Here is a 144,179-nt window from a genome sequence, read left to right as displayed (position 1 = left end):
TTCCATCTTCAAGAAACAGAATCAGCTTTTCTTTGACATTACTCTTATCATGAGCATCCAGTACCACTTGAACAGATATAACCTTGTCAAGGTGTTTCTGTGTAACTTCCTCAAGAGGTTTGTCAGTTAATAAGAATGGACCTCTAGTAAGTACTTCAACTCATGTTTTGATCTTGACTTCTTCAGAACCTAATCCAGCTCTGTCTCTTGCTTCTCTGGCTTTCAATCCAACAGTCATAAAATCAGATAGCAGTTGACTTTTCTTAGGATATGATGGATTAACATTTTTCCATAGGAGTTTTCTCTTATTAGTAACTGTCATTTTGTTTAAATTAACTTGAGCTTTGTCAGAGGTTGATGTCTTGATGATTTGATCAGGATTTGCTATTTCTTCTGTAGCTTGTTGTTCTTCACTCTGAACAACTTGAGCTATGTTAGAGGTTGTCTTAGATTCTTTTGTTATCTTCCTTCTTTTCAGAGTTTCAACAGTTTCATCTTCAGCAGCTGTATCTTTAAAAACTTGAACCATTTTGCACACTGGTTTCATCAGGATTTGAGGAATCTTCATCTCTTATGTCTTTGTTGGTTCATCAATCTTTCCTTTCCCTTTTGCCTTGGGATCAATTTCAACTTGTGATCTTGTCTTGGGCTTTGAAGCCTCAGAAGTTTCCTTGATCACAATGCCTTTTGCCTTAGACCTTGGAGGTCACTTTGCATTAGAAGCTTTAGACTTAAGATTTGTCTTCTCAGCTGCAAATCTAGCTTCTTCCTCTTTGAGAGTCTCTAAATCCATTCCAGGATTATGCTTGAGAAATAATCTTCTAGCAATCTCTTCATCAAGTGTCTGAATCTTGGGATCCTTATAATAGAAAGTAGTCTCCCTTCCCTTAAGTTTCAGAGTTTGTAAAAACTTCTGAGAGTCTTGCCTTTCAGCTTAAATCAGAACATCAGAACTTGATATCAGACTTTGATCATCAGAACTTGCTTTCAGAACTTGAGCATTCACAGCTTCAGAACTTGTATTCTTCTGTGTAAAAGATTTTCTAGAATCAGAAATTAGTTTATGTGAAGAAACTTTGCTGCCATGCTTGCCATGACCTTGACCATTTCCCTTGCTAGGATTTCCCTGGTCATCTCCTTTATCATCCTTCTTCTTCAGTGTTTGAATAGTACAGCATTTGGACTTAACTATTTTCTCCCCATTTTTGGCATCATCAGGCAGGAGTAGAGAGAGAAGAAGTTCTACTGGAGATTGGATTTCATTGAGTTGTGCTTGTTGAGAGGCTTGATTCTGCAGGACCTCATTCAGTTGGCCCTGTTATTTTTCTTGAACTTTCTCAGTAGCTTCAACCTTTTCATGAATAGGTCTGATAAACCTGTTCTTGTCTAGCTTGAGCATCAGGTCCAGCTTATCAGCATTTTCCTGTAGTTTATCAACCTTGGTATGAGAAATGGAGTGTTGACCTTGAAGACTATTAGTACTGAGAGCTGTGACTTTAAGTTGAGCTTTAAAGTCAGAATTTGTCAACAACTCATCAGCTTTTGCAATATTATCTGACAGCACTTTTGAGATGGGAATGAAGTCAGATTCATTCCACTTCTAGGTCCATTCAACTCCTCTGTGAGTTTATTCTCATGGAACAGGAGCATCTTGTTCAACAAACTTTTTAAGCAGTGCCTCATTTCCAAGAATTTGAGTTGGAGTGTTTACCGGAGCTGACTCTCCAGAACTTGCAAGAAACTCATCATCTTCTGACAACACAAGTGTGTGTGTAGCTGTAGGAGATTCTGGTCAACTTCATCTGTTTCCACATCCAGAATCGGAGTGGTAGGAACTTCAGCATTTAGTGGAGGAACAGGTGGAGTTGTCACTTGTCCTTGTGGTGCTTCCAGAAACAAGACAGGTGGAATGTTCAGCCTATGAATGTCAATTTTAGGACTTAATCCTGAATCTTCAACTGGAACATTTTCTTTGATAGGAGAGACAGGAGATGTGATCACTGTGTCATGAACAGTGTTTCCAGGTGCTGGAAGGGCTTCAATTACCATAGGTTATGATGAGATCAGAGATTCCTGATCCCCTTCCTCAGTTTCTGTAGCATCCTCGGATTGAGGTTGTGTCATATGCCTTCCTGCTCTCATCTTCTTGGATCTGGACTTTGGTTGTGAAGGTGTTGCTTGAGCAGCATCAGAACTTGAAGTTCTTTTCCTTTTAAAATACCAGAGCCCTCGGCTTCATTCTCCTTCTGAGGAGTTACCTCTTCAGCTGCTACCTCCTTCTGAAAAATTACATTTTCAGCTTCTATTATCATAGGTTCTGATGCATGAACCTGGACTTGCTCATCTTCATCTGATTCATCCCTTAGAATCATCCTTCTTCTCTTTGGTGGAGATTTAGGAACAGATTTTGCTCTTGAAGGTTTGGGTCTAGATGTTGTAGCAGATTTTACAACAGGCACTTTTTGTGAAGTACCAGAGGTTGGTTGAGAGGATTGTGCTGGTTGGAAATAGGTTCTGATGGTAGGCTGTGGTTGTGGTTGAGAAGTTTGAGGTGGTTGAGTATTGGTTGTGGGTGCTGATGGAGGTTGAGAGGGTGCAACTTCAGGAAATTTGGGTGTGTATGTGTTGGGGTCAGAGTTTACTAAGAATTGTTTTACTGATGTAGGAATTTGAAGGGGTCTTAGTGCCTCTTTCTTATTATCAGTAGATAACAAGTCTGTGAAGGCCCTTTTTGCAAGTTTAAAAGGTTAAATTGTCTCAATAAAGTTTTGGGACTTATCAGGACAACAAAAATTGTAAATAAGTTGACAAAATCTAGCAAAGTAAACAGTATTTGGGTCCTCATTCATCCTATCCCCAATAAAACCTAAAATAGAAGTGGCATAATCAAAGTGAGTTTGATTTAGAAGTGCATACCCTATTTGCTGACTCAGAATGGGAATGACATCAAAGTTGGAGCATTTGTTGGCAAAAGCTCTAGTGATGCAGTCAAAGAAGTAGCTCCACTCCTTTCTGATGTATGGCCTCTTCAGTTGTCCCAGCTTGGACAGACTTTTCTCATAGACAAGATTGGCCATCATATCCTGTAGAAGTGGCTCCTCAATCTGAGCATTAAAAGTACAATTTTCTGGCAAGTGCAGAGCTTGTTGAACAATTGACAAGTTAACCAGATGCTAATCTTCCCCTGTTGTGAAGATAATACTTAGGGACCCAGCTTCACCACCATCATCATAAACTCCACTCCTCCAAAACTCCAGTATCTGTGTTCCTGAAAGTAATTGTGGTTGGGTCAAAGCATACCCAATCTCACTGTTAGCAAGAAAGACTTGAATAAAATGAACATCTGATGGAGCATCATCCTTGCTGAGAATAGCCATGTAGTTGTTGGGGACGAACTTGGCTCCATTAAAGATGATGTCCTTGGGTGCCATTTCTGTAAGAAATTAAGTGAAATGTTGTGTGTACGAAAGGTGTTTTATAAAATGCCTGTAAGAAATAGCTTCAGAGAATATTAGAGAGTGAGAGAGAGAATAAGAGAGATTAGAAAATAAGAATAGTAGGTAAAATATTGTAAAATCTTTTAACTCTCTTATTTATACACTCCACGTGACAACGACTAATTTTGTGAAGCAGAACAGACTTTTTACACCTGGCAGCATGGAAACAGTCAAAAAAAGTAATGAGTGGGCACGGCAAACGTGCAGTAATTATTGCTCACATGTTACCAAAACAAACACGCAACCCATTAACTAAATGATTATCACTATTTTTATCTCACTTAATTATTTTCTGACAAAATATAACCGTTACAGTAAATACTAAAAATAAGCCAAGTAAATAAATAATGCCACGTAAGCATCAGAGTTTCCATCAGGATTTGCATCAGAACTTGAATATTATTAGAATTTAACGGTCATCAGAATATGGCTTATGTGCTCAAAAAGTGAATGTCTGTTTCTGTGATTCTTCACACAAATACTGACTGGTTTCTTCAGAGTTTAATCATCAAAACTTGTCCTCAGAATTTATGCAAATAATACTTAACTGTTTGTCAGAAACAACTTAATCACCACAGTAATTTTCATCATTCATATGGAGTGAGAGTGTGTGCATTTGCAAATGATCAAATAAATATTAAAGTCTGATACACTTCAAATATCTTAGAAATAAGGCATAACTAAGAAAAATGCTTAAAATCTGTCTTTAATTTGAAGTCTACTATAGAACAAATTTATGCAAGAGTCCACCTCAACTGTTTGTGCTCATTTTATGCATCTTTTGACATTCTTTTTACAGTGGCTTCTCAGTGTAAATGAGTCACAACTACTATCAGAATTTATGCTATTATCAGAGTATTTCTCCAGTAATCAGAGAATATGAAAAGTCACCAAGAAAAATTTATTTGCTTTTCTAATGTATATAACTTAATACCAGCAATGCACTTGGGTCTTCCCTTTCACATATTTACTCTAGATCTCAAAGGAGTACCTGACTTCAATTTTTCTTTTCTTTTGCTTTCTTCAGATAAGTGAGGCTTATCAAGCATGTAATTCATCCTTAAGATTTACTGACATCAGAATTTGACAGATAAGAAGCAATAATCTAGTTTGTGACTTAGTAATAAGATACACAAAGTAAATTTGACTGAGATCAAAATTAGAGTTTTCTTGTGTTATGGATTTCCACATAAATAACTAATTCAAACATGGGATACACAGTTTGTTAAAGACTACTAAGTCAGCATCTAACAAATAATCCTCATTGGATTGAATAGTCACTGAACATTAAAAACACTATCAGAGTATATAGAATTATATCAGATAATAATCAGTATTTAATATATTACAGTTTAAGCACAGATTACAAGAAGATAAGACAATCTGTAAACACTGATCATAAAGTCTGATGCATGAGAACAAAAATTAAGTAGATTTTGAGAAAGAACCTGAAACCATTCCAAGTTCATCTACCAGTCTTGTAAAAGTAGCTTCACATAGTGGTTTTGTGAAGATATCTGCTAGTTGTTGATTTGTTGGAACAAAATGCAATTCCACTGTACCTTCCATCACATGTTCCCTTATGAAATGGTACCTAATGCTGATGTGCTTTGTCAATGAGTGTTGAACTGGATTTCCTGTCATAGCAATAGCACTTTGATTATCACAGTAAATGGGTAATTTACAAAATTCTAACCCATAGTCCAGTTGTGACGCCCTCCAAACCCGGGGTCTAGATTTGGGGGTCACTAGCCACTAAACTAAAATAAAATAATCACAGCGGAATAATATAATAAATATGACCCTTTTACCTGCACTGGATCGATCACAGGTTATAGTATGGAAAAGGCACTAATACAAACCAAATGTTATTACAAACCATAAGTCTAATTAGTTTTACAAATATTCAAAATTTATTACAAACCTCTAGACTATCCAAGCGTCCCAAAACAGTCTACCTGGAATACCCACCAACTATTTACAAGCACTCGACTTCTGATCAAACCTGGAACTCATGTCTGCTCTGGCTTAGCTGAAAGATTAGATTGATAAACAAGTATGAGCGAAAGAAATGCTCAGCAAGCAGTATAAAATATGCTTGAAATGATAAACCACATTCTTACAATAATTGAACAACAGGATAAAATCAGTAATATTTGATCAATAATAAAAGCTTCACAAGCTATCAGCAATAAACGATAATTTTTAGATTGGAATCTAACTCCGACGGAAGTACTATCACATGCTGATCAGCCCGTGTGATAGCACTGGTTCATGATTAGTAGAAACATGCCCCCAAAACACGAGTACTCAAATAAAAAGGCATAACCTGCCTGTGGCAAAAATGGTGTCATAATATTTCATATAACACATAGAAATAGCCCTCCGCTGGACCGTCCGTCCCGGTCACTTACGCATTCATCCAATCCAAAAAATATTTTGATCAAAGGAGCCGAATCAAAGGACATCCTTAACCATATAACTCCCCATTTCTCATGGTCCAGAGCTATCTCAACAATCGATGGTGAAATAACTAGAACAATTAGTTATTCGCTAATCTCAATTCAATGTTCCACCGTATAGAGTAATTTATAGCGAAATATAAAACGTTTAACTATTCTGAACTTAGAATAGTATGGAAATTGAAATAATATAGTTCAAAGTCAATATCAATTGAATGATAAATGAAGATATATCCGGTTCCGGTTACCTTTACTTCTATTTCCATTTTCTCAAAATCCCTTATCAATTCTTCCGAAGTCGTTATCATTCGGAGTCTTTCCTTTCTACTAAGGGCATCAGCCACCACATTGGCTTTCCCTGGATGATAGAGAATCTTACAATCATAGTCCTTGATTAGTTCTAACCATCTCCTCTGGCGCATGTTGAGCTCTTTCTGCGTAAATATGTACTTGAGGCTCTTATGGTCTGTGAAAATCTCGCACTTCTCTCCATACAAGTAGTGCCTCCAAATTTTTAAGGCAAATACTATTGCCGCGAGCTCAAGGTCATGAGTAGGATATCTAACCTCGTATTCCTTCAATTGTCTCGACGCATACGCAATCACTTTACCGTGTTGCATAAGCACACATCCTAATCCTTTGTGCGACGCGTCACTATATATCACAAAATCTCCTTTTCCGTCTGGCAATGCCAACACCGGAGCCGTTATCAACCTTTTCTTTAATTCCTGAAAACTGTTCTCGCATTTCTCCGTCCATTCAAACTTCTCTATCTTACGAGTAAGTCGTGTCAAAGGGGCTGCGATCTTTGCAAAGTCCTGTACAAATCTACGATAGTAGCCGGCCAATCCTATGAAACTCCTTACCTCTGTGGGTGTGGTTGGCCTTTCCCAATTTGAGACCGCCTCTATCTTGGAGGGGTCGACCAATACTCCTTCTTTATTGATCACATGTCCTAAAAACTGTACTTCATTCCGCCAGAATTCACACTTCGAGAATTTGGCAAATAACTGTTCCTCTCTGAGTATTCCTAGAGCTATCCTCAAATGCTCTGCATGTTCTGTCTCAGTCCTTGAGTAGATCAAAATATCATCGATAAAAACTATCACACACTTGTCCAAGTACTTCTTAAATACTCTATTCATTAAATCCATGAAAGCCGCTGGGGCGTTGGTTAATCCAAAGGACATTACCAAGAACTCATAATGCCCATACCTGGTACGGAACGCTGTCTTGGAAATATCTTCGGGTTTAATCTTCAGTTGGTGATATCCAGTTCTCAGGTCGATCTTGGAAAAATAAACAGCATCCTTTAGCTGGTCGAACAGATCGTCTATTCTAGGTAATGGGTACCTGTTCTTTATGGTTAGCTTGTTCAACTCTCGATAGTCGATGCACAACCTCATGTTCCCATCTTTCTTCTTAACAAATAAAACCGGTGCTCCCCACAGAGACACACTGGGTCTTATCATACCCTTATCCAAGAGTTCCTGCAATTGGATAGCTAATTCCTTCATTTCTAATGGGGCTAACCGGTAAGGTGCTTTTGAAACTGGCGCCGTCCCTGGGGCCAACTCAATAGCAAATTCAACCACTCTATCGGGTGGTAATCCCGGAAGGTCTTGTGGGAATACATCTTTAAATTCGTTGACTACTGGAATATCTTGTAAGTTGGGCACCTCCTTTTGCGCATCCACCACATAGGCTAGGTAAGCCTCGCTTCCTTTTCGTAGCATCCTTTTGGCCTGGGCCATGATCAAAAATCTCTGCGTCTGCCTCTTTCCTCTAAATATAACTTCCTTCTTCCCTGGGATATTTAGCTTAACCTTCTTCCCTTTACAGTCTATCTGAGCATCATTGCTAGATAGCCAGTCCATTCCCAAAATTACATCAAACTCCCCTAATTTAAAAGGGATCAGATCAACACTAAAAGATTGCTCCCCTATGCCTATCTCACAGGTGGGGTGAATCTGGTTAACAGGAATAATTTCATGATTGGCTATTTCTACTTATAAGGGTTCTATCAAGGGTTCATCCTTAAGTCTTAACTTACGTGCAAAGTCCCTTGATATAAAAGATTTAGTTGCTCCCGAATCAAATAAAACGTTTGCACTGACTGAATTTAGAGAAAGGGTACCTGCTATCACATCTGAATCTTTCATTGCATCCTGGACTGTCATGTTGATAGTACTTGCAGTAGGTGGCTTATTAGAAGCAGCCCTGCTTGCTCCCGAAGCTGCTGGTTTGTTCATTGGGCATTCCCTCTTCCAATGACCCGGGCGTCCACACTGATGACAAGTGGTGGTTGGAATGACGGCAGGGGTTGATGATGGGTACTTAGTTGAATAGTGGCCTTCCCGACCGCACTTAAAGCAGGTTACTAGCTTTCCTTTACACTCCCCAGTGTGATTACTTCCACATATGTTACAGGCTGGCAATGGGGGTCAAGACTGGTTGGAATAGGACATTCTTGACTTCTGGCCGCCCTGGCTCACGCTCACACTCATTGGCCGCTTAAACCCAGTGTTCCTTCCTGGTAGGGACACTGCTTCTCGATTAAATCTAGTTGGGAAGCTCCTTCCTGCGGAACCTCCACCCATGCTCATATTTTTCCTCTTTATTCCTTTCTTCTCTCTTTCCTTCTGCATCTGTTCACTTCCGACTTCTACAATCGTTGCCTTTTGCACCAGAGTGGCATAATCCGTAAGCTCAAGGATTGCCACCCTATTCTGAATCCACGGTTTCAGTCCCTGCTGAAACCTCCTAGCTTTCTTTTCCTCGGTGCTCACAAACTCCGGCACAAACCTTGATAACTCAGTAAATTTCGCTTCATACTCTGCTACAGACAAGTTATTCTGCTTTAGCTCCAAGAACTTGAGCTCCATCTGGTTTTCCATAAACCTCGGGAAATACTTTCCCAGAAACAACTGACTAAATCTCTCCCAGGTTATAATAGCATCTGTCTCCATGTTTTTCTTGGCCTCCCGCCAGTAGTTAGCTTCTCCTTTCAGAAGGTAGGTAGCAAATACAGTCTTCTGTGCCTCATCGGTACTCAAAATCTCAAAAGATTTCTCCATTTCCTTTAACCATGCCCTTGCCTCAACTGGGTCGGCTGATCCGTGGAACTCAGGGGGCTTAAGGGACTTAAAAGCCCTGAAAGAGTTTGCCACAGCATTGTTATTTCCTTGAGGGGGTGGGTTGGGTTGAGGTTCCAAATTCTGCCTTAGGAGTTGCATGAACTGGCCCATGGGATCCATGCCTGGGTTTGGTACTGGTTGCTTAACCTCAGTTTCTCCTTCTTCAGCCTCTATCTCAAATCCCTCAACATCATATGTTTCCTCTTCCTCTTCATACAGGGAGTCATCCTGTTCCACATAATCCTCATCTTCCTCTTCACTGTGTTCCTGGTTCCTATCATCCTGGTTATGGCTTCCCTGGTCCTCAGATCCAGGGTTCGCCCTAGTTCCAATCTTTCTTGGCGGCATGATTCTAATAATATAAAAAAAAATTATTGGGAAATCCAACGTTAGGTCACAATCATATACAACATTGTGCCTTGCACAGATCTTATAATGGGGAGAACGTATATCGCAATTCTATTATTTTATGACAGTTCTAATACGAAGTGCAGTAATAATAATGATAAAAACAGTGATCTCGTCACTAAGGAACTGAACCGAAAGGAAACAAATATATACATAATGCGGGAAATACATAGTTTGATCTGGTCAAAAGTACAACAGTGCTACCGCCATCTGTCCCAAAAGTGATACACAAGAGTCTATCTGTCTAGTCAGAAAAAGGGATGCTATATACAAATTAACTATCCCGGAAAATTGGCTCTTACTAAGGCCTCGGCTAACTAGACAACTAGACTATTCCATCGTCAATCCTGAATCATACACCGGAGCGGGTCAGCTCCCATACCCTTTCCATCGCACGACGGAAGATATAGTCGGCCTGCCGCCTGGAGATCCTTCCATGCATGTCCCCCTGGAGAGATCTGAGTCTCGCTCGGGACGTGAGCTCTATCCCCGTAAGCTCCCTCCTCAAGGATCGGGGTATAGAAGCCCTAGTCTCATAAGCTCGGGTACGCCTACCCGCCCTCTCTGCATCCAACTCCCTCCTGGCCTCATCCAGTCGGGCCTCGGCAACAGCCACTCGGGTCCTCAGAACATCCTGAACATATCAATGAGCTAACGAAGACTGCCTGTGGGCAGGGTCAAGAGGTGGTGAATCCGGAGCCGCTGAGGGTGCCTCCTCGGTCTGCCTAGGCTCGGAAGTATGGGTCTCTGAGCTGTCATCATCGGGAATCCAAGATAGTGGTGGAGGGGTAGGGGCTCTTACCACCGGAAGTGTGGGTAAAGGGGTACCAGCATACACTACCATAGGTCCAACACGCTCCTCAGCTACTGGGACCTCATCCGGGTCCTCCTCATCTGGAATAGCAATAACCTCTGTCTCTGACTCCTCTTAGGGGTCCTCCTCATCTGAAATAGCAATGACCTCCGTCTCTGACTCCTCTGAGGGGTCCTCCTCATCCTCCTCCATCTCAGGCTCCTCCTGATCCTCAACATCTAGCAGTGCCTCATCATGCTCACGCTCGAACATCTCAGGGTCCTCTATCTCAGGCGCCTACACATTAAATGAGCTAAGTTACTATCATGATACTTATAAGGGTTCCCGTAAGGGTTTTAACTGTCAGCACTACTTTAAGTAGTCCGACCATGAACTTGGCAAGAGTTCTTATTATCTTTGTGAGTTTATTATTATATCGTCGCATCATCTCTGAGGTTTATAACGCTTAGCTCTGATACCATTTCTGTAACACCCCCAGATCCGGGGTCGGGGATCCAGGTCGTCACGGTCTTTCTTTCCACAATATCACTTCACTTAATTAATAATAATAACCTTATGCTGTGACCCCACACTAACACACACCACAACCCGTTATAGTCTCAGAGATGAAATTGAAATAAGAACAAGTCTTTGAATCCACAATTTAAAAGTTATTACAACCCAAAATGATTACTTGATAAATTTACAGTTAATTGCCATTATCTGCCACAAGTTATAATTATACATAATTGATTCTCAAAAGTAGATGGTCTGATCTACAATAGATCTACCTCTGCAGCTATAGCAGCTACAACATCATCGGGAAGACGCGGGACGCTTCCCACGCGCTTGCGCTGGGTCTGCTGGAGTCTGGCCATCTTTCCTAACTGTTGTTGTGTGATGAAGAAATAAAGCAAGAGTGAGCCTTACAGCTCGCAAGATAATATATAGTGATAACAATGATATAAGTATCTAAATGGATACTTACTAGAATCTTTTTTCAAACGTAAGATAATTACTTACTAGATATAAGTAAAAACAAAGGATGAAGTTACCAAATACTTCACTACACTTATATCATTTATAAAGCTACTTGAACTACCACTGTTCAAAGTATAATGAGCTTTCAACAGTTCATCACATAGATGAGACTACAAGATAAGATTTGAATAGATTAAATCTTTGAAATATTATTAAAGGAAATGAAGTCATGATATACTTCATTAAGTTCTGATATATATATATATATATCCACATATACATCTTCTTTATACAATTTCCTGAAAACCACTGTCATGTAAAGTATGAACAGAATTGCAATATCCAATAAATTTGGAAAGGAAAAGAATTTTGGCATAAACCAGATATCTTGTTGATCAGGCAAAGATACCCATAAGTAACTTTTTCTACTAGTAGATGGACGAATTCCCCACTGGTCATCACCCTGGTCGTAATAGGACCTTATGCTGGACTGCCACTCAGCCACTTATGCATTTGATGGACTCCCACTGAGCCACTTACACTATCATGGACGCCCACTGAGCCCATGTTGCTTATGCCGACTCAATAGATGGACTTACTTCCCGAACGTTGGGTAAGTAATCAATTCATTTACCAAAACTGCAACCGCGTTGCGAATATAAAATACACCACAGAGCCGGATTCCCCAGGTTTTGAGCGAGTATTTAAATCCCCTTAAAAAGGAAGATCTTAAATATAAAAATGAGTTTTGGGATCCGCTCTAACTTTTAAAAATCATTTTGAAGACTCGAAAACACTTTAAAGAGTGTTTGGAGTAAAGCTGATTTAATGAAGTAAATCAGTCCCCATTATATTTAGAAAATGTCTGAATATTATTATTTAAATAATATTCCCATAAAGAATAATCTTTATAAAAATAATCGAAGTAGAAGTATTAAAACTTATACTTGAAATGGATATCAAATAACCAAAGATATACTTATATGAAAGTACTATCTTTATTTGAATAATCGAAAATAAGTTTGATTATTGACACCTTATTCTTTAATAAAATAAAGAATATTATTAAGTGATAAGCGGAGTCATAATACCTCGAATGAATATTATAATAATATTCAAATAATAACATGAAAGGAGTCGTAAGTCCTCGAATGAATATCCAAGTGATATTCAATAATAATATAAAGGAGTCATAAGCCCTCGAATAATATTCGAAATAATATTCAATAATTAATATAAAGTTATCGAATAACCCTTATTCGATTAATAGTTTTGAAAACTATGATCATATATATATATACACATATACAAAATCTACTCGGGATCCTCGACTCCCGGTTTAGAAAATGTTTTCACCTTTGGGTCCCTATACTAAGGGTATATGCAAATTACCGCTATCCTCTAGCATAGGTATTATCAACTGAATCAACAATTATATATGGAAAGAATATGAAACAGGCATACATATATATATACCATAGCAGCATGCTTCAATATATTGCAACATTTGCTAATTAACCAACATGCATCTATCACAAAATAATGCATATACATATATACATCACAACAACAGTTATAGCGGGTAGAAAACTTGCCTGAGCGACTTGGGGTGATAAAAGGCTCGGGACGAGTCTGGTAACCTATAAACAACAAGTAAGTTGGAATTAAACCAAAGTCACTTGTAAATCTATACTTTAACTAACTTAGACTCTAACGCTTGTTTTGCGCTGACTGATTTGCTTAAGTCACTCGGGTACCCTCGGCTCCACCATTTTTAATAATTTAACCTTTACGAGTTTTAAGGCGATTCCTTCGCGAGTGTCTTACCAACTGTCTAACACACTTACCATAAATGTTTCATACATTAATTAACCCATTTTGGTCTTTAACCTATGTTTCAAAGTAAAGCGAGGGGAAAAGTTTCGTTCGCGAAACGCCGTTACTTGAAACGGTCGTTTCTCCTAAATCGTGCATCGGAATCAAACGAACTACATATCAAAACGAAGCTCGTAACATGAGCTATCTAAACATGGAAATGGTCATAATCTAGCAGGGGGTTCTCGGGTCCTAATGTTATGCACAATAAACAGTCTAAAGAAAATCGGACGTTACGACGGCTATGTTTACGCGATTTCCCAATTTAAAACCATTCAAAACCAACCCAATTCAACCTCAAATCCAACATACAACCAACATCCATCCTTATCACATCATAACAACCCCAACCAATTCAATTTTAACATTCATACTTATGCCTAAGCTTGAATTTAACTAAACTACCTTCTTTTAACCAAAACAACAAGATTTACCAATCCGATTCAATACCATTTCAATCCCAAACTCTAAATCACAAACATCAAGCTACAATATCACCCTACTAATCAAAATCATCTTATAATACATAGGAATCTAGGTTTTGGAGATGATATACCTTCCTTGAAGTGGTGGGAGGAGCTAGGAAGCCTTAAGAAGCTTTGAGAAGTCTTAGGAATGCTTGGATCTTCAAGGAAAACAAGAAAAATTTCAAGTTAAAAACTTGAAAACACTATTTATAGTCTTCTTCTTTGATTAAATGAAGAAGATTGAGAAGGAATTGATGGCTTAAACTCATGATATAGCCCTAACTAAGGATGAAGATGATTAGGGAATTAACTCACCAATTTAGGAAGCTTGGATCTTGAATTTTTGAAATTTCTTGCCTTTGGAATAGTAAAAAGCCGAGAGCTCTCAAGAACAAAGCCTTGGTTTCTTTTTGATTTTGATGAAGAATGAATTTGCTTGGCTTGGTTGATTTGTTTTTATGTTTGATTTAGTTAATTACCTTGTTGCCCTTGAATTTGTGTGGTTCTCATTCAACCACACCTCCTTCCTTCCCATGTCATGCCTATGTCATGTTGTGATGTCATCCTTCCCTCTTTGTCCTCTTCTCATTGGTTGGGTGACATCACTCCCTCTAATCCCTTGGCTTAACTTCCTAATTATTTGCCTAATGATCGCTGATCTGTTATACGGTTCGCTTAACTTTCGTTTTCGTTTATCGTTTGAAGGATCATACCCGGGATCTTATTACTTAGGTTCCCTTAACCTTTCTCAATACATTATATTCCTTTTTATGATCCTCTATTATAATCCTTTAATTTAAATCCTTTTTATCTTGTTACCTTATACTCAATTCTCTCCGTATCCAGTGGATTTCCGGGAAAAATCCAAGTGTTCGGAATTGGATTCTGACGATCTTTACATACACTTATATACCACATAGAGTACTAATAATATCCCAGAAGATCAATAACAGAACCCCTACATAGTGTGGCATGAAAAATTTTCTCATTCAGCTAAAACACTATTCATAAGGGTTACAAAAAGTTGAAAATTTTGGGGGTTATTACAACCACACTTCTTGCTACTTGGTTCTATAAACAAAAGGACTATCTTAATTGACAGAACCAAACTCAATCGACGTAAATATACGTCTTGACATCTACCCGGTCGTTTATAATTAATCATAGAATTTTAAAACTATAAACAGATAGCATGCAAATCACGTAACAAGTAATCATGGCATTCGTATCACACGTAATCACATAAGTCAGATCATTAAAAGTTATGTCTCAGTGCGTTCAGAATGAAAATCAGGTCATTAATAATATTTATCGATCAGATATCGAGTCAAGCTGATACACAAATCAAATATCATTGCAATACAAAATAAATTAGGTCTCAAAAGTATTTTTATTGGAAGCGCAATATTTTTCTGAGTATGTACGCGTTCGTTTCGTATTAAACGGACGAACGGTTTAGTTATTATGAATAAAATAAGAAATAAATGGAAATAAATCAATTAATAATAATATTAATTGATTTTTAAATACCAAAATATAATTTTTAAAAGTCTAAAAATAATTTTTAGGAATTATTTGAATTAATTATAAATAATTTACATTTATTTAACTATTTATAAATAAAATTAATTAATTAATTTTTAATCAATTAATCAAATTCATAAATAATTAACTAAAATGAATTATAAATAATTAAATCAAATTATATTTTTGAAAATAATTAAAGAAAATAATTTTAGGAATTTAAAATAATTAAGAAAATAATTTTTAGCATTTAAAATAATTATTAAATGAATTTTGAAGTTAAAATATTCGATTTTTAGAATTTAGAAATGAATTTTGATTTAAATTTAAAACAGAAAATCAGAAACATGTCAAGGATCTCCAGTCTCCTTCCTCGCTGGATCAAAGGATTGTGGACAAAAACTGGTGGCCGGAGTTCGTGAAGAACTCGGCCGAAAACTGGGAAATTACCCAGAAACCGGCGAGCCCGCCCCCCGGTATTCCGGCGACCCATAGCAGTGGCTAAATCAAGCTGTTTCTGCTCGTTTATTACCTCAATTCGTTCCTAACGTCCTCAGCAACCCAGAAACCTGATTCATTACAGCAAACACACCGCCGAACTCATTGCCCGGCCAGAATCAAGCGATTTTCCGGAAACATCACCGGAAAATCGTTCTCGTTAATTTCTCAACCAAAAATCAATATTTATATACCAAAATGAAGCCCGGATTAACTACAAACTATCCCCATCTTTAACAATAATCAATAACATCCCAATAATCAAGAAAATCAATTTGAAAGAACTAAAAAAACTCAGAACTCGACTTAAACACTCCGGGAATCAAACAGCACATATTTATAATCAAATCGACTGTAAATCATCATCTAAAGCTATTTGTAACATCAGAATCAATAAAAAATCAACACAATTCAAAAACGATTTCAAGAACAAAACTAAAAAAAATCGATTTTACAGAATACTCACCCTCGATTCGTGATTTTGATATCAATAGAACGGGCTCGTTACGGGGATCAATTTGATATGTGGAACGTCCGATTTGGTTTCCTGGTTAGCTCAAAATCATCAATTCTTTGTGATGAACAAGATTATACCCCCAAGAATGTTCTTGGTTTTTATGAATTTTCTGATTTTTAATAGAATAAAAAATAAATAATTAAATCCAGTCCTGCTATTTATATTTTACAAAAATTATACCCCAAAATAAATTAAGGGTGTTTTTATCCCCTAATTATAATAATTAGGGCCCTAAAATAATAATGTCAAAATTCCCCGAAAATTGCGAATAATTCGAAAATATAAAAATAATGGGTATTTGTAATACGAATAATTTTTTAAAAATGAAAGAACGGATTTTGTGGGGTTTGTCGTCCCGGTAGGGTCCCGGTTCGTTGATTTTTGAAAAACAGAAACGATCCCTAAATTACCAGAAAAACCCAAAAACACCTAAAATGCATTGAAACACGCGTAAAATGAAATAAAACGAGTACCTTAATAAAGACACTAATAAATACGCGTCCCGATTGCAGATAAATTCACATAATTGTAGTTTAAACATATATTAATCAATCGAAAAATTTTCTGGCCCGCACAGAAACACACATAACAGCTATACCCTCTAATATCATGGAAATAATCACTTTAAATCTATCAAACACATAATACTTATTTATTTAACTTATAATATTCACATAATTTTTCCTGGATATTACACCAGTAACTGATTCTTCATCCAAATAACCTGTGCACAACAGCTTTCTGCAGCAATATATTCTGCTTCTACAGTTGATGTGGAAATTGATTTATGTTTCTCGCTAAACCAAGAAACCAATCTACCTCCAAGAAATTGGCAGCTTCCACTAGTGTTTTTCCTGTCTATTTTGCATCCTGCAAAATCTGCATCTGAGTAACCTATTAGCTTAAAATCTGATTCCCTAGGATACCACAATCCTAAATCAGATGTACCCTTGAGGTACTTGAAAATTCTTTTCACAGCTATTAGATGAGGTTCTCTTGGATAAGCCTGAAATCTTGCACAAAGACAGGTAGCATACATGATATCAGGTCTACTTGCAGTTAAATAGAGTAAAGAGCCAATCATACCTCTGTAGTTAGTAATATCTACTGATGCTCCAGTATCTTTATCTAAATTGGTTGCAGTGGCCATGGGAGTGGATGTAGTTGAACTGTCTTGCATTCCAAATTTCTTGAGTAAATTTCTGGTGTACTTGGATTGATATATGAAAGTATCTTCTTCATTTTGCTTGACTTGAAGTCCCAGAAAATAACTAAGTTCTCCCATCATACTAATTTGATATCTTGATTGCATTAGCTTTGCAAACCTTTCACAGAGTTTGGCATTTGTAGAACCAAAGATGATATCATCAACATATATCTGTACCAAAAGTAAATCCTTTCCATGGTTAAGGTAGAACAGGGTTTTATCAATTGTGCCTCTGGTAAATCCACTTTCCAGAAGGAATTGAGCTAAAGTCTCATACCATGCTCTAGGAGCTTACTTAAGGCCATAAAGTGCTTTATCAAGTCTGTAGACATGATTAGGAAATTTTTGATCTACAAATCCTAGAGGTTGTTTAACATATACCTCTTCTTCCAATTCTCCATTGAGAAAAGCACTTATCACATCCATTTGAAAGACTTTAAACTTCTTGTGAGCAGCATAAGCCAAAAAGATTCTTATGGCTTCCAATCTAGCAACTGGAGCAAATGTTTCATCATAGTCAATACCCTCCTGTTGAGAGTAACCTTTAGTAACCAGCCTTGCTTTGTTTCTTGTAATTATGTCATCACTGTCAGTTTTATTTCTAAACACCCATTTTGTGCCAACAATGGATCTGTTCTTTGGTCTTGGCACTAGGGTCCAGACTTTATTTCTTTCAAATTCATTTAACTCTTCCTGCATTGCTTGCACCCAATCAGCATCTTGAAGAGCTTCTTCCACTTTCTTTGGTTCACTCTGAGATAGAAATGATAGAGACATTCATTTGATGTTGCTGTTCTAGTTCTGCACCTGCTTCAGGATCTCCAATTATTAAGTCAGGTGTGTGTGATTTAGTCAACTTCCTTGCAGATGGAAGTTGATCTCTAGAACTGGATCCTCCCCCATGATCCATGTTGTCTCCATCAGCATTTTCTGATGCTCCCCCTGAAGTTATGCTCTCTGAAATTTCAGAATTTGGGTTGGATCCTTCAGGAATTGAAGAATCAGAGTTTCCAGAATTATCAGAATTTGGCTCATCAGAACTTGATGAATCAGAACTTGAAGAGCTAGTGACTAGTTATGATGCTTCTTGAGAGACATGAGATGTGGTATGTTCATCAGCTTGCTCCCCCTGAATAGGTGCATTTTCCCTTGGAGTAGTTACCACAGTTTCAATAACATCAGAATTTAACCCGTCAGAACTTACAGGATTTAGGTCATCAGAATTTATAGTATCATAATTTATATCTTCATTTTTAAATCTCAGCTGATCATGATCATTGAAATCTTCAAGTCCAGTAATCTTTTTATCATCAAAAGATACATTGATAGATTCCATGACAACCCTTGTTCTTAAATTGTAGACTCTGAAGGCTTTTGTGGAAAGTGGATATCCAATAAAAATTCCTTCATCCGCTTTTAGATCAAATTTTGACAGCTGTTCAGGATGAGTCTTAATAACAAAACACTCGCATCCAAATACATGAAAGTATTTTATATTTGGCTTCTTTTTCTTCACCATCTCATATGGTGTTTTTCCATGCTTGTTTATGAGTGTAGCATTCTGTGTAAAACAAGCAGTTTGCACAAATTCATCCCAAAAATAGGTTGGTAGCTTTGCTTCATCAAGCATAGTTCGTGCAGCTTCAATAAGAGTCATGTTCTTTCTTTCTACAACTCCATTCTGTTGTGGAGTTCCTGGTGCAGAAAATTCATGCTTTATTCCATGCTCTTTGCAGAACTCTTCCATGATTGAATTCTTGAACTCAGTGCCATTATCACTTCTTATGATTTTAACAGAATCTTTGACTAATTTATCCAGCTGTCTGACATGATCAGTTAGAGTAGATAAAGTTTCATTCTTCTTGTGCAAGAAATACACCCAAGTTTATCTTGTGAACTCATCCACTATAACCATAGCATATTTCTTCTTTGCAATGGACATGACATTGACTGGACCAAATAGATCAACATGCAGTAAATGATAAGGCTCAAGAATTGAGGATTCAGTTTTGCTCTTGAATGAAGATTTTCTTTGTTTTTCCTTTTGACAAGAGTCACAAAGACCATCAGGAGCAAATACTGATTTTGGCAATCCTCTCAGAAGATCTTTCTTTACTAGCTCATTTATGTTGTTGAAATTTAAATGAGAGAGTCTTTTGTGCCAATTCCAGCTTTCTTCAATTGATGCTCTGCTTAATAGACAGATTGCAGAACCATCAGAGTTTGTTGAAAGTCTGGCTTCATATATGTTACCATGTCTGTAACCTTTCAGAACAACTTTTCCTGTAGAATTACTTACAACTTCATAGTGTTCTTCGAAGAAATCCACATGATAACCTCTATCACGGATTTGACTCACACTTAGCAGATTGTATTTAAGTCCTGAGACAAGAGCTACTGATTCAATTATGACATTCCCAAGATTGATATTTCCATATCCCATAGTATTTCCCATGTTGCCATCTCCATAAGAAACTCCTGGGTCAGCTTTCTCCACAAAGTCTGATAGCAGGGCTTTACTTCCAGTCATATGTCCTGAACATCCACTGTCCAGAACTAGGATGTTTTTCCTGTTGCCCTGCAATCACAAAGACCACTATTGGTTAGTTTTAAGGACCCAGACTTGCTTGGATCCTTTGGCCTTTTTAAGTTTGTTAGCATTTGCAACGGATTTTGTTTCAGAGTTTATGCTAACATGCTTTTTATCAGACTTTATATCAGACTTTGCATCAGAATTTACACTAGAAGGAATTACACTAACTTTCTTCAAAGAAGGTTTTATTTGATAATAATCATAGTACAAACTATGATATTCCTTATAAGTATAAATAGAATGCCATAAACTACCATAATGAAAACAAGGATTTTGTGATTTAAACCTAACATATTGACTCTTAACTCCTGATCTAGGAGGTAAAGAGTTTATATCTTTATTTTTCCTGCAAAAAGAAGCAAGATAGTTCGAGTTTCCATAATTATAGCATTTCTTTCTAGGAGCATTAGGAACAGGCATATAATTATTGCTTTTATTCACACCTTCCTTTCCATTCCTATTTTTCCTAACTTCCTTGACCTTGTTTACATTTTTAATCTCTTTCAGCTTATGCTTAAGCTGCTTCTTTGTCATTAAACCTATGTTTATTGAAGTTGGTTTGTCCTGTTTTAATTTGTCAGAAGTTGACTTTTCTTTGACTTCTGTTTTAGAATCATTCATCTTTTCATATTTTGACACATCAGAATTTGACACAAACTTGACAGGATTAACTTTAGGCTTTTCAGCTTTCTTGGTAAAGTTTGGTTTAGATGACGCAGTTTCCTTTTCTTCTTTATCATCTAGGTAACCTAGACCTTCTTTCCAATTTCCATTTTCTAAGATTTTCTGAGTTGTTCTTCCAGAGCTAGTCCAAGTTTTGATTATCTCCTTTCCCTTTTCCAGTTCAGATTTAAGAGATTTATTCAATTTTAGCACTTCATCTCTAACATACAAAGCCTCATCTCTTTCTTTCTGAGTTTGATGGAAGATAACTAACTTTTTTTCTAAGTAGTCATTTCTGTTTCTAAGAGCAAGACTTTCAGATGTTAATCTTTCATTTGTTAAAGTCTGATCTCTAAAACTAATGAACATGGTTTTAAGATATAATCTTAGCTCAGAAATATCATCAGAATGAAAAGCAAGAGTTGATTGAGGTACCTTCAATTCAGCAGTTTCAGAACTGCTATCAGCATTTGCCATCAAAGCATAATTCACCTCTTCTTCAGAATCTGAAGTGTCTGCCCAGTTTTTCTTCTTTGTGATAAGTGCCTGGCCTTTATCACCTTTTCCTTTCTTGCAGTCAGGAGAGATGTGGCATCTTTCACCACAATTGTAGCATTTGACATTTGAGTTGTCTCCTCTGTCAGACTTTCCTCCTTTGCCTTCAGACTTTCTGAACCTTTTCTTTTCAGAACTTCCACCTTTTCTTGAAAACTTCTTGCCCTTTCTGAATTTCTTGTAGGCTATCTTTGTGATACCCTTCACCATAAGAGCACACGGTTGCATCATCTCTGCATCAACATCCACTTCAGATAAATTTTCAGATTCTGAATTATCATCATTAGAATATGATGACTCTAAATCAGACTGTATGATCAGAGCCTTTCATTTGCCTCTTTTTGAGACAACTACTTTAGGAGATTCCTCCTCAGCTTTAAGAGCAATTGTCTTTGACTTTCTTCCATGCCTTTTGCTCCTTTGATCCATCTCAAGTTCATGAGTCTTGAGCATACCATAAATTTCATCAAGAGTGGTTTCAGCAAGGTCATAGTTGTCTCTTATGGTAGTAGACTTCAAATCCCAATTTTTAGGAAGAGCTAAAAGGAATTTTAGATTTGAATCTTCAAGATCATATTCCTTGTCCACCAGTGATAGATCATTCAAGAGTTTGGCAAACCTGTCATATAAATCAGTTAATGATTCATCAGCTTTTGAATCAAAGTGCTCATACTCTTGTGTTATTATAGTCTTCCTGTTCTTTTTTATTGCATCAGTTCCCTGGCATCTTGTCTCCAAAGCATCCCATATTTCCTTTGCAGTCTTGCATCCAATTACCCTGTTTGACATGACATTTTCAGTTGTACTATGAAGAAGATGCCTTACCCTTGCATCATTGGCAATAGATGAGATGTCTTCAGCTGTGTAATCACCTTTCTCCTTTGGTATCATCTTTGCTGGTTGATCAGCAACTGCAACAGAAAGCTTGGTAGGCTTATATGGTCCATCATTAATTCTATCAAGGTATTCTGGATCTGTGGCTTCCAGAAACATAGCCATCTTTACCTTCCATATAGGATACTCAGATGCTCTCAGTATGGGAACCCTAATACTCTCATATTGACTGTGAGTTTGATTGTTTTGAGTATCTTGAGTTTTGGTGGGCTTAGTTGGATTTTGTGTTTCTTCATACATGATTGTAAACTAGATCTCACTATTTATATATCAATAGAGATGCTTTGATACCACTTGTTAGGTCAAACAACACTATAGAAGGGGGTTGAATATAGTGTTTATACAATCAAATTGATTTTGAACACAAGAATGTAAAAGTAATCAAGTTTATTCAATATAATAAGCTCTGTTACAAAGTAGGTTAAACTACTCTCTCAGTGATGAACAATATCACTAAGAGCTGCTAGGTTACGATTAATAATGTTCTCGTGAATGATAACACTTATAGTGTAAACCCTAAGTTGTGTTTATATAGTACACAGTTACAAGATATCTTCTAATTGATATGGAATATAATTATGTCTCCTAAAATATATCAATCAAATATTATCTTCTACAAGTCTTCTAGTTGTCCAACTCTTCATGCATATCTTCTATTGTTTTAGTCATGATCCTCTCCTGTAAATCAGTTGCATTCCTTAACTGAAGTACCCGCACTTAAGTCCTGATATAAATCCTGACGGCCTTAAGTTCTGATATAAGTTCTGACTTCAGTAAGTTCTGATTTCCAGTAAGTCCTGATATTAAGTTCTGAAACTAAACACAACAGATTAGACATGACATCTCAAATATATCTAACACCTCATCACTAATTATTACCTTTGGAGTACCGAAACGTGTGAATATGTGCTTATGAAGAAAATGTATCACCACCTTAGCATAGTTGGTTGGAAAAGCTTTAACCTCAACCCATTTAGACACATAATACACTGCCAAAAGAATATATTGATTGTTGCACGATGAGATAAATGGTCCCATGAAGTCTATTCCCCACACATCGAAAATCTCAACTTCCAGAAGCACATTAAAAGGCATCTCGTCTCTCTTGGACATATTTCCAACCCGTTGACAACGATCACATCTCAACACGAACTGATGAGCATCTTTAAATAATGTTGGCCAGAAAAATCCCGCCTGAAGGATACGGACAGCTGTCTTCTCTCCACCATAATGACCACCATATGCAGTGGCATGATAATCTCGCAAAATACCCTTCATTTTACTATACGTAATGCACCTCATGATAATCTGATATGCCCCCTGTCTGAACAAGAACGGCTCATCCCATCGATACCACTTCACTTCATGTAAAAACTTATTCCTTTGAGCATAAGAAAATTTTGAGGGAATAACATTACTCATAAGATAGTTCACAATATCTGCAAACCATGGTTCTTCTTCTTGCACTCCAAGAAGTTGCTCATCAGGAAAAGTTTCATTGATTAATGTGTTATCTTGTGAAGCTTTACCTTGATCTTCCAAACATAATAGATGATCCGCTACTTGGTTTTCTGTACCTTTCTTGTCTTTGATTTCCAACTCAAATTCCTGAAGCAAGAGAATCCATCGAATCAATCGAGGTTTTGAATCTTTCTTCGAGACCAGATATCTAATAGAAGCATGATCAGTGTAAACCGTCACTTTTGTTCCAAGCAAGTAAGATCTGAATTTCTCGAACCCGTAGACAATTGCCAAAAGCTCCTTCTCTGTAGTAGTGTAATTCAGCTGAGCACCATTAAGGGTTTTACTAGCATAGTAAACCACATGGAAAATGTTCTTCTTTCTCTAACCAAGAACAGCTCCAACTGCAATGTCGCTAGCATCACACATCATCTCGAATGGCTCACCCCAATCAGGTGCAGTAATAACAGGTGTTGTAGTCAAACTCTTTTTCAAAGTCTTGAAAGCATCTAAACATTCTTCATCAAATTTGAAGGGGATATCCTTCTCCAACAAATTGCACAAGGGTTTAGAGATTTTGGAGAAGTCTTTAATGAAACGCCGATAAAAACCCACATGACCAAGAAAACTGCGGATTCCTTTTACTGATATTGGTGGAGGAAGATTTTCAATAACCCCCACTTTCGCCTTATCCACTTCCAACCCTTTCTAGATACCTTATACCCAAGAATGATACCCTGTTGCACCATAAAGTGACATTTTTCCCAATTCATCACCAGATCACACCTTTTTAGCAACAAGCCCAGATTATGCAAACACGCATCATAAGAAGACCCGAAAACAGAAAAGTCATCCATGAACACCTCCACATTAATACCAATCATGTCAGAGAATATGGCAATCATGCATCTCTGGAAAGTAGCAAGTGCTCCATAGAGCCCGAAAGAAACTCGACGGAAAGAGAAAGTGCCAAAAGGACAAGTAAAAGTGGTCTTCTCCTGATCTTCTGGGGCAATGCAAATCTGATTATAGTCTGAGTACCCATCCAGAAGGCAATAATACTCATGACCAGCCAACTTGTCAAGTGATCGATGAATGGAAGCAGAAAATGATCCTTCTTTGTGGCTTTATTCAGCTTATGATAATCCATGCATACTCTCCACCATGTGATTGTCTGAGTAGGGATGAGCTCATTCTTCTCATTTGCCACAACTGTAATGCCTCATTTCTTGGGCATAAACTGCACCGGGTTCACCCGTGAACTGTCGGAAATAGGATATATGATCCCTGCATCCATCCATTTAAGAATTTCTTTCTTCATCACCTCTTTCATTATAGGGTTGATTCTTCTCTAATGTTCAATGGAAGGTTTACTTCCTCCCTCAAGCAGAATTTTATGCTGGAAATAGGAAGGGCTGATTCCCTTGATATCTGCTATAGTCCACCCGATTGCTGATTTAAACTCTCTCAGAATGCACAAGAGCTTGTCTTCATCACTACCTAAAAGGTCAGATGCAATAATAATAGGTAAAGTAGATGTATCACCTAAAAAAGCATACCTCAAATGATCAGGCAGTGGTTTGAGCTCAAGTGTGGGAGCTTCTTCAATAGATTGTTTAAGACGCTCCTGAGAATTTTTCAACTCTACTAATCCAAGAGACTCGAATGGAAAATCCAACTTCCTCTTTCACGGAGATGCATTCAAAAACTGAAGTTGATCTGCCCTTCTTCGTCTTCACTATCAGATTCCCCTATTAAGGCTCTCTCTAAGGTATCTGACCTTAGCAATTGATCAAGCTCTGTATTCACTACAGAGTCAGCCAACTATACTTTATAGCACTCCTCTTCATCAGTGGGTAATTTCATTGTGTTGAAGACATTAAAAGTGACATCCTGATCCTGAACCCTCATTGTAAGTTATCCCTTTCGCACATCGATCAAAGTTCGGCCTTTAGCTAAGAATGGTCTTCCCAAGATAATAGGAATCTTCTTATCCTCCTCAAAGTCTAGGATGACAAAATCAGCAGGGAAGATGAGTTTATCCACCTTAACCAAGACATCCTCCACTATACCTCGCGGATAAGTGATGAAACGATCAGCTAGTTGTAAGGACATGTTTGTAGGTTTTGGATCAGGTAGACCAAGTTTCCTGAAGACAGATAATGACATCAGATTGATGTTAGCTCCCAAGTCACACAAACACTTGTTGAAAGATAACTCGCCAATGGTGCATGGTATCGTGAAGCTTCCTGGATCTTTAAGTTTAGGAGGCAGTTTCTGTTGCAGCACCGCACTACACTCTTCCGTTAGAGAAACGGTTTCCAACTTCTCAAGCTTCAACTTCCGAGATAGAATACCCTTCATGAACTTAGCATAGCTCGGCATCTGCTCCAGAGCTTCCGCTAAAGGTATGTTAATATGCAATTTCTTGAAAACCTCCAGAAACTTGGCAAATTGTTTTTCGAACTTCTGCTTTTGAAGTCTTTTAGGATATTGAGGAGGCGGATAGACCTGATTGTCTCCTGTATTCTGCTCAAGAATAGTATGTTCAGCAGAATTTTTCTTCGTTTTCGCTTCGCCATCCTTCTGATCAGCTGTATCATCAAAAATTATAGTTTCTGGTACAGGGGCAGGCGCGGGCGCGCCTGTATGGAGCACGGGCATGCTTGACTTCTGCCAAAAAATTTTAGATTCTGATTTTTTATGGTTAGCGACCTTTTCAGACCTCAAAGTGATTGCTTTCAACTGTTCTTTAACTTCCCTCTTGCCTGGGTTAGCTTCCGTATCACTAGAAAGAGTTCCTTGTGGTCGATTTAGCAGCGCATTAGCAATTTATCATATTTGATTCTCCAAAATTTTGATCAAAACCGCTTAGCTTTTACACATTAGCCTCAATTCCTCAAATTCAGATTTTTCATAGCGGATTGACCGGCACTTCCATGAGATTGTTGTTGCATTACCGGTGGCTAAAATTGTTGCCTTGGTGCATACTGTTGTTGAAAACCAGGAGGGTTGAATGGCTTGGCTCCAAACTGCTGATAAGGTTGTTGTGGATGTTGCATACCACTCTAATTATTGCTCCAGCTAAAATTAGGATGGTTTCGGTTGTTAGGATGATAAGTGGCAGGAACTGGTTGTTGTGGTCTCTAAAAATTGCTCACAAACTGTGCTTACTCACTAGATATAGCACATTGATCCATCGCATGTGTAACAAAGCTCACAAACACTTGATATCTGATGAACTCCATAGTTAGCCAGAGAATCCACTTTCATAGTAAACGCTTTTAGCTGAACAGCTATAGCCGTAGTTATATCCACCTCCAGAATTCCTGCTACCTTTCCTTATGGTAGTCTCTAAGTTGGGTTTTGATATTCATTAGCAGCCATCATTTTAATTAGCTCATAAGCTTCCTCGTAGCTCTTGGCCCATAAGGCTCCACCTGATGCTCCATCTAGCATGGGTCTTGACTGTGCTCCCAACCCGTTATAGAAGCAATTGATTACCATCCAATCAGGCATTCCATGATGAGAACACTTTCTAAGCATCTCCTTGTAGCGCTCTCAAGCTTCACATAAAGATTCTCCCGATTGCTGTGCAAATTGAGTAAGAGCATTCCTGATTGTAGCTGTTTTTGCCATAGGGAAGAATTTAGTAAGAAATTTATGAGCAAGATCCTCCCATATTGCAATAGGACCTGCTGGTAGAGAGTGCAACCAGCTCTTAGCTTTATCCCTCAGATAAAATGGGAAAAGTCTTAGTTTCACAGCATCTTTCGAAACACCGTTGAACTTGAAGGTGTCGCAGATCTCGATGAAATCCCTAATGTGTATATTAGGATCTTCCGTTGGAGCACCCCCAAACTGGACTGAATTATGTACCATTAGAATCGTGTCAGGCTTGATTTCAAAGGTAATTAGCTACAATAGATGGTCTGACAATGCTAAACTGAATGTCATTGATTTTCGAATGAGAATACTCCTTCAATGCTTTCATTTTTGCTGATGGTTCTCCCATTGCAATGATCACTTCCGTTTCTACTTCTTCTAACGTGTCCTTACGAGATTGAGAACGTGTTCGTATACACGCTCGCTCGAATACCTGAAACACACAAGCAAAGTAAAATTGGTCAAATAAATAATTCGAGTCAGTGAACTTTAACGACCACTGATGACTAGCACATAAACTAGATTTAACACCGATCCCTGGTAGCGGCGCCAAAAACTTGTTCGCACAAAAACACGCAAGCATACGCGGTCACAAGTAGTATAAGATTAAGTTAAGTTCGTTCCCACAGAGATTGATTTAATTCAGAATGTGCACTTATGCAATAATGTATGATTATTATTCACTGCTAAGACAAGTATCAATCTGAATTAATTTAACTAATTAAAAGTACTTATGCAAGAATGAATTAACTAAGAGATTAAAACCAAGTTAGTTATATGAAATAAAACATGGGATTCTAACTTCATTAAATACTTCATTCAGATTTTATGCCTTTAATCATAGTATGTGACGGTTATTATAACTAATCAGATAACACGAAATTAGTTTACGCTATCTTTCAATATACGTGTACCCTACTACTCAACATCCACAATTAAGATAGAAGCTGGGCAGACACCAATTATGTTTAGACCCTATATGTCTATAAGATTTGAAACATAACGGTTTAAGAGCAAGTCATCTATTGAGATCATATATGGCAGCGTAAGATGGTTAAAATTACACTACGAATTATGCATGTTAAAACATCCATAAACCTATGCTAGCATGGCAAGTTCTAAACCCCTATATCCACTTTCTCATTCAATAGAGATTAACAATACAACTCAGATGTTAGCTACGCATCCAAGAAGATTAAGCACAACCATAATAGGAAATCAATAATTCATCACACACTAAAAACTTTAGGCAATCAACTACTAAACTCCATAAATAAATTTGTTAGAATCCCACGATAACGATTAGTTCAAAATCGAACGGCTCGTCATCATGGGTTCCAATGAAACCATGATAGTAAAAAGGTTCTGAATGCTACAATAGAATATTAAAGTTTTAAGGTTTAGAAAACAAATTCGAAACAAGCATACAAAGTATCGCCTAATTATAAGAATATAAAAGAATGATATAGAACTAAATCTTCTTCTTTTTAGCCGTCTTGTGTGCTTTAGGTTTCCAGAGTTCTCCCCTTGTTCCTTGTTGTTTAATTCGTCTCCTTTTCTTTATATATATGCTCTAGGTTGACTTGGCCGCTCAGAATATCCAAAATATACTAAAATCAAGATTCTGCCTGCCCGATCTAGCGCGGGCGCGCTCTGCTCCTGGAAACTTGGGCGCAGGCGCGCTCATGTCAAGCGCGGGCACGCTCATGTCAAGAGCGGGCGCGCTTGGCTTCTGAAAAATTTCTGCAGATTTCTCGTTTCTCATTCTGATCTTCTCGCAAGCGCTCACACTTCAATTCCTGATCTCTTATCAACATAAAAGCATACAGAAGTCCATTCCTGCCTCCAACTAAAGCCCTGCACATACTCAACATAAAATGCATCAAAACACCACATACTTGAGGTCAAAACATCAACTTAAGCCGATATGAAGCATTCTAAATGGATATAAAATCCACTTATCACCTACCATAGTCATGAATAAATACATAGAAATTATAAAGAGTTAAGAATACAATACAAAGTAAAGATGTAGAAGAGAAATCCCTATGTCGAAATTCTCAAGTACACAATCTTCTCCTTGAAGTCTTCTTTTTTCTCTTGGTGGCTACCACGATGAATATATGTCTATCCCTATCTCTAATAGTATACATCTAATATAAAAAGTATTTTTTATTATTTCTAGGAATAAACAAGAGATTCCCCAAACCGAAAAGGTTTTCAAGGCCAAAATTCGTAATTGACTTTTCTCTGCTGTTACTGGGTTGATTCAACTGGATTTTAAAATCTTAACCATTCTCAAATTAAATAGAATTTCATTATCTTCGCGTGGGTTGTTGAATCGCCCAAATCTGATAAGCAGAACTCAAGATACGGCCCAAACAATATGTCTTGCGCGTGTAGCCCAATAAATCTGAATGTTCTCCTAATTTAGCTCAAATCCTTTTCAATTTTGAATTTCTTACTTCCTACAATAAAACATTACAAACTAATTAATAAAGATCCAATTAAATGCAAAATATAATTAATATGGGAACATTAATCATCTAAAATATACACACGCTACAAGAAAATGCTTAATAGACTTCACTTCATATACATCGTTGTCAATAATAACTGATGTTAAAGATATCTTTAACATCGGTAAATTAGAAAATGATGTTAAAGGGGGTTTAATACATCAGTTATAAACAAAACTGGTGTCTAAAGTACAGTTTAAAAAAACTAAAAAATACGAACATCTCTTCTCCTTTACGTTAAAAACATTCCCCCGTACAATTATTTTCATTTCCCCTTCTTCCCAAATTTCATCCCCCCTCTATTACTCACTTTCTCTCTTGCTAACTCAACCATGTCACTCACTCTCCCCCCATCTTTCCCTCAACCTATAACCCTAAATCAAAACCTAATTTTCTAAACCTCTAATTCGAAAAGAAGCTCTCAACGCCTAATTCAAACCCTAGTTAGCCTTTAATTACTCATAACTAGTTTTAGCTTTCAATTAATCGGTTTATTTGTGTTAATTAGGTGCAGAGGAAGGTCGAGATTGGTCGATTGTGTAATTACCTTGCTCAAATTCGCTGAAATTAGTAAGTGGCTTCTATGTTTATTTTCAAAATTCAAATTTTTGGTTTTTAATTGACCTTTTTAACAGATTTGATGGTATTTCAGTTTGGGCCATTTACAAAGTAAATGATTCTTCAATTTTAATGTTATATGTGTATGTATGTCTATTTTGTGTATTTTTTGTTTATATATATTGAATTTATGTTTTATCTTTATGTTCGAGAATCAAGTTCTATGGAGACCCCATAATTTTTGGAAACTTGGAAACCATGATCTACACCGTTCATCTTAATCTAATCTAACTGTCTCTTATTTTTATTCATTGTAGTGACACATTATTTCTAATTAGAAAAATAGGTAGTTATCAACTATTACATACATTACAGAACTTTAGGGCTTAGTCACGTGTATTATCAATATGTATTCTTTGTGTTGTTCATACCCTACTTTATCAACAGTTTAAAATCCTGCATTGCAAATTAACAATAAAAAACATCATGCATTGCATTCATTTATTTTTCCGTGGACAAGGCTACAAGGCTGCAAATTAGCAACTACAATAATTATTTTTTGAATTTATTTTTATAAATTGCCTACTTATGTAGCAGATTATTTGCATTAATTTATTTACAAAATGCAGAATCTAGACTGCAGTATTTCTGTTGAGAAACTCACTAACAAGTATAGCAACATAGAGGCAAGTGTATAAAGAATTTAACAAGTTTAGGCCAAGACCACAGTTAATAAAATAAAACATGCAGGTAAACAAAATCAGTAACTGAAATAACGAAGAGAGAAAGAAAGATGTACCCGAAACCATAGCTTTCAACAGTGACTGAAATAAAGGTTTACAGATACAAAATGCCAAGAAAATAATCACAGCTGAGTCACCAGGCCTTGCTCGAAGTCCTGGCTGCTCTTGAAGAGATTATTGCCCCCTACCTGCTGCGTTTGGGATGTGCGCAATATCTCCACCAGGATAAAACAGCTCGGAGTTTATGTTAACAGCAGCAACAAAACCTCCACTTCGACCAGCACCTCAGTCGCCGGAAAATATCAGCACTTCAGGACTTATGGGAAAGAAATGCAGAGAGGTTGAAGAGAAGAGAAGAGAATGTAGTCTGTTGTATCTATTCAGTTTAGCCTCTATTTATAGTAGAGGAAAAAATGAAACTGTTCACACACTTAATGTCTGAATTAAACTGCTCCATTAATGAAAAAATCAAAACTGATCAGATTTTGAATTCATAAATGAAAAAATCAAAACTGAACAGCTTTTGAATTTAAATTATTTGTAACAGCTTTTCACATTAACACCCATATTATTATCAGAACTTAAGTTAAGTTCTGATTCGACTCATCAGTACTTAAGTTCTGATTCGACTCATCAGTACTTAAGTTCTGATTCTGATATCAGAACTTGTTAAGTTCTGATTTTATTCATCAGTTCTTAAGTTCTGATTCTTATATCAGAACTTGTTACAGATCAGATTATTTGCAGGTTCAATATATTTAGACTACTTAGCCTATTTCAGAACCCAGCCCAATAATCCAATCACCGATAAATAAATTCGAATTAAAATAATTCTCAAATAAATAAAATCCTCGCCCAGGTCGCCTCGCGTACGCGAGATGCCGAGACATTCGCCCAAATCGCCCTTCGACCCGACCCGACCCGGTCCGGCCCGGTCCGGTGCGTGGCGTGGCGGGGCGGGCGCGCGCGTGTGTGCGCGTGAAGCACACAACAACACAATGGACCATCACACACCTTAGTAGTTGTATACTACTCATGTGGGTAATACCATATAAAGCACACAACCCCCTTTATTTATTTCAATGTGGGACAAACATTCTCAAATTTTCCAAGCTTTTCCAAGCTACTTTCAACTCTCATTTCATATGGATTTCATTAAGAAAATTCTTAAAACCATACATGAAAATTTAAGTTCAAATATCATTGAACAATTTCCAATCATTAGATTTTAGGATTAACATCAAGAACATAATTAAATTAAGCTCTAAAATCCTAATTTTCTAACAATCCCCCACAAATCCATACAGAAATGTGATCAATTTCCCATCATGACTTGTTTTTCAGAGTCGGTACCCTTCCGGGTTTGAACCCTCCTAATTCCTCTACTTCAATGGCTATCGGACTCAGATGGAATGTTTCACCTTGAATCTTAATCCGTTTAGTATAACCACATTCCATAGACGACGACAAGTCAAAGGTTATGGTGCCAATCTACGGCTTTGAGACATTAATGGTCATGTCTCGATCCTGTTCGTCGAATGCTTCAAGGATTAACCCTATCCTCTAATTGCGACCACACAATTACATTCGCTTAGCTGGGCATCTCCAGAGATATACTGCCTCTATCTCGTCAAATGACTTGATCCCATTCAGAGTTTTAACACTCTTGCTTTTCTGGCAGTGTCAGTACCTTCTAGGTTTACAGGGGATAGATTCAGATACTATAGTATCATCTATGTAGCAAAGGTACTACCAACTCATCCTTACAGCTTGTTATTACCCATTGAATACACTTCAAGGGATCTCCTCTCATGTGTATTGGGTTCCCACTGTTGATGAATTATGATGGGTTGACAATCCCATCCCCAACCTTGACTTAAGGACCACTGCAGGTTCCAGTCCTTTAGTAAGAGGATCAGCTATATTATTCTGAGTTCCTATGAACTCTATAGCTATGATCCTATCAGTCACTAAACCCCTTATAGACTTGAGTCTAACTTGGATGTGTCTCTTAGTTTTAGCATTATGCTTTTTACTGCTAATCTTGTCGATAGTTGTTCGACTATCACAGTGAATAGCAATAGCAGGAAGCGGTCTGCTTACTACAGGTATTGCAGACAAAAGTCCGTGTAACCGTTCAGCCTCCGTCCCTGTGGCATCAAGTGCACACAACTCAGCCTCAAAAGTAGACCGAGTAACAATAGTCTGTCTGCTTGACTTCCAGGATATTGCTCCACCAGCCAAGGTGAACACGTATCCAGTCACTCCATTGGAACCAGACTTCTTAGCTATCCAACTTGCATCACTGTACCCTTCAAGCACACCAGGAAATCTCCTGTAGTGTAAACTAAGGTACATTGTGCCTTTTAGATATCTAAGTACTCTATCAAGAGCATCCCAATGAGTTCTGTTTGGACAGCTTGTATATCTCGCCAATTTAGACACAGAATATGAAATATCTGGTCTAGTACAGTTAGCAAGATACTGCAAGCTCCCAATAATCTGAGAATACCTTAACTGAGACACAGGCACTCCTGAAGTATTCTTGACAAGGGCAACTTTCGAATCATAAGGTGTACTAGCGATTCTACACTGTGAATAACCATATTTCTCAAGTATAGATTTCTCTATATAATGAGATTGAGTCAAGGTTATTCCTTCAGTGGACTGAATCAATTTGATTCCAAGAATCACACTTGCCTCACCCATATCTTTCATTTCAAAATGCCTTTTCAAGAATTCTTTAGTCTCGTTAATAATCTCAATATTGGTTCCAAACAATAAAATATCATCCACATATAGGCACAAGATAACACACTCATTACCTTTAACTTTAGTGTAGACACACTTATCACTTTCATTAATCTTATAACTGAAAGGCAATATAGTTTCATCAAACTTTTTATGCCAATCTCTGGGAGCTTGTTTCAAGCCATAGATGGACTTGATCAACTTACATACTTTCCTTTCATTGCCTGATGCAACAAATCCATCAGGCTGATCCATATAAATCTCTTCCTCAAGTTCACCATGAAGAAAAGCCGTCTTTACATCCATCTGATGCATGATAAGACCATGGACTGAAGCCAATGCTATAAGCATTCGGATTGTTACCATTCTTGCAACTGGAGAGTATATATCAAAATAATCAATTCCTTCCTTTTGCTTAAAACCCTTAGCTACCAGTCTAGCTTTATACTTATCTATTGAGCCGTCAGGGTTCAACTTCCTTTTAAAGACCCATTTGCACCCAATAGTAGAACACCCAGGAGGGAGATCAACCAACTCCCATATTCCATTGGAAACAATAGAGTCAATTTCACTCTTGACAGCGCCCTTCCAGTGCCTTGACTCAGAAGAATCCATAGCTTGCCGGAAAGTTAAAGGTTCGTCCTCGATATTGTAAGTGATGAAATCACCTCCAAAATCCTTGACTATTTTTGTACGCTTACTTCTCCTTGGTTCCTCTAATTCCTTAGGAATAGAGCTACTACTAGGTTCCGCCCCCACATTTGTCATCTTTTCCACATGATCAGGAATAGAACTTGATGTGTGAGTAGGATCTTCCTCAGAAGTCGTTTCAGGTATTCCAGTCTTCATAGGGTAGACATCCTCAAAGAATATCGCATCTCGAAATTCAACTATCGTGTTTGCCACTATACCATCTATGTCAGATTTTAACACTAAAAATCTCATAGCTGTAGTGGTTTCAAGATAGCCCAGAAAGATACAGTCAACAGTCTTTGGACCCAGTTTCTTTCTCTTGTGTTCAGGAACAAGCACCTTAGCAAGGCACCCCCACACACGAAGATACTTAAGACTAGTCATCCTGCCTTTCCATAACTCCAAGGGTGTTTTATCCATGTGTTTCAGAGGGACTCTATTCAAAATATGGCAAGCCGTATTTAGAGCCTCTCCCCACATGTATTTAGGCAACCCAGAGTTAATAAGCATACTATTAATCATATCTTTAAATGTTCTGTTCTTTCGCTCAGCAACCCCATTAGACTCAGGTGTGTATGGTGGAGTAACTTCATGAACTATACCATTGTTTGCACAAAATTCATTAAAAGCATTACTCGTATACTCACCACCTCTATCAGATCTCAACCTTTTAAGTAACTTACTAGTTTGTTTTTCTACTTCAGTTTTATATATAATGAATTTACTAAGTGCTTCATCCTTATGTCTAAGTAAATAAACATAACAATATCTACTACTATCATCTATAAAAGTAATAAAGTATCTAAACTGGTCCTTGGTCAACACACCACCAAATTCACAAATATCAGTGTGTACTAAATCTAACAAGTCTGAATCCCTAACAACGTTATGAAAAGGTTTCCTTATCTGTTTAGCAGACACACATACTTGACATTTAGAATTCTTTTCTATGGTATATTTTGGAATCAACTCTAAGTTCATCATGTTCTTAAGAGCACCAAAGTTTAAATGACCTAGTCTAGCATGCCATATATTTGAGGATTCAATACAATTAACAGTAGGAATAACATTATTATTCAAACTTCCCAAAACGGGATCCGCATTAATAACAAATAAACCATTTGACAAGTAACCCTTGCCAAAGAATGTACCAGTGTGAATAAGAACTACTTTATTACACTTAAACGAAATTTCAAAACCACTAGAAACTAAACAGCTTCCACTTATTATATTTCTACGCATGTTGGGAACATGATGCACTCTCGTCAGAGATAGAATACGTCCTGAAGGGAACTTCAGATCCACGTTTCCAACTCCATGTACTTGAGCAACACTAGCATTCCCCATCTTCACAGTCAGGCTATGACTCTGTTGATAAGATACAAATAAACTAATATCAGCACAAATATGTACATTAGCTCCAGTATCTATCAACCATTCATTTGACAGATAGGTAGAAAATATCACAGGGTTGTAGGATACATACCGGTCAACGTTGGTTTCAGAAGCCGTAGCCTCACCAACAACCATGTTCACTACAGGCCCACTTGCGGTTCCAAGCACAACATTTGCTTGTGCTACCTCGGTTTTCTTCGCTTTCTTCGTAGGGCAGTCCTTACTCCAGTGCCCAACCTGCCCACAAGACCAGCATGGTTTGTTTGCCTTGGATTTCTTGGCCTTGTCCTTGTCACTCTTAGGTTTATAACTATTAGCTTTCTTAGCAAAAGCCTTCCTCTTTTGTCCTACAGTTGCTATGTTTACCTTCGAGGTACCGTGTTCAGTTGGCATCACATGTCCCTGTTTGGACTTGTGTTGTTCTTGTACCGAGATGTCCAGCATAAGGTTGGTCCAGGTGATCTCTCCTTTCTGTCTTTTAAGGGAGAGAGAGAACTCTTCCCAAGACTTCGGGAGTTTTTCAATCACACTCATCACCTTGAACTTCTCCGGGAGATTCATTCCAGACTCCTTCAAAGCATGCACTATCATCTCGAACTCATGCACCTGCTCAGTCATGGACTTATTGTCCACCAGCTTGAACTCGAGGAACCTTGCCACAGAATACTTTTCTAGACCTTGTGAGTCAGTATTATGTGTCTGGTCCAGCTTCTCCCATAAGAGTTTTGCAGAGTAGGCATCAGAAGAATAGACATCAAACAAAGTGTTTGTTAGTGCCGCAAGAATGGCCGCTCTAGCCACTCCATCCTTCTCAGCCCACTTCGCAAAAGCCTTAACTGTGTCAGCCTTCTCTTGATCCACTACTGGTTTCTCATATTCCACAACCGGCCACAGACCCTTTATAGTCAACCACAGCTTCATCCTTTTCTGCCAGCGAGAAAAGCCAATGCCACCATTGAATTTCTCCGGTAAACCGGTTAGTTCAACAGCCTGTGGGAAACTATAGGTGGTCCAATCAATGGCCCCAGCAGTTACACCCGAACTGCTACCACCACCAACGATAACCTCACTTTCGTTAACCATTATGCTAAATTCTAAATAACCAATAATCTCTTCAAGAATGTTGAGAAACTCACTAACAAGTATAACAACATAGAGGCAAGTGTATAAAGAATTTAACAAGTTTAGGCCAAGACCACAGTTAACAAAATAAAACATGCAGGTAAACAAAATCAGTAACTGAAATAACGAAGAGAGAAAGAAAGATGTACCCGAAACCATAGCTTTCAACAGTGACTGAAATAAAGGTTTACAGATACAAAATGCCAAGAAAATAATCACAGCTGAGTCACCAGGCCTTGCTCGAAGTCCTGGCTGCTCTTGAAGAGATTATTGCCCCCTACCTGCTGCGTTTGGGATGTGCGCAATATCTCCACCAGGATAAAACAGCTCGGAGTTTATGTTAACAGCAGCAACAAAACCTCCACTTCGACCAGCACCTCAGTCGCCGGAAAATATCAGCACTTCAGGACTTATGGGAAAGAAATGCAGAGAGGTTGAAGAGAAGAGAAGAGAATGTAGTCTGTTGTATCTATTCAGTTTAGCCTCTATTTATAGTAGAGGAAAAAATGAAACTGTTCACACACTTAATGTCTGAATTAAACTGCTCCATTAATGAAAAAATCAAAACTGATCAGATTTTGAATTCATAAATGAAAAAATCAAAACTGAACAGCTTTTGAATTTAAATTATTTGTAACAGCTTTTCACATTAACACCCATATTATTATCAGAACTTAAGTTAAGTTCTGATTCGACTCATCAGTACTTAAGTTCTGATTCGACTCATCAGTACTTAAGTTCTGATTCTGATATCAGAACTTGTTAAGTTCTGATTTTATTCATCAGTTCTTAAGTTCTGATTCTTATATCAGAACTTGTTACAGATCAGATTATTTGCAGGTTCAATATATTTAGACTACTTAGCCTATTTCAGAACCCAGCCCAATAATCCAATCACCGATAAATAAATTCGAATTAAAATAATTCTCAAATAAATAAAATCCTCGCCCAGGTCGCCTCGCGTACGCGAGACGCCGAGACATTCGCCCAAATAGCCCTTCGACCCGACCCGACCCGGTCCGGTCCGGTCCGGTGCGGTGCGTGGCGTGGCGGGGCGGGCGCGCGCGTGTGTGCGCGTGAAGCACACAACAACACAATGGACCATCACACACCTTAGTAGTTGTATACTACTCATGTGGGTAATACCATATAAAGCACACAACCCCCTTTATTTATTTCAATGTGGGACAAACATTCTCAAATTTTCCAAGCTTTTCCAAGCTACTTTCAACTCTCATTTCATATGGATTTCATTAAGAAAATTCTTAAAACCATACATGAAAATTTAAGTTCAAATATCATTGAACAATTTCCAATCATTAGATTTTAGGATTAACATCAAGAACATAATTAAATTAAGCTCTAAAATCCTAATTTTCTAACAATTTCTTCAAAAACATGTGTTGCTTATTGTAATATGCATACTGCAGTTTTCTTTATTTTAATTTTGTGCTGGATTTTGCATCAATTTAATGCATATTTTTGGTTAAATGTAACAAATTTATGCAGATTTTATTATTTTCATGACTCGATTTTAGTGATCACTATCTACGCAGAATTTGTAGATTTCTCAGACTTGAAATATCTAGATCTGCCTGGACTGTAAAAGTATTAATAGATAATTTTTAAGTAACTACCCTCTTCTGTGTGCAGAATATTGATTTGACAATGACAATAGCAGGACTCTTAGAAAAGGGCATATATTCTTTTTTTCCTACAGGAACGTTAATTTTTAAAATTTAGAAAATGACATAATACTATAAAAAAATTCAGCCCTAGGATGTTTTATAAAATAAACGGTAATATATGGGGTCTTCATGGTCTCCAATAAAATTGGGTCTCCGTAAAACCCAACTCTTATGTTCGATTTATATCCAGTGTTTATCGTTGTCTCCCTGTGTTTTTTGGATGCATCGGCGTGCAGGTAATTCTTTAGTTTTCCCCCCGGTAAATTGTCTGATAATCTATGTAATTTAAATTCAAGTTTCTACATTTAATATACAAGTAAACCCTTTTACTCTATCTGGATAGTGCCATCATCATCCCAAACTATAATTATTCACAGGTTAACTAATAATACAATATAAAATATATGGTGGGTGTTTGGCATCTCTCAAAGTTGAGAGCTCTGGACAAGTTCTAGTTATGGCTTAAATGAGTAAATCACGCAGAGACCAGGTATAATCACATTTATATAAGGCTGTTCAGTCTTGAAAATTAACTAAAAGTAAAAGATAATAGACATATGAATATAAAGCTCTCATACCATGCAACGGTATAGGTCTATATTTGGAAACCTGAATGACAGGACATAAAGGTGAATATATGGAAAATAAAGTAAAATCAGATGGTGCAAGAAATGTAAAAATAATCAAAAACAATCTTATGCTTTAGTTATTAGATGTCTATGAATGTTTAGTTCATGTAACAATCTCTTTATCCTTGATAAAATTTTCGGTTCTCGTGTTCTAACTTGGAAGACTGCTCTAGGATGGAGGACTTCTAATGGGAAGCTCATGAAGACATCACTAGGCAGAAAAGTAGTAATTAAACTACACAAGTTGTTACTCTTTGCCAGGGAGCCATTGTACAACCATATTAAGAAGTAAGGTCTTAATGGTAAGCCTGAGATAATGTATGCTTGTTTGTGTCACTTTTTATGCTAATTTTGAAGTACATGATTGAATGCCAGAATATTAGTCAGTTCAAAATAATTATTGATTTTATCATCAATTACAGGCTCAATGTTCTTGCAATTTGTAAGTGATATTCAAGTTAATATTTAAATTTTAGTTTTTTATTTTTATCATTGTTGTCATGTTCTAATCTGCCTCTATTTTATTTTTTTTGCTTAATGATGCGCTTTGTTACTTCCCCTTCTTGAATTGATTTCTATGTTAGCATATTTTGAGAAGCAAACTAACTTTTAAAACTTTTGGATATCCTAACAGTCTATTCATAGTTTGACAAAGATGTGGGCTAATGTCAAGGAAAGTTGTTTATTGACTTTCCCGGTTGTGTGGAGGATGTTTAGTGCATTAGTGCATTGGTGCATTGTTGTGTAATTTTCTAGAATTACTTCTCGTACCAGCTACTTTACACTTACCACAACCTGAATTGTTTTGGTTATATAAATTTTTGGTGTCTTAGTTGTATTTATTTTTTGCTTGAATCTATAACAGAGAAGGGGAGTGATGATGATGACCATTAGGATCCAAGTGCAGATGACTTATTTTTAGTAGGAAATTTCTGGATGTTGAGCATTAGCTTTGCGACTTTGTATTACACTTATTTCCTGATACAAGCCTGCAGCTGATCTATCTTGAGCACATGCAAACCTAATAAATTGAATCTTTTCAGGTCATTGAAAGATGAATGTGTTGTTTTTCTGTTGTACTTAGTACACGAAAATACAGACTTTCTCTGGAATGTCTTGGTGTGGATAGATCTATAAACTTTGGTACACACAACAACCTCTTGTCTATTAAAATTACATTAGCATACTAATTGTCTGGCATGCATGATACCAGACCCTTGATTAACAACATATTCCTAACATATTCCTCAAATAAAAGTATTCTTCGTTTATTCTATCTAGACTTCTCAGCGACTTGAAATGTATGCATATTTGAGTTCGGTAGCACCTTTTTGAGAGTTAAGCTCGATGCCACCACTACAAGGGGATAAAAATGGACATTGAGTCGCATCATTTTTGATAGGCCACTGCCTCTCATGTTCTCTCCTATTCTACTTGGTTTCACAAGCACCGATCCTGAAGAAGTACCTGGCTAGATAATATATGTTGTAGATTTAAGAATTATATATATTTTTTTATTTTTTCAAATTTGTATATTGGAATGCTTTGTATTAGTTTTGATAATGATCATCAATGTTTTAGTTATTTATATGTGATTGAAGTGCTTGTTTTTGTTTATGGTATATATATATATATATTTAAAATTGTTAAATATGTAGCAATAGACATCAGTTGTTGACTGATATCTTAGTATGTCTAATACATCATTTATATTTACAGAAGCGTTGTTGTATAGTTCAATTAACATCGTTTCGTATTTTTTACATCGGTTACTAACTGAAGTGTTAGTATGTTTAATACATCGATTATTTATATAGAAACGATGTAATATATTGTTTTTCACATCAGTCTAGAACCGATGTGAAAAATAGGGAACTTTTACTACACCCACGAAGACATTAGTTTTTTTAATTTTTTACATCAGTCAGGAACCGTTGTTTATTGACTTTTTTCTTGTAGTGACAAATATATATTCTATCAACATCTCCGCCATCACACAGTTAATAAATAACGTTAATATAATTTGTTGAGCAGCCATTGTTTAGGAAGATCTGGGACTTTGAAAGAGAGATGAAAAAATGATTTATTATAAATTTAAATATTCAGGAATAAGTTTATTCAAAATTTTAAGTATCTTTCATCATTTTTGTATATATATAAGCGTTATCTTTCAGTTTACTTTCCATGCATCCAAATCGAATTTGACGTGATTTTGTTGAGTTCATCGGAAGATGAATAATAAAATATTGACCAAGTGTAAATTTACATGCATACATTTCAATATTTCAATATGCTTTAAAAATGTATTTTAATTAGTTTATCCTAATTTTTTAAAAAAAATAAACACATATATTTTATAATTATACTCAAACGTTGTTAAGTTTGATCAAATACATTACAGAATATGGATAATTTAAGATAAATATAATTTTTATAATAATTGTGTATATATAAAATTATTGTAATGACCTTAACATGTCGTAATGTAAAGTTATACAGTTATGTACCAAAAATAATAGCATTTGTTTTGTAGCACAAGAACTGGTCGAGATAATGATTGGGTTGATGTTAGAGTACTGGGCATCGGCCACTCCATACTCCCTGAAAAACTCGAACGATTTTCGAGAACATGAATCTTAATAACTACAAGCAAAAAGTTATGAATGGCGAGAGACTAATGTTAGGGCCCAAGCCCGATAAGAGAGCTAGGCCCAATAAGAAGGTCAGGCCCACTAAGGAATAGTATAAATAGAGAGAAAGCCCTCATTTGTAAGGGGTTGGCTAATTAGAATAGGGACTAAGAAGTAGGGTCAACAGTGGCGCTAGAAGGAGGGCGCTTACTGCTCAAACCGTGTTAATAGAGAGAGACGGTCTAAATCATCAACAACAGAAAGAAATAATGAAGCTGGGACATGAAGCTCAAGCCCCAGCAACAAAAGAAGTAAAGAGCATCCAAAAGAAGGATGATTTAAGAACAAAATCAGGATTACAACCTCATAAACTGCTATTCGAGCAAGAGGATATCATCTCGGCAGAAAGTCCAACTTAGTCGGACCCTATCGATCGGAAAAAATGACCGAAAGGCTGTGACCAAGCTCTCGTGAAAGCTTCTACCGGAAAAAAATGTTGTCCAGTGATATGCGCCTTCATCTCGATAAGAAACAGCGTGATAAAATCAAAGAGAAAGAGGATAATGACATATTCACTCCAAACGAAGATGATGAAGAGTTGAGGTCATTGTAAAAGGAGCGGAAACTAATAGCCGAGAAAATCAGACCAAAAAAGAGATAATACGCCTACATCGCGAATTTTCCGAAGTCTCTGAAGATTGCAAGTCACTAGACAACCAGGATGAGGAGTATGACTTCACGTGGCTCCCAGGAAAATAATTAATCATCTCCGAGTACGAAGAATCAACAGGATCCCTCTACTCGAAAAGGAAACAAAAAAAACTAGAGGAGGACGGTGACTCTGAGGAGCAAGAGAGTCACCTCGCGGGCCCAAAACACCGTCAGACCTCAGAGTTATCGAAGCTAGTAGATGATCTATCTCTCATTAAAAATTATATTCGGACGCAAAGCGGAGGCATTGAGGTGGCCTCTGAAATCCATCTCTCAGTTAAGATTGAAAATCCTAAGATCTACAGAGACTTGAAAGTGCCTCCTATTGACTCCTTCGACGGATCCACAGACCCGTCGGATTTTATTAACCTCTTTGATGGTAGAAAGAATTTTTTCGGTCACTCAGAAACAGCTCGATGTTGATTCTTCTCTACCTGCCTCAAAGGCACAGCACTAAATTGGTTCAATAATTTGCCACCTCGATCAATTGATTCCTGGATGATCTTGAAAAGTAAATTCAGAACCTATTTCTCTAGAAACAAATGGGGTGGAAAAATTGCAGCGTCATTAATCACAGTTTACCAACAGACAAATGAAAGTCTAAGAGCATACTTGACTCGCTTCAGAGCTCACATAGCTGAAATTACAGACTTGGCTGACCCTTTGGCTATTATTTACCTCATAGCAGGCATTGATAGGTCACGACACAGCCAACTCCTCGAGGAGCTCTTTGAGAAAGAACCCAAGACCTTGCAAATGTCCATTAAAATCATCGAGCATAGACTAACCCTCCAAGAGGCCGTAGGAAGCATTCAACACTCTCGGTCCCCGAAATCCTATCGCAATCAAAGTCCACGGCGGGCTAGGGATTATGAGAGGAGATAATGAAGGAGTCCTCGGCAGGCGGATAAGCCTCGTAGCTTCAGAGGTTCCCAGAGTTCCCCAACTCCTCGAACGCACCAAAAACATCGAGAGCCCAATACTCAATTTCCCTCATATCGCGATAGCAAGCAATGGGATTCAGGCGTTAGAGAACCTCGGGAGCCTACGAGACTAAATACAATAAAATCTATGATCCTAGCCATTCTTAAAACATATCCTTCTTTCAGACCCCAAGACCGATGAATCCAAATAGACCTCCAAGCAACAAATATTGTGAGCATCACGAAGACACGGGCCATGAAACTGAACGATGTTATCAACTCACCAGCCTTATTGAAGAAAAGATACGTGATGGACAACTGGCCCATTATGTTGATAACAATCATTCCCGTCGAGCAACACATCAGGACCCCGACAGAATAATTGATGTTATTTCAGGGGGTTATTCAGCTGGAGGATCCTCCAAACAATTCAAAGAAGCTATATGCTCGAGATGTATGCAGGATTGAATCAAAAAGACCTCGCTAAAACCCAACCTCAGTCATCTCTTTCTCAAACAACGACCAGGTGGAAATAACAAACAAAGCAATTCTCCAAGGTATCAAGAAAAGACTGGCGGAGGCTAACAGGCTATGGGTCGATGCTCGAATGTATTGTGGAGCTACCGTACAACCCCGAGGGCCTCAACAGGACAAACCCCGTTCAAAATGGCCTATGGAACAGAAGCAGTTCTCCATGTCGAGGTCAGCTTAGGTTCGGCAAGGCTTCAAAATTTCGATGCTGAAGAGTCTTCAATTGGACCGCGTCTTTCCTGGGAGAAGCCGCAGTCTCTCAACCTAACAAAGCCACCAAACTCTCTCCTCCATGGGAAGGCCCATACATAGTAGCAAGGGTCATCAGGCTGGGGACGTTTCTCCTCACTCACCTCGACGGCTCGCCAGTCCCGAATACTTGGAATGCAGTCCACCTAAGAAAATTTTACTCATAAAATTCTACAAGGAAAGACTCCAACCAGCAACCGCAACGCCTTAAGTTATGACAATTTATGTAATTTCTCCTGTCAAAATCCACGAGAACTCGTCCTGATGTGAGTCTCCGAGGATCCTACATCTACAAATTAGGCTTTCACGCCTTTAATCAATCAAAATTGCTTCCTAGAATTCAACTTCTACCAATAATAGATAAGGAATGTAACCATGATGACAAATATGAGAAGATCAACACAAAATCACTGACCATAAAATCGAAGAGTCAAGCAAAAGAAAACAAGTATGAGCAAATAAAAATAATCTCAAGCCCAAGACATAAAGTTATGATTAAGATCAACAAAAAGTATATCAAAATATAACCTCAAAGGTTCAAATCTACAATCTAAAGGGAAAATGTTGTAGCTCGTAAAGACCCACAAAGACTCAAGCCGTAAATTTTAAAAAAATACAACAACAAGGTCCTTCATCAAAAGAAGAAGAAAATACAACAATATCAAAACAAAGAGTCATCCCCAAAAAGCTGAAAACAAAGAGCGTAATGAAAACAAAAGGCCCAACAAAGCGAATGATATATAAGGTTAAGGTTAAAAAAAACTGCCAAAATGATATAACGTCTCCCACAAGTTCATAAATTACCACAATCGCAATCCAAAGCAACTTAAATAGTCTGAAATTAAAAATTCAACAATACACATAAATAAACCCGGACATATCCAGGGAAACTTAGACATTAGCTTCGGCTTCCGCGGCTTCGAATACCGGAGTAACCGGCATAGCCCCTACAGCTCCCCGGATCCTTCCTTGCTCCTCCCTCAGGTAGTCCTCCCAGCGATCGTTGGCCACATCGAAACCTCGTGCCTTCATACGCTTCTAGCACTCGCGATAGCCTTCCTCGAAAAGCTGGAGAGACTCCCCTTCCAGCAAAGCAAGCGCATCTTTGGCCTCCCCAAGTTCTTTTCTAACAGCATCCCGAGCCTCGACAACAGATTGCAGCGCCTCTCCGTGCTCAACCTTCAACGTGGCAATCTTCGACTCTGCTTCAGCCAAATCAAGAACCTACTTCTTCACAGTAAGGGATAATGAGCTACACTCATTAGAAATATTTATGTTCTCATTCATCAGGCTTGATATCTTTAAAGAATTAGTCTCCTGGTCATGAGTCAACCCAAACAGCTGACCCGCCAAGATCGATTTTGACTTTTTCAAGTCAGCAACTTCACTTCGAAGCCTCAAAACTTCATCAACACCAACAAATATATCATCAGTCTCAGCCACCTCAAGCTCCGACATAATCTACATAAAACCAGAAGAAACTACTTAATCTTACAAGGTAAAAATGAATAAAAGAAAAAAAAAGAAAAGGGAACCTTCATGGCATACTCGCGACAAGCTACAAGGAATCGAGGCCTTGACCGTTCTGAAACCTCGACACCTTGAGGTACTTTAGTAGAAACAATTCTTTTCCCCTTGTCTAAAACCTTGTCTCCATAAACACCGATCCTTCCATACAACCCGTCTTTCTTTGATACCGTCAATCCAAATGACGTTGGATCACTATCCTCAAGAACAACCACCCTCGAAGCGTCCTTGTGCTTCTTATGATATGAGAGCGAGAAGATCCATGGTCCCGATGTCTCTTCTTCTCCTTTGCGGACGCATCTAGCTTCGGATCCTTCGCAACAGCTTCCAACACATTAGGTAAATCGTTGACACCAGCTTTAACAGGAGGCTTCCCCAAATGACTTTCTTTCTCAGCAACATTATCAGCCCCAGAAACCCCAGCTCCAACTTTCTTCTTAGCCAGCAACCTTAAAAAGCTCTCAGAAGGCATCTTCAAATGAGAATTCACCAGCAATCGAAGTTTCAGACCAGCAACTGAAAAATAAAAGCAAACTTATAAGCAAGAACTACAAGATAAAGAATAAAGCAGGAAAGCAGAAAGATACAATACAGTAAAAGTAAGCCTAAAATCATTATATCTTACGATAATGATTACATAAAAACCGAATATCAGAAAACGACGAAGCTTTGAACAAACAAACATGACCACAGAACTCGACCAAATCTATGGCAGTCATAGACCTTGTTTCACTAAGAATCTTCAAAGTTTCAGAAGATAATCGACACCACGGGGACACCTCAGCAAGTTCACAGCCTTCATACCACGCCCACTGCGAGTGCTAACCGGAGTTCGAGGACAGAGTACTTACAAGCTTCGGACAACCGGGTTTAGCATCAAAGTTTCACTAAGAATCTTCAAAGTTTCAGAAGATAATCTACACCACGGGGACACCTCAGCAAGTTCACAGCCTTCATACCACGCCCACTGCGAGTGCTAACCGGAGTTCGAGGACAGAGTACTTACAAGCTTCGGACAACCGGGTTTAGCATCAAAGTTTCACTAAGAATCTTCAAAGTTTCAGAAGATAATCTACACCACGGGGACACCTCAGCAAGTTCACAGCCTTCATACCACGCCCACTGCGAGTGCTAACCGGAGTTCGAGGACAGAGTACTTACAAGCTTCGGACAACCGGGTTTAGCATCAAAATACACTTCAGCCCCTGTAGACTGCAGCCGATACAGAGAAAAGAAAAGATTAAGTGTATGTTCCATACCAAGCTCGCTGCAATGAGCTATAACTCCATTTAATTGAAGCACCAAGTTAGGCGATATTTAGCCTATCCCACAATTCAAAGCTTTCAAAACGCGAAGGAAAAACGAGTGCATGGGTAACCTAAATCCGTAGGCAAACCACAAGTTGGGGACAGCCTGCAGACCGGGCCGAGGTGAATCCCACATTCAGTCTTCGATGCTGGGAGCGATCACTGAATACCCATCGGAAAAAGTACAAAAACCAGACAAAAACCCCATATCTAAGGGAACCTTGTGATAGATATTGGCAGCATTATAAGGCCGTTGAGACCTAAAAATCATAACTTTATTGTCTAAAACCATCGCCCCTACGTCGGTATCAAAGATCAACGCAGCATCACCAACCCCTTCGGTTCTTGAAGCATCACCAACATCTTCATCTTTCATAACCCCGCCCATTTCAAAACCATCCCCAAATGACGAAAAACCGACAGAACTCCCCAACGGTGTACGAACTGAATCTAAAGGACCCAATCCACTAAAGGTATTTTCTGATCCAGAAGATCGACTATCTCCCCACTCCCAACTGACTGACACATAATACTGAAAGAGCAAACAACACGACCCACAATAACTAAAGAAGAGAAAGAATGAAAATACCTACGACAGACGCAACAAACGGAACAATTCCTCCTCCGACAAAGCTTCTCCGGGTAATCGGCTTTCTGCAAGAAAAAGAAAGAAACTGAAAACCTAAGGGTATTAAAGAAAGTATAAATTAAAATAAGCAAGGCGTTTAAAAAAAATAGAAGTAAAAGAGGAAGAAAACCTTTGGGTTTCCAAGAAACGGAAATCAATTTCAGGGAAGTTGAAGAGGCGGAGATATTTTCAATTGAGGAAAGAGAAAAAGAATTTGAAAAGTTGAATGTTCAGGCGGCAAAAGATTGTCTCGCTAAATAAAAAACCCAAAAAATCTAGAAGATTTAGAGCTTGGGGAGACTATTGTTAGGGCCCAAGCCCGATAAGAGAACTAGGCCCAATAAAAAGTCAGGCCCGCTAAGAAATATTATAATTAGAGAGAAAGCCCTAGTTTGTAAGGGGTTGGCTAATTAGAATAGGAAGCAACTCCCACAGCTTAGCTATTTGGAGTATTAGAGTCAAATATAAGGAATATGGAGAAAAAAACTACTCCAACTGTATCCTAGTGATTCAATTACATCACTAAGATCTTCTTTTCATTCCTTATCTTTAGCTAATCTCTCTCCTTTTCTAACTTTTATTTTATAATATATATTTGAAAAAAAACATTATCTCTTTCTTCACTTTATGTAATAATGTCACTTTTTAATGATTAAATATTGTATAAAGAATGAATATAAGGAATGTTGTTGGAGTTGGGTATAGCTATTGATGTCTTAAGTTACTAAGATCCAATATTTTATATTAAATTTAGGGAATGAATTAAGAAGTTGTTGGAGATGGAGCAAATCCAACAGTGTTCTAGTGGGTTTCTTATAAATATTATAAAATATTAACTCTTAGTAATTTAAGACATGATTTTGAATTTCAACTCCAACGGTGATCTTTATCTTACTTCCTTATTATTATTATATTAATAAATTTGAAAAGATATGGACAAAAATTGGAAGAGAGAGAGAGAGAAAGAAATGTAAAAAAAGAGAAAGAAATGAATTTTTTATTGCTAAAAATGTTATAAGGGAATACTAGAAATTACTTAAAGATAAAGAATGAAATTCATGTTTTAGTTATATAAAGAAGTATTAAGACACAGTGTCATTTTTTGTCAAAATCCTTATAGTTGAACAAGCTCATATAAGGGAACTTGTTGGACTTGCTCTGAGAACTAGGGTCAAGAGTAAAAGCAAGAATGAATTTAATACACAAGCTTATATTATTTTCCTCCAAGTCCGAATATCAAACAGTATACAATTCACAATACAACTAAAACAAAAAGAATAGGAGATAAACTACCACACTTGCCAAAGAATACATCGAATTGCAGTTTCCGACTTTCCGGATTGCAGAAACTAACTACAAAAATAAACCATCGGGATATTATGTACACCAATACAATAAATATACTCAACAAAAAAAAAATTTAACACCCGACAAATCTCTTTAAGCATCAGACTGAGGCATATTATTGCTGTTTGTCCATTGGAATTCAATTTCCAGGCTCCTTTTACTACCGCTCTTGCTTTCAGGTAGCAGAAAGTACTCCCCTGCAGCTGCCCCTTGTGTAACGACTCGATCGATCTGAACAGTGACTTTTCCAAATGATTTCTGCAAGAAGTAATTATAGGTTACTTGTAGAGAAAAGTGCCCCCAAGTAAGTACTTAGGGGAGTTGCATGAGTACATTGTGTATTTTAATAATGAAGTTAGTAATTTTTTAATCAAATCGAGTAACTACAGGTGTACTACCCCTCGTGTATTCACATTAAAAAGACTTTGTAATCACCAAAGTTATGAGTACGTAATTAGGAGCATCAAGCTCTTGCTTATATACCCCATGGAAACTTTTATTAAAAGCCAAATCAAAGTCTGTGACTGATGAATTTCAGGAGTTCTTAAATCTGAACTTACCTTCCCCATCTTGCTCTTGTTCTTGCAAGAAATGTGTAGCTTTTGGCCTTTGGGAGGACTTTCAAATTGCCATTGGAAGGGCTCATCCCACTCAGGATTTGGTCCAGTCGACACAATCTGAAAAAAGGTAAAAGAAAAAACCAAAACCACGGTCAAGGTAGTGAAAGGAGGAACAGGAAAAGGACATATGCATGTCCGAGCTCCAAATAGCAACGCAAAAGCCCGAGAAAGAAAACACGTCATGATTAGATACTTGTAGTGAAAACCCAAGCAGCATAAACTAAAACACTCACTGATGACAATCATAATTATAATTGGATATCAAATTCTGGAATAGAAACTGAGCTGGCCTCAAATCATAAAAACTGACACCAATAAAAATAAGAGTCTGATAATTGCTTCCAAAATTTACTACAAATACACTAAGACTGGTCCTTCATTCTGATGTTAATGCTAACAATATGACAACCCCAAATAATTGCATGCTCAGTACATTGCGGCAAGACTGAGGATTTGCCAACCACGGATACAGGTACTGGAATAGAGAGACGAGACAGAAGGAAGATAACAAACACACATCGGTTAATGTGAATGTTTCAGAAAAGCAATAACTTATGGATGAGAAACTGCATTAATATGGTTTGCACAATTAGGTGGTTAGCTAAACACAGTTTGCAGAAGCACTAAAAGGACAGAGTACGCTATAGACTGACAAGGCAGAATAAACAAAACTTTTGACGATGAAGATGAGTTTCACATTTAATAGCCAATGAATTAATATATCAGTTTAGATAAAGTTTTAGAAATTAGACCAATTATTCAAGCAACCACTAAATTAAAACAAGGTAGTTAAGAGAAGGGCATAATCTATGGGACACCATATCAGTTAGCATTGTATGACCCTCACGAGTCTCATGTTGAGATTTAGTGTTGTAACTTCAATGAGTGTACAAGTTAGATTTTTTAGAATGTTTATGTTGCACCAAGTGTTGTACCTTGGTTTCCCTGGGTGGATTGCTGCCAAGTGTTAGCTTGCAAAAAACACTTGGATTTCCAACTGACTGTTTGATATTCTTTCCACGTTTAATAGTCACCGTCAATGTCCCAGGAAGACACTGCAAAAGATGGTCCGCCTTATCTTGAACTCGTGGCGGGGCAGACATAATTAGGTACTGTAACAAGGGAATTCCATCAGAAGCAGCTGTGGATTGTGCTCTGGAGACCTCAGCAGGGCATGCTGCCCAAGCTTGCTTGAGAAGAGAGAGTGAATCCAATGCTGCTTCTTGAGTCGTCTCCGAGCCAGTCTTGAGTGCTGTCACTAGATGGGGAATGCTAAGTGTTGCAGGCTCTGTGGCTCTTAAACGTGGGAAGTTGCCAAGGAGCGCATTAAGAGCTTTTAGATACTCCTCGTTCACTATACCATTAGCCCATAAATCTTTTTCAATTGCAGCTGCAGCACCAGAACAATTAATTAAGTTCTAGAAATTTCACCTCCTGCTGCATAGAATACCATAAATTGACATGCTAGTCTAGTAAAATGAGGATTTAAATCAAACAAACATTCCAATACAGCTTTTGGTATTCAACACTGGTGCACCAGATGTTGTACTGTAAAGTTCAAGTAAACCCTCATCGTCTATTATACTATACCTTTTGTGGTTGGTCAGAGACTCAGGGTGACCAATTCATTGCACTACTTAATAAAAAAATAACTAAGTGATCTATCTTTGTAGGATAATGATAGCATTAGTGGGGAGTAGCTTAGTGTTGTTACATACTGTATATAGATTCAGCAACAATACTAGTATACCTGTTATAGCTCTAACGGTTTCGCTGGAAGCGTACTCCTGAATTGTGTTGTTAGAGAAGAGAAGTTTAACAAACATTGCAGCCTGAACTGATGTATCTGGTTCACTTGAAGCAATCAGATCCAGCACAACCTGAACACCTCCAGCTTCTGCAACCGCTCTCTTATTTGATCTACTATACATTACAAGGTTTTGCAATGCACATATTGCTACCACTTTCATTTCTTCTGATGGTTGATCCTCGAGCAAATTTACTAAAGCACGACAGGCCAAAACAGCATCAGCAGATCGAGCAAGAGCCTCATTCTGAAATAAATCCCCTAGAGCAAGAGTTGCCAATAATCTTGGTTGTTGAGCTTGGCTTTGTGGATCCAGGAGATACTGTGATAGTGGTACTATTGCAGACTTTGTAGCTTTTGTTTCTCTGATCTTTATATTGTTCAGCAATACCTCCAAAAGTCTTGCAGCAGTTTCCTCACACTGATGACATCTAAGAAGTTCCAAAAGAGCCTCAATGGCTCCACTTTCAGCCATTGCTACTGCACTGGTAGCATCATCGCTCTCCAGGACTAGAAGAGCATTTAATGCACCAACTACTGTAGCTTCTGAACCAGAACGAAGCAATCTTACCAAAACAGCAATAGGCACTTCCAAATAATATTCAGAACTAAACTGAAGAATACTGGACAAAACAGAAGCAGCAGATTCCCACAAGACATGAGGCAAAGAGGGATCAGCTAGCAATATCACCTTGGACAGCTCACTGACACCACCCTCTTTGGCAATTTCATTGGGCCAAATCAGTGCAATATTTACAAGAGCTTTTACAGCTCTCTGCTGCAATATGTGTATACCAGAACCAAGAACTCTCATAAGTGGACCAATTACTTGTTGTGTCACTGAATCCTTCTGAAGATGTTCCTCTAGAAGTAAATGAGATAGAAGTTCAGCTGCTAGCTGCTGCACTGGCGGCGCAGGGGAATCGAGTAATGGAATGATTGGTTCAATCACTTGATGTGATGTTAAGGTATAATCAGAACGACACTGAGGATGTTCTAAGATATTTACAAGAACTTGTAAAGCACTATGCTGTCCATCAGGTCCGAATTCTGCTCTTTTTAACAACACAAAGAAAGGCTCAACCACTTTTGCCGCAGATGGACCCTTGGCAATGGTAGCATTATTGGTTAGTATTCGTAGCAATTCTGCAAAAGCAGCACACAGAAAATCAGGTGCATCATGGAGAATATCGAGTACTCTCTCAATCACCCCAGCTTTCACCATTTCCATCTTACAAGAAGGCCTATCTTTTCCCAACTTTACAAGAGCTCTGGAAATAGCCTCATGGAGCACATAATTGTGGCCATACAGAAGTCCTACAAGAGGTATAACTGCCCCATGCGCAGCAATTAACTCAGCCAATTGATCATCATCAACAAGTTTATCCAAAGCACGGACAACAGAATGCTGAGTAGGACTATACTCTGCCACGAGTAAAGAAACCAGAGGTTCCACACAGCGAGCTGCAGCCAGCGTGGATCTGATCTTTGTATTTCCAAAAAGTACACAGCATAACTCAGCTGAATCCCCTTTCAGCTCTAGTGAACAGTTCGATGAAAGAATCCTGCAAAGAACATCTACTGCATTCATTTCAACATCAGCAACTACCAAGGCTCTTGATGTATTTTCACTCAGTAACCTAGCTAATGCAGCAATAGCAGCATGTTGCTCTTTCTCTAAACCCGTACTTAAAATTTCAACTAAAGGCTGTACAGCCTGCCTGGACGATTCTGCATTCCTAATATGGTCTGCAGAAAACAGGCTTTCCAATGCTAAAGCAGCACTATACCTTGCACCTCTTCCTCCCAAACGCAATACTGCTACAAGTTGGCTCACAGCACCAAATGCTGCTTCATGTCTACGTATCTCAGCAGTACTAAATAACATACCTAAGAGATCTGTAGCAGCTTCTTCAGTTGCATCTTGTAGGCCAAGTGAAAGATATTTGGTCAGTGCTTCCAGAGCACCAGCTTCTACCATAAGAATTTTATTGGAAGGGCAATCTTTTCCAAGCTGAAGCAGAAGCCCTAATGTTAAGAATGGTGCCCCAGGACGATCTGGAATTGGTTTAAGTAGATCAACTAGTGCAGGTATTGCTTTTCTGGAAGTTGCACCAACTCTAATATCCTCAACCCTAAACAACCTCTCAAGAGCAACTTGTTCAGGATAACGTGCCAAGGAAAATTCATCTGCTAAGTCAAGCAAATCAGATATATCAGCATCAGCACACCCAAGCAAGGAAATGAGTCCACCTGCAGCCCCTGAATTCGCGACCGATAGAAGGGTACCCCTGCTACCATTACATACAAGACTGGCAATGGCTTGTGCAGCAAAGTATCTATTTGCTGCCTCCTCTGACCTCAACAAGTTAGCCAGTATAGGTACAGATTTCATTGTTGAATGTCCACGTATGATATCTCTATCTTGAAATAGAATTGCTAGTAGTAAAGCACAAATCCATATGCTACTTTCCTCCTGGGAATCGACCTGCATGAGTTTAACAAATAAGAGCACTGTCAGTATAGTACTAAAATCTACTTAGAAATACAAGTTCAGCAAAGAGACCAGCTGACATATAAAAAAAAGAGCTGTATCTTGCTAAGGTTTGAATGAAAGGATACAGTGAGATAAGATGCGGATGCAAAGTACAGTCTGGGTTGGAAAATGAAAAAAAAAAACATTGGGGAAAAAAATTCTCGGGTTGGTACAATAAAAATATAAAAAAAATTACAATTCCAATTCTGCATTAGATTTATAAGCATTTTATGATTTGGAGGGATTTTAGATTTATCGATGTTAAACAGCCCCAAAAAAACCTAAAGAAATAAAATGGCTAAATTAAATCTCCATTGTTAGTCTAACCAAATATATGCACGCATATTTAGTCTGATTATATACACACACAAAGACGGACATTAAAAGAAAGACCAGGGTGACCAACAAACCAGATATGGATACCTGAGCATATTCTGATAAGCACTGAGCCATTCTCTCAGTGAGAACTTCAATGGAACCTGCTTCCATGATCTGAGTTTTACTCTTTTCATTATTGCTAGCAAGAGCAGAAAGAAGCCAGATAGCTGTATTTGAACCATAGATGACATATCTACTTGTCTTATTCTCACCAGCTCTTAGTTCTTCAGCATGGCCAAGAATATTTACGCCTTCGTTGTTACCCTGGTCTCCAACCTGAGGATTCTCTGTATAGGTCAGCATTCCTACAAGACACTGAATGAGATACGCACATGAATTTGACTCATTCAAATCATCCACAACTTTCTGAAGATTTACTTTGGCAGCACAAACAAGAAGGGTAGTTCCTCCAATCTTGACGGTCTCCTTTGAAGAGCTAACCACCCTTCTAGCAATTGACGAGATACACCCTGACGCGCTCACAATATTGTTCCCTAAAACAACTGGTTGAGCCAAAGAAAGTCGTGATAAAATTTCTACAGCCTTATCAAGCAACAAAGGGTTTTCATCAGAGATGCACGAAACAATCGGGGTAATGCACTCTGGGAACTCAACCAGAACTGCCCATGCAGCTTTATTCTGTCCTTTAGCTCCTTCAGATCTGGATATGATAGCAAGTGCCTCTAAACCCTCTAATATGGCAGCAGTCCCAGTATTTTCTGATTCTAGGAAAGAAACCAGTGCAAGAACTGTTCCTGTACGGTTCACACAGTCAGCAATTTCCGCATCAATTTTACGAAAATTGAGGAGCCGGGCAATTGCTGCTGCTGCATGGCTCCTTCCAGTAATCGTACCTTCACGCAATACCCTAGTACAAGGCAGAATAATTTCTTCAGGCTTGGCCTTCAATGAAACTTCACTATCCAAAAGAAGGTTTGCCGAAGCACAAATAGCCTGCTCTGCAACTTGCAGAGAAGACGAAGTTGCAAGCACCTCTAGTGTAGGCAATATATCTCTTGCAACCGTAGCCATATCACGGTTCTCCTTAATTGATAGAAATATTGCAGCAAGACAACGATTTGACTCCACTAAGATGCTTTCAGATTCTACATGTAAAAGCTTCATGACTGACCTAACAGTCTTAATAGCTATAGTACTTTCACGCAAGTCCTTTCTGAGATTAAATATTCCAGCAAGAGCTGATGCAGACTTAGACTGCGTCTCATCTCTGGTAGAACTTAATATTTTAATCATTGTCTCAATAGCATCATTTGAAGCACTTCCATCGCGCAACATATCACTGAGGGGGGCCACAGAAAGCAAACTTTTTAATGCATCTAAAACATAAACTTTAGATTCAGGTAGATCGCTTGTGAGTAACGCTGTGAGCTGACTTATGGTTGCTGTATCTGATTTGTGGATCAGATGATTCAAGGTTTTTGCAGCAATTTCTTTGCCATTGGAGCTCCCATTCTTCAATAGCCACAGCAAAGCAGGAACGGCATCAGCACTTTCAACACATGCTCGTATATCTTCACTGTGATTACAGAGGTTTCCTAGGATTGTTGCAGAATCCTCCTTAGCTTTTGGAGATCCTGTTTCTAATATCTGAACAAGTGGAGGTATACCTCCAGCAGCTGTGATGGCCCATTTGCTTTCGTCATTCTCGTCAGATAAAAGAGAAAGCAAGGCAACGGCACACTCCTGTTGTTGCTCAGATGATAGCCCAAGAAGAGAGATCAATAGCTGAATTCCCTCGCGTCCCTGAAGGGCACGCCACAGTGTGCCCTCATTGTTACACAACATGAGAAGGGATCTTATTAACTCATCCTGAACTTCATCGCTTGCCATTGTGATCAAACCAACTAGCAAGCGCTTTGCATCAGAATTTGTAAGCTTGCCAGAGAGTGTGGCGTTTCCATATAAACTGGCAAGAGCTTCTATTGTACGTTCCTGCACAAGAAATGGCAAGCGAGGCTTGAACTGCTTCACAAGAGTCTTTTCAACATCATCAGGATCAGAAGCTCTTGTAATTTCTGCCTTGCTATCATAAATCATTAGTGCAGAAGCTAATGCCCCCAATGTGTCAGCTACTTGTGCTGGCGATGTGCAGGATTCAAGACTTTGCCCAAGGCTTGAGATGACATATGACAAACCACCAGATATATTTGCAAGAGCACACATCGCATTCTCCTGCAAAGCTTGTGCATACTCACCTTGCATAAATTCCTTTGAAGGAGCAATTGTAGCATTTATCAGAGCAGGTATACCATTAGAACTTGCAATATCCCGCCTTGCTTCTTTGCACTGAGCAGAGAGAGACTTTAAAGCACCAGCAGCTTCTGCTCTAACCGAGGCTTCATTTCCAGGCCCTAGTAGCTTTAGGAGTAGTTTAGTAGTCTCAGCAGCCAAAATTTTGGGACAAACGGATGCATCCTCCATCATCATACATGCAAGGAGAAAGCAAACATTAGCTAGGGTGCTTGATTGTCCAGTTGCAAGCAACTTTACAAGTGTATCTAATCCCCCTGCTTGTATTGTTGCGAACCAGAAACCTTCAGTGCTGCTGGAAAGGTTTTTCAGAGCTCCGGTCAGTAAGCTATCAACAACATTTCCAGCCTTCAGTCCCTTCTCAAGTTGCCCCCATAGAACTGGCACAACTCCTTCAGTTGAAAATATCTTTGAGCCAACATGATCCTTAGCACCACCTTGAGAAACAGCATATATCGTCTTCGCTGAAGCGATCTGACCTTCTACTGAGCTGGACCTGAGAAGTCCAAGAAGTGGTGGAATGCAACCCCCCAGCAATACTTTAACCCGTAGTTCATTCTCCTTGCACAGTGACCCTAAAACAGTAGCAGCCTGTATTTTTACCCCAAGTGATCCTGATCTTAGAAGAGATACCAGTACAGGAACTGCCTGGGAATGTGATCCAACAGCACTAAAAGCATTCTCACGTGTATTAATAAGCTCCAGTAATTGCTTTAAGGAGAACTCTTTTTCTTGTCCAGATGAGGAACTTTGACGCAACTGCTCAATGCATTGAGCAACACTAGCTAATGTCCCATCTGGATCCTCCATGCTACTGCGCTCTCTGAAAGTAATTTTGAAGAAAAGATATTCAATACTAAAAAAATCATTTTTAAAATTATGATGAAATATCGTATACAGCACAAAAGAAAGTATAACCTAAATTAATAAAGTCACTATAACTCATACTATAAATGGAATAAATTAATTTAGAAAACACAAGTTATAGCTGGCAATTGCCATCGTGCATAGATGAATTTGTATAATTGCATACGATGCACGGAAAAAATTTAATGAAAAAGAATTGCACAAGTCCTCAAGAAAGGAGATTTACCAAATCTGTGATAGTCTTTATTGGTTCTAGTTAAAGTCCTTCATTTTAGCATCATGAATACAGGTGCTGAGTGGCCAACAGATAATATTTTATGAAAAAACAAGAATTTAACAATCACATAACACTTGCAACTTAATCTAATATGCCTAGGAAAAGTTGTCCTGGGTACTATAAACAGTTTCGTTAAAATTATTTAGCTAGAAAAGAAAAGTCCATATGCAATTAATATCTGGATCACAAGATGCAATTAGGAACGCAACTAAAGCATTTGAAGCTGGATTAAAAAACATATACATTTAAACTAATCTGTAAAGAGTACAGCTCTCGAGCACATAGTACTTCACAGATGGGGCCTTTTAGCCCTTTTTTAAGCACGGATAATACAGACATATTTTGTTGTATAGATAAAAGTATTATTTGGTGCAAATTAAAAATGATAAAGTGCACCACGTTAGGCAATATATACATATAGGAACAACAACCAACCTAGAACCCATCTTTAAGAGTGAATGTGCAGTGGGAGGCTCTTGATCATGAGATTTAGCATCCCCATTTCTTTCCTGAAACAATATAATACATCAGAAAATAATAAATAATAGAGGAATGAAATAATAGGAATAAAAAAAGTTTGACATGCAGGGAGCAAAAAGTCATAAACTAAGAGCAAAGATTCTTCAGCTACTGAAATCTCAAAATCAAGATTTGCCCATTCTTCCTACATTTATAAAGATGTTCATCATAGATTCACGTAATATCTCTGATCCATCAGAATTTTCAAATCCTTACCACAAAAATCCACACATCCTAATAAGGATTCAGTATCAAGAATCGACTGGTGTTTTCATCTATAGAAAGATATTTATATTAAGTTGTTTCATAGATCCTTCACTTATTAGTAGCATCTAGTATGTAAAACAACCTCTATCATTCCACATTGCCCCAAAATATTCCGATCACACATTGACAAGCCATTGAACTTATATGACTTACAGTAGAAGTACATGAGTAAAACGTAAAACGAAATGTCGAAGCATAAATAAGAAAAATTACCAGATCATTAGATGAGAGGGTTGAGCCATTGCTGGCAGCAACCCCTCTCCAAGCTACTGTAGCCGCCAGCTTTACCAATTAGATCTCGAGATCTACCTCCGAAACAGTCACAAAGCTAAGCTAGCTTCCTGCACAATGATAACTATTTAGATCACCAATTCTCCATTATTCGTAATTATATAATTCCACATATCACAATCCATCAAATTGGCACATTGTAATAATAGATATATATATATACATGCTCGAATGAGAATCACTAGTGATCTGCATCCAAATCACCTGTTCTCAGTTCTAATTTTAAGTTGATTCTCGTCGAGACGAGAATTTATACATTTATAGATTTCGTAATTGAAGATCAGTGTTAGTGGATTAATCAGAGTAATAGCATTCACAACAAATTAACAACTAATTAAGCAAAGTAATAAAAAAAAAAGGCAGATCAGCATGTAAAATATGAATGAAATTTAGGAATTGAGTACAATTGAGAGCATTACACATAGATTGATTAAGTTGAAAGGAGGTTGGAAGATCTAGAGAGATAGATTGAATGAAAGTAGGTGGAGCTGTCAAGTAAAAGAGTATATACGAGAGAGAGAGAGAGAGAGAGAGAGAGAGAGAGACCTTGGGAGAGGGAGAGAGACCTTGGGAGAGGGAGAGAGATCTTGTCAATGCATTTCGTAGGAAAGAAGCGAAGAAAAGATAATTGAAGCTCAAGGCTCGCGAGAGAGAGAAATGATATAATGTGTGACTGTGTACGTGAGACTATGAGAGAGAGAGAGAGAGAGAGACCGTATGTTTGTATACGGAAGGAGAGAGAGAGAGAGAGAGAGAGAGAGAGAGAGAGAGAGAGAGAGAGAGAGAGAGAGAGAGAGAGAGAGAGAGATGCTAACAACTGTAAGCTGTGTGTGATAGTAACACCGACAGCGCCTACAAATTAAATCGCACTCTTTTCCTTTTCTTTTTCTGGACTAATCCAAGTGCAGGTGGTTATGTTTTCCCTCGAAAAATAATGCTGTTATATGAAATTATTAAAAAATTAATTTTATTTTTTAAATAGTTTATTATGATTCATAATTTTAATTTTAACTCTATAAACAGTTCTTATTATGATTCATAATTTTAATTTTAATTCATAAATTGTTAAAAATTATATAACTTATGATGTCAGACCATTGTAGAATCAAATTTAAAAAGTTCGGTCAACCGAGACCGAAATTCGCATTGATTTTTAAAAATGGCAAGGATCTGCTCTTTTTTTTCAAGCCTATAATGATCTTAAACCGTATTAATTGTCACTTTGGTAGTTAGTCCCTTTCCGCCACTATGGTGTGCTTTCATCTCTTAAACCGTTGATTTTTTAACTAAACTGCTTAATTGCTATACAAAAAATCTGATTTATGACTTTAAATTGAAGCATATAATACTTCTATTATAGATGTATTTAATTTAATTTAATTTAATCAGAATATAAACCGACTATACATTGCATACCACATGCTATATTTGATTGTGAAGGAAAATCTGCATGTGAGGCCCATAAGATGAAACTTAATATTTGTATATATTATGGCTGTGTTATAACCTTCAATTATTAGCACTATATAGCCAATAATATTAATACAAACTTTTAATTCCAACTAAGCTACCAAGAAAACAAAAAACAACAAAGCTGTCAAAGTTAAGGCAAGTTGAATTTGAGTGAAGCTGCTTAAAGCACACAGTTGCAGAGAATATCCACATACTGTGCTATTAATTTATGAGAATACAAAAAAGACATGCATTCTCAATTGACAGTTTTGATAAATATAAAAATCCAGTAAGATACACCTAATAAGCCTCTAGATGGTGTCTGTAGAAGTTGTTTTTAATCAGTTTCTGCATGTTCCTTCTTATACTATTATATTTTTATTATAATACAGTAGTTTACAAGAACAGACTGGGGAATCATTGTAATAGATATAGAGCTGAAGCCAAAAAAAAAACATTCCGCCATGCCCTGACCTTGGTGCCTATAATTTCCTTCAGACTCAACTGTGTTCAAATCCTATACCCTACCCTTCCAACCAAGCACAACCCAGCGTACTATGAAATTTAAAAGTAACAAATGCAGTGAAACAAAGTTTACAAGTATCCACGATTTGCAACTATCAACGTGTGTGCTGAACAACAGTCAGGTATGACAAGCCAATCCAGCTCTTCCGGTAGACAGAACTGGAAGCAATAAATTTCTTGAGGCGTAACTTTCATATATTGAAAACACAAAACTACCCACAGAAAAATGCTGCAATCAACTTACATATGAATTGATTGGGCCATGCCGCTCAAAAAGTGAATTCTCATTATTATTCTTAAGTTGGGCCATAGACTATATAATTGGATTTAAGAGAGGCTGGCAGCAGTAGCATACGAGTGCAATAGAGATAATGACTGCTCTGTGATTGCTCTGTTCCTTGCTTTTTGAACCCAATCAGCAACTACTCCTGATGCTTCGCTTCCTTTGAGGCCATCCTCCAAAGTATCAGCTGCTTCCAAGAGTTTCCCATCAGCTAGGAAAATTTCAACCCTGTTTATTAAAGATTCAATACCATCACCTGATTGGTCAGCCTCCTTGACCTGAATGTAAGCACAAAGAGTAAAACAAAGTTATCATTAACATTCAACAACCTTACACTGAAACCATTATAACAAGCAGTAGGTAGTAAAGTACTAAACTTCACATACCTTCAGCAAGGACGCAACACTAGCCAAAGAATGCACCAAAATGCCTCCGCCACCTGGTGGAATCAGGCTAAAGTGACGAAGTGTTCCTTTCAATGCATCAAACTGAAAAACTGTAAGGTTAATATAATTGTTCAAAAGGTTGACAGTAAATATTATATACACAATCAATCAACATCAGTGCCAGTTTAATTATTATACATAATAAATATCAGATGATCACTCCAGGCTACCGTGATTAAAGCTTTAAAAAAATCTACTTGTGTACTTGCACTATTCTACAATAAGAGTTGATTTATTCGTTGACAAGTTAATAAGAACATTACACTTAGATCTTTCATTTGTAATATAATGGTAATTAACAAACATTCCCCTATATCCCTCCGATTATATTCTAAGATGTTTAATTCAATATATTTCTATTTCTGCATTTGCAATTTCCAGTACTGGACCATCGGAGATGACAGCACCTTGCACCAATTTCACCGTACAAGTGAAGCATGAGTTAGGATTTTCCGTGTTGGCCATTTTGGCACAACATGAAATTAAAATACCCAAAATCGCACTCCTTGAAAAGTTGGCCATTTTAGGACCACAGTCACGCATTTCAAAATTTTGTGGCACAGAAGTACAACTAAGTAGTTACAAATGTGTCTAATACCAGAAGTACCCAGATATCCCGCTCGGAGAGGATGGTCTGGGAAAGAAACAAGTCTGTTTGATCTTCTATCATTTGTTTCATGCCCATGAAAAGCAAAAATTCCAAATGAAATTCAGGCGTGCAATACATATAGATAAACGTTTCTTTGCTTAATACAATCTTAGTCTACCTTTCCCTTGAAACTGTGGATAAGTTCACCAACATTTCTTCTCTTCTTTGTCGCGAGTACTGCCATTTCCGGAACTCCGGATAGCATCATTACACTGACCGTGGGGCTACATCCATAATTGCAATCTCTCTCCAATTCTGATTTTCTTATAGAATTTTGAACTTTCTTTCACTCTGATAGATGTTGTGTTTACACATCATAAATGTTATCTTTATTCTCTTCCTTGTAGGCTACTATTGTTCTTGTGAACTTTCTGGGTTTTGATTCTATGTACTGGCAGACAAGTTCTGATACTTAACTTTGAGTGTGTAATCTTGTGATTTGTTTTCTTCCTCCTTTTACATTTTTTATGATTTTCCTACAGTTCTTCTAAAAATAGTATCGGGTAGGGTTATAGAAGAAAGTAATAATGCGAGTTGCATATGGATAGAGCTAAAAGAGCCATATTTCTAGTTGTGCTACTTTCGGCCATTCTTGCACAAATCTGCAGTAGTTTGGGGATTTTCCGCCACATATATTTGTAAGGATTAAATTATCAATGTGGACATGTGGTGTAGCAACACAGATACAGCATCACCGCAGCTTTGCAACAAAAATAAATTTCCAGATCTAATATCTTAGGGGCATTTGCTCAGGTGCAGATATGATATAAGAAATAAAAAAATTCATTGATAAATCTCAATTTTAAACTAATGGGAGTTGGGTCCAAAATAAGTTTTAGATCATGAACAGGATCTTTATTATCCATGTCTAGGTATCACATAACTGATTATAAATCTGATTTTTGCTCCACAATTGTGCTTCATTAAGCATGAATCTTATGGTTGAATGTTAACTTTTTATATTATCCTGTATTCCAGACTTGTAAATTACATTATAGACATGTCTCTACATTTTTAACTTCTTTGAATTATTTTACATTGCTTAATTAATCCAAGTAACCCCTCAACATTCCCCAGATTTCAACACAACATGATACAGTAGGGAATATCTTATAGCTACGAAGAGTATTCAAGTTTTAATAATTTACACCGCGAAAGAGTTAGTAAGAGAGATCTTGCCTTTTGGTTCAGTTGCAATAGAGTATCTGTTCCACAGGTCCGACTTTCTTCGGGAATGGATGATAAAACCACATCCAAAAGTGAGTCTTTTTCAATGCCTTCAAGGTAAGTGTACAGAGCTTTTATCTCTTTCTCAATAGGAAGCCCTTTAGAAAGTGCATCTTGTATTGCAAGAGCGCCCTAGCACAACCAAAAATGAGTGCAAAATTTAAGAGTTCAATCTAGGAAACTGTGGCTCATATTACAAACGCACAAGTGCATGTACAATAGCCAATGGGGAAAGAACTATTTACCCTACATCACATGGTGAGAATCACAAATTTACTAATTCTGCACAAATATCAACATACTCATTTTTTTAAATGTCTACTGATATTGGTTCTTATTGGAAATTCGTATTATTTTCCATAGCCAAGATTTTTCACATATAAATATGAACACATACACACACACATATACTTATGAATGAATCATGGAAACTATAACTCCAAGTTGAGCAATTATGGAAATGTAAGGGGAAAGGTTTACCACAGTCAACTTATAAATAGAATGACTTTGACGGGCCTCTTCAGATCTTGCATAGAAAGCTGTGCACAGGGCCCTTATCTACACATGGAAAGGCAAACTTGATTAATTTCCGTCATCCAAAATCAAGCAAATAGCATTTCATTATCAGGACACACAATCTAGTAAAGCAAATACAGATACGCAAAATATTAAATGAGCAAAATATGCTTATAAATATGTGTACTAGTAATTAGCAGGTACTTAGTACAAGCTACACATAGGTTGTCTATTTTGTAACTTTTCTCAAAGATGAAGATTGTTATGAAAGTGTCAATTGATTCAAACTATATGTTGCAATAACCTGCATGGCAGCAATTATACCCTATAACCTATAGACGTCTCAACTTTCTACATGTACCAAAAGCATATTTCCATAAAAACATACATCAAGATCTGCTTCTGCCATTTTTTCAATCTGAGATGCCTTCTCACTTGCAATTGCTGAAGCCACTTCTGCTTTCCCCAACTCTTCCAATTTCTTCAGTTCTTCAGCTGTTTCAGCTTCCTGCAAATGCAGAAAATTTATTTGAATATTGCAAGTTGGTTGACAGATGTTGCTAGCACTGCAGAATAAAATAAAAACTTACCTTCTGTTCAAGCTCCGTCTTGAGTTGTTCTTCTAACTGTTCTTGGAGGGACTTGAGAGCAGCAGCTGCTTTAACTTTTTCTTTATTCAATTCCTGAATACACAGTTTAAAATTAAAATATAGATAAAACAGTTCAAAATCAAATAAAGATAGTATCAGTCATTGTTTAATTACCAGATATTTAATCCATTGTTATGATGTATTAAAATTTTACATCATGAACGAACTGTGGAAAACAAGGCCTAGCACTGTTGCTTTAACAAGCAAGACAGCCAATACCACAAAAACTATGAAAATAATAAACAAATCACAAATTTTAATACATGCAATGGCAAAGCCAAAAATCTGAACGCCAATATATATATATATATAATCACAATACTGATAAAATTTTATAGAAGATAATAAAATGGTCGAGAAATTGTTTAAACCAACAAATCTCAGCCACTGATGTAAAATAATAACAGTGGGAATTAAAAATTCCCGTGATGATGTGGGCGTGACTGGAACGTGACCTTTTTGCCCTTACGACTGCCGCAGTGAAACATTACAGGCGTCCACAAAAAAACAGTGCGGTAGTCTTTTTCCTCTTTTACCCGAGAAACAACAGTTTAATATTTATTCAAACCAAAAAACATACAAACACCTCTCTAGCAATTCTCAGGCAATTTTAAGCAATCTTCTTCTTCTTCTTCATCTAAGTACTGTCCATAATCTTGTTCTTCAATTCATATAAATACCAACACATACATATACAGAGACACACACAATCCAAAACACACACACACAGGGTTATACATACACAAACTGATCTTTGTGAGTTTTGTGGTGATTATTATGTTCGATTTGTTGTGATTTCTGTGGCGATTTTGTTCCTATTATTACGTGATTAACATGTTCAAATTTTGTGGATTTTGTGATAGTTTGATTCGTACTTTATGATTGTCATGTTCGAATTTTGCGATTGTAATTACTTTAGGATGAAATTTCGTAATTAGGGTTCCAATTGGTGTTCATAAGTTCGATTTATACCCAAAATTCAGTATTTAATATTCCATAATTAGGTTAGTTAGGCTAGGCATAATCTCCCCCTGTTAGAGCATCTCCAATGGTGTTGGCTATAATTTGTTGGCTAAATTGGACCTGTAGTAGGACAATATGTAAAATTTGTTGAACCTGTAAGACATTGTACTTTGATGGTATTAGCTATATTGGTTAGCTACATTTTAAAAATGGTATGTTATCAAAATTTATGTTATAAATAGAATATATTACTTCAATATGGTAATAAATGATTAGAATTTTTTTTTACAGATTTCTTACAGGTTTGTAGTGGTTCAACAAATATAGTCAATATCAAGAGGTTGGCTATATTTATAAATAAGGGGAATGTACCATTGGAGATGGATTTTTTTTACATAATCCCTATATTTTTTATTTATAGTATGTATTAATTATTTTTAGCTAAGGGTTCTATATGGTTGGAGATGTTCTTATACTGCAGAACATTATTAATACATCATGAAATAGTTATTACATAATTCAGTCTATAGCTTACTATTATAAGATAATTGATGTAGGACACGATATTAAAAACAATTAAAGGAGTCTATAGCTTACTATTATAAGATAATTGATGTAGGACACGATATTAAAAACAATTAAAGGATAGATAAATGTGGATTAACCACAGAAAACCCGCACCTAAGGTGATCCAACCGAAGAAGAATCACTACGCTTAGGATTTCTCAACCGCAGAATAGAATTTAGTTAGGATTGCAACCCATAACAAGAGAGAAACAATTCTCAATTCAATAATCAATCAATTCTATTCATAAAAAGAGATTACATGTGTTTATATAGTACTCCTAAGACTTGATGAACAAGTAACTTGGAGACTAAGTAAAATCAATGATAAAAGAAAACAAATCCTTTTAGTAATAACTCATACCTATTAATTATCTACTATCATATATATATATGATTATATTCTAGAGTATTTCTAACTAAATAATATAATTACTAAATAAAAGCATACTTAAATCTAAATAATACTATAAAGTAATTAACAACTAATTTAGCTATATTATGTTCCGCATCAATAATCATAACAAGTAATTACCTTACATGAGAAGTTATTAGTACACTAGATTTGACAATTACAGTTGTATAACTCAATAGATGATTGCAAATCAACCTGAGGTCAACTTTAAGCCCACTACCCAATATATTTAGATTTTAGATGACTGCAGGTAAAAGAAAGTAAGAGGAACCAAAATCATCAAACCTTGTCCAGTATTGCTTCTCTTTCAGCATACATTAGTTCCCTAGCGATTGCATCCCTAAGCTCCTTCTCATACTTTTCCTACATTGCTCAAGTGCAATAACAAATTGGACTTTTTAAGCTAGAAAATTTTGGATGCTAAATCAGGAGAAATTTAATAAAAATGTTCTCATTATACTGTTGTCTGATTATTGCGTTAATTGTACCTTCATTATCCTCTTTTCTTCACCAAATTTTTGAGCATCTAATGCAGCTTGTCTCTGTTCAGCTGCATGAATGGCTTGTAAGAAATCAAAAATCAACTGGCCATCCTTGTTTACATGACTATCCGTCAAAACTTCAACTTCCCCATCTGAATGCTTCATTTTCATCCAATAAATAAGTCATTATGTATGCATTTAACACCCGTAGGCATAGAAAAGAAGTATGGAACAAACAAAAGAAAGTAACAGAAGCCATCTAGGGCAAAAAAATTAAAAACAAGAACCTTCAGTTCAGAACGTGAGGTTGCAGAGGCTTCTTCGGTATTATCTAGTAAATGATATTCGTTTAAGAGGGTACTTGATTGTTCCTTACTGTTATCTGCATTATCCTGAAAGCAAGAAGCTCTCAAATGGACGTAAACAGAAAACTTGCGAAATACTATAGAAATTTGATAGCATTTACCTCTAGTGCAGTTGTATGAATCTTCTGGTGTGGCGTATTCAGCTCTTCTTTAGGAACTTCATTAGCATGTGTGACTTTAACAGCTGCATTAACCGGCTCATTCTTTTCAACAAGACTCACTTCTGGACTCATTGAGTGCTGATTCTTTTCAACCTGAGTTACATTGTTTGTGCTTCCAGGATCCGTTGCCTCGCTGCTTTGAGCAGAGCTAGCCAAATTATGATCTAAATTTGGAGAAGCATCAGGCTGAGGTGATCCCAGTGGCACTGCTGCTTGCAATTTACTATCATCTTCACTTTTGCTCAAGGAATTAACATCAGTGGTATCTGAAATAGTTCCACTGTTCTTTAGATCAGGTTCCACACTAGTACTTATTGAGTTTGGATCTTGAAAGTCATCTGCAGGCATTTTACCTTTCAAGTATTCAGCAGTCTCTGATTTTTGATGCTGTTCACTTGAAACTTGAAGATGTTGATCAGAGCTGCCAGCTTTGTTCCCATGAGTGCTATTCTGCTCATTGACAAGGAAACGATCCAAGTACCCGGTCTGGTAAGCTGCTATACCAGCAAAACCAAGGGCCAGGCTTCCAACGACAGCTTTTGTCATATTGCTACTCGACCCAGATGGATCGCCTGGAGCACCTGGTTCCCCAGAGGCATTACTCTTAGATGCAGCTGAGAAATCTTTCCTTGCAAAAAGATGAGAGGGTATCTGCTCCAACCGTGCAAAAATTGAAATAATAAACATTTCATTGTATGCCTAAAATAAGCCATATCTATTGCAGAAAAGTGAAAAGTGGACTTTTTTGGGTTCAGTAGTGTGTACTACTGAATACTGATAAGTAAAAATTCCTGAACATCAAACTTAGTAACAAAGAGATCCTTCTTTCGGGCTAATGGTTACTCTTTTCAGTAATATAAACAGATGCAGAGCTGGAGAACCCTGTGTATGACCAACCAGGCAAGATGAAACAAAAATGTTATATGCATATCAAATTTAGAGGACATTGAGCAGTTACTATGTATTCTAAAATTTGACGGACGAAAACATCATATAGCCGCACTCCGGCACTTGCTAGATGATGAAATCACCAGATTTCCTAGAAATTGAAATAAAAACATCAGAAATACATGCCTACCCATTAAAACGTGAAGCAATTTTGACTTGAGAGAGTTATTTTTGAACACTCCGAAGTTCAGACTTGCTGGGCAGAGATATTAGTGTTTCATTCAGGAATGACATGGTTGCACAAACTTGCATCCCAAACGTGAATTACAGTATTTTGTTTCTTAATTCAGATCACAATGGACAGTGACAATCACTAAACGTTCATAATCAGATAAGTGACGAAATTATCAATTACCTTGTACCCGTAAGCACATTGGTTAGGTTCATCTCTAATTGTAGCATTGGAAACATGTTGTAACTACTTTTAACCACATATGGCCATTTTGTAGGATTGGATAAAAGTGATGGGTTTTTCTATTACCATAGTGCTTTATTTGAGACAATGTCTTGCTTCATGAAAATTGCAAAAAAGACTTTCACCACTGGAAAATCTTTTACCCTAGTTAGGAATGTAGAGAAGCGCCATAATTCATCAAAGATCGAGTATATTGGTAGAGTATTCAGAAATAGGATGACATTTACATGGTCGTACATAGGCTTTTACGTTCACAGAGCAGCAATGCTCTTTTTGAGTTATGAAGTCGACTAAGTCTTGTCCCAGTGTTCTTTTTCAATTACAAGAGTAGTAATCTACCATTAAAAACACGCAGCATGCACCCACTTCCCTTTTGGAATAACATAACTAATTAGATTCTCTAATCGTCCACAAAAAAAGACTTATGAAACTTCAGAATTCATTTTGTTCAGTAATGAACCCAGCAATGAGAGTCTTAAATAAATTGATCGTATAAAATGTAGTTAGGATATTAAAGTTATGAGCATTATGTCGTAATGTATCATCAAAAACTGTAAGTGGAGTGTTCTGGTAGACCACGGATTCTGAAATGAAACTTTTTGTTGAGCAGAGGGCTAACCAAAGTACAATATACTAGAGTATCAGATGGGATATAATTGTGTTCAATAAAAGGACTTAATAGTGTCACTTGGAATTTAATTCTCACCGTATCACCGCAAGTTCATATCATTGTAGGTATCACATAACCAGCCAATAAATAAAGTACTAAACATTTCTACTTGCAAATGAACAAAGACAAGCCTCTACCTCTCAGACAAGGCAATAGAAGCAATATCAGAATTCCGTTACTAACAAAACCCTCTCCAAAAGTCATGTATCTCCCCAACAATTTTTACGTATTTTAAGTTATTTCCTAAAAGCTCCACAAATCACAAGGAAACAAACCGAACATCATAAGACTATGACGCATAACACGTTATCATATCTACGAAAACCCCGTAAACCACCACAACTTCCTCTAACAACATAATGCCTAGTCAACAAAAAAACAACACTCGAAAGCCTCATACAATTCACTTATCCAATTCCAGTCACAAACTTATAAAACAAACCGCAATTACACTTTCGTAACAAACAAACTAAACAACGAAAAATGAAACACGTGCCTGAGTTCGAGCTCGTGTCGGAATCCTGCTAACTTGCTTTAGCCCCAAAACAGACCTTCAAAACAGTACATAAAATCAAACACAAACACACATCAACTACATCTAATATAATTCATCAAAAAAAACTTAATAAAAATAACTCGAATCGTTACAATAAGCAATTCAATTAGAATGAACTCGAATCGTTACAATAAGCAATTCAATTAGAAATTAAACAAGTTGAATGTATTTAAAATAAACGAGAAAACATGTATGTATATGTTGTGTGTGTATGTACGTGAAATTGTACCTCCGTAACATGGTGGATTGGTGAGAAACTTGGGGGAGAAAATGCGCAGATTGTTCTGGGAGCTATGGAGATGTGTATATGTAATAAAGTTAATAATTATGAGATTTATTATACTTTTAAATTTATACATTATGACATTATTTATTACTCCCTCTGTCACATTAAATTCGATACGTTAATTTTCGGCACGCTTTTCAATGTTCATTTAAAACATAATTCCACAATATTTTTTAAAAAAAAAATTCTGGAAAAAAGTTTCATGTTTAAACTTTTATTAAAAAAAAAAATTGAAAAAAACATTACGGAAATATATTTTATAGAGGCCTCGAAATGCGTGCAAATAGTAAACGTATAGAAATCAACGGGACGGAGGGAGTATAACTTAACGAATGGCGGCGGAGAGATCCAAAAAATTTGTACTAAGAATGGCATTTTGTAAATATTTTGACCCATATTTTTGAAATTTGACCAGTGGGTCAACTCATTTTCATAAATCAACTAATTCCTATACAAATACGTAAAAATTAATGGAGTATCCATATCTTAAATGGTATTTATAATTATTAAAAAATCACTTTTCAATATTAAAAAGATCAAACATATTATTAAAATTGATTTGTTTTTATACCCAATCAATTACAGATCTACAAATCATGTCTTCAGTCATTCAAATTCAAACATCATTACTACTTTCCTTGATAATCATTATCTTCTCTTCTTATTCATGAATCTCAACATTTATATACATCATCAGTACTACAATTAAAATATTTTCATCATTATAACAAGTCAATTTCAAATCAATCAGAGATCCACTTTTCATGTAAAAGAAAAATTCAAAAATTTGAGATTATATCTTTTTCATTTTTGTACGGGCAATCATCTTGAATCTTTCCAAATGACTTATCGATAACTCAGAGTTCTCTAATGAATGTAGACTTGTCGATAACTTTGAGTTCTTTAGTGAAGAAATAACTTGTCGATATCTCCAAACTTCATGTCTTCAATTGACTTGTCGATATCTCTCTGAGTTCTCTAGTAACTTCCCTCACTTCTCGATAAGTCATTTGGAGTTCTCTAATGACTTCTCTATAACACTAAATCTGTGACTTGTAAATATCTTGACTTAGAGTATTTTTATCCAAACAGATTTATTCAACTCCAAGGTTCTTCAAAATACTTCTGAGGCATGATCTTCGTGATTTTCTTCCAGATAGAATCCTTAGGCTTGATATTGTTTAAGGAAAAAGACTCCAGTCTGCTCCTTTGCATTTTTACAGACTTCAAAATGTTACAAGTACAAATACAAACTAAGATAACAATACAACTTACTTAGAGTTGTCAATTTGACTTAGTCTTGTTGAGATACAGGCATGTCTTGCACAACAATCTCCCCCAATTTGTGAGAAGATTGCTTAACACAAATTCATGTCTGTTAACAAGACTAACCCCAAGATAAAATGGAAAGTAAAGTAATTACATGAAAATTGACACAATTACATCTTTTATACAAATAGAAGATTTACAAGTTACAAGTAGTTACAAGGGTCAGGTAAATAGTGTTTTTGCTTCAGTTTTTCTCTAAGAATATCCCTTAACTGAACAAGAATTTTAAGCTCTTCTACAATAGGGGTTCCACTTAGAGCTTTTACTAGTTTAAACCTTGCATCCCTTAGATAACCACTATTTAGTAAATCAATTCTAAACCTTGAGAATTGGCCAACTTTGATGTTGAGAAACTTCCCATCTTTGGATATTCTGCTCCTTTCTTTAGCTTTCAATTCTTCAGACCTTTTTATGAACAATTCAAGTTCCTCATCATACCTTCTCTTTCTTTCCTCATATTCAGCTTCATTCCTTTTTCTTCTTTCTTCTCTCTCAATCAACCATTCAGCCAGAATTGATCTCCTTGCTCTAGTAGCAGAATCCTTATCCTTTAGCAGACTTATCACTCTTTTAATTTTTGTGGGAGAAAGTGAATCCAATAGAGTGCAGCCAAGAAAAGTGAAGGACCCATCTTCATAATAAATTCTAACATCCCTTAGAGATACAACCCAGACTCTGACTATTTCCTCAACAAGTTGTTGAAAATAATCTTCATCTGAGATGCCCCAATTCAAGGGTAGAAAGTCAGATTGCTTAAAATAGTTCCAGATGGCCCTTTCACTGACTTCTTCTTTATCTATAGGCTTGACTTTCTTAGGCTTCCTCCCAACATATTTGTGATTTATTTTTAGTGAAGGCTTGACTAAGGGTAAGGTTGTGATTTTCTTGAGATTAGTTTGGCTTGAGGTGATTGGAATTTTTAGAAAAGAGTTGGATGTTTGTTTGTATAGAAATTTAGGATTTGAGGTTTGAGATGGTATAATGTTTGAGATGGTTGTTTTTGAAGGTTGAGATAAAGGTTGAGCTAGGACTGTTTGGATTTTTAGGGCTTGATGTGTTTCTGAGCCATTATGATTCTTTTTGCTCCTCCTCTCACTTCTTCTATTCTTCTCTTCATCTTTCTTATCACCCTCCTTCTTTTTCTCTCCACCCTTGCTGCCAGATGGTTTAGTGGATTGACTTGGATTTGAGCCAGAAGGATTTTGATCATCTTTCTTCTGCTCATCATCATCCTTGTCTTTTCTTAGATTATACTGTGTATTTGGCAGCATGGTGTCAGGGTTCACAACATATTTCTCCAAAATATTTATCATCTGCTCATCTTCATGCTTCTTGTTCTTTTTGTGCTTCAAGTCAGACTGTAAATTCATGATCAGCCTCATGTTTGATCTGATAGAGTGTTTTGGAACAAGAAGATGTCTGGCTTGTTTGGTCATTGGGCAGATGTGAACTATTCCTTGATTTGGATATAGATAGGCTTCTGGAAAAGCTTCTATATGTGCCTTTTTAAGCTCTTGGAGAAGTTGGGTATCCTTTTGAATGACTGGATTTAATCTGTCAATCATCACATCAAGTTCAGATGCTCTTAGAGTTTGGAGATTTGTGAGAGTCACCTGAATGCACCTGTCCACAGCACCATCATTGATATTCATGACAATCCTTTTCTCCAGAAAATCATCAATCTTCACTATCACTACCCTTAAGAAGTTAATGTTTTTGTCCAGGGCTTTCTTGAAAGTCACATAGTTATTTTAAAGGGATACTCTTAGTGTTGCAAGAAGGTCATTGAATTCATGATCTTGATTTGATCCTTCTGCAGCCCTTTGAAGTCTTCCTTTCCAACATCTAGTTTAGCATTTGAGTTTTGACCCTTATATTGTTGAATTCTAGCCTCAATCTCCCCCTTAGTCTTGGTGACAGGCATGAGGAGGGGAGTTGGAATTTATGGCCTCACTTGTTCAGGTAGGGAAGGTAGTGGAATGTTGAGTTTGCCTATGATGGCTCCCAAAGCTACAGAATTCTGCATCTGAAGATGCTTATGAGAGTCCACCAGGGTCTGGATGCCTGTTTGTTGGCTCTTGACAAGAGATGTCAAGGCTTGAACTTGTGCAGTGAGAGTAGAATTGGAGTCTTGCAGTGCTGAGACTTGGCATTGTAGAGATTGAATTTGTAGGTTTGTGGAGATAGAGCCAGGCTGAAAAGAGCTAGTAAATGTGCCAAAAGTTTCATCTATAGCCTGTTTGATGCCTTCCATAAACAAAGTTGAAGGCTCATATTTGCTCTGGTGAAGTTGGTCCAGCTTGACCTTAGTGTCATTTGAATGAGTGATTTGTTGCTGGATAAGTGTATTGAAATTGATGAATGATTGTTTGAGATTTTTGACTTCTTTTTCAATAAAAGCAAGATCTATCCTTGACATTTACTCAGCAAAGTGCTTGAATTTGGTAGTGATCTGTTCTTGAGATGGTATAATCTTATCCATCTTCTCATTCACCAATTTTTTGATTCTATCTTCATGACCAGTGAGCTTGATTTCAAGAGTTTTACCAAAAAGATGAAATGCTTTGAGCTGAGATTTGTACACTTCTGTAATAACATCATAAACATCTCGTGGAGTCAAGGACTTTGCATTACTGCTCAGAATAGTGATGTATTCTTCTCTAAATCTGGTCAAGACTTGATCCTTTTCCAAGACAAAGGCATCAGAGGGCCATGCATCCACATTTTCATCTTGTTATGCATCATTGACAATTTTCTCTTTCTGCTTCTTAACTTCTTTATTATATGTAAGCATGATAGCTTGATAATCTTGATTGCTTATGTTGGAAGTCAATAGATGCTGTGAGATGTTTGCCAGTCCAGAAATCTGCTCAACTAGTAGGTCATCTACAGATGTGGGTTGAGAGCCAGATTCTTGCAGCCATTGAGAGAGAATGTGTGGTTGTTGTGGTTGTGAGGTGGATGGTTCAGAAACACCTGTGACTAAAGTCACAGTTTTACTCACAGATTGTTCTGTGGTTATGACTAGTTGTTGTTCCTCACTGGGTGTGGGAACCTCCAATTGAATTGGAGGGGATTTGACTGGGTTACTGCCATGTGCACCAGTCTCAAACCCTTGTGTGTCTTGCACCACACTGTCACCTGAATGTGCTATCCTTACCTCCCCTATGACAGGATCATTGACAATTGTACTCCTATCTTCAACTGCCAAGGCAATTTATGATAGGGTTTTGAGGGGAGTTGTTCCTACATGAGGAACCTCCAATTGAATTGGAAAGAATTTAGATAGCTCCCCCTCAGGAGTACTACCCTCAAACCTTACAGTCTGTGAAGACTGTTCAACACATGAAGGTGCATTAGAGACATCCATGGGGTCTTCAGTAAAAACTGATGAACCCCTCATGGTTTTGATGATGTCATCAAGATCTACCCCAGCTAGTAACCTCTCACCATTTGATTGTAGTGTCTGGGTGGTGAGCAAGGCTTCTTGAGCCAAGTCACTTGAGGGAGCTTGCACTTGAGAATTGAGTTCAAGTGTTGTTGGTAATGAAGAAATTTGAGATATGAGAGATTGTTGCTCAGTTGTGAGTGTTGGCAGCTCCCCCTGAATAGATGAGGGAGTTTCAAAAGATGTGCTCTCACAGTGTGTGTCATCCTTATTCCTCATACCATACACTTGAATTGCTTCAGGTGTAGGTTGTGCAGACTCAATACTAGGTGCTTTACAAATGCATCATGTTGGGAGGATATAGAGGTGACTTGAGTGGTCAGCTCAGATTTCTTACTTCTTTTGGATCTTTTGACCAAAGGTGACTCAGTTACAGCTTGATCCTCACCACTCTCAGCTATAAATGCTAAGGTTACCCCATTTCTCTTCTTTTTACTCACCTCATCTTTTTGAGAAGATGAGGTGATTGGTTGCCTAGTTTCTAAAGGTTTTGAAGAAACAGGCTCAACATTGGTAGGTTCCTGTGGGTGTGCCTGTGTTTGTGCTTCCACGGGCTCAGGAACCATTGTTGCACTAGGTTGATTCCCACTACTTCTCATGTCTGGCATAGAAGAAGGGTAAGTCTTAAATCTTTCAATCATGAAAGGTGTTAACTTAAGACTCACTGGAACCTTATTCTTAGTAAGAAGTGATCCTAATAAGATTTTGGGTACTTGCTTACAATTTCCAGTTGGTGTCATGTTTACACCTTCTAGCATATGTACGTCATTAACTTTGTAATTTAAAGTTGACATAATAAATCTAGGCAAAAAGATCTCCGTACCTCTTGACTCTAATGGTATTGTGAGTCTGGTGCTCAGCTCCTCCAATATGTAGTGTCCTACATTTATCTGTTTGTTGAAGGCCATTGAGTAGACCAGTTTCTGGACAACACTTGAGATGTTGTCAAATCCTGACTTCCTGCAAGTGAATGCCCTTATCATAAAATCAAATAGGAATGACCATTCCCTCATCAGATACTTCTTGTTCATGCTGGTGTTAGGGCGGAAACACGCGCTAATATTCACGCAAGTATACGCGTTCGCAAGTAATATAGATTACTTTCTAGTTCATTCCCACAGAGACTCAGACTAATTATTGTTTAATTAAACTCACGCATCAATGTATGATTACTTCTCAATGTTAAGACACTAACACTTAGAATTGTTGACTAAATATTAACTACAATTAATTACTTAATTAACACTTCAATTAATCAATATTAAAACACTCATGAGATCACAACTTCATTACTACTTCCTTCAATAGTTATTGTTATTACCTTTAGCATGTGACAGTGATGATATTAATCGAAAACACGAAACTGATAAAAGCCAACTTTCATTGTACTAATACCATTCTACCAAGCATCCACAATTAAGATAGAAGTTGAATAGGCATCAATTATGTTGAGTTCCTATATGTCTACAGAAATTGACAACACAACGATTTAAGCACAAGTTATTCTTTTTGATTACACAGGGCGAATAAAACTGTTAGAGTTACCCACTAATCATGCACATCATACATGAACCTATGCTAGCATGGCAAGTTCTAAATCTCAAGATCCACCGTCGCTTCACAAGAGATTAACACCATATCTTATATGTTCACGACGCACATAAGACGAATACGCACAACCAATACTAGATATCATACAATCATCACACACTAAAGTATTAAACAATTAACTAAAGAATTCCATAGTAAATCCGTTGCGACCCCATGATCACGATTAGCCCATCAGCACTTATCGTCATCATGGGTTCATATGAAATCATGATAAACAAACACAAGAAAATAATAACTAAACTAATTATATTAAACCAGAGTACGTCACAAGAGTAATTAAGTTCAAAGTAAGAAAACTAGCATCCAACGTTACAACGAAATAAGAATCACAAGAAAGTATGCTTCCTCTTCGTTGATGTGTGCTAAAACGGTCTTCTTCCTTATCTCCTTCGCTCCTTGCTTAATACCACGATCCTCTCTCATGAAAACGTCTCCAAATCTACTTATATAATAGTCCCATAAAACTCAGATTACATAGAAGTTGGAAGCCAAACAGAAGTAGAAGTCTAAAAATAATTATTTAATTTCCCGACCCTGCGCGGCCGCTCAGTATAGCTGAGCGGGCGCTCAGGACCCTACTGGATTTTTACTGAGTTTGCTCCGTTTATTCACCGTAATCTGCCCCTTTCTTTCCTCTCTCAATGGTGAACACATGCCAAGGCTTATTCTTGATGATTACTCCTCCGAAATGCAACTAATACCCTGAAATACATAAACACTCGAAAAACGCATCAAATACACAAAATACCTACTCGGAGTCATCATCATCATCACCCTCAGTGGGTGGAGTATCAGGCGGCGGGTATGCAGAGTCCTCACCAAAAACTGGCCACTGGATATCGGCTCCAAGGCCCCGAAAAGCAGTCCCTAACGCAAGGGTGAGCTCCTGAGTAAACCTGCTCTGTGTCTCGTACATGGCATCCATCCGCCGTGAAAGCCTCCTATACTGGGTATCAGCCATCCCAGCACCCTCCTGAGCTCTCGAAGAACCAGCCTCATCACACCTAGGCCTAGCCATAGTAGCACCTCGTGCTGAACGCCCTCCTGGAAGACGATAACCCAGCCCATGCTCCTCGGGCTCACCACCGGTCCACTCCTGCATCCCATTCAGAGTCCCAGAATCAATCGGAGCGGCTGGCAACTGCAACTGCTCATGAGCCGGCCAGTTCACTCCCACTGCTCGGCAAAGCTTCGTGACCGTGGATGCATAAGGGATGTTCATATGCTTAGCTCCCCTCAAAAACTTCAGAATTCCTTGGTAGATAAACTCACCAAGGTCCACATAGTACTCCTCATTAATAATTCCCCACAACAACTGTGCTCTCTCAACTATGACCTCGTGTGCATGAGAAGAAGGTAAAATATTAGCACAAATAAATGCATTCCATGCACGGGCATACCTGTTCATAGCGATCGCCGGGAAGTGACGATACTCATTAGTGCCTGTCTTGAAGGTCCAAACTGTGTCCGGCCTACAGAGAGTACCACAAATCAAATCCAAGTCGAAATCCTCAGCAGTCTTCTCATTCCAGTTCTCCTCCTCGGGCTTTCTCTCTCGCTGCCCAATCACACAGCGAATCGCCGCTAGGTGATAATCAACCGTCAGCCCTCGGACCACAGAAAACCCATTCTTCTCGGCCTTCGCGTTCGCATAGAACTCGCGAACCACGCTCATCGGCACTGCTTCGGGCGTCTCACAAAAAGCTATCCACCCCTTCTCTGCAATCATAGGTAGCAACTCACCATCCCTCCTTGATGGTAAAAACCCTCTCTCCTTCAGAATTGGCTTCCCCAAAAGCCTAGTGTACTCCTCCTCCGCAGCTCTGTCATTCAACTGAGGCCTTGCAGCAGTACCCCTCGATGAATCAGTAGTAGGGACTGTGCTGCTGCTATCAATAGTTCGTGCTCTCTTGGGTGCCATTGAATCTTGAATAAAAGTGTTTAAGAACTGAGTTTTGTGTTTGGGAGAGAGTTTGAGTGTAGAAAGTTTGTGGGAGATATGTAGGATAGGTGTATGTATATATAGGGTGTGGATTAGGTTAAAATTAGATTAAGAGTGGGGTTGAAGGATGAAAGCATGGGGTATTAGGAAAAGAAGTCGTGGGTTTATGGGCTGTGTTTGGGTTTTTTAATTTTCTGATTTTTTTTTCTCTGAACTTAAAAAAAATCTGGCAGTTGACCCCTGAGCGGTCGCTCAGCAAAACTGAGCGGGCGCTCAGCTTGCTGAGCGGTCGCTCAGCAGAGCTGAGCGGGCGCTCAGGGGGTCACTGGAAAAAAAAAATTTATTCCCGTTTTTCTGATTTTTTTGTGTTTTTGGATAGGTTATTAACTTCTAAGGGTTCCTGTAACAACAAATCATGGGTTGCCTCCCACGCAGCGCTTCTTTTTCGTCATTAGCTTGACGTTGCGTACCTTTCTCAAGTAGTCAATAAAATGGCACTAACCACTTCTCGGTTTGCCATGTCCCCATAGTAGTGCTTCAACCACTGACCATTAACCTTGAATGCTTGGTCCGGATCATTCTCAAAAATTTCCACCGCTCCATGTGGAAACACAGTTTTGACAATAAAAGGTCCAGACCACCTTGATTTCAACTTCCCAGGAAAAAGTCGGAGACGAGAGTTGAATAAGAGAACTTGTTGCCCCGGCACGAATAACTTAGGATGTAGCTTCCTATCGTGCCACCTCTTCACCTTTTCCTTGTACATTTTGTTATTCTCGTACGCTTGAAGTCGGAATTCATCAAGTTCATTAAGCTGAAGCATTCTTTTCTTATCAGCTGCATCTAAATCCAGGTTCAACTTTTTCAATGCCCGGTAGGCCTTATGCTCAAGCTCCGCAGGTAAATGACATCCCTTACCGTACACCAACTGAAATGGGGACATACCAAGTGGAGTTTTGTATGCTGTTCTGTAAGCCCAAACAGCTTCATCGAGCTTTAAGGACCAATCCTTTCTTGACGGACAAACAACCTTCTCTAGAATGCGCTTGATCTCTCTGTTAGACACTTCCGCTTGACCATTTGTTTGCGGATGATAGGCAGTAGCAACTCGATGATTCACATTATAACGCTGTATCATAGAAGTGAACTTACAGTTGCAGAAATACGACCCTTCATCACTTATGATTACCCGAGGTGTTCCAAACCTTGTGAAAATCTGCTTATGAAGAAAATTCAGCACTGCCTTTGCATCATTTGTCGGTAGAGCTTTGACTTCTACCCATTTTGAGACATAATCGACTGCCAGCAAGATGTACTGATTATTGCAGGACGAGACAAAAGGTCCCATGAAATCGATTCCCCAAACATCAAAGACCTCGACTTCAAGCATCACATTTAACGGCATCTCATCCTTTCTCGTCAAATTTCCCACTCTTTGGCAACGATCACACCTTAAAACAAACTGATGAGCATCCTTGAACAAAGTAGGCCAGAAAAAACCTGCTTGCAGAATACGAGCTGCCCTTTTCTCACCACCATGGTGTCCACCATAAACTGTGGAGTGGCAGTCTCGTAATATCCCCTCCGTCTCACAGAACGGGATACATCTCCTGATGACCTGGTCAGCTCCCTGTCTAAACAAATATGGTTCATCCCATATATACCACTTCACCTCATGCAGAAACTTCTTCTTTTGAGCGGAGGTCAACTTAGGAGGCATTATATTGCTGACAAGATAGTTTACAATATCTGCAAACCATGGCTCTTCCTCCTGAACTGCGAACAACTGCTCATCCGGAAAAGATTCATTGATTAATGTCTCATCTTGTGAAGTAGACTCGGGATTCTCCAACCTAGAGAGATGGTCAGCTACTTGATTCTCAGTACCTTTTCGATCCTTGATCTCTAACTCAAATTCCTGAAGTAAGAGCACCCAACGAATGAGTCTCGGCTTCGAATCCTTCTTGGAAACCAAATAGCGAATGGCCACATGATCAGTGAATACTGTCACTTTAGTCCCAAGCAGATAAGATCGAAATTTCTCGAAACCAAAGACTATAGCCAAAAGCTCCTTCTCCGTAGTGGTGTAGTTCATTTGGGCCCCATTTAAGGTCTTACTCGCATAGTAGACCACATGAAAGAGATTATTCCTGGATTTTTCCTGAGTTTGCTCCGTTTCTTCGCCGTAATATGCCCCTTTCTTTCCTCTCTCAATGGTGAACACATGCCAAGGCTTATTCTTGATGATTACTCCTCCGAAATGCAACTAATACCCTGAAATGCATAAACACTAGAAAAATGCATCAAATACACAAAATACTTGATTTCAAGGCACCAATTTAAGCCATTTTAAGATGTTCTAAGTGGTATAAAATACCACTTATCAGCTGGCCAGATTAATCCTCTCAGGATAGTTGATGAAGTCCATGAATTCATGCATCTCATCCTGAGTTGGGGCCTCCACCAGATTGTTAGTAGGAATGCCCAAAACCTTGTTGACATCATCCTCAAGAATCTCCACATGTTGCCCTTTGATTGTGCAGTTTATCACTATAGTTGCAACTTGATTCTCATGCACAACTATCATGATTGTTGTTGTGTTCCAGAAATCACCTAACACATCTGAATACAGCACATGATTAGCAGTAAGGGCACCTACAAAGTAGGTCTCGCAGAGGAACTTGACAAAGCACTGAAAAACTTCAGGTGCTTGGTTTGCATCCAGAAATGCAAGAAAATTGGTTTCCTTGGGGATAAAGGGTACAAGATTGTTGGTTGTCATTGATATGAGTATGAAGTTTAGTGGGTAAAAGAGATTTGTGAGAAAGAGTGAAAAATGAGAGAGAAAACGGTTTTGGATTGAAAGCTGGGTCACTTGAGATCTCGAAAGTTGTAAGTATGTATATGTATCGAGATGTCTGGGTATTTATAGTAAAAGCAAATGACTTGTCGAGAACTCAAAAATAGACGTTTGGAATATGTCTATCGAGAAGTCATTTTAAGAAATAAAAAATATATCGAGAAGTCATATTAAATTACTCTTATAGAGGACTAAGAATTAACTTATCGAGATGTCAAACAGATACCCAGTTTGTCCAAAAATGGACTGAATTAATTCCAACTTTTATTTGAATAAATTCAAAGTAAAACTAGAATAAATTTGCCAAAGGTATTTTACCAAAATAATTTATTAAGTTAAATTATTTCAGTTCTGAGTTATTGAGAAGCCAAAAAATTATACATGTAGAGAACTTTATAAGTTAACATAGAGAACTCTACAACGACTTATCGATAAGTCATATTTAAGCCTATCGAGAAGTCGCTCGAGAAGTCAGTATTTTGACTTATCGAGAACTTACTCGAGAAGTCTTAAAGTGACTTGTCGAGAAGTCAATTTAGACTTATCGAGAACTTAGTTCTCTATATAACTTAGGATCAATGAAATTATGTCTTGTGTTAATTTTACATATTAAAGATGCAAATTAACAACTAGGCAGTTTACTTAGAATATGAAAAATTCCAAGTTAAATTTTGGATTTTGAAAAATAAATATGCAGAGATTTCTGAAATATTTATAATCCATATTTCAGTTAATTTCCAATAAAATCAAATTAATTTAGATTTACTGGAAATTTATCTGCTGCAACATATTACCTGACTTCTTCCCTTAGGATGAAGAATTTAGCATTCCAATTTCACCTATAATCTTAGTGAAAGTATCTTCATCCAAAAGTTTAGTAAAAATGTCAGCTAGTTGTTTTTCTGTTGAAACAAAAATAAGCGCAATGGTACAATTTGCAACATGTTCTCTAATAAAATGGTACCTCACATCAATGTGCTTTATTCTAGAATGATTAACTGAATTAGCCACAATAGATATAACACTAATATTGTCACACATAATGGGAATTTTGTGTAACACTGGGCCATAGTCCATTAGCTGATTTATAATCCAAAGCACTTGAGCACAACAACTTCCAGCAACTATGTATTCAGCTTCAGCTGTGGAAGTTGACACAAATTGTTGTTTCCTACTATGCCAGGATACAAGTCTTTGTCCAAGAAACTGACAGCTTCCACTAGTACTTTTTCTGTCCACCCTGCATCCAGTAAAATTTGCATCTGTGTAACCAACAGCTTCAAAACCAGTTCCCTTAGGATACCATAATCCCAAGTTAGGAGTCTCCTTCAAGTATCTGAAAATTCTTTTAACAACCATCAAATGTGATTCTTTTGGATTAGCTTAAAATCTTGCACAAAGATATGTTGCAAATATTACGTTTAGTCTACTTGCAGTCAAGTAAAACAATGATTCAATCATTCCTCTATAACTTGAAATGTCTACACTCTTGCCTTTCCTGTCTTCATCCAACTTTGTTGCAGTAGACATTGGTGTAGAAGCAGGTGAACAATCAACCATTCCAAACTTCTTTAAAAAATCCTTTACATACTTAGTTTGGCTGATGAAGATTCCATCATTTTGTTGACTAACTTGAAGTCCAAGAAAATAACTTAATTCCCCCATCATGCTCATTTCATATTCACTCTGCATAAGCTTAGAGAATCTTTAGAACAACTTCTCATTTATAGATCCAAATATAATGTCATCTACATAGATCTTGACTAGAATCATGTCATTTCCATGGTTTTTGTAGAAGAGAGTTTTGTCTATGGTACCTCTAGTAAAACCATGTTTAAGCAGGAATTCTAATAATGTATCATACCAAGCTCTAGGTGTCTGCTTTAATCTATATAGAGCCTTGAGTAGTTTATACACAAAGTTTGGAAATTCGGGATCTTCAAAGCCAGGTGGCTGTTGTACATACACTTCTTCTTCTAGCTCACCATTTAGGAAGGCGCTTTTCACATCCATATGATACACTTAAACATGATTGAGAAAGGTGATTTGTCATGTGCCTTGTTAATGAGGTATTTGTTCTGAGTGTAACATGCAGTGTTAACAGCCTCTTCCTAGAAACTTGTTGGCAACTTGGCATCTTACAGATTGTTCTAGTAGCTTCAACTAATGTTCTGTTCTTTCTTTCAACTACTCTATTTTGTTGAGGTGTTTTAGCAGCTGAGAATTCTTGAACAATGCCATTGCTTTTGCAGAATTCACTCAATGTTGCATTTATGAATTCTTTTCCATTATCACTTCTCAATCTTTTTACACAATTGTGATTTTCAACCTGTTTTTCTATCTTCTTGATGTGCTCAATTATGATGTGTGGAGTTTCATCTTTAGAGTGCATGAACTCTACCCAGGTGTATCTTGAGAAATCATCCACCATCACAAGTGCATGTTTGTTCCTTGAAATTGATAAGACATTTACTGGCCCAAACAAGTCCATGTGAATAAGTTGCAATGGTGCACTTATAAAATTCACAGTGTTTGACTTGTGACTTGATCTTTTCAATTTTCCTTTCTGACAAGCTTCACAAACTTCAACTTGAGCAAACTCCGGTTTAGGCATGTCTCTTACTAACTCCTTCTTAACCAAGGTGTTAATTACCTTGAAATTCAAGTGAGATAATTTCTTATATCATAACTTGCGTTGTTCTTCTCATGCCTTGGTGTAGAAGCAACAAATTTCATCCTTATTTGTTTAGTCCAAATCTGTAACAAACAAGCTTCCTTTCCTTGCTCCTTTTAGAACAATTTCACCAGTTTTCTTGCTGATAAAAGTGCATTCTTCTTTGTTAAATAAGACTTCAAAATCTTTGTCTGTAAATTGGCTGACACTTAGAAGATTCACTTCAAGACCAGCTACCAGTGCTACATCTTCAATGACAACATTTTCAGAAACAATCTTGCCATATCCCATTGTGAATCCTTTGTTGTTGTCTCCAAAGGTCACCAAAGGGCCAGCCTTCTCATCAAATTGTGATAGCATGGCATTATCACCTGTCATATGTCTGGAACACCCACTGTCAAATCCATATGACTTTCTTCACTTTGCCCTGCACACAATGAGTTTTAAGTGTGTTTAGCAACCTAAGCAGTGTTGAGTACTTTCTTCTTGTTAACTGATTTAGCAGAAGTAGAAAGAGTTGTTTCAGATTAAATAAAATTCAATGACTATTGTGCAATTACCCTATCTGATGTAGACTTAATTTTTGTTTCTTTAAGATCTACTCTCAGTTTGTGACAACTCTTCATCACTTTCAAGTTGCAAGGGATGCAGTCAAACTTGTCATAAAATGAGTAGGGAACAATTGCATCTACTTCTTTGTACCAACATGCTCCTTCAATTGGCTTGCTAATAACCTTTTTACAAAGGTGAGTTGGATGATCCCCAGCCACATTTTTCACACTTCTTTCTTGGAGCATCTGCAACATAAGCAAAATTATTGCTTTTGTTTATCCCAATTTTCCCATTTCTATTTTTCTTTTTCTTTCTTGCATCTTCAATCTTTATTTTTTTGACATGTGTCTTGGTTCTTTGGTTGTCCATGAGATTTTCTTTAGTCTTAGAAGATTGAGTTGAATTTGCACTTTTCTTCTCATTATCCTCATCTGTAATTTCTTGATTGATAATCAACTCTTCTTCACTGAAATTTACTTCACAAGCCTTGAACATAGGTGGCCCAACCTTTTTCAACATTGCTGGAACATTTCCTTTTTCTGTTGTTTTTCCTTTGTCACTCATGTTTTTCTTTTTAATGTTCAATGCATCATAATCAAGACCAATAGCAATTTTTACACATGGCTTGTTTTTCTCATGGTATTGACCAACCAATTCAGATGCATTCCTGAAGGACTTCAACTTCACTTCATTTTTCTCCAGTTTTTCCCTTAACACAACTTCAATCTCATTTGCACGCTTGAACTTGTTCTTTATATAAATATTTTATTATTTTACAACTTCAAGCTCTACTATCAACAATTCAGTTCCTTGTTTTTCATTCTTAAGCTTGTCATTCATCTTTGTCAATCTGTTTACTTCTTCATTAGCAGCCACCATACTTGTATGAATGTGAAAAATTTATGTCTCATCTTTTCAAAAGTTTCCTTATATTGATTCACATTTAAATCAATGGTGGTAATAGTTGGTACCTGTGTTTTTTATGAGGATGATTCTCCGTGCTCCAAAGCCATTAAAGCATAGTTTCCAACTTTCTCATCTTCATCAATACCAAAATCATCCCAATTTTTTCCTTCTGCAATATAAGCTTTGCTTTGTTGTTTCTTCAGAAGAGCTTCATACTTTGCTTTTAGTTCAAGATAAGCTTTGTATTTCTTTGCTTTCTTGGGTTTCCTGCAAGATCTGTCAGCAGATCCAGTTTTGTAACCATTCTTGCTATCAGAAGTGTACTACCCTGTTCCTTTCCAACTGTTATCTTTGTTGAAAGAATGTCCTTTACTCTTGAAGTATCTTGGCTTCTTTACTCTAATGTTAGAGAATTTTCTATCCAAATAAGCCATTGACTGATCTAGCTCATCCAGTTCATCAAGAGTGTAGAACTCATCTTCTTCCAATTCCAGAATGACTTGTTTTTGTGAATCATTTGTTCTTTGCTCACTTGATGAGGCAACTGGAGTTTCGGATCTTTGTTCATCATTAGATGTTTGGCTTTCATTTACAATTAACGCACTTGATCCATCTACAACATGTCCTTGACCAGATCTTAGTGATTTCCTTTGAATTATTTCTAGTTCATATGTTTTAAGAATTCCATATAGAACTTCCAGTGTTATTCTGTTCAAGTCTCTCCCTTCCCTGATTGCTGAGATTTTATGTTCTAAATAATCGGGGAGAGTAAGCAAGAACTTTAAGTTTACTTCTTCAGCTTCATAGTATTTGTCATGAAGCTGCAAGTCATTTATCAGCTTATTGAATCTTTCAAACACATGAGTAATGTTTTCCTTTGGCTTAGCCATAAAACCCTCATACTGTGAAATCAGTATTCTTCTTTGATTTGACCTAACTTCCTCAGTTCCCTCACACAATATCTCTATCTTTTCCCAGATCTCTTTTGCAGTGTCACGGTTGACAATGTTGTTATACATTACATTGTCAAGTGACTCAATTAAAATTAACTGCAAGCCACTATCCAGGGAGACTTTTTCTTTCTCAGACTCAGTGTATTCTGCAGGGTCCTTGGGAGCATAATGAGTTGGAATAACCATGTCTCCATCTGTAGATTCATCAACTTTAACCATAGGAATGAAAGGCCCATTTTTGAGAATCTGAATATACAGTGGATTGGTAATTCGGATAAACAACATCATTTTCTTCTTCCATAGAGTGCAGTTAGCTTTGTCAAAAGTAGGGATTTTGATGCTACTGATTTTATGTGTATTCATTCTTCCAAGATCTTGAATCTGTTTACTTACATATTTTGCTCTAATACCACTTGTTAGTAAATGAATAACACACAGGGGGGGGTGAATGTATTTTTGGTGTTTTTGTGCTTTTCTTGAATATTTATGGTTGAACAAAGTAAATTAAATATTGTAGAGAAATGTGTTAACGCCGAATATTAACATGCAGTAATAAAGAACACAAATCTTTCAAAACTCAATTAATTTTTATATTAAAATTAAGAATGTTTTGCTACAAAATTTCTAGGCTCTTTGTTGATAAAAAGCTTAGCTTCTTCTTGAGCGTGTTACATGATTTTCTATCTAAATTGTTACTATTGACAAAGGACCAGTGTTAACTTTATAAATCAGTTAACTACTAGTTTACACAGTGTACAATAAGACATGCTATTAACATTTACTAAACTGTCACTTGTCATTTCCATTTTAGGAAAAATGAATCTTCTATTTTTGGCTTAACATATTTTTAGCATCCTGTGATTATTTTGATCTTCTTTTATCTAGTTAATCTTCACCACTGATCTTGCACATCCTTCAAGTTGTTTTTTGTAGACTTGTCAATCCAGCTGGTTGGATTGTTTGTTGATTGTAGATCTTGGATATTGAACTGGTCTGCATTTTGTACTTTGAGAATTTACCTCGAGATATCCAGTTAGGCATATAGAGATCTTGACATCTCGATAAGTATATTAACTTATCGAGATCTCTAATACTCTATAGTGAATTTGACTTATAGAGGTTTCTAAGTTCTCAAATGAGACTTTGGCTTGTCGAGGTCTCTCAGCTTCATGTCTTCACTTTGACTTGTCGACAACTTAGAGTTCTCTAATGAATTTTGACTTATCGATATCTATTAGTTCTCTAGTGGACTTTGACTTATCGATAACTCAGAGTTCTCTAATGAATGTAGACTTGCCGATAACTCTGAGTTCTCTAGTGAAGAAATGACTTGTCGATATCTCCAAACTTCATGTCTTCAATTGACTTGTCGATATCTCTCTGAGTTCTCTAGTAGCTTTCCTGACTTCTCGATAAGTCATTTGGAGTTCTCTAATGACTTCTCTATAACACTAAATCTGTGAATAGAGATCTTGACTTAAGTATTTTTATCCAAACAGATTTATTCAACTCTAAACTTATTCAAAATTCTTCCGAGACATGATCTTCTTCTAGATAGAATCCTTAGGCTTGATACTGTTTAAGGAAAAAGACTCCAGTCCGCTCCTTTGCATTTTTACAGACTTTAAAATGTTACAAGTACAAATACAAACTAAGATAACAATACAACTTATTTAGGGTTGTCAATTTGACTTAGTCTTGTTGAGATACAGGAATGTCTTGCAAAACATATAGCACAAGGTAGAATTTGGGGGTTGGTACCCTTAGATCATGGTCGTTTGTTGCTGGGGGCGGAGGACGCCTGACTCGGATGGATTTCATTCACGTTCCTAGGTGAGGACCACCTCAAAATGCACCAAAATTTTGCTGACGCGTGTCATGCTTGTCTCAATTATTGGTAGCTGTCATTGTCACGTGTCCATGTTCGTACCTCACGCGTTCCTCCTCGTTGGCCTGTGAGGTTTGCTTGTGTTTGGATTTGGTAGGACCCGACTCTTATATGAGTCCGGCTCACCCTATGGCAAGGGTTGGACACTAGTTGGGAGGTCACCTTACTCCTAGACTGGGCCTGAACTCGACTATCCATGTGATCATGGCTCATCCCATTAGCTTACTTCTGGATCGTGGGGTGATGGCTCTCCTTGGACTTGGTCCACCCTAGTGCAGGGTCGAACTCTAGCTGGGATGCTAATACCCTATCATTGGGTACCTGAGGTTATATTACTTTTCCATATAAATACTAAATGACATTTTTGTAATAATTGAAACATACCCCCTGTATTTATAAAAATAACCCCTACTTGTATTATATTTGTTTTAATTACAGGGTTGTTTCCTGAGGGCGAGCAAGCTCACTTTATAAAGGTAGTTGGGTATTTTTATACGAGGCACGTTGGTCTTATATATAATAGATTAGATATAATGGTGACAGTTGTTTAATTTAAAGGCTAAAATCAGTCAAAATTATTAAAATTGGTATTATGATTAATCGTACATTAGTTCTTGTCAGAAAGGGACACTACTAGAAATATGGGATTAGACATCGGTTTAGAACCGATGTTAAAAAAAATCTGAACCGATGTCTTCGCGTGTGATGTTAAATGTCATCAGCCTTTGACATCGGTTAACAGCCGATGTCTATTACAGTGCTATACATCGGTTTTAAGATTAAATGTGATGTCTTTACAACAAATTTCAGCTTATATTACAATATTTTTAGGTGAATATGAGTATATTATGAGATATTTATCCATTAAAACATGAAACCTACAAGCTCTAAAAGCCATTTATTAAAATTCTTTCGAACAAACCGATGTGAAATGCTAGATCAGACATCGATTAGATTAGTTATCCGATGTGAAATGTTTGATCAGACATCGGTTAAATTAGCCCCCCGATGTGAAATGATGGATAAGACATGGGTGTTCTTCAAGAAACTGATGTTAAATCTTTTTGTTTAACATCAGCCAATTTCTCTAACCGATGTTATTTGACTTAAAATACATTGAGTTTCTTTTCAGAACCGATGTTAAATGACTATTTCACATCGGTTTTTAGTTCTTTTTTGTTTATTATTATTTTACATGATGTCTTTTATACATTTTTTACATCGGTTTATATTTACCATTGTGATGTTAATGTGGTGTAAATTACAAGCCATCCTGGTCCTGTTTTACAGCCACATGAACCAATTGCATTTATACAACCAAAAAAATACCAAACAACGCAACATCCAACCAAAAACATCCAAAAATATCCAACAGAAACATAAAGATATATTAATAGCAAATTTCTTAACATTGAATCCAACAAACTCAATTCGTACATATATTCAAGTCCAAAATAAACATCCCAACCAAAAACAATAAAACCCAAATTTCTTAGTTATTACATCCGACATTATAAATATCTCTAATGCTTGCAAGTACCACTAACTGCATCATGATGTTGCGCAATTGCCAAAGCATCAGCCAAACTGTCAGTTGTAGGTGGCCTGCTTGACTTCTTCCCTTAAAATGTTATAATAGTGAGTATGTGTGTGTGTGTGTACTCCATCTTAGGAATTGTACCACAGTGACAGTGTAAAAGCCCAGCAGACCAAGCTGATGATCCAAGAAGGAAAGTGACTGGAATTAAACTACTGAAGCAGATTTAATATTGGACTAGTAATCATCTTATAGTTAAATCAAATACAAGATGTTGTAACGATCCTCACATTTTCTTCAATGGTATTAAGATCATTTCAAAAGGAACCAGAAATGACCCATACTTGTGATAGACTGAATTTGTATTGATCAATTACTCGTGGCGCCCATACATTAATGCTGGCTTTAGCTCCATAATATTGATCTCCAGTGGCCAATGCTACTGCATGCTATAGTCAGGGGATCATAGTTCAGTTAGAAGCACAATTTGATAAGATGGCATGCAGCTTCTTGTTAGATTTATGCCATGCTTAATTGTATTTCTTTGAACTTTTCGATTGCTTAGCCCTTCGTTTAACAATATCGACATTCTGATAGTTTATGATCAGTTAAGAAAACACCATATAGATAGATTTGTCTATAAATTGATAACTTTTGTATCACAATACAGTTTTCTGTATCAAAAAAATAGTGTAGGTATATATAATTCATTAAGAAGGAAAGGTTTTATTCCATGAGAAGCTTTAGAAAGTCCACTTGAAAAAATTAGCTGTTTAATTGCACAGTCTAAATATAAATGGTTATCGGATTTTAAAACTGAGTAAAGAATCAACCTCAGGATCATTGCTTGTGGTGTCTCTTCATCGAATTTTCCTTCCAAATCTCCGGACTGAACTTGCTCTTAAAACATCTTGCTCTGTAGTTTTTCTGATTGGAATAGTTCCTTCAGGACATGATTCACTTGTATTCATCCAGGCCTGAATAACCTCTATCGAAAAATCTATTCATTCATTATGTTTTGGCCTCTCAGGTGGTTCCTGCATAAAAAAACCTTTTAGACAAATCTTTAGGCGACGAATTTTGACTTAATAGTCGTAAACATAGCTTGGATTGATTGAATGGAAGCAGAATAAGCAAGTATAGTACCAATGGCTTCTGCCCTTTGAGTAGGGGTGATCAAAAGCTGGTTGAAGGTGAGATAAAACAAACTCTACAACATCTCCATCAGGTATCTGCTAAACAAAAGAAAACAAAAATCACAAACTTCATTTCAAAAACAAACATAATCACAAACCTTAAATAAGCCCTTGCTCTCTAGAGCTTCCTTATCGTGTCTGGAGGCCTGAAAGTCTGGTTGACAGGATTATGATGCACAAGAGAACAATATAACTCTGATGCTCACAAGTAGTTGCAACTAAACAAAGGCAGCCAGATTGGCAACAAAGGCGGCTGGCACTTCAAACATAATAATATATTAAATGAACCCGTAAATTAAATAAAAGTAAACAGCATATACCAATAGGTCCATCTTTCTGGTCTTTGCAGAAATCCATAATATCTTTCATGCTATTGACCACCTCAGATATCTGTTACAAAGTGGCTCTGCTTAATTAAAGAACTCCAAATCAACCAACATTGTACTAGAATAAAAAGCAGGAACCTACCTGTAAGCACCACACATATCTTTTAGAAAATCCCAGACCATTCAAAGACTTCAACTCCAAACTCTTTGCAAGTTGACGGCCATATGTCACCACCCTGACATAATAATAAAGTCAGTTGTAAACATTGCGAGTTTGGACCAACTGTGACCAAATAATTACCCACAATGGTGAACCAAAACTATATTAATAATTTTAACCATCTGAATTGTCAACAGAAAAGATCAGAATTGACTATAAAAATGAATATTTTGATAAATAAAATGTCACCGATGATGTAATCTCGAACACCACAATAGAACACAAAACTTGCAAGCATATAGCAAGAATATATATCATATATGCAAGCCAGCTACCTAAGTATAAGAAGTTACTAAAGGAATAAACTACATATAATAATGAAATCCTAGGGATAACATGACAACAGGCAACATACAATAATATAAAAATAAGATGGAAATGTACAAGATTGTGGAAATAAATGGAGGATGGTTCCCCCAGCACATGAAGCTTCAAACTTTACCTCGTACGATATTTTGTCAATCTTGTCCATCATTCCCTCTCCTTCAATCAAAGTGTAGTTGTACACATAATTTTCTTCATTGAGGTCGTCGATCTGGTGCTTTAAGTACCTAATTTTGCTTCCTGCGAGCAGGAAAATAGGTCTGTCAATATATGCTTTCAAAATAAAAGCAAATAAATAGAGGTACATGTTAAATGTATATAGGCCAGAGTCATCTTGCCTTCCACAAAGTTGATCTGTTTAATGCTTCCTGCTCCCCCATCTCCTTTCAGGAGTTCAATACTCTTAATAGCATGTGGTAATAGTTTTGGAATTAAATTTTTGGAGTCAACTATTGAAGCCTTGAATATTCTCGTTGGAGCAACCGGAAATGTGAGCTCATCTGTAAATGTAAAGATACCCATGAGATCGTAATTACGTAAGAATATAGATCAAAATCAAAAGCTTTATGTTGTATGAGAAACTGTATGATTATAGAGATTAGATGAGAGAGGTATCTATCTATAGTAATTTAAGAATCAGAGATCTTGTTTGCTTAATTTAACAACTATGAATATATTTGATTCTGTTTCGGTGAAATTCGTTAAATTGTCCAGTATGCAAGGCCTGCAAGCATTGCACTATAGGTTGTGAAAAGGTATCAGTTGCCCACTTACCACAAACAACTAACATATAAAGGACAAAAAATTAAAAAATTAAGAAACTTCAGATAACATGCAAATTAAATGTGTGTGGCCAAATTACTAAAATGTTGGTACGCAAACACGCGGGTAGAGAAAATGGCTTCTGGCTACACAGTATCTTCAAGGGTACTAAAAAACCATTTAAGTGTCATCTATTAGGAGGGACTGCCAGCACCTCCAAAGATGCCAAACCTTGCGGGAAGTAGAATCATATTAAGCATGAGCAATATTGTTGCATTATAAATCCCTACAACTAGCTACCGTTACTCATAAACTGAATCCAAAGCTAGAATATCTCAGCATAGTACTCGTCTCACTGATCGAGAGTTCAAAATACACACAGCAAATCTTATAAATGGAATAATAAATGTACCAACATAAATATGGATGCTATTATTGGTATAGCACTTGATCATTGAGAAATTGCATACCATCGAGGGAATTATGATTCTGCAGTAACATCAAAACTGGTCAATTATGATTCTGCAATAACATCGAAACTGGTCACGAACTTCCGAATGTAAAAAGCACACAGCGCCATCTGCCTCCACCTGCGCCATCTTAGAAGACTGAGACCACACTGGCTTCTTTGTTACCAACTCCACATTCGTTTGCTCCATCTCTGCATCCCTCTAATTCTTATATATCTTTATTTCAGTCTTCACCCTTATCTCCCCCTTATTTTCTTCTCCTTGCCTCCTTGTTGACATAATCTTCGATTCTGCATCGATCTTTGCTGCATTCTGTAGTGTTAGTCCCTCTCGTTCCTTGGCTCCAATTGCACCCTTCATCTTGGCCTCCAAAACATCAATCTTAGCCTGATTAGCTGCCTCCATCTGAGTCTTCTGGCCTAGATAAGAAAAGTACTCATATCCAGGAACATCAACAAGCTGCTTCACATTTGAATTATAAATATAAAGACCAAACTGATCGAATTCAAGATGAACCTTATCAAAAACCTCTTGTTTAAACTACTTAGTACTGCATCATTGCAGGCGACACCGCCGCTTCAGGTTCCTCTTTACCCAATATCAAAACCTAAATATCAGCAAAACAAAGCATTATACCTTCAACTTCATGTAATTATTTCCAATAACCATATCACACCCCTATCCCTATTAGCCTAAATAAATAACAATTAAGCCCAAACAAATATAAATATATGGAAATAAAAAACATAACACCTCATTTAGTACTCAATAAACTTACTAATCATTACCAATTGTCTATGAGAAGACACAGAGATTTTTAATTTCGATAAAATTAGCACATCACAGTCACCAAATTAGAGTAGAAAATATAAGCAGTAGGTAAGCCCTAAATATATATAATAGAACTATACTAGCTAAGAATGTAAATTAACATAAATGAATAAACTGAAACACTAACAATAAAAGAGATCGGGAGAGAGAGATAGGGGGAGAGAGAGGGGGGGAGAGCGTGAGGGAGAGAGAGAGAGAGAGATGTACCCAAGAACTCGACGATATTTTTGGAACGAAACCCATGGCCCTTTCCAAGCTCTAAAGCCACTATTTAGGTCTAACCTTACCAATTTGAAGCTCAATTTGGTTCTTAATCAGGTCCAATTTCAGTGTCGATTATGTACTAGTTTCTAATTAGGGTTTACGAAAGGGAGTGGCAAGAAAAGAAAGAAAGAAACGAGAGATGAGGAAGAGTCGTGGTGTTTGAGATGAAGTTCAGGTTCGGGAGAGAGAGAGAGAGAGTTGCCATCGATGTTTGAGAGAGAGAGAGTCTGGCCTGCAGGCAAAGTGGGAAAGAGGGGAGAGGGGAGATGGTTTTGGAAAGAGGAAAATGAAATGTGTAAAGGGGGAACAATTATTTTGTTAAAATTAAACGGGGGGAAAGTGTACTGGAAAGGGGGGAAAAGACAAGTAAATTTTTATTTTTTTAAAAAAAAGAGCATAGACAACGGTTAACAAAATTAACTGATGTCAAAGTTAAAAGCACATATTTGGCCTTTTTAATTTCTGAACATAGACAACGCCTACTATGTGAAACCGATGTCAGTATTCGTATTCAACATCGCTTTTTTCTAAACCGATGTTAAACATGATTTTAACATCGGGTGCATTACATGCCGATGTCTAAGCACCGATGTCGTATCTACTATTTCTAGTAGTGGGAGCTTGTCGTTTACTTGAAAAAAGGGTTAAAATGGACTTTATCCTATGATTAGATTTATGAAAAACTAATTAATTGGAAAACACTGGTGCCATTTCATAAAATTTATTTTATCTTGTATGTAAATTGCATATGTTGTACATATAAGATCATTATAATGAAAATATTATGAATTTAGAAAATAAGTGTGAGAAAACATTTATAGAAGGCATACATGTTATCTATATTGCACATTAGTTCCATACTTCGTATTTTAAAAAAAAACATGATATTATACATTAAAATTTCGATATGGTATATGAACAAAGACGTTATTATTTACAAAACAAATTATCGATTAACAAATCAGCGCTACAAGAACGGTTGCTGAAGATCATAATATCTATGAGAGAGGATTTCTCACATTATTAGAAGATTTCATAAAACAGTCAAGTGAGATCGAATAAGAATGTTTTATAAGGTTTCAGGAAGACCTGTAACAGAATATGTAAAGATAATTTGAACCTGAAGGAGGTTCTAAACATGACGTCAAGTTGCTGCTGTAGAAGGATTCAATCTGATGATTTCAGGTATAATTTTGAAAATGATGATTTCAGGACAATAAGATTAAACACGACTTTTCACATGTGATTTCGAGCTACGAAAGAGGATATTTCAAGAAAACGCAAAGTTTGAAGATGCAACACCTAGAATGAACAATTGAATGTATTTCTCGAAAGAAATAAAGAACATGATATACATGAGGACACAATTATCGAGATTTTATAGTTATTTAAGGACACACCCTTGAGATAACACCTAGCATTTTTTTTGGAGATAGTTAAAATACCTCCTGGAAATATAAATAATATCACATCATGAGCAAATTTTAGTAATTTCTTCATGAATTAAATTTTTGTATACCCTGGCTTTATTTAGGCATGCCTATAGTAATTGGTAATTCATTTGTTTTTCACAAAAGCCTAATATTTATAAGTTGACATAAAGTAGCTGAAAATGAGTAAAAATAGATAAATCCATATATTTATATAAAGGAGGATCACGCCTTCCTGACGTGTCACTACCAGGACCTCCTGTTCTTGTATCCTATTTTCTCACGGTTTCTTCTAAATTAGCTTTTTCGTTTGTTTATTTAATTAATTAATTAATTTTTGATTGATTCTTTGATTTCTCTGATTAATTACGGTCACACCTTTCTGCCTCCCTTAGACCTTAGACCTTAGACCTTAGACCTGAAAATGAAAATGAAAATTAAAAGTCGCAGCCGGTTACAACTTCCTCATCTGCCCCGCGGCCGGTATATAAATGATGCCATCATGTCATTGTTTAGGTTTGATAGGATTATTTCACAGGCGGCTAATCAAAAAGGTAACATTCTACTTATATGTTCATATATGTTTATATATAGAGAGAAAAATTCAGTGGAGACCTAATTTTAATGGGAGACTTGGAGACCTAATCCTGACCATCTATTTTTTTTCATCTGATGGTTGTTATTATTTTGCTTTCTTTTATTTATCACATGGGTTGAGGGGTAGTTTAGTCCTGTTGTATTATAAGTATAAGTATTATAAAAATAGCTATATACGTCAGGCCATCTCTTCTATATATAATAGCACAACAAGGGGATAATATTTTGAGATTAAAAAGTCTCATTGAAAAGACTAAACTACCCATGTTTTTAATATTTATATAAAAGTTGTGTTTTGTGGGAATCGAACTCGAGTTGCTTCATTCTTCTATACAACCTTGTACCACTACACCATATTGTCACATGAGTTTTTTATCATACACATAATATGTAAGTGGGCTAAAGAAATATTTTATTTAACTTTAAAGATAGCTACTTGAATTCCACAAAAAAAATGATAGTTACTTGGATATTTGTACAATTAATTTTAAAGAACCGAATTCCAGATATAAAGTTAGGCATAGTACATAAATGGATTATTATCTTATTTATTATTATTTTTTAGTTTGAAAATATATCTCATATATTTTTAACATATTTTTTATTATAAAAAGTAATTAAAATGTACATATATAATTTTTAAAGAAAATATTGAAAATAGAATCGCCTATATATAAATAATCTAGATTGGTATTAAATATTTAGATAAGTTCGAATTATAATGAGTCAATGAATTTTACTTTATTTTGAATTTGAAATCAGAATTTGGCTCATTGTTCAAAAAATACTCGAAATTTGACTACATGACTAGCCGAAAAACATTGTCACATTCTACGTTTAGTAATTTAAATTACAAGTTCGACGACAATATCTTACCAATAATGTGAATTTTTTTTGATATTTTATATTAATATAAATTGATGTGTTTGAGGTATTTATAGGATCAAGTCAATTGATTATTTGTATTAAAATTATTAACTTCACTAGTAGCGCGATAGTGTTTTGGGACTTGTCCAGATTTTAAAAGTATTTGAAATTCGATATGTGATCTCACGAGATTTGTTAAAATACGATGATATATTAAATCGATTTATTTTATATTTTTCACTTAAAATAACTAGCATTTTAAAAAGAATTCTTTTAGATAAATAATATTTATTGATCAAGATAATATTGTACAAATATTTTGAATTATTTTAATATTTTGAATTATTCAAATAAAAGTTATATCTATACTATTGTAGCATTTGATTCAATATATTTTATACTATTTAAAAATATATATTGTTCAATAATTTGAAAGAATTAACCAGTTCAACTAATATTTATAAAACTTTATCGAATTGAAAAATATTTAATTTTGGGATAATAGTATACAATATTATCAAATTATTATATGAAAAAATATTAGAGTTGTAATGAAAGAAACTTAAAAATAGTTTAAATAACAATATAATTACAATTTTTCCTTCAAAATTTTTGAAAAAATCATGAACATCAATAATAAGTCTTACAATATATAATTTATTTTTATGTTACATGATTGATACTCGGTCGCGTAAAAAACAAATATGGATTGTTTGTTAGTGATAATGTGAATATCATATATATATTATTGCAATTTATTTATTACATAATTTTAATTTTTGAATAATTATAAATATATGTTATTTAAGTAATCAATTGTCTCACTAGATATTAATAATGATTATACATGTAAATAAATGAGATATTTAGCATATAAATAATTAAAATCATCGTAATTTCCTAAAAAATGTAACATACGATAATTTACATGCTAACATAGACACATATAACTTAATCTTATTTTGTTAAGAGTCGTGTAAAAAACTAAAATTTTTCCAAACATACATACGTTAAATTTCAAAAACTAACATTTTTCATTAAAATCAACTTTTATATTAACACTAGTGTAAATTTTATATTATGATTGCAAGTAATTCTCAATTCAGTTATTCATTTTTTATCTTTTTAAATTGAGCAAGTTATTTTCAAGTTAGTAGAGAATTCAGTAATAATATAGACCAATTATATAGTTTATTTAAATAAAATTTAATTTTTTTGGTCAACTCTATATTCAACATATATGTTAATTTTTAACTTTTTCTTTGTAAACATACCAAAGACATTCTACATATTAAGTTTATTTGTTTCATTTTGAACGTACACTCACTACCCTGTTTATATTTATTCATTAAATACAATTATACAACAGAAACAAAAATATATATAATTTTCTTAATGAGCTATATTGGAAACGTTGTGTAATTTAGTAATGTCTTGTACGAAAATGATACACAGAAAAATACGATAGACATTATACAACATTTACAAATAAGAATATAACTAAAAACATTATAATTGCATGCATAAAAAAACTCTAAAAAATAAGCCGTGCCTAACTAACCCTATTTTTAATATTTATATAAAGCATGTGGTTTGTAGGGCTTGAACTTGAGATATTTCATTCACCTATACAACCTCGTACCACTTCACCATATTGTCACATGCGCTTTTTATCATACACATAATATGTAAGTGTGCTAAGTGAATATTTTATTTAGCTTTTAAGATAGTTACTTGAATTCCGAAAAAAAGATAATTACTTGAATATTTGTACAATTAATTTTAAAGAATTGAATTTCACATGTAAAGTTAGGCATAGTACATAAATGGATTAACTTATTTATTAATCATTTTTTAGTTTGAAAATATATCACATATATTTTTAACATATTTTTTATTATAAAAAGTAATTAAAATGTACATATATAATTTTTAAATAAAATATTGAAAATAAAATCGCTTATATATAAATAATCTTTATTGGTATTACATATTTAGATAAATTCGAATTATAATGAGTCAATGCATTTTAGTTTATTTCGAATTTGAGATCAGAACTTGGCTCATTATTCAAAAAATACTCGAAATTTGACTACATGATCCGACCGAAAGACATCGTCACATTCTACGTTTAGTAAATTTAAATTACAAGCTCGGCGAGAATATCTTATCAATAATGTGAATTTTTTTAATATCTTATGTTAATATAAATTAATGTGTTTGAGTTTTTATAGGATCAAGTCAATTAATTATTTGTATTAAAATTAATAAATTCACCGGTAGCACATTATTTTTTTTGAGACTTGTCCCGATTTTAAAAATATTAGAAATTTGATATGAGATCTCACGAGATTTGTTAAAACTACAATGATATATTAAATCGATTTTTTTTTCATTAAAAAAAACTAGCTTTTTAAAAAGAATTCTTTTAGATAAGCAATATTCATTGATCAAGATAATATTGTTAAAATATTTTAAATACTTTTAAAATTTTGAATTATTCAAATAAAATTTATATCTATAATATATTGTTGCATTTGATTAAATGCATTTTATGCTATTTAAAGAAAAAAATACATATTGTTCAATGATTTGAAGGAATTAACAAGTTCAACTGATATTTATAAAACTTTATCGAATTGAAAAATATTTAATTTTAGGAGAATAGTATCGTAATGAAAGAAACTTAAAAATGATTTAAATAACGATATGATTACAATTTTTCCTTCGAATTCTTGAAAAAAAATCATGAATATCAATAATAAGTCTTTACAATATATAATTTATTTTTAAGTTATAACCATGATTGATACTCGGTTGCGTAAAAAATAGATATGGATTGTTTGTGAGTAATAATGTGAATACCATATATATTGCAATCTATTTATTACATAATTTTAATTTTTGAATAATTCATGTTATTTAAGTAATCAATTGTCTCACTAGATATCTCTTCTATATATAATAGGAGAACAATGTGATAATATTAATGAGATTAAAAAGTCTCATTTAAAAGACTAAATTACCCCTGTTTTTAATATTTATATAAAAGATGTGTTTTGTGAGAGTCAAACTCAAGATAATTTATTCACATGTACAACCTCGTACCACTACACTATATTGTCACATGTAATTTTTATCATACATGTAATATGTAAGTATGCTAAATGAATATTTTATTTAAATTTAAAGATAGTTACTTGAATTTCGCAAAAAAAAAAAAGAAAGATAGTTACTTGAATATTTGTACAGTTAATTTTAAAGAATTGAATTTCAGATATAAAGTTAGGCATAGTACATAAATGAATTATTATCTTATTTATTAATCATTTTTTAGTTTGAAAATATATCTTATATATTTTAACATATTTTTTATTATAAAAAATAAATAAAATGTACATATATAATTTTTAAAAAAATATTAAAAATAGAATCACTTATATATAAATAATCTATATTGGTACTACATATTTAGATAAGTTCGAATTATAATTAGTCAATGAATTTTAGTTTATTTCGAATTTGAAATCAAAAATTGGCTCATTGTTCAAAATATACTCCAAATTTGACTACATGACCCGACCGAAAAACATCGTCACATTCTACGTTTAGTAAATTTAAATTACAAGCTCGGCGAGAATATCTTACCAATAATGTGAATTTTTTTAATATCTTATGTTAATATAAATTAATGTGTTTTGAGGTTTTTTATATGATCAAGTCAATTGATTATTTGTATTAAAATTACTAACTTCACTAGTACCGCATTATTGTTTTTGGGATTTATCCCAATTTTAAGAATATTCGAAATTTGATATAAGATCTCACGATATTTGTTAAAACTATGATGATATATTAAAGCAATTTATTTTTTATTTTTTCACATTAAAAAATAGCTTTTTAAAAAGAATTTTTTTAGATAAGGAATATTCATTGATCAAGATAATATTGTACAAATATTTTGAATTATTTTAATATTTTGAATTATTCAAATAAAAGTTATATCTATACTATATTATAGCATTTGATTCAATATATTTTATATTATTAAAAGAAAAAATATATATTGTTAAATAATTTGATGGAATTAATCAGTTCAACTGATTGAAAAATACTTATTTTAAGAGAACAGTATACAATGTTATCAAAATATTATATGAACAAATATTAGAGTCGTAATAAAAGAAACTTAAAAACGGTTTAAATAACAATATAATTACAATTTTTCTTTCGAATTCTTGAAAAAAAATCATGAATATCAATAATAAGTCTTTACAATATATAATTTATTTTTATGTTATAACCGTGATTGATACTCGGATGCGTAAAAAATAGACATGGATTGTTTGTCAGTGATAATGTGATTACCATATATAAATTATAGCAATTTATTTATTAAATATTTTAATTTTTGGATAATTATAAATGCATGTTATTTAAGTAATCAATTATCTCACTAGATGTTAATAATGATTATACATGTACATAAATCAGATATTTAACATATAAATAATCGAAACCATCATAATTTACTAAGAAATGTAACATACGATAATTTACATGTTAACACACATATATAACTTAATCTTACTTGGTTAACAGTACTGTAAATAAAAAACTAACATTTTCCCATACATACATACGTTGAATTTCAAAAACTAACATTTTTCATTAAAATCAACTTTTATATTAACAGTAATATAAATTTTACATTATTTTATATTATGATTGCAAGTCATTCTAACTTCAGTTATGCATTTTTTTATCTTTTTAAATTGAGTAAGTTAATTGTAAGTTAGTAGTGAACTTAGTAATAATATAGACCAATACATATAGTTTATTTAAATAAAATTTAAAATTTTCGGTCAACTCTGTATTCAACATATATATTAATTTTTAGTTTTTTCTTTGTAAACATACTAACGACATTCTATAGATTAAATTTAATCATGTCATTATAAACGTACACAAACTACCCTGTTTATATTCATTCATTAAATACAAATTACACAACACAAACAAGAATATATATATTTTGCTTAATGAGCTATATTAGAAACGTTGTATAAATGTCTTGTACGAAAATAATATACATTGATAAACAATCAATTTGTATTTGATATACGCTAGACATTATACAATATTTAGATATAAGAAAACAACTAAGAGCAACTCCAACAACCTCCTTGCATTTTCACTACAAATAAGATAAATAAATGAGCTCCTAATTATTTATAAGCCAAAATCAAACATTTTCTCCAACAATTCTCCTTAAACTCACTATCTATCTATCTTTTTACTCATTAAAGTCATTTATGTTAAATAGACGGGTAAAAAAAATAATATAATAGTAATTGAGGAGGAGATATTCACTCCTAAAAGTGAGGAAGCATAGACAAGGAGGTTGTTGGAGAGAAATTTTATCTCTATTTCTTAAAAATTTGACTTAAGAGTCTATATAATGATAGTGTTAGAGTTGCTCTAAAAAAACTCTACAAAATGACCGGTGCATTATGCTAGTTCATATACTTATATAAAGTTGTTAATATAGTTCACATGCATTAATCATTTTATCACATTTCCTATAACATAGAAATTTGGATGAATAAATTTTATTTGAATTTAAAAATAATTGAAAATTTTCTTACGTTGTGTTCTAATTTCTAATACAAATTTATTGATGTTTCTAATATAAATTCTGTTATTTTTATTACTTAGTTTACATTATTATATCATTAAATAAATGAAAAACTAGAAAATTAAAATCGAAATTGCTCACAAATTTTTTTAATACTAATATAACTATCATTCACTAACTTATTTTGATATAAAATAAAATTAAGAATTAAAGTACTATTTTTTTATTAAAAAATTCTTTAAAATATTAGTGACTCAATTTATTCTCTCCTCAAATATGTATAATAAATGTTATTAGTTCTTGATAAATTAATAAAAAATTATAATGATCATTTAGTACACGTGTGATGCACTCTATTCTATTATTTCATTAGTATTAAGCAAATGAAAACTTATAATCTGTAGTTTATAGTTGTTAGTACAAGTCAATATTCTCCTTTAATTACTCAAGTTATGCAAATATATTATACAACCCAATGCTTGGGAGGATGCATAATATTTAAATGGAGGACAATCTTTTCCAAGTGCACACATCCTTATTCAAATAGTTTTATATTTTTTATTTAGGTTTAAAAGTACTAAATATTTATTTATGCATAAATATTTTTTTTGTCATTTACTCCACATCAAATATATTACACTCTAATTTTTATTAGGCTAAGTTATGCACTACAACTTTATTTTTGAATATATATTTTAGATAATATGTGTTCTGCATGTTAAATTGTATTTTTTTTATTTAGATTTTAAAGTATCACATTTTGTTTATAAAAAATCTACAATATGCATGCACTCTATTTTTTCTAATATATTTTTCACATAATATTTGATTCTGCAAGTTGCTTTATATTTTTTATTTAGGTTTAAAAGTACTATACTTTATAATTTTAAGTACTACACTCTATTTATAAAATTCTATTATATGTTCTACCTTTCATTTTTTTAATATATGTTTTAACATAATATTTTATTCTGCAAGTTGCATTATATTTTTTATTTAGGTTTAAAAGTACTACACTTTATAATTTTAAGTACTACACTCTATTTATAAAATTCTATAATATGTTTTGCCTTTCATTTTTTTAATATACTTTTTCACATAATATTTTACTCTGTGAGTTATTTTATATTTTATATTTTGGTTTAAAAGTAATATATTTTATAATTTTAAATACTACATTCTATTTATAAAGTTCTACAATATATTCTGCACTTTTTTTAATATATTTTTTCACATAATATTTTATTTTGCATGTTGCATTAATTTTTTTTTTGTTTAGATTTAAAAGTGCCAAATTTATAATTTGATGTACTACACTCTATTTATAAGGTTGTACGATATGTTCTGCACTCTATTTTTTTAAATAAATTTTTCATGTAATATTATAATCTTGTTACATTAATTTTTTTTTAGGTTTAAATGTACTACACTTTATAATTTAAACTACTACACTCTATTTATAAATTTTAGCACTCAATTTTTTTAATATATTTTTCAACTAATATTTATATACATGTTACATTATATTTAGGTTTATTAGTATTAATCTGTCTCTAACGCAGTTATACAGGTATCCACTGAACCCAACTCTCTCTCTCTATATATATTTTTTTGTGAGGGTTGCCCTTTGTGATGATTGTTCAAATATGTTTGTTTTTCATATATGTTTCTTCATTTTTGAATGTTTCCCATTTTCTCTGATTTAATGTCAATTACAGTCTTGTAATCATCTTCGTGGTATTGTTAACTTTGCTGTAGTTATGAAGTTTTCTTATCTTTCCAACATTAAAATAAAAACTCTCAGGTAACTATCTATTTTTTCAGAATCTTCGTTGATTTTAAAATTGATTGTTTAAAGCATAGTTGATCATGTCTTTAACTCCAGTATTCCTCTTATGAACGATATGTATGGTTTTAATTTTATTCAATTCAAAACTTTAGGTTGCTCAAAAATTAAGACCAAATATAAAAATTTCAGTATTCTAAAATATTAGGTGTGATCTTTTGAGACTTTACAATGTCTGGGTAAAACTTAGTGAAAGTACAACTCAAAATTTCTACTTGTGAATTGATATTACTATTGTACAATTTTGTGGCTTAATATTTTGTATTAACAGATAAACTTTAACAACCTATCCATATGTGAATTGATGTTACTATTGTAGAATTTTGTGGCTTAATAGCTCTGTAATCGAAAACGCATCTTATATTTAGCTCTTCACGTTCATAAGATTTCTTGACAATCTAATGCAAAATTAAATAGTGATAGGTATTGATTTTGGGGTATTTAACTTGCATATGAATCACTACAACGTGCTTTATCTGATACTTTGTTTTTTAGCGGTTAAAATATTTATATAAAGTAGAAAATTATTCAATGAAAAAATTATGAAGTGTAATTTTGATCATTTAGGTCACCTGTTCCGGACTTTGAAAGGAAAAAAACTAATATAGATATATATATGTTCAATAGTTATAATGGTTGTAGCGGCCAATGAATGAAGTAACAAGGGCTGGGGAGTGCCCTGGGATTATTAACTTCTAAACAATATATACATAAAATTATCCAAATAATTAAATAAGTTATAAGATTCATATCACTTTAAGTGATTATCCAAATAATATATACATAAAATTATCCAAATAATTGAATAAGTGATTCACTTATATATTATACTTATAAACTTTTCAACCTTTAAGTCTTACATTTTTTAAGAGAAATCAAAATGAGCTCATAAATCATAGATCAATAATGAAATAAGTGATGAACGTTAAAGGGTAATTTGGTAATTACAAAACAACCATCCGCCATTGTCAAAAAAACACAAACCCTCTCATCTCCGACGCTCCTAAACATTTTTCTCACAAAATTACAAAAACATACACGAAAATAGATATACTCCAAAACACAAGCCCTAACTCTCGTTATTTCTCGATTTTCAGGCTTAATTACTCTAATTCTTTATTTTGCTTTCAGGAACATGACTTTATCGCATAGTCTCAGATTTGTGCCCTAGCTTTTTAGTTTTTGAATTGGCGTCTTGTTTTTTAAACGATTTGTGTTGATTAATTTGCTTGTTTTGTTATTTTGTTTCTCTAATTCTTGTTTGCCTGTGGTAGACTTAGGGTTTCGTGTTTCGGAGACTCGCATTCGGAGGCTTTTCGATATAACAGGACCTGTAAGTGTTGTTCTGTTTGTTCGTATTTTTCGGTATATGTTTGTGTTTAGTGTTGTTGAATGTGTTTGTGTGTATTGACTAGTGATATTTGAAATGTCGGATTCTGATTACGCGATTAATAGATTAAATTATGAAGCTGTACATGTACTAGTAGTTGTACTAATAGGAAATGTGACTTGCTCTGCGAAGGACTGATTTTGGACCTAAATGATATTTGAAATTCCGGATTCTGATTACGTGATTATTAGTTTTAACTTTTAGCTGTCTGAGTAGTCGTGTTACTAGGAAATACGACTTGCTTTCCAAAGGACTGATTTCGGAGCTAAATGATATTTGAAAATCCGGATTCTATTTACGTGATTAATAGTTTAAACTATGAAGCTGTACGAGTAGTCATATTGATAGGAAATACGAATTGCTTTTCTGAGGACTGATTATGCTTTTAATTATTTAAAAAATTTAGCTGTTTTAGTAATAGGAAAAGAAACAAGATATGGTTTGTCTATAAAGACTTGCTTTCTGAAGGACTGATCTCGGATGTAAATAGTATTTGAAGTTGCGGCTTCTGATTACATGATTAATAAGTTTACGGTGTTAACCTGTCATTATGTTTATCCTGTCATTATGTTGTTCTAGTAATAGGAAAAGAAGAAGATATGTTGCGTTGCGTATATGACGACTTGCTTTTTGAAGGACTAATTTGGGGTGTAAATAGTATATGAAGTTCGGACTTCTGATTACGTGATTAATAGGTTACAGGGTTTAGCTGTCAATATGTTCTAGTAATATTAAACGAAAAAGAAGATATGTTTTGTCTTTAACGACTTACTTTCTGGAGGGCTGATTTTCTATTTGAATAGTAATTGATGTTTTTAAGTCATTAATACTTTAGATTATTTAGCTGTCTGAGTGGTCATATTAATAGAGTGGAAGAAGGTATGTTTTGTATATAACGGCTTGCTCTTTGAAGAAATGAGTTCGGATTTAAAATAATATTTGAAATTCTGACATCCGATGATGTGTGATAATGTGATTAGTAGTGTACATTGTTTAGCTGTCTGACTAGTCATATGAATAGGAAAAGACAAAGAAGAAGATATATAATGTTAATGTCGACTTGCTTTCTGATGGACTGATAGGATTTTAAATACGTTTTTGATTATTCAAATTATTATCTGTACTTACTTATGTTCTTGATTACATTTTTTTAATTAATTAATTAGTGATCCTTAAATAGCTGTATTTGTGATGAGGTGACCCTGTCATGCGGTCCTGCATTTACATCGAAACATACACTTTTAATATATTTTGTAAGTATGTCTCTGTCCAGTTGAAGAGGACCTACATCCCACAACTGAGTGGAGGGTCTTTGATATCACTGAAAAGTTTTTTTTGAGTAAATGTGCCAATGTTTTATGTCTTCATTATGATTTTCTATTGATTTAGTATAATATTAGACATTACAGTGACTAAGTTAATGACAACGTGCAAGGATTTGTCAGATTAGATATATGAGAGATCAGTGGTACGTAGGACGGGTTTGGCTTTCAAAGGGGGAGCATAGATATGTGGGAGACTGCAGTGTTACATTGGTCGTTTTGAAACGGGGTACCAAAATGGAAACTGAAACGCAAAATATTGCTTTTGAGTTGAATCCAGTATAATGGAACGTATATAGATGACGTGTGTTCTATTTTCAGTTTTTTAGTTAAAGTAAGCATATTTTCAGATATAATTTACATGTTCCCTTAATAAGATACGTTTTCTTTTATAAAATTATTGTCACTTGTGTTTTATTATAAATTTACCGATTATATTGTGATTGGGCCTGAAAACACTAGTGTTTTTCTGGGTTTGTTTGAAACATTTCTAGGTAATTTATATGAAAATATCAAGACTGGGCTTTTTAACTGGTACAACATTTGGGCCTGCACATTTATTATTGGGCAAATTAAAGCATGTCATGATAAGTCTAATTCATCGATAGTACGAGCAGCCGCTCTTGTTACAAATATACAAAGAGAAAGAAATGCATATATGTCTATTTAGGGTAACGAAGTAAAAAAAATTGTGATGCTGGAGAGCTTTATCTGGTATCATTTTGAGGGAGTATAGCAAGAACCAAGAAGGTAAGTTTGTTCATATGATTATTTATCCCTTTAACATAAACCCCATCCTTTCTCTTATATTCACCGAATTTTAGATGCACCGATTTGTCGTCAGATGCGTTCCAATCTTCGGACATGTCTCAGATATGGATCGTCCGACGACGATCTGAGACGTTTGACGACGATCTGAGACGTTTGACGACGATCTGAGACGTTTGACGACGATCTGAGACGTTTCCAGCGTCTACGATCTGAGACGCCTCCCGCAATGATCTAAGATGCGTTTGTTCCTCGTTTGGGAATGGACAAATTGGATCACGGGATGGGGGTCTGAACCCCGATCGACGTTTATAACCATGTGCGAGACTAATTTTGACCTTTAATTTCAATTGGGTGCTCTTTGATATATTAAAGTAATGTGTGTGTAGTGAAAATAATGACGCTTGTGATGTATTAAGTACATTTTTTTCCTGCTTATCATATATTATATAGGTTGTCTTTTAATTACAAAATTATTATTCCTGCGAGTTATGTATAAAGTTGAAGCATAGAAATCTTTTGAGCAGTGACAGTAAAATAAATATAATTCTTTGTTGATTGATATGAGAATGTTGTCATCTAGCTTATGTTATTGTTATCTTTCACCTGTGTCTTTTTGTTGCTTACTATATTAGTTTGAATCTCTTGGTCAGGCGGATTTTTGTAGAACGTGAAAGAATTGGAACTTAATATGTCATCCTATCCTGTTCTGTTTGATAAGCCAATCGATCAATGGAAAGTCACTGAGCTGAAAGAAGAACTCAAGAGGCGGAAATTGACAACAAAGGGGTTAAAAGATGATTTGGTTAGGCGGCTGAGTGAATCTCTTCAGATGGAAATGGAAATTGCCAACACAGGTGCTGGTAAAGGCTTGGCTTCTCATCCGGAACCTGTTGTTCAGTCTCAAGATTCCCCAACAATGCCAGGAGTTGATGAAAAGTCTAGTGTCTTTTTCAGTGTGAGTAATAAGGACGCAGGGGTGAAAAACGATGTGGCTTGTCCAAATGTTGATGTCAATATGGGGTTAATCGCTGAAGAACAAGTTGTAGAAGGGGGTGTTAATTCACAGGAACCCGTCATTGTTGCTGACACTACTGTGGCAACCAGTCATGAAGTAACCATGGAGGAGTTCGGTCCAGTGGTCAGTGAAAGTCTGGGAACCAAACTGAATGTTAGTGGGCAGATATTACAGAACAATGGAGCTCAGAACAAGAGTGAGGCTTTAGATGTCCAAATGCAGAACAAGAACTTGAGTCCTTCACAGCAGATTCCCGAACTCAATTCGTCTGATCTGGAAACCCAGGTATTTGAGGTCAACCTAGTAAAATCTGATTCTGTTTATACTGATAATGTCTTGGCTAGTGGAAAAATTGAGGACCTGAATGTCCAACCGCAGAATGAGGATACAAATCCTCATCACGAGAATGCCAATCTCAACTCCTTTGATCTTGAAACTCAGGTATTTGATGTCAGCAAAGTAACATCTGATTCTGTTTGTACTGATAATGTTTCAATTAATGAAAAAATAGAACTAAAGGATAATATAATTGCTGATGATGTCAAATTAGAGTTTGATGTTAAGCATGGTAAAGAAGAGCCATCATCTGGCCATGTTGACCTGGATGATGGCAATTTACAAACAATGGATGGTCAAGAGCCACAAGAAACTGAAGTTAAAGTTGAAGAGATTGGAACTAATGCTGGTAATCCAAATGTAGCAAAGAAAAATGATTGTGGTGATGTGGAGTTCTCAGAAAAGTTGAACTTGGATCGGAGTTCTCAGGACGATTCAAGGGAGGATGATCTGTTAGAAAATAAGCAGCTGGAGTCAAAATCATTATCTGTTGGAGTAGATGATAAGATAGAGAGGAATGAGGTGACTGTAGCAAGAGAAGAATTTCCTGTTGATGCTATGGTTGACAGTACTGTTACTGATGGAAAAAATAATCAGAAAATGGATCCTGGCGTTGCTTCCACAAAACGAAAACCTGGTAAGACTAAAAAAAATATATTGTTATCTGGGCTTATATATGTAAATAAGTTCCCATTCAAGATCACTTTAAATTACAGTAGGAGCTGATTTGAAACTATCTAGTTAATGCGAAGTTATTAGATTTAGTTACAGGACTTATAAGTGGACGAAACAAGGATGAGCTTTTCATTTGATATTAGACATAGTGAGGCCTTGTGCTTTTAATGGCTGAAATGATGATGTTTGCTAGTACGTTTTCCTGTGTATAATTATATAGATATAGAAGGAGGTTTCTGGTTGAATTATTACAAATATCTATATCTATATATACATATATCCGAGATCTTTTTTCTTTGACGCTATATTTTTATAATTAGAACCATTTTTTTGCAATGCAATTTTTATGGCTGTTTGGACCTTGCGTTTTGTTTTGTTTTTTTGTTTAAACTTCTGTTTCGGACTGTAATCTTTCAAGAAGACCAAGCAACAGTAGGGAAGGTTGAGACTACAAAAAGGCAGCGCAGGTGGAACGACGAAGGCCTTAAAGTTCTTGAACCAAATGATGACAACTTATCACCGTCAACAACACCCAGGGATACAATTCAGTTGAATTCGAAACGTACCTTTTCGAGATCTGACTCTATGGCCAGTGTTGAGACACCCAAAGAACGTGTTGGTGAGTAATCACTTTTCTTTTGACCTTATAAATTAACAAATTTTCGTGTTTATGTTTTCTCTCAGAAATTTAATTAATCTTTAAAAAATCAATGGAAATGACAAAATACTTTTTATACTTGCTATAAAATGTTTTGATTTGAGTTTATTTAGCTGATATATGTCTTCTATTAACTTGCCAGTTCCACCATCATCGAAGCCCCCAACAAGTGCCCTTAGGATTGATCGTTTTCTGCGTCCTTTTACTTTGAAAGCTGTGCAAGAACTTCTTGGAAAAACGGGTACTATCACCAACTTCTGGATGGATCATATTAAAACTCACTGCTATGTCAGCGTAAGATCTCTAGCCTTTTCCTCCCGCCTCTCTTAAATATGTGAAAAGATCCCACTAAAAGAAGCATTCTTCATATAATAATTCTGACATGTATTGTGATTTGTGAAATATACTTCTCCAGTACCAATAAACCTCTAGGCGGTGTGGGTCATAGAGTGTCTTTTCTGTTAGAAGGCGTGACTTTATGTTTTTTCCCCTTTCTGCAAACACAGTTTTCGTCCATTGAGGAAGCTATAGAGACTCGAAATGCTGTATACAACCTGCAATGGCCAGTAAATGGGGGTCATCTCTTGATTGCTGAGTATGTTGAACCCCAGGAAGTGCTGAGGCGAATTGAGGCTCCTCCCTCTCCAGCAGCCCCCGTTAACACAGGTCGTATCCTTGCCGCTGGTCCTGTTCCTATGCAGTCACGGCCTTATCACCATGTGCAGGTGCAGAGGCAGGCACCTCAACATCCTATCCTAGCTGCTATTCCTGTCCCTATGCAGTTGCAGCCTTATCCTAGTGTGCAGGTGCAGAGGCAGGCACCTCAACCTCCTTTCCTGGCTGCTGTTCCTGTCCCTATGCAATCACACCCTTATTCTCGTGGTCAGGTGCAGAGGCAGGCACCTCAACCTCCACCTCCACCTCCACCTACTGTTGTTCTCCCTCCACCATTACCGGTGTCCAAACCGCCACCAGCATTGGAGCGAGCTCTCCCTCCACCACTACCAGTATCCAAACCACAAGCAGCAACGGAACAAGCTCTCCCTCCGCCACCCCCACTCCCTGAAAGAGTTACGCTTCCTGAAAAAGTTGACCGACCTCCTGTCACTCTTGATGATCTCTTTAGGAAGACCAAGGCAACTCCTCGTATCTATTACCTACCCTTGTCTGATGAACAAGTGAAAGCTAAAGAAAATGTTCGTGGAAAACCACCAAGCAGGTCTTAGGCCGTAACTTGAGCAAACTGCTCTCTTTCCTTGAGGATTTCACAGTTTGCAATGTAGTAATAAGCTAGTGTCATGTAATTAGCTCTTTGCAGGTTTGCAGGTATTGCTTGTAGGAAGGAACTCTGTAGTAGCTGCTTCTATGATGGATTTTACTTTCCCTGTGAAAGGGTGCCTTTTCATGAGGCTGAACTTTAAATTTTGGATTTGAACTTGCTAGATTGACATTCCTTCTTCTTTTTCCTCCATATATCGAACCTTATTAAGGGTCCGTTTGGCAATTCCGTTAAGTGGACTTATTGGCTTATAAGCCCGTAACAGCTTATTGACGAGTGTTTGTCGACCCAGCTTATAAGTTGAATTTACAACTTATAAGCTAACTTATAAGCTGATAAGTTAAATGTTGGTAACAACGTACTTTTTCACAACTTATTTTTGATTTTTCGTTTTTTTATCAATTTTAATTTTAGAATATATTTTTTTAAATGTTAATATAACTTAAAATATAAGAATTAAGATAATTATATATAAAAATTATTTATTTTAATTCATTTAAATAAAAACAATTCTGACTTATAAATTAAATTATCCAAACACTTATATAATTTATAAGTATTTATTAATAACTTATCACTTATTACTCACTTATTCATTTTAAATTATAAGTTATTTATTTTAAGATTTTACAAACGGGCACTAAGTTTCTATATGATTATCTAGTATGTGCTTTCGGGTTGACTTATTAAATAATTATTTACTCTTTTCGACTTAAGATTAAATAAAATAAAACATTAACAATCCCGCATGTCCCAAATTTGACATAATTATAACCTTGCGAATTTTTCCATCGGAGTCATTTTTTTTTTTTGCTAATTTACACGCGCACACCCGAGTCGGAGTCGGATTCTCTTGACACCTCAAGGGGGTAAAAGCTCAACGTTGCAGGGTAAAGAACTCAACTAGTGCAACAATCCTTTATTGACCCGATCTCGTATTCTTGATGATGCAAAGAGCTTCCATCTGTGTGTTTGCATTCTCTCTTTTTGTTGCTAAATAAAGGGTAAATAAAAGAACAAACAAGCACACCCTGAAGATCTTATGTTGGACCAGGAAAGCTCAGTAAAGGACGAAGACTTAGAGTTAGAAAGTAGATTGTATTTCAGGGGAAGTCCCAAAAAGACCCATTTGTAACATAACCTATAGAGGAAGTCCCTAATGGACTCCCTATCAACATGGTACATGAGCCTGAAAGGATCAGATAATTTGATATCAATAAAGAGTAGTTTCTCTATATACGATTTCAGTAATATTATTCCAATATTATAACGATACAAATAATACTAGGATAGAAACTTAAAATGCGTACTGAAATTCATTTCGACTATGAATTGCTTTAAAACAGTAAGTATAACATGTTAACGTGAGAGGAAAACCAATGATGTGCTAAATATAACTATATCAGTGTATCTATTACTATAATTTAGCACCAAAAAGTATATATTGGTGTTAAAATAGTACCTTGTCTCCAATGATTTGTTCTAAATCTTGTTTCAAATTTAAATAACTTCCAAAATATATTACATTTTTTATTACAGATTTAACTATCTTTTAAGTACCCCACACTTTTAATTTTCTGCTTCATCCATTTCTCCTCTTTTTTCACTTTTTGATGAGTTTGACAATTATACCACAATACTATATTTTGTGCTAATATAGTATTGTGTCATTTTAGTACAAAGTTTAACATATCATTGAATTGAGATTTTTTTATTGTTTATTCTATATTATAGTTATAACACAGAATATATCATACCATTGGACATACTCTTTTAAGTAAACGGTAATTATTTGAAGTTAGGATGCTGGAAATGATCATATGTATCATCATCATGTATAAAATATAAGTTAAATATATTATTAAAATAACAGACTTTATACATACATCATAGAGGTAATAAACTAAATTTCGATTTTCCTTGTAAAAGACCGTGATTCAAACAGGATTAAAAGAAAGTTACTACTGGAAAAACCCAAGGATTTGGCAGGGCTAGTAACCGAGATTTGTCATTCCTAATTGTAAAACCATGTTATCTGATGTTCACTGTCAAAAAAAAGTATTAATTCTTCACTGAAGATCACTAAAATTGTAGAAGAAGAAAAAGAAGCTGTTCCAAAGGTATGAATTCTAATAATATATTATTGATAATATAATGAATAATGAATTGCTTAATTAAAATATGTGCATAAATCACATAACAGTGTAACTAACTTTCCCGCCAACTGTTTGATGCCTGGTCTCTTAGTTGTTTTTACAGCTTTACTTGCTTTCCTTTGTGGTCATTGAATTGATCTGCAAAGTTTGAACTACAATGCTCTTTATGGTGCAGCTTAATAACGAATTTTGATACGAGCGGGTTTTATCACTACTATGGATGCGCTCTTTGATCTCGGTTTAGTATATTTTGAAGTAAATTAATCACCAAAGCAACGTGCCGTTAATTAATTACATACGCACACACCTGGAGTCGAACTCTTGTCAAGAGGTCAAGAGTTCAACCGATGCACCAACGCTTTGTTGGCAACTTGCCGGTTCTTATTATGCTATGAAGATAGATATTGTGTTTAGCAATATAATAAAGACTTTGGAGTATTTAGCAATGTATATTTATCTATGTTTCACATTTTTACTTATATATGAAATAGGTTACCGAAGCAATATGTAGGTTGTGCTGGCAGTATGTTAAAGATAGGTATGCAGTGTTCATCACTACATATAACATATCTATATTCTGGTTTCTTGTTATTTTGATCATTTTTAATGAGAATTTCATTAAAGAGTTTCGAGTGTGTAGGAATGTTAATTTATCTTTCATGTCGTTATTCTTCTGATTCATTCTGGCTTCTAGAGGCAAGTCTAAACAAACTATTTTATTGTCCTCTGATTTAGTCATTTTTGCATAGTATTCATTCATTTCTCACTATCTGCTTTTAATTCAACCTATGATTTCTCTAATTATTTTCTCAAATTCTCAACCATAAATGTGCTCCGTGTTCGAGTTAATCTCACATTTTTGGGTTAATTAGATTGTCTTCGTGCCATTTTCAGATTCAGTCCCTATAAATCCTGTATGCACTGGATTGAGTTTGAGTGGTGCTTGACATTGACACCCCTAATCCATGGCTCGTTGTCATATGTCATTACCGAGAGATTTGATTAAAATCGGAGTGGTACGTTTTTATATAATGATACAATATGCCTGTTCACATTCCTAAACACTATGTTACCCGGATTCGGGTACGGGTGTGGATCCAAGTGTCAGACTCTTTGTGTTTAAAATATTAGGGCATATGGGTATGGATCCAAAATTGGACACGTGTGCGGGGATTCGGCATATAACTTCCCCATAAGTGAAATTATACCTACTTTTTATACTATACATTTGTAAATTAGTGTGTTCTACCAAATATAGTAAACATATACATAATTGTTCATATCATATCAATAGCATAAATCAAAGGTATGACATGAAAGTAGTAATCTATCTCTCTCTAGAATTAAGTTGTTGTGAGGTCTTATAAATCATTTTGAACTAGATTTCAAAGTGTCTGGTTTCCATATGAAGGATCCGACTCAAATCCGATACCCACACAAATGTCATATCCGTGTCGGATATGAGGGTCAGGGTAACATAGCCTAAACATCTTATTTGTGGGCTTTCTAAGCAGACCGTAACGTGGGCTAATTAAGTTATCTTACGGAAGCGGCCCACTTCAACATCTTATTGTGGGCTTTTAATGTGTAATATCCAGTAACAAATCCAACTAGGGTTAGCGGGTTTCTAAGGAGTACTATATAAGGAACAATACAGGGTTTTGTCCCAACACAAATCATAGCCTCTCTTTTTCATTCGACGGAGTCAACAGAGAAATTAGTATGCGAAAGCACAAAGGCGCTGATTTTTTTTTTTGTATCAAAAATCATGGAATCAGGTACACCTAACTTGCTACAGTTATAAGATTTATCTATGTTATTTGCACTACAAGAATTTTCTTTTTCAGTATCAAAGATCCAGAGGTGTTACCGCATGGATTTGTAGCGTCGTATTCCTCATAGAGCGCGGAATGTAGTTTAGCAAAATTCCGGCAATTTTCTCAATTTACATATCCAACGAACAACGACGAGGATATTGAGGAATATCACAGGAGTTTTGATAATGAAGAAGGGAAATTTCTAGATCATTTTAATTTTCTGATTTGAGATGAGATTAATATATATGTATTATATTTGTGGTATTTTCCCCTCCTTCAGCACTAAATCCCCAAGGGTGTTATCATGGGATCCGTAGTGTCGTATTCCTCATGGAGCGAAATGTGCTTGACTGAAACTCTTGCAATTTTCTCAATCTACATTTCCAACAAACAACGACGAAGATATAGAGAAAATTACCAGAGTTTCTCTCAAGTACATGTTGCTCTAGAGGTGTACAATGCTAAAACCCCGTGAAATATCATTTTTAAAGCTTCGATGTTGAAGGAACAATTTTATGATAGTTGTATATTATTTGCAGTAACAGTTGTTTCGCTCTCTTCAGCACCAAAGCCACAGGGGTGTTATCACAGGATTTGTAGTGTCGTATTCCTCATGGAATGGAACGTGCTTGAGCGAAACTCTGGCAATTTTCTCGATCTACATTTCTAATGAACGACGACAAAGATATTGAGGAAATCACCAATGTTTTTCTTAATTACAGTCTGCTCCAGAGGTATATGATGATACAACCCCGTCAAATACATTTTTAGAGCTTCGATATTGAAAGTTGTATGATTTTTGCTTATTATTTGCAGTAAAAGTTGCTTCCCCTTTCTCAACACCAAAGCCATAGAGGTGTTATCACAGGATTTGTAGCGTCGTATTCCTCATGGAGAGGAATGTGCTTGAGCTAAACTTCAGCAATTTTCTTGATCTACAGTTCTAACGAACAACAACAAAGATATTAAGGAAATCACCAGAGTTTTACTTTAGTACATTCCGCTCCTGGGGTATACGACACAACTCCGTGTAATAACACCTTTAGATCTTCGTAGATGAAAAATGAGATTTTGTTGATCATTTTTATTTCATGATTTGAGATAATTCCAAGATAGATGATTTTTTTTTTTGCAATAGCGGAATCTTCCTTTTCTTCAACGAAGCTGCATAGGTGTTATCACTTATCACATGATTTGTTACAACATGCTCCTGGGGTGTACGACACAACTCCTTGTAATAACACCTTTAGATATTCGACGATGAAAAATAAGATTTTTGTTGATCGTTTTTATTTCATGATTTGAGATAATTTCAATATATATTTATTTTATTTGCAGTAGCAGAATCTTTATTTTCTTCGGTAATGAAGCTGCATAGGTGTTGTAACAGAATTTGTAGCATCGTATTCCGCATGGAGCGGAATGTGTTGAGATAAACTATGGCAATTTTCTCGATTTACATTTCTGACAAACGATAAAGATATTGAGTTTTTCTAGACACAACTCCTTGCAGTAACACCTTTAGATCTTCGACAATGAAAATTGAAATTTTGTTGATTGTGTTTAATTTTATAATTTGAGATAATTTCAAGATATATGTAATTGATTTGCAGTAGATGAATACTCTTTTTCTTCTTTTGCAACGAAATTGCGGATGTGTTATCACAACATCTGTAGCATCGTATTCCTCTTGGAGCAGAATGTACTTGAGCGAAATTTCGGAAATTTCATACAACATCTGTAGAACAATATAAAAGCCGTGAATCAGGAAGATGGAGAGGGGAAAAAAGACACTCATAAAATAATTTAGACTTGTAGTATGAATCTTGGTTCCAACATTTGGCGCTAGGAGGGGAGGGCCAGTGTTTTGTTTTTCTTGATAAATTGTTTGTTGTTTTCATTCACCATCCTCTCTAATTTATTCTCAAAAATTTGTTCATCATAACTACGGATTTGAGCTTCAAATGAATTTTGGGATGTGATTTGTGATCTTCTTTTGCAACTGGTGTTTAAACTGGTATTTGATTAGTGATCCAGACTCATACTGTTACAGTCCTTTGGGCGTTTGTCTGGTCTAATTACACTCTCTGCAAAATCAAAATAGAAAACAGATTCGAGCATTACGTTCTGGGTCAAGTATTCAAAATATCCTCCAGTGCTAATCAACTACAATCTATATTTCTATTGAAGCTTCAAAGTGCAAATCTGGTCAATATTCACTGAGATATGGAAGCGCACACCAGGTATTCGATATTTATACTCAACTACGTAGACGTTCAATAAATCACTGCTGATATTAGTGGTGCGATCGTTATGTGTATTTTTCCACATGCGATTGTTGGTTTTAATTACACCTAATAAATTAAAATTAATTGTTATGTATATTTGCTCACCAGAGATCAACAATGCATGTATTCATCACCTAATTCTATATGTTGTTTATTCTTTGCGAAAAAATGACAAAAATAGCCGATTTTTGAAAAAATTTAACAAAAATAGCCGTTCTGAAAAAAGTGGCCAATTTTGGCCGATTGAATACTCCACTGTCAGTTGGGTATTCCAATTTGTATAGAATACTCCACTGGTAGTTGAGTATTTCATATATGGGATACTCCACTGCCAGTTGGGTATCTTGTATAAAGTGGATACTCCACTCACAGTTGGGTATCCCATCGGCTAAAATTGGCCAACTTTTCAGAAATTGATTATTTTTGTTAATTTTGCGTAAAAATAGGCTAATTTGTCCTTCACCCGTTGTTTGCACGCTTGTTGTCCAAAATTGATGAGCACAAGTATCTCATTTAACTTCTGAAAATTGAGTTTAATGACAACCTAATTTGAGCTATAGGTCATAATACCATGCTTATAAATATTCTCCACACATCGACAAATGAAAGCGAACCTGGAAGCATGACGGAAAGTACTCAAAAGTTTGACAAATGTTCATCCAAACACAAACTGCCAAGAGCAAGTCAGAATGACCAAGTATGCATTATGAATCTCCAAAAGGCCTTTATGCGAGGCCGATTCTCCAAATTTCATACAAGTCTATAAGGCCTTGTAAAATGATTACAATTGACAAATATACATTCAAAAATTGCCAAAAGCAAATCTCCAAATTCGCAAAGAGCCAAGTCAAAACTCGAGAATGCGAATTTCTCCAATATTTGAGCTCCATAACTCGATATGTTCAAGGTCAAGCCTGAAATTACGAGCTTGAAAACTCAAATATTATGAGCTCAAAACACGAGCTACGTCTTGTTGATTCTGTAATCATCAAAATAGGGATTATTAAACATTAAGATTACATTCAGAGCTCCTGAAGCTTTCCTTCCAAGCTCTAGATATCATCCTTGTCTAAGGACTGAGCCTTTTCGATCGCAAGTTGTCTGTATTTGCAAACGAAGTATGCTGATCAAGTTGTCTAATGATTGTATTTCTGTGCTTTACGGTTCTCTTCCATATTGATGATACTCGTCTTACCTAACTGTTAGGTGTTATACCCTAAATCATTGCCAATGATGCCTTGCTAATATGCAAAGGATCCATCTAAAAGTTAGATGAATGCAACAGATGAGCAAGATTGAGAGATCATGTTCTTTGATCTCATGTACATGCGATGATCTGAAAGATATTTAAATCTTTGTTCTTGGCTTGAAAATAAGTGCCGAGGTTTACTTTTTACAATATTCCTATGCATATGGTAGATTTTATGGTGAAAGGGTTGCTGGTTTTTTATGATCTGATTTGTAGACGACTAAGCATCTTCCAGCAATGACTAATCGAGTAAATGTTCCTCATATCCCATCTAAGACATTTCCCTATTTTTCTCTCCCAAACATTTCACAGAGAGATATGCCGATAGAGATGCCAAGAGGCATGCCGTTCTCGGTGGACACCTTGTTCAAAGCAAAAACGACACTGTTTCCTAACACACGCTCATAAAGATCGCTCGCAAGGGATCGCAACTTACCATTCAAATGCAATTTACTCCACGCTTCTCACCAGAACTCCCACTCCATTATTATCCCCAACTTGATGAATCATTTCTTGTGAATATTGAGATGGGAGACTCAATTGTTGTTTGTGATTATGATGGCTATTTTACTGTCACCGTTTTCGATGCCAATCATTGTCCTGGAGCCATTATACTTTTGTTTGAAGGCATGTTTGGTACCATATTGCACATAGGAGATTGCAGACTTGACCAAGAGTGTTTGCAGAGCATACTTGAGAAGTATTTGGGCACGAAAACTAAAGAACATCAATGTTCGATTGGTTATATTTTCTTAGACTACACATTTTGGAGATTTTCAAAGATTCCCAACAGGCGCTCTACAATCAGGCAGCTCATTGATTGTGTTTGGAAGCACCCTGGTGCCCCGATTGTGTATTTGACTTGTAAGATGCTGGACCAGGAAGAGATAATTGTGAATGTACCCTAAATATTTGGCAGAAGAATTTTGTCGATAAATAAGGAAATACAGAATCTTACCAAATTCTGAAGTATACAGTTCCGAAAATATTGACTGAAGATTCTTCTTCTCATTTTCATTTGTTTGATGGATTTCCAAACTGTTGAGCATGTATCAGTGAAGAGTACAAGTTATTCATCCATCCTTGAATCAGGTGATGAATTTAAGCCTCAGTTGATTGTTGTAGCAGCTGACCAGAAAAAGCACGTGAATCTGTCTCCTCCTAACAAAAGACCTCCTGCCACCTTGTTTTGAAGAGCAAAATTTGGTCTTCCAGCCTCTGAGATTTTCTATGAACAAAAAGAAAGAGATTCTGTAGAGAATGACTATTGCATCAGAATAGCTGAGCAAGAGGCAATTGTTGATAGTCCAAATGATGGACTCCAATACTCTCACCAATTTCATGAAGAAATGAAAGGGGATGTGATACATGAAAACCCAACATGTGCAGTCCCTAATGCATAAAATGGTTCACCATAAGGAGAGTATACCTTTGAGGAGTCATATTAGGTCACCAGAAAACAAGAATATGGTGGATGATATTAAAACAGATAATTCACTAGAGGTGAAAGGGACTCTGACAGGAAAGGAATCTTTTTCACCCAATAAGTCCTCAGAGGTTCTGTGCAAATCTGAGAAATAAGTACATGAATATGCATTTGCATGTGCATCGGCCCCTGCCATTATCAAATCCAACATTTTCAAGTGTAAAAGTCAAACTAAACAAGACCTAAAGGACTTCATACTAGCTCGGGGGACAATGTTCGGCCTCATATTTGGGCCGTTATAATGAATGTCCATTTACATAAAGGCTTGAAAAAAGATCTATTAGAACAATATAAAAGACGTGAATCAGGAAGATGGAGAGGGGGAAAAAGACACTTATAAAATAATTTAGACTTGTTGTATGAACCTCAGTTCCAACAATTATGCTTCAGAGTTATCAGAGTCTTTCTTAAGTACATTATCAGAGTATTTCTTAAGTACATTATTCATGTTCTTCATCATAATTCTATTTCATATAACTGACTTGACATTAGGGGTGTACACGGATCGGGTTGGGCGGGTTGGGAGAATTTAGCAACCCAACCCAATTAGTTTGGGTTTTCAAAATTTCAAACCAACCCAAACCGTTTAAATTTGTAACCCAAACCAATTTGTATTGTTCGGTTTGGTTCGGTTTGGATCGGTTTGATCGGTTTATTAAATATACAAAATTAATATAAAAAAATTATAATAAAACATAAGGTTTCAAAGTTTAAAACACTTGAAAATAGTTCAAAACAATATTACAATCCTCCATATTAAATAGTCTTAAGCATCTAATTTTCGACATCAAAAGTACTAATAATATTGCTTACGCTTTAAATATTGGAATGAATCATAAATGCAAAAAATATAACACTAATCAAACATCTATTGTTGTTACGAAATCAACTATGAACATGGAGGTTATAAGTTACATTTAGAGTTAGAGATATATGGATCTATGTAAATGGCCTAAACATAATTTTGGATTAATTTATTAGCATGTACATATATATTTTAATCGGGTTGGGTTGGATTGGTTTAAAATTATCGAAAACCATATCCAAACCAATTAAATCGGGTTGACATTTTTTTAACCCAACTATATATCGGGTTGAAAAAAACCGGTTTGGTTCGGCCGAAATAGGGTCGGTTCGGTTTGGATTGGTCGGGTTGGCCAAACTGTGTACACCCCTACTTGACATTGTGAAATGAGATGGGGCTTACAAATACTTTGATTCTGCTTCTTTCACGGCTTTAGCAGACGAGAAGTACAGGGGATTTAAAAGTCATCAGAAACAGCCTGAAGTGTGTAAAATCATGATTTTGTTACATCACATAGTTGGAATGGTTTTACTTTTTATATAAAGTTCTAATTCTGTGTTTATTATAGTTTGTTATTGTCGGAAAATGTGGGTATTGAGCCCCACATTGTCAAGTCATTTTGAGCCATTCTTGAGTGGGTGTCGCTTGGGATATGTTCTCCTCCGTGAGAGCTTTCCGAGGCACTTTGAAACACTCAAAATGGTTAAGGGATGAATGAGATACGATCATTCAAAGTTGGTACCTTGAAGGTGGAATTGTAGATGTGAAAACTTATATCCCACATTGAAATGGAAAAGGGGTTTCCATTGCTTTATATAGCACAACACTTTAGTAGTGTTTAAAAGTGCTAGTAAGGTGTTGCTCCATCTCCTACGTGCGCGCACAGGGGGTGCAAATTGTGGGATTTCGAGGGGTAATCCGAGGCTTGCGAAGCCTTCAGGCTTGCCCGCGTGTGCGATGTGCGGACACGAATGTAGCAGAAAATTGACCTGAATAATCATAGACTAGTTTTGCTAATTTAATTTTCCACTGGGCTTGGACTCTTAAATAAATATTCATTATTCAGAATTTATTTTATAAATACGAATATGAATTGATTTGACAATTATAATTCGATTCAATTACGGATAATAATTGACTATCGAATTAAATTTAATTAACGCGTTTAATTAAATAAGAGAAGTAGTGCACACGTTTCTCTAAGCGTATATATTTTCGCTATAGGGTTTAGGGTTTTTCTCACTCAGAAAACACAACCGTCTCTAAACAAAAACCCTATTCTTCTCTCTCTCATCGGTGATAGTTTCTTACTCTGTTCTAGCTCGCCGGAGGTGCCGTTTGTACAACGACACCCTCTTCTCGTTTTATCCTGGGAGGTTGCCGGCTCGCACATACGGTGAGAGGCGAAATAGCTTTAAGGAGACAGTTCATTTTAACTGGACTCGAGAACCCTCTCATATCCTTATCTCTTACATTTATTTTTCTGGTTTTCACAGTTATTCAGAATTTATTTTATAAATACGAATATGAATTGATTTGACAATTATAATTCGATTCAATTACGGATAATAATTGACTATCGAATTAAATTTAATTAACGCGTTTAATTAAATAAGAGAAGTAGTGCACACGTTTCTCTAAGCCTATATATTTTCGCTATAGGGTTTTTCTCACTCAGAAAACACAGCCGTCTCTAAACACAAATCCTATTCTTTTCTCTCTCGTCGGTGATAGTTTCTTGCTCTGTTCTAGCTCGCCGGAGGTGCCGTTTGTACAACGACACCGTCTTCTCGTTTTATCCTGGGAGGCTGCCGGCTCGCACATACGGTGAGAGGCGAAATAGCTTTAAGGAGACAGTTCCTTTTAACTGGACTCGAGAACCCTCTCATATCCTTATCTCTTTCATTTATTTTTCTGGTTTTCACAGTTATACTCGCACACTGTTATTCGCACACACTGTTTCAATTGTATGTATTAATCGCAGATTGTCTTCACAATCTTAAAGCTATTTATTTTATACATCTGTGACTGATACATCTGTATCTGCTTGTTTTGTTGAGTAACAGATCGATGGAGAACCAAACTGTGAACGATCCGATGAACATGACGGCTGATCCCAACGCACAGATCACTGGATCTGATGGGGTTCACCAGCAGCCGATTAACCCTAACGCACAGATCGTATGATCTGATGGGGGTCAAACACCTGTTGGACATGTGCCTGTGAGACACACTGTCATTGGACAGTTTAGTGTTCCTCTTGGACAAATATCGGCAGGATTCACTCCTCCGATCATACCTGCGGTGCCTATTGGTGTGCATACACATGTAGTACAGACGCACGTACCATCTGTTCCACCTGTGGTGCCTGTTGCACCTGTTATGCCAACTGTGCCTGCTGCACATGCTGAAAAACCTGAGAAGTTCAACGGAACGAACTTCAAATGTTGGCAACAAAAGATGCACTTTTATCTGACCACGTTGCATATGGATCGCTTCCTTAAGGAAGAACCACAGTTGCTCACTGCTGAGAGTAACATGCAGACTGTGTATGCTGCTGATGCTTGGAAGCACTCCGACTATATCTGTCGGAACTATATGCTAAATTATTTGTCTGACTCGTTGTATAACGTATACAGCGCGAAGCCAACAGCTAAGGTCTTATGGGAGTCACTTGACCGTAAGTATATAACCAAGGACGTTGGGGCAAAGAAGTGGATTGTTGGCCGCTTTCTTGATTATAAGATGGCAGACTCTAAGACTGTGGTCAGTCAGGTGCAGGAACTGCAGGTGGTCATTCATGACATTTATGCTGAGGGAATGGTCATAAGTGAGTATTTTCAAGTCGCTGCTGTTATTGAAAAGCTTCCACATGGATGGAAAGATTTCAAGAACTACCTTAAGCACAAGCGAAATGAGATGTCTATGGAGGATCTTATTGTTAGACTTCGTATTGAAGAAGACAATAAAGGGTCCGAGAAGAAAGTTAATGTTGCCACTGAGAAGGAAAACATGGTGGAGCATGCTCAAAGCTCCAAGCCCAAGAAGACTAATTCTGGTAAAGGGGCAAAGCTGGCACCCAAGGGAGGGATTTCAAAGTCGAAATTTCAAGGGAAGTGCTACAACTGTGATAAAGTTGGTCATAGGTCTTCTGACTGCAAGAAGCCCAAGAAGCCCAACAAGAAGAAATAAGCAAACATGGTAGAGAATATCTCCAAGGAGATGGGTGATATAGACCTCTGTGCTACGGTCTCTGAAGTAAACCTGGTCGGTTCTAATCCACGTGAATGGTGGATTGATACTGGTGTTACTAGGCATGTTTGCTCAGAAAAGGCGATTTTCTCTAGCCTCAAAGCTTTCGATGCTGATGAGAAGCTCTACATGGGGAATTCAACAACTTCTACCATTGAGGGTGAAGGCACGGTGATCCTGAAGATGACCTCTGGGAAGAATCTGACTTTAAAGAATGTACTTTATGTGCCTGATATTCGCAAGAACCTTGTGTCTGGTTCTCTGTTGAATAAGCATGGTTTTCGCATTGTAATAGAGTCAGATAAAGTTATTTTGTCTAAGAGTGGTATGTTTGTAGGCAAGGGTTATTTAACCGATGGGCTTTTTAAGCTCAATGTAATGTCCGTTAAGGATGATAATGAAATGAAGAATTCTTCTGCTTACTTGCTTGAGTCTCCTAATTTATGGCATGCTAGATTAGGACATGTAAATTATGACACTTTACGACATTTAAGTGCAAAAGAATACATACCAAAACTTACTATTGATTCAAAACATAAGTGTGAGACTTGTGTTGAGGCAAAATTAACGAGATCATCATTTAAACGTGTGGAAAGGAACACCAAAGTGCTAGACCTAATACATAGCGACATATGTGATTTAAAATTCGCTCCAATAAGAGGAGGAAGCAAGTATTTTATTACATTCATTGATGATTGTACAAAATACTACTATGTATATTTGTTGAAAAGTAAAGACGAAACTATAGATAAATTTAAAATCTATAAAGAAGAAGTTGAGACACAACAAACTGAGAAAATCAAAACGATACGAAGTGATCGTGGAGGTGAATATGTTGAACCATTTAGGGAATTCTGTTCACAACATGGTATAATCCATGAGGTCACTGCACCATACTCCCCTTAGTCAAATGTCGTGGCTAAAAGGAAGGATCGCACTCTAAAAGAGATGATGAATGCGATGTTGTTAAGCTCTGGGCTTCCACAATCGATGTGGGGAGAAGCCATCTTAAGCGCAAATAATATTTTAAATATTATGATGCGCAAGAATAAGGATGTAAGTCCTTATGAAATGTGGAAGAAAAAGAAACCAAGTTACCAAAACCTGAAAGTGTGGGGGTGCCTTGCAAAGGTACTGATCCCTACACCGAAGAAGGTGAAGATAGGTCCTAAGACTGTGGACTGTATCTTCATCGGATATCCTCCACACAGTACTGTATATCGGTTTCTTGTTCATGAATCCAAGATTCCTGATATTCAAAAGAATACCATTATGGAATCAAGGAATGCCTCATTCTTTGAGATGATGTTTCCCTGTAATCCAGGAAACCAACAAAATATGACGTCTAAACGATCTCATGACTCTGTAGATGATGATAATGAGAGTGACGAAAGTGAAGACGAAAATGTGGGGTAGTGGGAAGGAGCAAAAGACAACGAACGGAGAAATCCTATGGGTTTGATTTTATGACCTATTTGCTCGAAGAAGGTGACCCAAAAACCTATAAGGAGGCGGTTACCTCAACTGATGGGCCTATGTGGAAAGAGGCCATCAAGAATGAAGTTGATTCAATTATGCAGAATCATACTTGGGAACTAGTGGACTTGCCAACTGGTTGCAAACCATTAGGTAGCAAGTGGGTTTTCAAGAAGAAGTTGAAAACTGATGGCACTATTGATAAGTATAAGGTCAGACTTGTGATTAAAGGATACAAGCAATAAAAAGGCCTTGATTACTTTGATACATATTCTCCTGTAATGAGAATAACGTCCATAAGGATGATGTTTGCTATTGCTGCAATGTGTAATCTAACTGTACATTAAATGGATATGAAAACAGCTTTCCTAAATGGAGACATAGATGAGGAAATCTATATGGAACAACCCGAAGGGTTTGTTGTCCCAGGGCAAGAAAGGAAAGTTTGTAGATTGGTGAAATCATTGTATGGTTTGAAGCAAGCGCCTATGAAATGGCATGAAAAATTTGATGAGGTCGTGCTAGCCAATGGCTTCAAAATTAATGAATATGATAGCTGTGCCTATTACAAGGATAACGAGAGTGGCACTATATGTAGATGATCTACTTATTGCCGGAAGCAATGATAAAGTGATCAAATCTACCAAGGACATGTTGAAATCAAGATTCGACATGAAAGACATGGGACTAGCAAATGTAATTTTGGGAATTCAAATTTCTTGAACATCAGAGGGTCTAGCATTAAGTCAACCACATTATGTTGACAAGATCCTTGAGAAGTTTCTTAAGGATGACTTTGAGAAAGCTAGGACACCTGTGGATATGACTTTGCACCTATCCAAGAACAAAGGTGTAGCTGTTTCTCAATTGGAATACTTGAGGATAATTGGTAGTCTGATGTACCTCATGAGCTGTACAAGACCAGACATTGCATACTCAATTAGCAAGTTGAGTAGGTTTACGAGTAATCCGGGAGCTGATCACTGGAAAGCGATCATAAGGGTACTAAGGTACTTGAGGGGAACTCAAGACTATGGACAACACTATAGCAGGTACCCAGCAGTATTAGAAGGATATACTGACGCAAATTGGATATCTAGCAAGAAAGCACTTAAGTCTACGAGTGGCTATGTGTTTACATTAGCTAGAGTGGCAATATCATGGAAATCCTCAAAACAAACGGTGATAACTCATTCCACGATGGAAGCTGAGTTTGTGGCAATGGATAAATGCGCCGAAGAGGCTGAATATCTACGTCAATTTCTGGAGGATATTCCAAGATGGCCAAAGCCTGTAACTGCAATAGGGATTCACTGTGATAGTCAATCCGCTATTGGCAGAGCACAGAGCACGATGTATAATGGAAAGTCTCGTCATATACGATGACGACACAGTTCCATTAGACAATTGATCTCAACCGGAATTATCACTATTGACTATATACCGTCAAAAGATAATATCGCGGATCCACTAACCAAAGGGTTATCAAGAGAAGTGGTTGAGAAATCATCGAGAGGGATGGGTCTTAAGCCTATTGCTTAACGGCATCATGGTGGACACCCAACCATTGCTGACTGGAGATCCCATGAACTTGGTTCAATGGGACAACTAAATTATGATGTCCAAATCACTGTGGGGGTAACCCCTGGCCTGTTCCTATGATAAGGAAACAGTGAGACCCGTAAGGTACGAGGTTGAGCTTTGAGCTTTTAATGATCTTTGATGAATACATGGAGTTCAGGAGTGAACACATGGAATTCAGTTGAGTAAACGCGGGTTACTAAAGATCACCTATGTGGGAGAGAAGTGGGGCCGCTTCAAAGGAGAATTGCGAGGTACAATTCTTTAGAAACTCTTGCAGAACCAGGACGATGTTCCATGGCCAAAATGGACATACTCATGAGAGCTGAACGAGTCAGAAACGATATAGTGATAAGTATATCATCGTTTACACAAACAGTCGAACAGTTCAAGGACAAGCACGTCTACTGTCTACCAGTAAAGTCGGTATGCTTAGTCGAGCGAAGGTTTAAGGAGCATTCTCTACCTATCGTATGCTATATCTGATTGAAGAAACTATCACCAAGTCAAACTCCGTGTCTGTCTGCCTGGTGTGTGCTACTGAAATATCAATCTCATTCATGTGGGGGATTGTTGGAAAATGTGGGTATTGAGCCCCACATTGTCAAGTCATTTTGAGCCGTTCTTGAGTGGGTGTCGCTTATAATATGTTCTCCTCCGTGAGAGCTTTCCGAGGCACTTTGAAACACTCAATGGTTAAGAGATGAATGAGATGCGATCATTCAAAATTGGTCCCTTGAAGGTGGAATTGTAGATGTGAAAACTTGTATCCCATATTGAAATGGAAAAGGGGTTTCCATTGTTTTATATAGCACAACCCTTTAGTAGTGTTTAAAAGTGTTAGTAAGGTGTTGCTCCATCTCCTACGTGTGCGCGCAGGGGGGTGCAAATTGTGGGATTTCGAGGGGTAATCCGAGGCTTGCGAAGCCTTCGGGCTTGCCCGCGTGTGTGATGTGCGGACACGAATGTAGCAGAAAATTGGCCCGAATAATCACGGACTAGTTTTGCTAATTTAATTTTCCATTGGGCTTGGGCTCTTAAATAAATATTCAGTATTCAGTATTTATTCTATAAATACGAATATGAATTGATTTGACAGTTATAATTCGATTCAATTACATATAATAATTGACTCTCGAATTAAATTTAATTAACGCGTTTAATTAAATAAGAGAAGCAGTGCACACGTTTCTCTAAGCCTATATATTTTCGCTATAGGGTTTAGGGTTTTTCTCACTTAGAAAATACAGCCGTCTCTAAACACAAACCCTATTCTTCTCTCTCTCGTCGGTGATAGTTTCTTACTCTATTTTAGCTCGCCGGAGTTGTCGTTTGTACAACGACACCGTCTTCTCGTTTTATCCTGGGAGGCTGTCGGCTCGCACATACGGTGAGAGGCGAAATAGCTTTAAGGAGACGGTTCCTTTCAACTGGACTCGAGAACCCTCTCATATCCTTATCTCGTTCGTTTATTTTTCTGGTTTTCACAGTTATACTCGCAAACTATTATTCGCACACACTGTTTCAATTGTATGTATTAATCGCAGATTGTATTACAGTTATGATTATTACTATATCTTAGTGCTCATCTCTGTACAATTATCTGCAATGGCTGGTCCGGAAGGAGCTGGAAACTTTCAGATTACAACAAAGACAATGGCGATGGAACTCATACCAGATTATTTATGAAAGTAATACTTGCTAAACTTGCATTTTACGAGTTCACACGAAACCTGCAAGGAAGCCTGAAGATTGCAGATTTTTGCTTGGTACTGAATGAGCAAATTTTTTATAATTGGTAATGTCAGTTTATCTTTCACTCAGAAGTACTAGCAATTTATAATATTGTACGGATAAGTTCATCTTTAACACGCAACTAGCATAATAACCCGTGCGAGGCACGGGTTATTTTCTAGAGTTTTTTTATGCATGCAATTATAATGTTTTTAGTTATTTTTTTATTTGTAAATGTTGTATAATGTCTAACGTATTTATTGTGAATACAATCTGATATTAATACATATAAATCAAACAAGTGTGTGCCTGAGTAAACGAAATCAAACAGAGAAACAAAGGATATAAAACAGAAGAGAGATCCTCGAGCCCAGTTGAAACGGTCTCCTTAAAGGTATTTCGCCTCTCACCGTATGTGCGAGTCGATAGCCTCCCAGAATAAAACGAGGTAGCGGCGGTGTTACGGATAACGAGCACTTTCAGCGAGCTTGAACGAACACGAAACTATCACCGACAAAGAGAGAGGTAGGGTTTGTGTTTCGGAGGACGGCTGTATATTTCTGAGTGAGTTAACCCTAAACCCTATAACGAGAATATATAGGCTTAGAGAAACTTGTGCACTACTTCTCTTATTTAATTAAACGCGTTAATTAAATTTAATTCGAGAGTCAATTATTATCCATAATTGAATCAAATTATAACTGTAAAATCAATTCATATTCGTATTTATAAAAATAAATACCGAATAATGAATATTTATTTAAGAGCCCAAGCCCAGTGGAAATTAGCAAAACTAGTCCGTGATTATTCAGGTCAATTTTCTGCTACATTCGTGTCCGCACGTCGTACACGCGGGCATGCCCGAAGGCTTCGCAAACCTCAGATTACCCCTCCAAATCCCACAATTTGCACCCCCTTGCGCCTGCGCGCGCACGTAGGAGATGGAGCAACACCTTAGTAACACTTTTAGACACTACTAAAGTGTTGTGCTATATAAAATAATGGAAACCCATTTTCCATTTCAATGTGGGATACAAGTTTATTTACAACATTTCCACTTTCAAGGGACCAACTTTAGATGATCACATCTCATTCATCCCTTAACCATTTTTGAGTGTTTCAAAGTGCCTCGGAAAGCTCTCACGGAGGAGAACATACTCCAAGCGTCACCCACTCAAGAACGACTCAAAATGACTTGACAATGTGGAGCTCAATACCCACATTTTCCAACATTTATTAATGTGTATCATTTTCATACAAGACTTTACTAAATTACACAACGTTTCCTATATAGCTCATTAAGCAATATATATATATATATTCTTGTTTGTGTTGTATAATTGTATTTAATGAAAGAATATAAACAGGGTAATCATTGTACATTTAAAATGAAACAATTAAACTTAATATGTAGAATATCATTGATATGTTTACAAAGAAAAAGTTAAAAATTAACAAATATGTTGAATACAGAGTTGACCAGAAATTTTGAATTTTATTTAAATAAACTATATGTACTGGTCTATATTATTACTGAGTTCTCTACTAACTTACAATTAACTTACTCAATTTAAAAAGAGAAAAAATGAATAACTGAATTCAGAATTACTTGCAATCATAATACACAATAATGTAAAATTTACACTACTGTTAATATAAAAGTTGATTTTAATAAAAAATGTTAGTTTTTGAAATTCAACATATGTACGTTTGGAAAAATGTTAGTTTTTTTACACTACTGTTAACAAAATAAGATTAAGTTATATGTGTCTAAGTTAGCATGTAAAGTATCGTATATTACATTTCTTAGAAAATTACGATGGTTTCAGTTATTTATATGCTAAACATCTGATTTATGTACATATATAATCATTATTAACATCTAGTGATGCAATTGATTACTTAAATAATATTTATTTATAATTATTCAAAAATTAAAATTATGTAATAAATAAATTGCAATAATTTATATATGGTATTCACAATTATCACTGACAAACAATCTATATATATTTTTTACGCGACCGAGTATCAATCATGATTGTAACATAAAAATAAATTATATATTGTAAGACTTATTATTGTTATTCGTGATTTTTTTTCAAAAATTTGAAGGAAAAATTATAATTATATTGTTATTTAAATTATTTTTAAGTCTCTATCATTACAACTCTAATATTTCTTCATATTATAATTTGATAATATTGTTTACTATTCTCCTAAAATTAAATATTTTTCAATTCGATAAAGTTTTATAAATATTAGTTGAACTGGTTAATTTTTTCAAACTATTGAACAATATTTTTTTAAATACTATAAAATGTATTGAATCAAATGCTACAATATAGTATAAATATTACTTTTATTTGAATAATTTATAATATTAAAATAGTTCAAAATATTTGTACAATATTATCTTGATCAATGAATATTGTTTATCTAAAATAATTCTTTTTAAAATGCTAGTTTTTTTTTAAAGTGAAAAGTGAAAAATAAATCGATTTAATATATCATCGTAGTTTTAAAAAATCTCGTGAGTTCTCATATCAAATTTCAAATATTTTCAAAATTGGGACAAGTCCCAAAACACTAATGCACTACCAGTGAAATTAGTAATTTTAATACAAATGATCAATTGACTTGATCATATAAATACCTCAAACACATTAATTATATTAATATAAGATATAAAAAAAATCACATTATTGGCAAGATATTCTCGCAGAACTTGTAATTTAAATTTACTAAATGTAGAATGTGAAAATGTTTTTCGGCTGGTCATGTACTCAGATTTCAAGTATTTTTTGAATAATGGGTCAAATTCTGATTTCAAATTCAAAATAAACTAAAATTCATTGACTCATTATAATTCGAACTTATGTAAATATTTAATATCAATATAGATTATTTATATATATGCGATTCTATTTTCAATATTTTCTTAAAAAATTATATATGTACATTTTAATTATTTTTTATAATAAAAAATATGTTAAAAATATATGAGATATATTTTCAAACTAAATAATAATAATAAATAAGATAATAATCCATTTATGTACTATGCTTAACTTTATATCTGAAATTCAGTTCTTTAAAATTAATTGTACAAAAATTCAAGTAACTATCTGTTTTTTGCGGAATTCAAGTAGCTATCTTTTAAGCAATGCCAATTATGTATTGCAGTCTGAGTAAACATGAGTGGCAGTTACGAAAGGTTGATGCATGTCATCATGGGTTATATGTTTCACCACATCCTCTCCATCGGAAGACCCTTTTCCAATGCATGATTCTTTATTTGGGGCTTTTGATTTCCTGTGATTCTAGTGTAAATTAAAGATACGGGGAAACTCTCTCTCGCGCGCGATTTACTTAACCGCCATCATCATCTTCAAGTTTTCTTGCACTACTTATGATAAGATCAATATCAAGGAAGAAACAACTTTCTCTTAAGCGGTTACTTTTTGTATTTACCGGTCATACGCGTATACGTACTTGTTCATCATTACACATTTTAAAATGGGTTTTCAAACTTCTTACCCGATTGGTTATAACTTGCTGGCGACCAAGCGACAAGCAACAAATAATTAGTTAAGTCTCATGTGAAATTATACCGTGGGCTAAGGTTTGTTCGACTCTTTTCAATTTAAGTGATCAAATTTTTTGTTTGTTTGAAGTGAGTATTTATTCTTGCGTATATGTTATATCATTCTTTTCACTTTTTACGTATTTTAACACGCACACACAAGCTAGGGGTATTTCGGGAAACAACCTCTTCATTCTTCGGAATGAGGGGAAGGCTGCGTACATCTTACCCTCCCCAGACCCTGCATTAAGCGGGATATACTGGGTATATTTGGTTTGGTTTGTTTTGGTTTCAAGTAGCTATCTTTAAATTTTAAAAAAAATATTCCTTTAGCACATTTACATATTATGTATATGATAAAAAGCACATGTGACAATATGGTGTAATGGTATGAGGTTGTATAGAAGAATGAAACAACTTGAGTTCGATTCCCTATATATTAAAAACAGGGGTAGTTTAGTTTTTTCAATGAGACTTTTTAATCTCAAAATATTATCCCCAATCTCAAAATATTAGCATACCTATATTAAGTAAAACATTATTTCAATGTATCTCTGTTTATGTTAAACACTAATATTTTACCGTTGTTTCCTGTAATTGTTTTTCTTGTACTAGCTTATAGCCCGTGCGATGCACGATTTTTTAAAATTTACTTTTTAATTTTTTTAAATTTTTTATGTACATATGTATCATTATTTCTGACATTGTTGTAATATTATTTTTATTTTTGATGGTTTATTATAATATTGTTGCAATAAATAAATAAATAAATAAATATATAGAGAAATATACTGATGATTAATTGAATTATAGTTAGATATAATACAATATCTAAAAAAATTCTATCTACTATTGTATTATTACTGTTGTATGAGTGTATCATATTTTGATTTTTGAATGGTAGTAGAACAATGTAATTGTTTTTTATATTTTTGATTGTTAAATCGCCTTGGTTAAATCTCATCGTATTAAGATATTGTATTGCAATGATGTTTGAATAGTATTATAACAATTATAATTATATTCTATCTATTGTTGTCTCATTATATCATATTTTGATTTTTGAATCGTAGTAGAATAATGTTATCTTTTTATATTTAAGATTGGTTAAATCTCTGATCATATTCTATTTAGGATTATATTAGAACATTTTATCGCAGTTAGTATTTGAATAGTATTAGAACAATGAAATCATTTTTTATTTATGATTGTATTAAAAATATACTTATTTTAATAAGATATAATCTTAACCGTTTATTTTTTATTCTATCAAATCAACGGTTGAGATTTTTTTGACGGTAAATGACCAATGTTTTAGATAAAAAGTCTCTGACGCTTATTATGTATAACTAGCGCCCATGCGATGCACGATTTTTTAATTTTTACCTTTTTATTTTTTTAATATTCATATATATATATATATCGTTCTGTCTGATGTTGTTGCAATATTATTTTTATTTGTGATACTTTTTTGTAATATTATTGCAACAAATATGCATAAGTTGAGAAATATACAGATGCATAATTGAATTACATTTATATATAGTACGATATCTAATAATATTCCATTTACTGTTGTATAATTGTATCATATATTGATGTTTGAATAGTAGTTGAACAATGTAATCCTTCTATATTTACTAGCATAAATCCCGTGCGATGCACGAGTTTTCATTAATATTTTAAATTTTTATTTATTAACTTTTATTATATTTTTAAAATATTTATATAAATATATAATGATTATAAATTTATTATAAAAATAATAGAATAACACATGGTCGTAATTTAGTAGAATAAATAGATTATTTCTAGTAGTTTAACAATTTAGTAGTTTAGCAGATATGTAACACTATTATTTATATCTTTTAATAATATAATAAGTTGTATTTCTAGTTTAGTAGGATAAGTCTACTATATTTAGTAGTAGTTTAATAATTTAGTAGTTTATTAGATATATAACACTATTTATCTATTTTTGTAATAATCAAAATTAGGGAATTATCGTTGAATCAAACTGTTGAACCAAATTATCTCTATTCCGACTATTATAATATAGTATAGATTACTGGTTAAATATGTCATCATATTCTATTTAGAATTGTATTAGGACATTATTTTTATTTATGATTGTTTTAAGAATATACTAATTTTAATAAGATATAACCTCAACCGTCTATTTTTAATTATATCATATCAACGATTGAGATTGTTTTGGCGATATATGATCAAAATTTTGGATAAAAAAACCCTTCCACTTATTATATATAAAGAATATAATATAAAGGATATAATTTAACTTTATGTTAAAGGTTATAAATTGGATAAGCAAGATTTTGCAGTGAATTACTTTGATTTTTTGTAAACATACTTATCATACTTACTGTTGTTTAGTAAAAAAATATTAAATAATCGAAAAATGCATCTTCAACCATGAAGAGCCATTGGCTACAAACTGAGTTGACATACCAAAAATAAAAAATATAGCGAATCTCTTCAAAAGTCACATTTCAACCATAATCACCCCTTGTCTAAAATTATAGTCAACCTTCTATGGATGACTATGTTTGTTGATCCGCCTCTAAGAAAATCTGTAGGATGATTACACATCAGTAATTATCATATTAAAATGATAAATTCTATTTATAACAATTTAAAATATTAATAACATACAATTTTTAAATTATAGCAAATATCATCAAAGTAAAATGTCTTACATATTCATCAAATTTTACATAATATTTTACGGGTCCAATTTAACCAACTATTATAATCAACCACATTGGAGATGTTTTAACTTCTATCTATGCATGATCGTAAAAACTGAAAATCTGAACTAATCGATTCGAATGACAACAATTATCGGAACAAAATGAATATATTGTACTAATAACTTTAATGTTAAAACATGACTTATGGCATGAAGATTATTCTACGACTAATTTTTATGCTTTTGAACAAAAATTTATAATACGAGATTAATTGAGGAATCGGTGAGCCGTTATTCTACTTTTCTCAAACAACTTTTGAAAAATATTAATCTCGATCATTTATGTCAATAGATATTTATAAATCTCATCGGATTCCAAAAGATCGTTTATCAGGTTAAATTGCGGTAATTCGGCTCAAATCCCGATTCCTCTAATGTTAATAAATTATACTAAATTTGATACGGAAATCACCCGAAACCATTAAATAAATTGCCGGATAGCTCACATGAATTGATCCAATTTTTCACCGATCATGGCCGGAATTGGTTTCACCTTACAAAACTATAAACTCAAGAAACAAAAATAACAAAACAGGATGAACCAGAGACATGCAAAAACAAGGAGGAGATTTAATAACAGACACAAACCATAGAGATATCTTTATATGAAAACAACCCTCTAAACAAAAAATCTAAAGTTAAACAAAACTCAAGACATGGAAAGATCAGCCTGTTTGGCCTTGGAGTCCTCTGCAGAAAAGCTGGCCGGGAAAATTTTCTTCATAAAACCATTCCTTTTGGTGTTACCAAAACTCTTGTTACCTTCTTTTTCACCTTCCATTTTTTTCACTCTGTTTATAACTCGTTTTTGCTGTATGTGAAGTGCACCATAACTAGCTCCCATTGATGCCATTTCTTGAAAAAACTAGAAAATATTAAAGAAGATAAATGTGTATGAATATTGTATGTTTGATTGTGTGTTTGTGAATTGTGGGTATTGTGTGGTTTTGGCAATGGATTTTATAGGGCAAAAAAGTCTGGTACTCAATCATGTAAAAGTGGAACTTTTTTGGGTGTACGGTGTATTGAATTTTTATTTTCTTAACTATTAAGTGTTGGATATTTTATAATTTGGTTGTAGTTTTCAGGATGAAGATAAGTACCATATAAATCAAAAAGGGAAAAAAAGTGATAGACGTATAGTAGTAATTTTCTATATACATAATTTGTTTAATTCATATTCACTTTTATATAAATTTTTAATACTTTTTTTTCCAATTAAATAATCATGTACCGGAGGATGAGGATGACTTCAGGCCTATAATATTTTCTCATATAAATACAGGAGTGTAAATTTGTAATTTCAAATTTGTATGGGATCTCATAGGAGTTATTTGAGATCATACTCGAACCCAGTTTTCTCTTAAATAATACTCCCTTCGTTCCTTTCAATTGTTTACATTTTTTAGAGAGTGTCCGACACGCATTTTAAGGTGCATATAAAGTATAGTTCTGTAATTTTTTTTTCACAATTTTTTTTTTCTGAATAAAAATTAAAATATTCAACTTTTATTCAGAAAAAAAAATTGTAAAAATAAGTTACATAAAACTATACTTTTTATGCCCCTTAAAATTCGTGCCGAACACTTCCTCAGAAATGTAAACAATTGGAAGGGACTGATGGAGTATAATTTTGTCATTTCTAGTTTTAAAATATAAGATATTATAATAATTATGAACCTTTTAAGTAAAAAGTTGATTATGAATAAAAAAAGTATATGATATTCCTACAAAGAAAAATGGTATCTAGAGACTGATTTGCCTATTTTATTTATAATAAAAATTCATATATTTAACAATCAAATTAATAGAAAAATAGGGATGAAAAACAAGCTTTAAACACAAGCACAGAGTACATTAGCTATAATAAAAGTATAAAATTCCATAGGGCTCCTCAATATAATAGTGACAATTGACAACAGAATAATTGATATTTTGAGCAATTACGGTGGGCCTTTTCAATTAAATTAAAAAATCTAGCAATAATACAGGTGGCTCCTACAAAACCAATGTGCTTTGTGGGACAAAAGGTAGCACATGGTTGCCAAAATTCTATTGGCTGTGTAGACTGTAGCTCTACCTTATCCATTTTATATAGGCTCGCAAGAATCTATTTTTCTATTGCACGAATTTATCATTAAAATATTGCTTTCTTTTTGAAAAATATCAAAAATTACCGAAAAATTTAACTTCCTAATTTTTTTTGCGCTTTTACTATATTCTGATATTTTTTGCAGAAATATGGAATGAATCAAAATCAAGTAATCAACCATATATGCAACTAGTTGAATCGAGTTTTTTTTGTTGTATTTAAAGTTGCATGAGGTCGAAATTTGCCTCCAGTTGATTCCAGTTGCAAAAAATTGTATTTTTGCAAAAAAATATACAAATAATATTTTTGTAAATAACTTTATTTTTGCAATTTATTTTATTTAAACTTAGGTATTTTTCAGAAAAAAAGTCTAATATTTTATGAATATTCATTAAAAATGAATCATCAATGATAATATTTTTAAAATAATTAGATATTCACCAAAAATAAAAAAGAAAAATGCCCTGCACAGGAAGTTAAACGATTACATAACATAATTACAGGTTAGTTCAAAAAAGACATAATTACAGATATATCTTCGTGTATTATTAAGCTTAGGAGCATGAAGTTTAAAATGGTCAACAAGATTTTTTATATTCAACAACAAGGAGTCGCAGAGGGATAAATCCTTGAAGATATACGAAAGGTGTACAACCTTTTGCTTAAAATTGCTTAAAATTATATTTTCGTTAAAAAAATCATATTTTAAAAAGAGGAAATACTCGTATTAAGCTTTTGACTTAGTGCACTCAAAGATATGGCTTTTGTGTGTGCATAAAGATGGGAAAAAGTTCCACTAGCAAAATCAGCTGGCAAGGCTCGTAAACATCTAAACCTGCTTCCAACTTCCCCACCTCATATGGAGTGTGGGGGTTCCGAAAACCAGATCAAAATTTCAGATTCTCCATTTTCTCGGGGATCTTTACAAGATTTTGATGTGTGCAGTCAGGGCAGTAAACGAATCGAGTCGAGTTTAAAAGGTTTAACGATCAGATTTTAATGTTCAAACTCGAGTTCGTTAACAACTGAGTCGAGTTCGAGTTGTTTACGAACTTTTCAAGTCGGATCAAGCTCGAGTCGGATCAAGCTCGAGTCGAGTTCGAGTTGGTCATTAATTTTTTATTTTTTTTGGTCTTTTTTCATTATTAGAGTTCAAACAAGGTCCAACCCAAATAAAATAATGATGTATATATTTAGAATATAGCATGCTGATGTATATATTTAGATTTCTTTATGCATATTGCTAATCGAGTCGAGTTCGAGTCGAGTCGATATCGAGTCGACCACTTGTGAAACTCGGATCGACTCGATAAACTTAACGAGCATATTTTTTTGTTCAAACTCGAGCTCGATTACTTAACGACTCGAGTCGAAACGAGTTAAACTAGTCGAGTCAAGTCGAGTCTAGCGATCAACTCAGTTCGTTTACAGCCTTAATGCAAGCCATACTAGTATAATTTGTTGCCTTTATTTTCTAGCGCCTAATTTTATGAGTTTAGCTCATTTTTATTGGAGGGGTTTTTGTATATGCAGGGGGTTCACTATTATTAATAAATATGAACTTATTAAAATAAAGTAAAATTATGAAATTCGGCGCTTAACATTAAAATTCTTTGAAGTATAAGTAAGATGAACACACTTTTGTTGGAACTTGTCAAGTCTAATATTTATTTAAGCCTAATGTGTTATGGGTAAAAACTTAGGGTATATTTATTGCTAGGGTTCGTGAGTTTCGAGGCTCGATTTGACTGCTCTCGTGTCTCGTGACTCAATCTGCCTTCATAAGATGCCTACGTACCTTGCTGTTTGCCAAGGATCAAGTCAAAAACATAGTTCTGATTTGTGGGGTGAGGCCCCTTATATAGGCATGAAATGCCTTGAGTTAAATTAGGGTTAGGAGATGTTAGATATAATTGATGATATCGGCAAAAAACTATCAGAAGTTCTTATTAGGATTTATATCAGCATTTACTGAAGAGTGACGTCATCAGTACTTATATCAGTACTTGATGATCAGCAGATGATGTCATCAGGATTTGTCACTTTAGTAGATATTCCAGGAGGAAAGGGAAAGCAGGAATTCAAGGCGGTGAAGGACTTTATCTCAGAAACATTGTAATAGGTTTTCTTGTTATTGATAGAATATGATTCCTTATACATCGTGTAGTTGTGCTCTACATAAAGCAAAGATTAGGTTCATGTTATAAGCATTGTGAACATTGTTATATCTTTCGCATAACCTAGAAGCTCTCAAGGATATTTGTTCATCCTTTTGAGAGAGTACGTTTGTAATCAGTTTTTATCTGTTAATATAAAAACTGTTGATTTTGTTGAAGTTTTGTCGAATTGATTGCATTAATTGTATTCACCCCCCTCTATAGTTGATTACGGGCCTAATAATTGGTATCAAAGCTAGCTCTTAGCATACAAACAATTTAAGATCTTAAAATCAATCAACAATGTCAAACAAAGATGAAGAAACACAAACCACCACCCCCGGCCACATCACGGATTAGCAACAACATGAGTAGGTATGAAGCAATTAAGGTGCCAATCCTGAAGATACATGAATATCCAATCTGGAAAGTCAGGATGACCATGTGTTTGGAAGCCATAGATCCTGAATATCTAAACAGGATTTATGATGGTCCTCATAAACCAATGAAGGTAGCTGTTTCCGTTGCATGAGAACCAGAGAAGATGGTTGACAAAGACAGGAAGGACTACACTCCTGAAGATCTTTCATCTATTATGAAGGATGCTAAGGTCAGACACATCTTGCACAACAGTCTTGATAGTGTTATGTCCAATAGGGTTATTGGATGTAAAACAACAAAAGAAATATGGAATGCTTTAGAGGTAAAGTGTCAAGGTACAACTTCTATCAAGAAGAACAAGAGGACAATACTTACTCAAGAATATGTGCACTTTGACTCAAGAGACAATGAGTCCTTAACTGAGATCTATGATAGATTTCAAAAGCTTCTGAATGACTTATCTCTTGTCAATAAGGAGTATGATTTGGAGGACTCAAACTTGAAGTTCCTACTTGCCCTCCCTGAAAAGTGGGACTTTAAGGTCACATCAATAAGGGATAACTACGAACTTAGTGACACACCTCTAGATGAGATCTATGGAATACTGAAAACTCATGCACTAGATATGGAACAAAGAAGCAAGAGGAAAGGATCTAAATCAAGACTAGTAGCACTCAAAGTTGAAGAGAAGCCAAAGGAGAAAGTTAGGAGAAAAAGCTACTCCAAAGGAAAAGCTATGATTGTAAAGTCAGATACTGAATCATCAAACTCTGATGATGACTCAAATACTGATATTGAATCAGATACTGATAGTGATCATGACAATAATGAAGACATGGATCAAATGGCTACACTATTGGTTAAAGGCTTCAAGAAGATGGTCTACAAGAACTTCAAGAAAGGGAGAAGATTTTCCAGAAAAGGATCTGTTTTATAATTCTTTATGTGTGGTGATTTATGATTTCCTAGTTTGGTTGTGCTTATTCGTCTTTGATGCGTAACTAACATCTAAGATTGTTTGTTAATCTCTATTGAAGCGACAGTGAATATAGAGGTTTAGAACTTGCCATGCTAGTATAGGTTTATGTATGAATTGACATGCATAATTCGTGGGTAATTTAAACATCTTATTTACCCTATGTAATCACGATATATATCTTGCTCTTAAACCATTATGTTTTCAATCTTTATAGACATATAGGGACTAAGCATAATTGGTATTTATTCAACTTCTATCTTAATTGTGGATGTTTGATAGTAAGGTATTCGTATAACGAAAGTTAGCGTATACTAGTTTCGTGTTATCTGTTTAGTTGTTATCACCACCACATGCTAAGGTAAAAGACATAAACTTTGAATGAAGTATCTAATGAAGTTAGAATCCCACGTTTATTCTCATATAAGTAATTCAATCTTAATTCTCTTAGTTAATGTTATTTAGTATAATCTCTTAGTTAAATCAAAACTCAATTTGTTACTTGTCTTAGCATTGAACGATGACCATACATTGTTGCATAAGTGCATAATCTGAAGTTAAGCTAAACCAGTCCCCGTGGGAACGAGCTTGACTTACATCTTATACTACTTGTGATCGCGTACGCTTGCGTGTATTTTCACGTTAGAATTACAGCGAACAAGTTTTTGGCGTCGCTGCCGGGGATTGAACCCGGGTCACCCGCGTGACAGGCGGGAATACTTACCACTATCTACTTGGAACGCTTCATTACAGGCTTAAGTTGGTATTTTAGACTCAAGTTATTGGTATTTTTGATGTGTTTCAGTGTCTTTGTATTACAGGCATTAGTTGGATGAATAAATGAGCTTTTCAGGGAAATATGCTGAAAGGAGTTCAGATTGTGAAGTCAAGGCCATTCTCATGTTGAAGAGAATCTCGATAGCTTCGCGTGGACTATTGGATCGTCAAATTCTGACAAATGGAACTCAAGTTATGACCAAAAGAAGAATATGCAGTCAAAGAGGCAGAAATCCCGCGCGCCCGCGCCACTATCCCGCGCGCCCGCGCCGCAGAGAAGCAATCCCGCGTGCCCGCGCGTCCGCGCCGGCCTCCTGTCCCAGAATCCTGATTTGAGTCTGTTTTTGAGAATTGGAAAGCCCAGGACGTCCAGAAGCCTATATAAACTAAAAATAAGACATTTTTAATAAGAAGGAGCCAAGGGAGAGCAATACGAAGACCTAGAGAGCACAAGACGGCTACAGAGAAGAAGACTTTTGTATTCTTCAATATAGATGATACTTTGGATGCTTGTTTTTGATTTGTCTTTGAACCCTAACACTCTTATATTGTTTATTATCATGTTTTCATTGGAACCCATGGTGACAATGAGTTCGATTATGAACTAATCTTTGTCATGGGGTTCTAATGGATTTATCTATGGATTTCAATAGTTAATTGTTTTATAATCCTTTGTATGTGGTGATTTTTGACTTCCTAGTTTGGTTGTGCTTATTCGTCTTTGATGTGTAGCTAACATCTAAGATTGTTGTTAATCTCTATTGAAGCGATAGTAAATATAGAGGTTTAGAACTTGCCATGCTAGCATAGGTTTATATATGAATTGACATGCATAATTCGTGGGTAATTTTAACCATCTTATTCACCCTATGTACTCACGATAGATATCTTGCTCTTAAACCATTATATTTTCAATCTTTATTGACATATAGGGACTAAGCATAATTGGTATCTATTCAAACTCTATCTTACTTGTGGATATTTGATAATAAGGTATTCGTATAACAAAAGTTAGCGTATACTAGTTTCGTGTTATCTGATTAGTTGTCATCACCATCACATGCTAAGGTAAAAGACATAAACTTTGAATGAAGTATTTAATGAAGTTAGAATCCCATGTTTATT

At 35.5% G+C, this 144,179-nt stretch overlaps 3 protein-coding genes, 2 long non-coding RNA genes and 1 other non-coding gene across 14 annotated transcripts; 4 read left to right on the top strand and 2 right to left on the bottom strand.

The window, feature by feature from the left end:
- Window positions 1-27,049: 27,049 nt before the first annotated feature.
- LOC141676033 (small nucleolar RNA R71) lies at window positions 27,050-27,156 on the top strand. The gene has a single exon (XR_012556646.1). It is a non-coding gene; the product is annotated as a small nucleolar RNA R71 (small nucleolar RNA).
- A 2,782-nt stretch (window positions 27,157-29,938) lies between these two features.
- Window positions 29,939-40,871, top strand: LOC141672417 (uncharacterized). 2 transcript variants are annotated; one of them, XR_012555516.1, is made up of 4 exons: window positions 29,939-30,287; window positions 39,045-39,598; window positions 40,340-40,439; window positions 40,578-40,871. It is a non-coding gene; the product is annotated as an uncharacterized LOC141672417 (long non-coding RNA). The 2 variants fall into 2 exon arrangements; XR_012555515.1 differs by having other exon boundaries at window positions 39,045-40,439.
- Window positions 40,872-48,992: 8,121 nt separating this feature from the next.
- LOC141671020 (protein CELLULOSE SYNTHASE INTERACTIVE 1-like) lies at window positions 48,993-59,715 on the bottom strand. 2 transcript variants are annotated; one of them, XM_074477087.1, is made up of 8 exons: window positions 59,529-59,715; window positions 58,905-59,032; window positions 58,341-58,414; window positions 54,536-57,584; window positions 51,520-54,064; window positions 50,705-51,159; window positions 49,710-49,826; window positions 48,993-49,407 (listed from the first exon to the last, which is right to left on the bottom strand). In XM_074477087.1, the coding sequence occupies exons 3-8, from the start codon at window positions 58,349-58,351 to the stop codon at window positions 49,243-49,245; spliced, it is 6,342 nt and encodes a 2,113-aa protein (XP_074333188.1). In that variant the 5' UTR covers window positions 58,352-58,414; window positions 58,905-59,032; window positions 59,529-59,715; the 3' UTR covers window positions 48,993-49,242. The 2 variants fall into 2 exon arrangements, with proteins under 2 accessions (XP_074333188.1, XP_074333189.1); XM_074477088.1 differs by lacking the exon at window positions 59,529-59,715 and adding an exon at window positions 59,402-59,527.
- Window positions 59,716-60,793: 1,078 nt separating this feature from the next.
- On the bottom strand, window positions 60,794-70,605 carry LOC141671336 (MICOS complex subunit MIC60, mitochondrial). 2 transcript variants are annotated; one of them, XR_012555081.1, is made up of 14 exons: window positions 70,499-70,605; window positions 70,210-70,264; window positions 68,034-68,331; window positions 67,621-67,946; window positions 67,442-67,546; window positions 67,161-67,313; window positions 66,958-67,035; window positions 64,671-64,763; window positions 64,469-64,588; window positions 64,045-64,122; window positions 63,517-63,696; window positions 61,629-61,730; window positions 61,204-61,520; window positions 60,794-61,118 (listed from the first exon to the last, which is right to left on the bottom strand). XR_012555081.1 is itself a non-coding variant. In XM_074477540.1 (13 exons), exons 1-13 carry the CDS (start codon window positions 70,507-70,509, stop codon window positions 61,287-61,289), a joined length of 1,833 nt encoding a protein of 610 aa, XP_074333641.1. In that variant the 5' UTR covers window positions 70,510-70,605; the 3' UTR covers window positions 61,018-61,286. The 2 variants fall into 2 exon arrangements, 1 of the variants encoding a protein (XP_074333641.1); XM_074477540.1 differs by having other exon boundaries at window positions 61,018-61,520.
- A 35,368-nt stretch (window positions 70,606-105,973) lies between these two features.
- LOC141670755 (uncharacterized) lies at window positions 105,974-112,697 on the top strand. Of its 2 annotated transcripts, none has more exons than XM_074476741.1 (6): window positions 105,974-106,359; window positions 109,160-110,497; window positions 110,957-111,154; window positions 111,336-111,487; window positions 111,700-112,412; window positions 112,512-112,697. In XM_074476741.1, the coding sequence occupies exons 2-6, from the start codon at window positions 109,198-109,200 to the stop codon at window positions 112,612-112,614; spliced, it is 2,466 nt and encodes an 821-aa protein (XP_074332842.1). In that variant the 5' UTR covers window positions 105,974-106,359; window positions 109,160-109,197; the 3' UTR covers window positions 112,615-112,697. The 2 variants fall into 2 exon arrangements, with proteins under 2 accessions (XP_074332842.1, XP_074332841.1); XM_074476740.1 differs by having other exon boundaries at window positions 110,954-111,154.
- A 1,587-nt stretch (window positions 112,698-114,284) lies between these two features.
- Window positions 114,285-119,408, top strand: LOC141672315 (uncharacterized). 5 transcript variants are annotated; one of them, XR_012555446.1, is made up of 3 exons: window positions 114,388-117,179; window positions 117,262-118,688; window positions 119,294-119,408. It is a non-coding gene; the product is annotated as an uncharacterized LOC141672315 (long non-coding RNA). The 5 variants fall into 5 exon arrangements; XR_012555445.1 differs by lacking the exon at window positions 119,294-119,408 and having other exon boundaries at window positions 114,390-114,592; window positions 114,804-117,179; window positions 117,262-117,782; XR_012555444.1 differs by lacking the exon at window positions 119,294-119,408 and having other exon boundaries at window positions 114,413-114,592; window positions 115,523-117,179; window positions 117,262-117,782.
- The last annotated feature ends 24,771 nt before the right edge of the window (window positions 119,409-144,179 follow it).

This window comes from Apium graveolens, chromosome 7 (genome assembly GCF_009905375.1).
Source record: "Apium graveolens cultivar Ventura chromosome 7, ASM990537v1, whole genome shotgun sequence".
Classification (NCBI taxonomy): domain Eukaryota; kingdom Viridiplantae; phylum Streptophyta; class Magnoliopsida; order Apiales; family Apiaceae; genus Apium; species Apium graveolens.
The sequence above is the reverse complement of the archived record's forward strand: the minus strand, read 5'-3'. Positions and strand labels throughout refer to the sequence as shown.

Excerpts from the sequence above, each read along its gene's own strand:
- LOC141671336 (XM_074477540.1), bottom strand. Across the intron at positions 68,332-70,209 it reads CGACACGAGCTCGAACTCAG|ATACCCTCTCATCTTTTTGC; the intron begins GCACGTGTTTCA and ends CGGTTGGAGCAG. Across the intron at positions 61,731-63,516 it reads TATTGCAACTGAACCAAAAG|TTTGATGCATTGAAAGGAAC; the intron begins GCAAGATCTCTC and ends ACAGTTTTTCAG.
- LOC141671020 (XM_074477087.1), bottom strand. Across the intron at positions 51,160-51,519 it reads AACCGTTAGAGCTATAACAG|CTGCAATTGAAAAAGATTTA; the intron begins GTATACTAGTAT and ends CTGGTGCTGCAG. Across the intron at positions 49,827-50,704 it reads ATCCACCCAGGGAAACCAAG|ATTGTGTCGACTGGACCAAA; the intron begins GTACAACACTTG and ends ACCTTTTTTCAG.
- LOC141670755 (XM_074476740.1), top strand. The coding sequence starts at position 109,198 with ATGTCATCCTATCCTGTTCTGTTTGATAAGCCAATCGATCAATGGAAA. Across the intron at positions 110,498-110,953 it reads TTCCACAAAACGAAAACCTG|AAGACCAAGCAACAGTAGGG; the intron begins GTAAGACTAAAA and ends TAATCTTTCAAG. Across the intron at positions 111,155-111,335 it reads GACACCCAAAGAACGTGTTG|TTCCACCATCATCGAAGCCC; the intron begins GTGAGTAATCAC and ends TTAACTTGCCAG.